The 133,884-nt window shown below is 39.3% G+C and overlaps 2 protein-coding genes across 2 annotated transcripts; one reads left to right on the top strand and one right to left on the bottom strand.

The window, feature by feature from the left end:
• Positions 1–1,595: 1,595 nt before the first annotated feature.
• On the bottom strand, positions 1,596–9,012 carry LOC124118627 (insoluble matrix shell protein 5-like). The gene is made up of 6 exons (XM_046480822.2): positions 8,928–9,012; positions 8,654–8,713; positions 7,215–7,324; positions 4,398–4,583; positions 2,569–2,615; positions 1,596–1,676 (listed from the first exon to the last, which is right to left on the bottom strand). The coding sequence occupies exons 2-6, from the start codon at positions 8,695–8,697 to the stop codon at positions 1,626–1,628; spliced, it is 438 nt and encodes a 145-aa protein (XP_046336778.1). The 5' UTR covers positions 8,698–8,713; positions 8,928–9,012; the 3' UTR covers positions 1,596–1,625.
• Positions 9,013–18,773: 9,761 nt separating this feature from the next.
• LOC125377690 (calcitonin receptor-like) lies at positions 18,774–85,591 on the top strand. Its single transcript, XM_048391628.1, has 4 exons — positions 18,774–19,494; positions 78,730–78,827; positions 84,970–85,061; positions 85,579–85,591. The coding sequence occupies exons 1-4, from the start codon at positions 19,077–19,079 to the stop codon at positions 85,589–85,591; spliced, it is 621 nt and encodes a 206-aa protein (XP_048247585.1). The 5' UTR covers positions 18,774–19,076.
• The last annotated feature ends 48,293 nt before the right edge of the window (positions 85,592–133,884 follow it).

Here is a 133,884-nt window from a genome sequence, read left to right as displayed (position 1 = left end):
GCGAAATTGATCTTCCTTAACTTCTTTTCTCAGTTAGCAAAAAAACTCCTAAGAAATGAGTTTTCAACAGAGGTACTTTTGCCACTCGAATTATGATTTGAAGTTTCAGTTCTTTTATTTGTAACATTTTTGCAAAACCTTGGTTTCGAATGCAAGTGGAGGTCACGTCAAACTAAATCATGTTGCTAATATTAATGAAAAATGTCTTTAAACATTTTCCATTAATATAGCAAGATACACATAATATTTATCCTATACAAGCAATATTACTACGTATAAAAATAAATATGCCCAATATGTCCTGTCCAATTTAACAATCCACTGTACTCAATGGATCCACTGTACTCAAATGGATTTAAATATAGCAAGATAACATAATATTTATCCTATACAAGCAATATAACTACGTATAAAAATAAATATGACCAATATGTCCTGTCCAAATTAACAATCCACTGTACTCAATGGATTCCAAAAGCCTTTCATGTATTTTAGAAAATTGGGAAAAGCTTTCTTCCCACTGCTAGAAATTTTGGAATGATCAGTGCAACGGTAGATCAGGATGTTTATTTTTAGAGGTTGAAAATACGAAGAGTTGACTCCCCTTCAAAGCTCTCCGCGTGAAGAGTTAATATTTCTTTCTTCGGTTTCTTCCGTTTCTGCTTCTATAGTCTGACTATGCGATGCTACGAAAAAAAACAGAACGATGTCAGTTGTATGCTTTCGATAACAGAGATATTTTTTTTTTACGAAACTATGAGTACCGTTCTTGTAATAAAGAATGCATAGAAAAGACAGACTTGTGATGATTACGAAGACCTGCCACAGTTGCTACAATCTGTATTTCCACTCATGGAAAAGTTGGAAATATCAGTTTTTACATGTTCTTTCCAAACTTAGGGGATAAATCTAGCGTGAAACTGTGACGTGTGGTGTACAGAAAATACGATGAGCAGGTGTCCTAGGTTCATTCATTTCATTCTAACTGGAACATGCTAATAAGCATATGGCAAAGCAAACATTGCCTTTCAATATATAAATAAGACCGCACTGCTGTCCACGTCAAATAAATGCGTATAATGTGTAAATATATAGAAATTTACATTTCCATGAATATTTTGTGACAACGCATAAAACGCCGCGTCAACGGTTCTCAGTACGTAGGTCCAAAGATACGATTGGCCTCTCTTCAAATGTGCATTATTTGAGCTTCTGTTTTGATAGTCGATTACAAGACTTAATTTTCACTGAAATGCAGGTCAATTCAATTGTGTTGAAAATGGTATTAATCGGTTAGGTTTTATTAAAAATGCATGTACATGTATCATAATAATAAAAAGATATTTGTATTTTTAAGTCATCAGTACAAAGGAATCAAGGTCAATATTGACCTTTCATTTACTGAAAAAACAGGGGCGGTCGGGTAGCCTAGTGATAAAAGTGTTCGCTCGTCACGCCGAAGGCCTGGGTTCCATTCCCGACATAGGTACAATGGGTGAAGCCAATTTCTGGTGTCCCCCGCCGTGATATTGCTCGAATATTGCTCAAAGCGGCGTAAAACCATACTCACTCACTTACTCACTAAAAAACAAACATTAAACATGTTGTACATTTATTTGATCTTCTTATCCAAGAATGGACGTTCCCGTGGGCACATGTCCACCATGGTCATGAATCTGGAGAGGAATTGAGCACTGTTACATTCGATAAGGTAGGATGAATCCGTAGCAATGGCAGATGCATAATTATGAATAACAACTTCATATAGAGGATCATCGGGTCAAGACTCCCCTGACATTGTTACCTATGTTTGTCCAGTCCGTGTGATGGTATGATAGCTGGTTTTACACTGCAATATGCACTAGAAAAATCACTAAGTAAAAATCACTGAGTAAATATCACTTGTAAATAGTCTAGTCTCGTACAGACAAACGATCGAAGCGACAGAACAAACCAGATCACACATTCCTACCACTCGATCGCCAATATATTCAGCAATTGTATATGCCTTGCTGGACTTTGGACTGTCCGCAAAGCGTATTCGGAGTGTACATTGGTTGAAGGTGTAAATATCAGTCATGAAGTTGCATTATAATGTTTGTTTGTTGTTTAACACCGCACACGGCAATATTCAAGCTATATGACGGCGGTCTGTATGTACATAATCGAGTCTGGACCAGGCGATCCAGCGATTGACATCGTGAGCAGTTGGGATACGATGACATGCATCAACCAAGCCAGCGAGCCTGACCACCCGATTTCATTAGTCGTCTCTTAAGACAAGCATAGTCGAGTTGTACGACAAGCATGGGTTGCAGAAGACCTATTCTACCACGGATCTTCACGGGTCGTCTGCACTATAAACAATACAAAACTTATGTATTTGACAGACATAGCCTAAGTAATGCATCAATATCAGCGTTATTGTTCACGTTAACAAATATATGGATCAGAATTTCTTAAACTAATATACTATATGTACTGTAGATTTAATCCTAAGATGATATTGCAAAACATTTGATATCTGATCTACCCAGGGATAACTTCTTAGTAATGATATGTACTTACTTTAAACCATGCCATCTTGAATTCTTGTTTGGTAATCATACCATCACCTAATATAAGCAAATAATCATGATAAACGCAGAAGGATAAACAATAGCACTAATGATTTATAATGTGGTTTTCTTATCCAGGAGTTACTAATTTAATTATGTACACATTATTTGCAATACAACTCGCACATTGACACTGTTTTCACTGCAATATCCAGAGGGCGCAGGCTCGTGGACTAATACTTTTTCTGAGATTCGAAAAAACCCACAAACGTATCATGGCAGCTCTATGATGCATGTATTGGTGTCATAAGCACCACATGCCACAACTTCCAATATGAGCTTCATTTACCCAACATACTACTAGGACAACTTCGAATATTCACAACACTTACTCCACATACAGCTAATACAACTTCCAATATGCACTACATTTACCCCACATACAGCTAATACAACTTCCAATATGCACTACATTTACCCCACATACAGCTAATACAACTTCCAATATACACTAAATTTACCCCACATACAGCTAATACAACTTCCAATATGCACTACATTTACCCCACATACAGCTAATACAACTTCCAATATACACTAAATTTACCCCACATACAGCTAATACAACTTCCAATATGCACTTCCTTACCCCACATACAACTAGGACAACTTCCAATATGCACTTCATTTACCCCACATACAGCTAAATAATACAACTTCCAATATGCACTACATTTACCAAACATACAACTAATACAACTTCCAATATGCACTACCTTGAGCCCACATACAACCAATACAACTAAAACTATGCACTACATTTACCCCACATACAACTAGGACAACTTCCAATATACACTACATTTACCCCACATACAGCTAAACATCTTGTACTATGCACTACATTTCCCCAACACACAACTAATACAACTTGTACTATGCACTACATTTACCCCACATACAACCAATACAACTTGTACTATGCACTACATTTACCCCACATACGACCAATACAACTTGAACTATGCACTACATTTCCCCCACATACAACTAATACAACTTCCAATATGCACTATATTTACCAAACATACAACTAATACAACTTCCAATATGCACTACATTTACCCCACATACAACTAATACAACTTGTACTATGCACTACATTTCAACAACATACAACTAATATAACTTCGAATATACACTGCACTTAACCCATATACAACCAATACAACTTATACTATGCACTACATTTCCCCCACATACAACTCATACAACTTCCAATATGCACTACATTTATTAACCATACAACTAATATAACTACCAATATGCACTACATTTACCTCACATACAACTAATACAACTTCCAATATGCACTACATGTACTACCCAACATACAACTAATACAGCTTCAAATATGCACTACATTTACCCACATACAAGTAATACAACTTCTAATATGCACTACATGTACCCAACATACAAATAATACACCTTCAAATATGCACTACATTTACCCCACATACAACGCATACAACTTCCAATATGCACTACATTTACCCCACATACAACTAATACAACTTCTAATATGAACTTCATTTACCCTACATACACCTAATACAAGTTTTGATACGTACTAGGTGTACCCCAAGAAGAATTTCCTCAACTTACATCTACTCGTAGCATGAACAGCATTAGCTTGATGTACTTCTACTACAGCTTGTATTGTACACTACTTTCAGACGCCTGCACCTACGGTTAGATCTGCAGCATTGGTTCTGCTATTACGGCTTTTTTTGTGAACAATTTCCAAATCCCCATAAGGTAAGAATCCAAACCTACTGTTTGAATCAAAGGCAGTTGTAAAGATGTTCATAGCCTCTGTCATGGTTAGACTGCCGTTATGGTCGTGGTCCTCCATCTTGAACAGCTTCCTCCCCGCAGAGTCATCGCGTGCCAGATCGTGAGCTGCGGCGGTAGCGTGATCCCACACGCTCATGAACTCCGCCTCTGAGATGAGTCCGTCACCTTGAACATCGGTCATTTGACTGGTGCAAAACTGATGATCCGTGTGTCTTTCTAAGCTGGTGTTTTGTTTTTAAAGATTTTATTGACATTAAGAGGTCAATGGCAAAAGCTATTAGATATACAGACAACAGACAATATTGTAAATATTGAACATTGGAATAAATAAAGTGCAAACATATACAGTGCAATTCTTCCGCTAAAATATTAACATAAGAATACATAGAATATCGTTGTGGTCAATACGGTATAGTAGTCATCTGGTGAGAAGTTGATAAAATACGAGATGTCAGTTAGGATACATTGCAGTATGTTTTATAAAATATTATATCTCCGGATCGAAAATATGACTTCCAACTGAGAATACGTTGTTATACAATGACGTCCTGATTGCATTTTCGCGTTTGTTGACATACTGACTTTAAACAAACCAGCATTAAGAGAACTACAGCAATGTCTTCACGTATCACTCTTGTGATCAGGCAAACTAAATTCAAGGCATCAGCAAAGCTTTCAAAACGGTTTACGTAAGAGACATGTAGACATTTGACGCTTCGGTGATGTCCGATGCAATTCCCTTGTTTGACTTGTATTATCCCTAGTGATACGCAAACACATATCCTTATCATACATTCGATTATGGAAATGTTTTTTGTCGCTTTTATTTGAATGATTAGTATATTTGCTCTTCTATTCCTAGCTAAGGTGAGATGCATTGTCGTTGAGGATTGAGGATTACGTTAAAAGATCATAAGGATTTTCATACCGTAATGACCGCGTATAAGCCGAATTTTGAGGACCAGAAAAAAGATATATATGGGGTAGATTAGGTCTTCATCAACCCATGCTTGCCGTAAGAGGCGACTAACGCTTGTCAGGCTCGCTGACTTGGTTGATGTATGTCATCGTATCCCAATTACGTGGATCGATGCTCATGATGTCAATCACCGGATTGTCTGGTCCAGACTCGATTATTTACAGACCTCCGTCATATAGCTTGGCTCTTGCTGAGTGCGGCGTTAAGCACCAAACAAACAAGTAAAACCATGTGTGTGTGTGTGTGTGTGTGTGTGTGTGTGTGTGTGATTGTGGTGTGTGTGTGTGTGTGTGTGTGTGTGTGTGATTGTGGTGTGTGTGTGTGTGTGTGTGTGTGTGTGTGTGTGTGTGTGTGTGTGTGTGTGTGTGTGTGTGTGTGTGTGTGTGTGTTATTGTGCTTGGGTTAAATGTTATAAGCTTATTCAATGACGATAGGCTACCAGTTCAAACTACTTTCTGTTTCGGCTATATATATATACATATAGTGATTTCGCCTTAAAAAATGCTACTTATTATAAATATTTAGGCTTGACGCTATCATCTAAACTATCATGGTCAGTTTCGTGCAAACAACTAGCACCGTAAGCATCAAAAGCAATTATACCTATCTATAAGTTTTTCAAGCAATATATATAGTTACTTTTCTACAGCTTGTTCCATATTTTACGGCAAAATCGCGCCAATCTTGCTATATGAGGCGCAAAATATAATGACGCCATTGAAAAAGTACATGCTTCTTACTTTAAGCTTCTCCTACTTACTAACTTTATTTATTATTTTCATGTGACTTTTCCTTTGTGTGGATATCCCAAGATGTAGGGGATACAATTGTTTTATTATACTCTTTCAAACAAAGGTTACAGGATATGTATAGTCAAAACTGGCATGATAGTATATCTTCTTCTCGTTTCCTTAGCCATTACAAGGTTATCAAATCTGCTATAGAACTAGAGAAGTATATAAGTATGTTATATGATTAATCGCTTGGTAGGGCATTATGTAAATCCAGAGTGTCATTACACAATTTCATTGTAAAATTTAGACGTAGATGTGAAAAAAGGGACGTTGATATGGGTACCTGTAAAAACTGCCAATTAGGAGAAATTGAGGATGAATTTCATGTTTTATTAGTATGTGATAAGTATGAACATCTTAGAGAAAAGTATATTCCGATGTTTATCAATAGGCATAAACACAAGATGTGATCAGTCTTATAAAATCCAACAACTCTGCTGTTATACGTTCATTAGCCATATTGTTGTAACATATATTCTCTGTCAGATAGTTTTTATAGTTATTATACAAGTAATTGTGAGACCCAAGAGTGCCTTGGAACAAATCCGGAGTGGGTAATGGTTGTGTAAATATTTCAAAACAATTTTCTCTAATAACTTACAATGGCATGACGTTTCTATGCACATGGTGTTGTATTACGAAGTTAAACTTTGATAAGATCGATATCACTTATATCTTGCTTATGGTCGGGAGATATCTGTTAGGAAGGATTCACAACAATGTTCGAAGGGAGGTAAAAGATGATTAGTAGCTTCACCATCACTTGATATAAAGAACGTCAGCCTTGTCAGTATCAGTAAACGCTAATGGTTTATCCGAGGTAGCACTAGGATTAATTGTTTCTTTGATGATGCCTTTTTATGACACATTTCTAATATTTATTTTGTTACATTTTGTCATAATGGTTCCAGGTCTGAGTTCAATGTTATATACAACAATATTTCATACGTACTTCTGATACAAGACCCGTTACTTACATAGTAAATGGGCACGTAGTTTTTGAAAAGATGAAGGGACACGTACCATTGATGTCGAACTTGGGGATGATGACGTGGAACTCCTTCAGAGAGAACTGGCCGTCGTGGTCCAGATCTATAGACATGAACACTTGCTCCCACACGGTATGGTGCTGACTGAAATACACGACCAGCGTCAGACCTGACGTTATAAATCCATTTGAAAGCATGCAAACACGCTAATAATGATGAAATATTCAGATTTGTTCACCTCCTCCACAGATACGGCCATCATGCTTACCCGTTTCGTGAACACATGCTGTCATCAGATATTCAGACGATATATTTCAGGGTTATGGAGAAACGACTGAAATACTGCAACAGTTCAAATATACTCTCTCGGAAGCGTCCTTTTAAGACTTCGAATGAAAATATTAATCGGTCGGGGCAACTTTTATAGTGATGACTGGAGTGGAAGCTGTCGTTTTGGTGGCAGCTTTTGCTGTTTTTGTTGGGGTATGTGTTTTAGCGTTGGTAGTTGTATTGGTGATAGCGTTAGTTGCCTCAGTAGTGCTGGAAGTTGTGGTAGTCGTGATAGCCATTGTAATGGTATATCTGTTGTAGATTTGATAGCTGTTGTTGTGCGGTTGTTGCTGTAGTGGTAGTAGGTGTTGCAGTACGGGTAGATGTTGTAGTGGTTTAATCTGCTGTAATAGTCGTAGTGGAAGTGGAAGCTGTAGCAGTGTTGGTAAGTTGTAGCAGTGTTGGTAAGGGTGATAGCTGTTGTAGTGAGGGTAGCGGTGAGAGCTGTTTTAGTGGTGGTTGCCGTTGTGGTGGTGTTCGTTGTATATGCTGCAATGATTGAAATGTTGGTTGTGGTAGAGATGGTATTGATGGTAGATGTTATAGTGGTGGTTAGTGTTGTAGTCGTGTTAGTGGTTGATGTGGTAGTAGATGTTGTAGTGATTATATAGTTTTATCGGTAGCTTTGGTCGTGGTAGCCGTTGTTATGGTGATAGCGATGGTAGCGATGATAGTTGTGTAGCTGAAATAGTGTAGGTAGTAGAGGTAGATGTTGCAGTGATGACAGCGATGAGTGACTGAGTATTCTGGGAGGACAGATCCAAATATACGTTTAGTACTACGGTGAAATCAACGAACAGAGCATAAGTGTTGATAGCCCAAGGATCATAATAGGGCGAACATGGGTTTTTACGTCAAATGATGACGCAGAATGTTATGTTACCCTTAACAGTATGATATCTGCTGAAAGAGCAGAAAGGCCAGTGGAACTAAGAGACAAAGAGTCAAAAGAAAAAGAAAAGAAAATCCACTCGCATACATTAAAGCGGCCCGAAGTGTGGGCAGGACTTTTCCCTCAATTCCAAATACTTTTTCAATTTTAGGGCATTTCTCAAAATTCGACAAACCCCCATTTTTCCTAAGACTGTATGCACTCAAATACGAGAACACGTTCTAGCCATATATATTAAAATGTACAGTTACCCGAATGCAATGACCACCAGCGCTGGAAGAATCGTAGCTCTCATCTTGAAATGTAACCTTCTACAACATTCAAAGACATGTGTAGATTTATCACTTTGCTGTTATAACAAAACTACCATTTAATGCTGTTAATTAGAAGTTGGTTAATTTCTAAACGAACAAACAATGTGTATACGTGATGATACTGAGAACAACTTATTTTAAAATATGTTATTTATAACCAAACTATCAAACCACTCAAATGTAAATGCATGTCATGTCCTCAATTACTTGCCTTATTGTGTTGGTCACTGACGTACAACAGACTAAAACGTGCTGAACATGTATCTCTATCGACTCGTCTGAATAGATAAGATAGCTGTGTGAAGACACATAAGTTACCCTCACATGAAGATAAGATGACAGTCATTGTGGTACGGGTGAAAGCAATAGTTCACACCTTGGACTGCAGTAGGTTAGTGTAATAAGTTCATTAATCCTTTACTATAACTAATGACACAAAGTCACATGCCAGCGCCCTTGTGCTATTTAAACATGGGATTTCTTTCGAGATGTCGATCGCGAAATGATATAGCTATATTATTATGCTTTACTTTAATGTAGAAATAGTGTTAACGATAACCTATTTCGCTTCAGTTAATGTCAAACTAATAAAATGGTTGAACACATTTTGTTCATTCGAGTGTTTTGCCAAACTGTAATCATTTCTGTATTTCACAGAACAATATACACTGCCGGGCAAACAAAAGTATACATCCACGTCGAGGGTGGCTGAAAATTAAAGGAACAAGAAATAGTTATTCGACGGTGATGTATTTGATACGGGTATCATATATTACATGCACCATATCAACTGAGTGTCTCACAACTGGTAACGTTCACATTGCGTCTCGAGGAACTTGTAGGGTTCAGTGCACATTAATGAAAAGGGTGAAGCAGGTATTGCCATGATCAGTTTGAGTTCAAAAGATACCAATAGCGAATATGACTGCAACGAGCACTAAAGGGCGCCCAGACTCGCCGTCTCATCGATGATGTCATTTTGAATCCGTTGCCACTCGTCTCTCAGTGCGGCTTCTAGCTGTAAGCGGTTTTGTGGTGGATGAGTACGCCTCCTGATCTGAAGATCCAGATGATCCCACAAACGTTCAGTAGGGTTTTAGTCTGGTTAGCGAGCTGGTCATGGAGTAACACCGACGTTGTGCGCAGCCAATAAATCTAGGACGACCCTTGCAGTGTGCTGCCTAGCGTTTTCTTGCTGCAAGTGTTCCCTGTAGCAAAGGAATTGTAACACCATGACCATTATTATCGAATAAGCAGAATCTCTTTTCTCAGTAAACAGCACTCCCTTCTAGTCACATAACTGCAAGCGTTCTACTGTCCTTGACCAGTGCCGTTTTCAACGATTATGTTCATGAGCCGAGGCCATTCTACGGAAAGGACGGTAGGCTCGAATACGTCACACGTGGGGATGACGTAGCACAGCGCGTCAACTGATGGGGCGACTGATCCGTCGCTGTGGCGGCCTTGTCCACAAGGACTGGTCAACCTATTGCGTCGTGACGCCTGATCTTGCACTGTCCTCTGTAGTGCCGGGCTGTCTGTAGAGTTCAAACAGTCTGAATATGGTTGCCCGTGCACAGTTGAGGTTTCTTGCAATCTTGGTGTGGTTGACACCCATTTGCCTCGTTCCTATGGTCGCCTCTCTCTGTTTTACAATTATACGTTGCACATCTTTTATGCTTGTACATTACCTGTGGTGTTTTGGCAACGATCCAATGCATTTCCAATGCAAAAGAAATGGTGTTTGGCGATTTATCACTGCTCCACGTGTATCTCCCAAACCAACGGGTTTGAACCTTGAGTTTACATTGTTTCAGCCTAGTAACGTTAAGATAACGTTTTTTAATTTTTTGGTCAAATCCAATTTTCAAGTGTATACTTTCTTTTTGCCCGGATGTTTATGACAACATGGGAAATAATAGTTATATACTCTTCCAAGCCTAGATGTATTTATTAAATTTATTGTTGACGCGACACAAACGAAACATATTAGAAACCTGTGTACACGAAATACAAAAGTTTTGATCGGTAATGCACTGATTTTCCCAACATTAACCTCTGCGTCAGCCTCTCGTTTGACATTAAACTGACACGCTGTGATGTCACTGGATACCTGTGAAATCTAACTCACTCAAGTATGAAACAATATTGATCACACGAAGACCATACAACAGGCACGGCACTGATGCAAATTACAGAATGGTGTTCTGTCGACCAACCCCGTGTTTCAACATTTCCGTTGCCATCTTGTGATGAAAGGCCCCAGGTTATAAACATATTGCCATATCGACCAGTTTTCTTACTTCAATGTAAAGAAGTCGTAATCAAGAGCGTGCCTTAGGAGTTCTCGCTGACAGTAACGACCTAACATATATCTAATTTGGAACTTAGTGTAATACCCAGCATGTACCAAAATAGCCCAGTTTAAAGGGATCTTCGATTACAGATTCCTTAACGATATCGACGTCACATGCACCACCGCTTACTTTTAAACATTGGCTTTAGCTTACACGTCAGATATCACGACGTCCTCTATTGACTTCAATACATATAGGTGGCAACACGACTGCAATTGTGAAGGCCTAATGCATGTATATAAAGATGAATTCATTGCACTGAGAGTCACAAAGCTTACCAAACTGTAAATGCGTGTACATTCGAAAGGTGGAATTTAATTATGGACAGTTCGACCATAAGAGATCAAATTCAAGGCATAGTCACGATAACTTGTCCAATGACCATTGCCATTTAAACACGTGGTGTATACTTCTATTCCCATCGATTAAATAATTTCAGAGTATTGGGTGCTGCACCTGCTGTTAACGCAAAATATGATCTTGTGCTGTGTGTCAAGGCAGACAGATACCGCGACAGATACAAGCCTCCTATCACCGAGCCAGTACCATTATATCCCGATACGGTCATTATTTAATCCATGATGAGCGGACCTTTAACTGAAGTTGGTCCAAATGTGACAAGAAAAGATTGAATTGCACATACTTAGTTACAAGATTCATACGCCATGAGCAAGATCTATCAGAATCTACTGTGTGTATAAGGCCCACATTTCATTAAGCAACGCTAATTTTTATCCTTAATTAAACGTATGAGACTTACATACAATAGCGTATGATAGGTCTTTGCGACTGGACAGCATCTTATCAAAGTATGGGTATAAAACATGTGGAAACGTAACCCGATCAATTGAAAAGACCAACAAATCCATCCATAACCATGCATATAAATGAGTTATTTAGAGAATGTTGCTTTACGTCGCTGTCAGAAACATGACAGCTTATGGTCGAATCTGGAACAGAAAAAAATCTAGATGTCGATAACATAAGCAGCTACCCAAGCCGTCAAGACAATCAGTTAATGTTAGGTCACATATTGTAGCCCAACACCCCATGTGTGTATAAACCACATAAAAGCATGATCGATCAAGTAGAAGTTAGGAAGTAGACATTAGGTGTACCCACTGGGTTATGGGAATAAGAATGTGTTGACTGCTCACTTGCCGTAGGTATGATGTTTAATAAGGTGATTCAAAAAAGAATATCGATGCCACATAACACCAAAGCTCCAGAGCGTTCGTTGCATTGGCTGGAGGCTTTGAAAGAGATATATTGTAAAGAAACACAGTCATGTACACGTGCATAGGGACGACAGCTCTCCCGAACTCAAATGACTCCATGCACAGTATGTGTAAAGCCATTTCATCTATTTTAAGAACGCAATTCCATGTTTTCAACCAACAAAAAAGCATTTTCTTATCTTCATGTATAATCAAACACCTGCACTTTTATTTAAGAAATAAACGACGAGTGGGAGTTGTTAATCGTACAATAAAACACTGCATGGAGAATAAGTCATGATCCCCAAGCGGTTTATTCTCTCTGCACTGTTTTATTGTACGATAAACAACTCCCACTTGTCGTTTGTTCCTTATATGAGACATCACCATGTATGTACGGCCTCTTTAAGGATTATGATACAATGTGCAAGATTGAAACATATTTATCCGTATCTAAATAATGATGACTCCCTCAATAGAATCCGACCTCGGTAATGTCGGACAGTTCATTTTATGTACAGGTGGGTATTTTCCGCATATTCTCACATTCAACACGTCGATTACCTGTACCTTTTCTCCCAATACCGATTGTCATATCTCTCCCGCTTTTGGATGCGATCGTTCAGCAATCGCGTATATCTGCGTTGCCCCCAGCTACAACTCACAAGACACTCCCCTCGCAAATATAACGTTGTCAAATATACGACGTGATCAAGTTGCGAGCGCATGTTCGAATCTCAAGAAATGACGTCATGATAGAATAATGTTTCATCGTGAAATAAACCACACTTCGTTCTTCATTGCTCTTTGTGATTTATCGCGTAGCTACCCTATATTTAAGTTTTGTTTGTTTGTTGTTTAACGTCGCACTCAGCAATATTCCAGCTATATGACGGCGGTCTGTAAGTAATCGAGTTTGGACTACATCCATAGGAAGTAGACGAGTCATATGTATGTATCGTTCCTCATTTTGTCAAATCAATGTTAGAAGAGAATCAAGCGGGTCAATGTTGTTATTGGGGGAATTAAGTGTCCCAGAACTATAATCTCACACCAAACGCTGTAAACTTAGGTATTAGACTATTAGGGGCAATACCCTTTTAAGAAATACTATTTGAGATATATCTATTATGGGGTAAATTCGATATAATTTCTTAATGTGAATTTTATCCGACACAGGGCTTTTCCGTTTGACGAGAGGTCGGTCACATGACAGCGAAACTGACGTTCATAAGTGTATGAACGACATACGTTAACGTTTCATACGTTATATAATTATATCGAATTAGCAAGGAAGTAAAGAGTGGCCTTTAACAGAAAATACAGCATGTGTTGACTCTTTTTCAAATTCCATATGTGGTAATAAATAGAATATTACATTCACTACGATCTCATATCAAATATATTGTTTTCGTAAAATAATTTTCAGTTTGACAGAAATTAACTTTACTCGGGACAAAACGTTATGTTAAGCTGACACAAGTGTAATATCGTATAATTGTGCGACACCATATGCAGAGGGCCTGGATCATCCACTGGTTTCACTTGTCCGACAACACAGCAGATTGCCGATTGACTACAGTGAATCTATGCTAAAGTTGACTCTCACGAGCTACTTGAGGGCAAGGCTGTGACAAACGTGGGTTCTTACTATAATTTCAATTTTTCAAATGTTAAGAAAACTGTTACATGTATCAATGCAGCGCAAGTTAGCTGGACTCGTCTGGATTAGCATTTATCAGGCTCGGGCTTTATACTTAAATATATGGGCCCGTGAAGATCCTGGGTAGATTAGGTCTTCTTTGCCGTTAAAGGCGACTATACTTGTCGTAAAAGGCCCAATTGCGTGAATCGATGCTCATGTTGTCAATAACTGGATTGTCTGGTCCAAACTCGATTACTTACTGACAGCCGTCATATAGCTGGAATATTGCTGAGTGCGACTTTAAACAACAAACAAACAAACAAAACTTAAATATAGGGTAGCTACGCGATAAATCACAAAGAACAATGAAGAACGAAGTGTGGTTTATTTCACGATGAAACATTGTTCTATCATGACGTCATTTCTTGAGATTCGAACATGCGCTCGCAACTTGATCACGTCGTATATTTGACAACGTTATATTTGCGAGGGGAGTGTCTTGTGAGTTGTAGCTGGGGGCAACGCAGATAAATAAAATTGTGGTTTGATCTACATCCTTTGCGGTAAAACATATTGAGTAAAAACTGTAAGAAGTTTCTTTCCCGTTATGTGAGTTCAGTGGAGTATGAACCGTCAAAGAGTGAGGGCTAAACTATATGAACTTTGGAGCTTGCGACCTTCACTCTCAAATACATGTTGTGTAACACAGCATTGTCCTTTTGTCAAGAGGAATAAGCAGAGCACATGATGGCAAAGCATACTTGTAACATATATAGCATGGCATGGCACAGCGTAGCATAGCATCTCCAAGCGAAGCATGGATGAAGGAAAGTGTATTCCCGGTATAGAATATTAATTACATTGTGCATACTAAAGTGTAGTACTTTCTATTGCTTCCAAACCTTGTGTTTTCACACGTCAAAGCGAATATATATGTACCTAATCAAAAATGTAATAACCTATGTTGAAATGAAACTGAGTGAAACTAGGATTAACAAGTATTTCAACATATCAAAACGTTCACTGACTAATCCCTTATTAATTATAACCGCTTCACAAAACCGATCAAATGAATCATGTGCCTATTCTAATACCAGCAAGTAGTCGCAGTGCGGTGGTGGATCGATGGGCGCCAGATGATGCTAAGACCTCGAGGAAATGCCTGTGTGGAAAGCCACACCGATCACCATGTCTCCTGCTGCTAGCAAGTGCGTGGTCACTCTCGAGATTACCAGAAAAAACTGACCTGTCAAAAGACCGCCATTACAAGAGACAGCAGACTCACGCTGAACCGGACATTGTCATCTCAACAGCTGGACGTGAAGTGAGTTTAGGATTTCGTGAAAGAAATGAATTAACCAGTTTCTTCATATGATATATAGGAAGAGCACTCCATTATACGCTAAATCCTCAAGCGGTGGGTATTTGTTTTGTGGCGGAATTAGATCGTGGATTCACCTTGCGGCAACAACAGGTAAGTTCGAGTACAACCGATACTGTTGATATTCACTCAGTTGCAATGTTTCCGAAGAACAAATGGGTTATTTTTGGAATGTTATGTTTGTCATGTTAATTTGCCTTCTTTATTAGCTGTTTCAAAATTATGTAAACTGATTTTTCCCATCTGTTAGTTGTGAAAGTTAAGTTATCGATTATCCTGCTTTGTCATAAAAAAGGAACGGTATTACTTATTCTTATTTAATCAGTTTCAAAATGATGACACGAAAACCAAACGACAATGGCAATGTTATGGACAGGGATAATCGTAAAAAGTAGGATGGATCTCAACTCGTTGAGAGCATGCTAATTATAAGTTGCAGACAGATATATGATAACAGAGTTTGATATTTATGCTTCTGTAGAATGTAGAAAAATGCTGGAAGCTATTAAATGGGAAATCAAAAGCAATCTTGGGAATTGTGGTTTGTTTTGGAAATAAAACTGAGGTCATAATACGTGTAATATGGTAAATCTTAAAAGATGTCAGTGGTATTAATTCAATTTGATATGAAAGTCTATGTTATAGCTTGTATATGCAACAGTCTTTGAAATATTGTTCCATAAAGTTTTGTTCATTGTTGGTAATGAAAGAGAAGTATGATCCTGGTCTGCAACAAGATACCCGAGTCAAACCATTACGTCGCCTCAAAGTCCCAAATCTAAGAGAGTTGTAAGGTCCAAACTAGTCTATGTAACTGTCCAATGACAAACCGTTTTCATGTCAGGTGACATGGAGATAGAATAGGTTGGTACTGAAAGTTGGACCAAGCAGACAATTGAAAACGGAGATTTCGCTCTCAAATTCAATATAACAAAGAAAATACATATGTTCAGCATGATGATATTATCAGTAACTTGCATTTTCAATTAGATAAATGAAACGTGTGTCATAATATAGTTCGCTTTTTCATTTCAATTTGAAAAGGAGTTAGAACAGTCTGAAGCTAAATTCACCACCATCTTTTTGAACCAATAATATCATGACATGTAATAGAGTTTGAACAAACATGTATGCTAGGTGAGGGTCGGGTAGCCTAGTGGTTACAGCGTTTTATCGTCACGCCGAAAACCCGGCTTCGATTCCCAACATTTCTGGTGTCCCCCGCCGTGATATAGCTGTAATATTGCTACAAGCGACGTAAAACCATACTCACTCACTGCTAGTTGAATTCCTTATTCACCCCTTGATGTTTCTTTCTTTCGATGTTCTCTTGGACCAGTGAGGACATGTAAAAGATTCAAGGAAATCATTGAAAATGCATCTAGAATTTGGAGAGACATCGTGTTATATATGAGAGAACTTGCAGCTTCATTGGCTGTTAAGAAATTCTGTTTGGTTCAGATACTTCCAGATTCCCAACGCTGGTATTGGTACCAATGTTTCTGCATTTGAATACACTTCTGTCACTATTGCTGAAAATCTTACGTGGTTAGAGTCCGAGTGTCAGTTCTTGCTTTCTTGATCGGGCTGTCAAACTTAGAGCACATAAAGTTAGAACATCATTGATGGTGACTTTTCAGTCATAAATATCGAACGTCTACCCCAGATCATATCTCCTCAAAAATCCTGGGAATCAGATTCCGATTTGCGTAAAAAGACAAAATAGTGGTAATAATCTTATGAATGGGTCACTAAAAATCAGTGATAACACCAGGTGTTCGTGAAAAGTGTAATTTAAGCATATCTTGCCTTACCAGTAGCATCCCCCTCTCACACAATGTGCATAAAAAGTTTGTGTTTGTTGCCATAAACACGTCACGTGGTGACTGTCGAACGAGTTCATAGTTACATTTACAGTTACATTCATTTGAATCTCAAAGCTCTTACAGTTCCAGAAGTTTCAATCATCTCTCATTCTCGACAACCCCTTCATTTTAACGATTTGCTAGCCTTGAGTAAATAGTGTAGTGTTGCGCCTCATCATTTATTCTCTTTCAATGTAAGTTTTGGGAAGGAGGGGTTGCCAGCCTAGTGGTTAAAGCGCCACCCTGAAAATACGGTTACCGTTCCCCACACTGGTACGAAGTGTGAAGCCCATATCTGGTGTCTCCCGACATAGTATTGCTGGAATATAGTTAAAGGCGGCGTAAAACCATACTCACTAACTCAATCAATCTCATAGCAGTGGTTTGCTTCCATACAGTTTAAATATCATGATACGTTTTGCGCGTTGTTTTAAGATTTTGTGAAATTTATACGACAGCCTAGCCCAAGCAAACTGTCTGGTAAGAAGTCACCTAGAAATTGAAGGATATTAGATATATACATGTACGTAAGGTTTGACTTATCAATCTTTGAAAAATAGATCATGAAAATCTATCTTTTACATTATTTTGGGAAAATGTTCAGGTCTTATTTATTCTTTCATTTCATAGTAAACTCACTACATTCCTTTGTAACTATAGAGTTCTTACATATGTATTAAATGTTCTCGTTGATATATAATATGATTTTGAAACAGAAATGAGCCATAACTTTACCTTGGATTTTCAAACTAGCTTTTGTATCTTGTGCGTGTGCCATCTAATTTCTTAACGCTAAAGTAAGTGAGTGAGTGAGTATGGTTTTACGCCGCTTTTAGCAATATTCCAGCAATATCACGGCGGGGGACACCAGAAATGGGCTTCACACTTTGTACCCATGTCGGGAATCGAACCCGGGTCTTCGACGTGATGAGCGAACGCTTTAACCACTAGGCTACCCGACCGCCCCTTAACGCTAAAGAAGTATTTAAACAATCCATCTAAAATTTTGAAGTTGGTGAAATGAGACCAAAGTATTTGGCTTACGAAGTCCCTGGTGAATGATAGCTTGGGAAAAAATCCAGAAAAGGCTAATTTCTAGTTGTAATATCTGCTTAAAACAGATTTGAAAAACTGAGAGTTTCTAAAAATGAATCATCTTAATCTATCTCCATGTCACCAGATGCTTGTTTTGATAATACTTAACACTTAAGAATGAAACTATATATAAACATAAGCTTCTGATATCCAAACTAAAATATACTACATATTACAGGTTCCTTCATTCTTTCATCATAGAATGACAACACTTCAAAACTTCAACAGCTATTATCTCAATACTGTAGTACACCACTCTTGTTTTAAGGCGACGATTATGTCGTGTTATTACTGAATCGGCATTACACCAAAACGTCACACAAATAGTGATTGAAGACCGTAGTTTATGGTGACACTTACTTCAGAAATTATTGGGAAACACTTATGATGAACATTGTGTATTTTCAGACTCGTTTGCATTTTAATAAGATCAAAAGACTTCAACAAACATTGAAACTAGACGTGCAACCTACTTGTGTTTCCATTTCAGACTCTACTGTTAATATGACGTTCAGGATGCTTCATTGACAAAGACTGACACAGTTCAAGAAAATCAATACTAATCTGCCTATAATAAACAACACGTGAGACCATGCCCTTACAGTGTAAGCAGTGCCATGGCATTATACCAATGACGAGAATGCGGTAATTGGTACAAACCGTTCTTTGTCTGGCATCACTGATTTGCTGCGTAGTCCATTGTCGTATGTTAACTGAATCGTGGATGATTCAAAGGCTCGGCAATGCTTACATGAGTGAGTGACTATAGTTGCCGGCACGTTGTTGGGACCATCTGGACAATGGAGTGTCGCGACCGGATAGGGCTCTTTCCTGAAGAGGTCTTCAAGTTATGGACATGTTCCATGTGCTACAGCTACCTTTTCCCTGACGCAGTGCCACTGACACCAAACGGTTCCAAAAACTTCCCAAAGTTAGATACATGGAACGGAAGCGCCTCATACACCCCCAACATCGAGAACAGTACATCTAAAGATTTGATATGTGCCACGCTGTCAAATGACGATTGCCGACGATGGTCATCATGTTGCATCGCTGCTCTTATGTGCTGTCAGAGACAAATTTCAATAACCTTTTATGACCCTCCTGGTCACTATTGTCCACCGACATGGGATGGATTTAGTTGCTTCGAGGCAACTCGGGCTGGCACAAAGGCAATCATTTCGTGTCCTTCCTACATCGACCAAGCTGTTCCAACTGGTAAGCGAAAATGTTTGTGTGTTGTGGATAATGAAATGACAAGGATTGCTGATAGTCGATATGTCAACTTAGTTTGCTGTTGTATTGGTATTCGAGATAAACGACTTTCAGGTGATGAGAGTCGATTTCGTTTAATATTAGTCTACCACACTGAATACAACCTCCTGGTGAGGTATTATTACATTCAATCAATTTTGAATTAGTTTTTCGGTCTGTTGAGTGTGAGCCCGATTCCCAGATTTGCGTCGAATATGTTGCTCGGCCTGCCACAACCTTACCTGCGCTTTGTGGGTTTCACCAAGGTAAGAAACATATACGGGCATACATTATGTTCCCATCAACATGACGTCCAAGCGGGAAAGATGTCGAATGATATATTATCGCCATAGTTCTCCTTCTTATACAATCTCCTTTCATCGATGTTCTTGCCTCAATGGATTTTGAACGTATTTTACAACGATTAATTTGCATTATCATAAAGCTCTAGTTCTTGTTCATATTCATACTAACGGAATAACTTACTGTGCTTCATATAAAGTTCATTAAAAAGAAATTTATAAAGAAATTAAATAATGCATATTTCAATACATAATCATAAATACATCTCCTCGAGTCGTGATTAACAATTTGCACGTGCATGCCAATGCACGGTGCACACTTGAATGTTTGCATGCTTTTTGAGAGCATGATACTCACACCGGTGACTATTTAAAGTGAACAGAACACAATGATTATTTCGCTACATTGTGCTCATAACACTTTCGTTTAAACGTAAATAACGCTTACGCAAATGCCACGGCTTGGTGAAAATCAACGCCTTTATGCTTCAAAAAAGAGTGACTCAAAACGAAGTTGCAAGACATTTCATTGTTCATCGAAACACAAAATAATCTCTTTGGAGACCTTATCTACAGCAGGGCAACACTCATGATTTTGCCACGGGACAAATGATGCAAGTGCAGGGACGTAAGGTCACGTTGCCGCAAGATGATGCCCGCTCTCACGTTGCACGTGTTGTAACAGACTGTTTTAGGCAGCATAACATTATTGTACTGCCATGGCTTGTTGTTTCTTAAGACATTTCCATCATAGACCATGTCTGTGATGAGATGTGATGACGCCTTCGACAGGACAAGAACCAGCCGGTAACGCTAGCCGAGCTGTGCCAATCTTTGGTGGACAGGCTGTTTTCAAGCATCATCTTGTGTCTTCAATGCGCCGCCGCCACTTCCGTGCCTCTATCAACGCAAATGGTGGTAACAACCGATATTGGACATTGCTAATTGAGTTGTGAGACCTACCCCTCTTTTATGACGTGTCGCCAGCTATGTGATTTGTCAGAGAATTTTAAAATTTTAATCAGACGAATGACCAAATCTTTTGTTGTTATGTTCATTGACACTTGAAGCACAGTTACTTTATTCCCGTCGGAATATCTTAAATCCGTGCCTAAGATGCAAGAAGAGCATAGCGATGTGAAGGTTCAAAGTGCACAAGCTAGATTGTGAACTATGAAGTGATCAAAGATTAGGGAGGAAACGGTTCATTCACATCTCAATAGAGACCGAAACTTCAGAGGTGAAAAAAAGGGATTATGTTTATTTTAATTCGATAAAAAGGAGACGTAATGTTTTTTTCATTTCTTTCCCTCCGTAATATTTAAGTAATCTAAATACTCAATAAAATATAAGACTGGTTCAGGTGAAATGTACATTATGCACACCCATGAACACCCAATCAAATAACGTATATCTGTAATAATGAAAGTATTATATAATGCACGCCTTAAGCAACGCATAACATAACGAACACTTGATATAACAAACTCATGTTTTACCATCCCTAAAAATAAATTTGATGTCTTAATTTTAGTTCAATTTTTGTTATTCAATACGTATAGGCCACAGGCCTTTGTGTACAGAATATAATAATACAGACAGACTGTTAAATTTTGGATAATACATTTCCTTCAACATGAGCATTATAAATGTATTTAGCTAAATTTACTACAGTGTCAGGATCTTGCGATGATAAAAGGGGGATGAATTTGTGATAGTTTGGATGGAGTTAGAACTTGGATTTAATATACGTTTGTCTTTAGTTATCAAATACGGGGCAAATAAAATTAAAGTGATATTCCTCTTCAACACAGTTTTAGTTGCATAACTTACATTTACTTAGATTTCGTGGAACGTTTGCATGCCGCCCACGTTCGATTACTAGATCATGACAGCTTAATCGAAATCTTGAAAGAACAGTTTTTAGCTTTAACTGACAGCATGAGTTTCAGATAGGTTTAACAATTTGCAAAAGTTTTGAACTGTGCATCTTTAAGGAGCAAAATAGTTCACAATGCTATGTTTGCTGACAGTTGTCTCTCAAACATTGTTGAACCATTTTTTACACATACAATTTCTTAGCTTTGTAATTCAATTTGTCTTCCCTTGTTCATCATAGATACACATCATATAAGCCCATTTTTTTATATGCGACATTCAGACATTGTGAGAATATTTAGCCAATATTTACCACATTTGTAAATTACATGTACATGAATCGGGTGTCTACCACATTCCCTTAACACTCCATTGTTTGATGCTGACATGGTTACACCAAGGAACCGCTAGCAAGCATATAACTGTACCATATCGAGTTGTTTACGTGTTCAAACCTCCAAACTAAAGCACCCTAGAGCAGTATAGGTAGAACTTTACTATCGAATATTATAAAGTAGAAATCATAGGGAAAAGGACGTAGGGAATGTACACTTCTCAAAATAGCTATCCAAACCAGTTTAGCTTGTAAAGCTATGGTATCAAAGATTATTGACCAGTTGAGCCGATTGTCAAAGCACAATCCTAGAAAGGTGTATCCTGAAACAACTTCAATCCTATCATCTTTAATAAACCACTTTTCGAGCCTTTGTTTTAGACATATTAACTGATATTTGCCACGTGTCACAAAATTTAACCTTCTTACACTATCCTAAAAGAGTATCAAGTCACCAGCAAATAAAGGTAAGAGAACATGAATAACATCTAGATGTAACAATACACCTTCTGGACATTCATGATCCATCTGAATAACGAATTTATTTATGAAGAACTGAAATAGAAAGGGGCTCAGCACACATCCTTGTCTGACACCAGTAGGGCAAGTAAAACCCTATTTGAACGAACACATGATTTAACATCCCTATAAATTGATTGTAACATTTTTACCCATTTTTGCGCTTAAACCATGTTTATGAAATACTTTCCACAGAAGATGACGTTATACGTAATCAAACGCCCTTGTAAAATCTCTGAAGGCAACATAAAAATTGCCACCCTTACGTGAGAGACAACGCTGGACAATAGCATTTAGAACAGCAATTATCTGCGTTAGCATATGTATTTCTGAATCCAGATTGACATTTAGATATGTTTGATAGGCTATTCGTCCAATACACCAAACTCCTCCCCAAAATTGAGGTAAATACTTATCTTGTAATACTTAAAAGAAGAATTGCCCTGTAGTTGTCAGAACTGGTCTTATCTCCTTTTTGTGTGCAAAGGTATTATGATGCCAGTTGACCAATTACCAGTAAAAACACCACTTTCACACATGCAATTAAACAATATCTCAAAACATAGAGCAATAATATTTGACGAGTGCTTTAGGTATTCACTTGAAATATGATCTATGCCAGCAGACTTATTGTTATTGAGAGATCTAAAGCTCTCCAATATTTCATGCCTTGTTATGGGACTATCAATAATGTCATGTGAGATGTCCTGTTCGTCTTTGGTTTGGTCATTACTGTTCACCCGCAGCGATAGGATTATGATTAATTTTAGTAAAGGCAACATATTCAAGAAATGCAACATCAGCAGGAGGAGAATCAGTCTTCGTCTTGAAATGTATTAAATCGACACAATGATTGCCGCAGTTTTATATGACAGATGATGATTGGCTCATCCAGGTCAAAAGAAGCCGACGTGAAGAAGCTACGTAATCCGTTACTACCTCATTACGTACATGTACGTAAAAGTTTGTAAGAGCGCATTCGCATAATGTTAACGATGAGCATTGATCTTTCAATCACTGAGCATGGATCACGACTAAACATGTTCATCTTATGTCAATGACAGACTGGTTATGTGGCTCAAGGACGTTTTTGTCATGTTACGTGAAGCGTCTGTGAAGGCTAAAGATGTAATGTTGGACTGCTTTCAAAATCAAATCCCCCGATCATGCTCCTTTTTTTCTTTTCCAGACAGTGCTATATCACATAATACCACATATAAGACCATTAATATTATGTTAAATGAGGAACACATCTCATAAAACCGCGCATCAATACAGTTAGCTTTTAGCTTGACTCTAAAACCTGAAAACTTGTACATTTCCGTGTTGTCCTGAATTCCAAAGCTCCATAACTATCTGTACAAAGAGAGATGTATTGTTGGGTCCAGCAAATGTGCCCGCAAACCCTGTCTCAGAGATTACCTACAATCCTTGACACAGCCCAGAAAGGATTGTTTTAATTCTAAGAAATTATTTCAGACAAAGTGAAATATCTGCAAACTCAGAAAGTCAATTATGTACACACATCTTTTTCAACTTTGAACATCACTAATGCACACGACAAACTTCAGGAAAACTTCCTTACTTGATCCATGGGGCATTGCCACGTAATGACCATAAATATAGTCACAAATGTTACTTCATTCTTCAGGTCAGTTTCTAAAGTTTACGGAGACAGCACTATGTGTAATGCTTGATTTTCTCACAGATAACATCTGCTTCCGGTTTATCGATGATCTTCTATTGTTGGTCAGCCAATTGCCAACTACTTTACTCACCTGTTTTAGAAAGAAAAGGGATCAGTGAAACCAACCGCCTCATCTATCACTATTTAGATCTTTGCATAGAGATTCATAAGGACAACAAAACTATCCACAATTGTGTATGACAGGGGCATGATTTCACCTCCCCATTAGTCAACTTTCCATGTATGACGAGTAATTTCCAGCAGCGCCAGAATTTAACTTATGAGGTACAATCGAGCATGCTCTTTCTTCGATGATCTCAAGGAGCGTCATACAACTCCATGTTGTTTCGTCAGGGTAACAACATTCAGGGCCTTAGTAAAGGTTTCGAATGTTTTATGGTAGAAATGTGAAGGACCTTTCTAAATTGGATGCGTCAGTTACAAAAAGATGACGCGTGAGACAGTTCCCTATCTTGCCTTATACCATATGTCCTCATGTTGATGTCTTTTCAGGTGAACAATTGACTTGGTTTTGCATGTGTTTTTGAAGTACACCACCGATGGGACAGGCTACGCCCACCTTTTCGCGAACTTCTGGTGTCATCACTATAAGTTAGTGATTCATAAACACATGTTTATGATATGATCGGGAGCATACAGTAGACTCGGCTTTTAGGGGAGGATTCTTGCGATTTTGGAAAGCGTTTTGTCGTGTTTACTTATTTGAACAGTATTTCAACAGAAGAAAGGAGAAAGAGCATTTCCAAAGTCAAGAAAGCCATGTTGATCATATGAGAACATTTTCAAGTCTTTAGCTTATATCACATAATCGTATTTTTATAACATCGTCCAATCCAAATATATTTGCTCATTAAATATTGGATCCTCGGAGTTGCGTTTGTTTATACATTGCTTCAGTGAATACAGCGGTATGCGAGAGTCCGGGATCGCAGAGAGCTTCTATTTGACCGGAAATGTTTTAACCCATAACTTTTTAGTGTGGATTTTGTCATATTGTAATACTTCTATTTGCCTTCTAGGATATAAGATTGATTCCGTAGTCTAGTGGCAGAGCGTCCGCCCGGCGTTCGATCCCCGACCCCGGCATACCACAATGCGCTCGGCAAAAAGGGGCTAAAACATGGAATGGTCGGCTCGGTGTATACTGTGTCTGAGTAAGGTATTCATATTAAACTGCGGCATGGTATTTCAGTGGGCTAGCTCTATAAAATCGGACAAGTACAAGCAGCTCCACACATACACACGTGCATGCACGCGATGTTAATCCCCTCCTCTAAAGCCTTTGGAATCGAGGACAAGGGACGTGTTTAGGTGTGTGTTTTAACATTTGTCCCTGCCCGTGAAGATCCTGGTTAGAATAGATCTTCAGCAACCCGTGCTTGCCGTAAAAAGCGACTACGCATTTCGTAAGAGGCGACAAACGGGATCGGGTGGTCATGCTCGCCGACTTGATTTGCATGTCATCGTATCCCAATTGCGTGCATCGATCCTCATGATGTCAATCACTTGATGAGTGCAGCGTCAAGCAACAAACAAACAGTCTTCAGAGTGTGATATTCTGTTCAGTAATTCCAGCTTCTAGACACAAGAACGTGTTAAAGATTCCCATTTTAAACCCACCTTCCTCACTCACTGATCGGATTAGAAGATGTTCATAACATGACACTGTCGAACACGGTTATTATGTCTTAAACATATGTGTTCCAGGAATGATATATGATGTTAACCATGACCATGTAAATAACGACGTACTTCGCCAGAATCTGGCTATTGTTTTTTACAAAAATAATGCCACAACAAATTGCTACATCTGTGAGAAAATACATCTATCAATAGTTGATTGAAACGAACCATAACATCGCGGAATCATATGGTCACCTGGATATATTATACAATTATGTACCGACGAAGGCCATTAAGGAGCATCCATTTGATATCTGGGGAAGATTTTAAAAATAAATAGTTAGTACTGAAACATGCCCAAATGAATAGTTTGTTGGCAGCGGTGAAAAAAATTAAAAGTTTGTTTAAAAAATCGTTTCTTGGATACAGCTGGTAAAATAGGTTGTTCTATCCTCCACCCCCATTACATATACCAAGAAAATTAGACAAAAAAAACATTAACGTGGAATAAACTAATAGAAAGCTGATTTTTTCTGGAGACCTTCAGAAAGTCTTACTGATGACCCTAGCACAAAGTTCCCCAAGTTCCCCCTTGTGGCATTTTCAAATATGGCCGCCATTTCCAAGATGGCCGCCAATATTTTAGAAAATAATTTATAGTTTTACATTCATGATATCATGCAATATATCAAATGAAAGCACTTTTTATGCACTTTCACACAATGCTGATTCAACCCTTTGATAAAATTATGATATGTTTTATAAGCATTTGAAGAATTATTTAACAGGGTTTTGAGTGGAATACCCAGTAAAAGTCAGGATGGATAATGATAAAAACAATCCATGAAAGAAAAAGAAGTTTGCAATACTTTAATCAAACTGTGAACATCCCATTGTGTCAATACAAAAGTTTTAAGACTTTCTTACATAATAGTAGGATAGCCATGTAAATTTATACTTTTAAAATCAATTCACTGGTGGAACCTGAAGAATAGCAAGTCCCTGGGAATTATGTCCATCGCAGTATACAGTGTCTGCTGCAAAGTTGTAAACAGTTGTGTACACATGCATGTCGGGGGTCGAAGTATGTGAACGCTACCGTATATCAGCCTGCCGACCAAGTTAATTTGTTTCAGCAATATTGTTGGCAATATCTATTTACATAAATCATAAGTACAAAATCCCGAGAATTGGTTTATATTCAGACCAGTTTGGCATAGGCAGATGGATTTAGGGAGCTCCAGCGTCTATACGATGCACTACAGATGAGAAAAAAATGTGATTTTGAGGGGGATCTGGCAAATGTACCTTTGACGATGCCAATATCAATGTCCAAACCCTCACAGGTCAGGGTACCGGGTGGTATGTTATGAATGTTTAGGTTGGTATTGCATGTTCATCACTTCAGATCCTGAGGCAGTCCAGACTCAGTCCACCCAGAGTCATGACAGCTGCTTCTGCAGGTCAATTCGATAAAGTTCCTGTGAAATTATACACACCACATCAGGATTGAAGCGGATCAGGATAAGGCCTCTTGAGATTTCAAAGCCAAATTCAGCCCTCAAGGAGTTAGCAAAAAAGTTGGGATTGTTTATGGTTAAACAGTTCCTCACTTTATGCAGTGTGCTGCAAGGAGAGACAATCAGGGGAAAAAAAATAAAATTCAGATTCTAACATTTGTAATCCAGGACCCTTCCCTACCTGACGTCATCCCTTCGGCTTTGTGTTTTGCAAAACTTATTCATTTTGTGTTTACCCTTTCACATTTGACCAGCCTCTCTACAAGGCAACCGAAATTGTGAAATCTTCTCACCAAGAACTGAGCAAGATGGTAATTCGACTTGGAGGGTTTCACATAATATGTCCTATATGGAATCGATCAGAAATGTCATGAGTGGAAGTGGCTTAGAAGATATGTGGACAACTGTCAAAACCCCAAACACTGTAATCCATATGATGTCAGGTCATGCTCGTGCACTCTGTGCTCATCTGCTATCAACATAAGCCATCATATCCACATTGCTACAAACACCTCAGTGCCTTATTTTGGTGGATCTACCTAAAACCGATGCCAAATGTACCACTGAGTATGTGGTAAATGAGGAATTTGTCAACATGCTCACAAGTATTATGGAGAATCTGATAACTTTGGAGTGAATATTTCAATCAAGTGTCCATGATTCAACGTTTAAACTAGCAGAGCATGCTGCGGATTGGAATTTACATCTTCAATCAGTCAGAGAAATGATTCCCTTATTTCATGCGGCAGGACACCTTGCATATATGCAAAATCCGCCCGCCTCCACCTTGACCAAATGAAAGAATGTCTCCTTAGCAGTACAACAACTTCACTGAGAGAATTGTTTGCGTGGAAACTTTAGTGATCAGGCAAAAGAACAAGATTTAATGCCATTACTGAAGACCTGTAGGTATGGCCCGTGGTAATAGAATCACCGACAGCACAATCGCCAATAGGGTGCAAGCCACGCCCCGATGCATTCCAATTTCAAGCAAAGCACGACAAACGGGGGTCTTGTTGATCATCAACTGCAATGGACACTGCCCAAACACAGCATGCACCTGTTTTTGTTGTTGTGGGTACAAACACATATTTGGTGGTGATGATGGTCGCACAAGCCACTCCTTGCTTGGATCTCCATATGATGTTTGAATGACAAAGTAGACACACATTATGGATAAAGGCGACGTTTCGGTATAGATCCTTATACCTTACAACTTATAAGTAATGCCTATCAAACAATTCGATGTTTGAATTGAACCCGTACAAGTGTACAGTATCTCTGAAATCCAGGAAGCGTTTCACAGCATCAAACACCACCTAATGTTTGTACATGTAGTCACTGGATTTAACATTGTGTCAGCGCTCTACAATCAAGGGAAGAGTGGAGCTTTTGCACTGCTTGCTTGCACTAACAATTTTGGCTGTTTGAGATTCTTCCAGCGACCTGATAGTTCTCACGATGAGATCGCAGAAGTTGGAGAGATGTTCCTTCTGAAGCTGCATGGAACTGTTGGGTCAAAGTCACGGGACAGACATCGCTACAAGATGTACTTCAAATCCATTCATCAAACAACCTTATCTTCATCTGGATCCAGTTGGAAACATCAGTAGCTGCCAAATTCCATAGCAACAGAGCGTACCATGCTGTACGAAAGGGAAAAGAACTATCACCCACAGAGTGGGGGTGGCACCACTGAGATAGAAGCACTACTTGTTCCCTGTTTTCCCCATTGAGACTGACAGACCTGTTGCTCCTCTGTAGTCCTGAAGATGACATTTGTGACTGCAATTCAGAGATGAGGTAGCAATGTAGCAGAGCAATTCGAGATACAAAATGATGTTAATGGTTAAACTTCTACTTCACTCCATGACGTGCTGATTCGACTAAATAATTTATGATAGTGATTCACAGGCTCTCGACATACATCTGTACTTATACTGCTCCAAGTGAACAAAACTGTTTACTACTTTGCAGTAGCTCATGAACAATACAATGACATTGGACATAATTCCCGGGGACCCGATGTCCTTCCTGATGATTTTGATAGTACTTGGCTATTTTACTATTATGTACGAAAGTATTAACATTCTTGCATTGACACAAAGGGATGTTTTCTACTGTTTACATATTGATTATAGTATTGCAAATTCAGAAATACCCTTCTTCATGGTCATGATTTTTTTTAATCATTATCCAACCTGACTTTTACCGGGTATTCCACCAGAGAACTTGTAAAATAATTATTCAAATGCTTATCAAAACAAATCCTATTTAAGTCACCAGGTTGAATCAAGTATCGTGTGAAAGAGTATTAAATAGCTTTCATTTGATATGTTACATGATATCATGAATGTAAAAGTAACATTTCATATCATTTTCTAAACACAATGGTGGCCATCATGGAAATGGCAGCCATTTTGAAAATGCCACCTGGGGCAACTTTGGAAACTTTGTGCTAGGGTCATCAGTATGACTTTCTGAAGGTCTCCAGAAAAATTCATCTTTCTACTATTTTTTTCAAGTTTATACCTAATGCTCTTGGTCTAACAAATCAATAGGATGCTTGCTTCAGATGACATTGTCCGTTAAGAGCCTTGGTGCAAGATTTACATTCATATATGATCATCAATGCATCAACATGCGATAATGATACAAGTAAACCTTATTTATTATGAAGATTGATGTTAATTCTACCATGCGTTTGGATATTGCTCGTTTCCAATTGGTCAGACAGAGGTTATCATATTACAATAATCCCCCTCTGAGTGAAACAGCCGATTAGACGGTCGCGTCATCGCGTAAGCAAATATAGTAGAGAATAGTACTTCTATTGATTTTCAGTCAGGCATGATTAAATAATTATATGTTACATAATGCACAGTTGCGGTTACTACAATATATATATACAAAGGATATTTTGCAATACACTTTGCGCAGAAAACACAATAGAAATCTACAAAGAGAATGTATTTCAAGATTTGGGGACAACAGAGAGTTTGGAATTTGGCGCTTTTCTACATAAGACTGTGACGTCATATCTTTTGCGTCAGAATGAGCGGTATATTTTCATAATAATGATGTGTAGAACAAAAGCTTTGCAATGATGGCTTAATGTTCTATAGGTGGGGGGGGGGGGGCACTTCATGTGAACTTAAGAAGTTGATGTGCTACATGCTTTAAACGCATGTCATATGTTCGAGTGAAGTATTTACGATGTTACCAAGCTGCTTCAGCATATAAGGCGCCATATCTTGTTTAAAAACTGATGTTGGTGATTCCGTAATTCAGTCGGACAACCAACTCAAAACACTGGACCCGACCAATGCCGCTTCACTCAATAACACCAAAGAGTTCGCGTTTTGTTTAATCATAGTAGGATGGAGCTAAATGTACGGTGTTTTCAATGTAGAGCTAGGTTACCCGTAGAATAACAGCGCTGAATGTAACTATTGAAACCTCGCGCTATGCGTTCTGTTCCAAATTCAACTAAGCCATGTTAAGTATACAGGCAAACTTTATCTTTACTTTAAACACAACATGTTAATCTCCTCATTCACAAACGGCAGGATAGGGTGGAATGCACTGACACGTGAGTGAGATGATCTAATTGAAATTAACCACCCCGTGAGTGTCTTCAATACAAAGTGTAAGATTGTTTAACGATGGATTTGAAAAATAATTGAGGTATCCTCCGTGGGGCAACTACAGCTGCTGCTGCTGCTGCGTGTAACTGGCTCTTTAGTATGAGGATAAAGCAATACTTCAGGGCGTCATCAGATGCAGAAGTCCGAGATCTGCCATTGATTTGACTACGACGGAGGACATTTGAACAGAGCGGGGGCTTCTGCAAACGATAATGCCCTGAAAAAAGGTGTTGGCGTTATTATAACTACAATGGAGATATTTGTCCTCTGCATGATAATATCCTTCAATCAAACCAGTCTAACAACAACGTATGGCAGTTGTTAATCAGAGGAAGAATACAAGATCGGTATGCCACTGGACAAGGAACACGTTGTCAACAATGGATTACGTCACTATTGGCGTCACATTGTATGCCGACTGTCACCTAACGCACCCCTTAATGTTGTTCTCACCGACGTCCGCGCTCTCTCAACTCACAACTACAATCTCTATTCTAAACGTCGAACGTCTTTCCCTATATACCAGTCTCACATCTACAAACAGTAAGTAAGGTCCCCGATTCTTTACACAGCTGCTAACAGACTGTCTAGCAACCCACTCCCCTGGGACATAAACAACAACAGACAGACAGACAGACAGACAGACAAATATTTTATTAGTCTCACCTCATGTTTACAATATATAATACGTTTAAAACATTTAGTACCAATTTTATGAGAGACTTTCAATGCAATCACAGACAAATGCTCATGCCTAAATTTTGAGAGACTATGCCAACGGATAAAACGCATAATAATCCTAAAAACATATAAATAATATTACACAGTACATAACAAATTATGTATATGGCATGCTTTTTCTCCAAGATCAAACCCATCAAGTCCGGGTTTGCCAGCATCTGGGCAAGAAGACTTTGACGAATTTTTCGACCACCATAATCCAACATCAGGGCAGGTTTGCCTTTGTGAACGACCATGACATCGACAAGATCTTAACTACCAATGAAAATGAAAACACATTGAAAAATGACTAAATTTTTACAAACATGAATTTAGTCTACAAATATATACAGGGAAGCTTAATGACACAAGAACGGTGGAACTAAACATAATTCTTTGCATTTTTCATTTCGGCACGCAAATCAGATTGTTCAGAATTCGAACAATCTACTTTGAAGGTGAACAATTAAGAATAGCATAGGGTGTAAGGCCTACCTTAGCGACATGATAACCAAAATCTGCTCGTGAAATCAATACACTTTTTTAAACTCAGGGAGGTTTTGAAATCAAACAAAAATCATTTAAAAAAGGGAAAAGTAAACCCCAGTGAGCTTATCCTGTGTCCGATAATTAACTCCGTGAATGCGAACAGCTTGACACAATCCTCCAGATGCTGTGTTAGTCAATCAACAGCTTTTCGAACATTAATGAATCACATCAAAATATCAACAAACTCCTGTCATGTAATAGATCTAGGTTATGTCCATTCCACAAGAGTGATTGACAAGTTGCACATGCACATGTTTCCCATCGGTCACACTTGTGTCAAATCACACACAATGTTCATACAACTTGTTGTCCGGATTAGACTGTAACGCCGGTTCTGGTGTCGTTCCTGGTTACCGCTGTCTCATATTTGAGTCAAGTGGGGTCATTCAGTTTTCGTTATTTTTCTCCAACAAACATGACTTCTGTACATTTCGTCAATGTTGTTGTTACAGGTTTTGGCATTTTTTGTCGGATAAAACATAACAAACCGACAGGTTTTCCGTGTTTCCTCTTCTTAATGTGAAATATATACAATAATATATATATTAATATATAATAAACTGAAGTACAAAAGAAAGTACACACCCCTAAAATATCATATATTACGCATATGGTTGAAAAAGGTGTTACATTTTTGGCGCTATCGTAATGTAATGAACAAAACCATTGAGTGCATATCGCAGAAACGTAACCTTGACATTATGATAGGCAACAAAAGCACACATTGTGAAAATGGCAATTTTCTCCATTTGCACGTGCAATGTGCGTAGAAACAGTATAAAAGCTAGTGGATTCTATCGTTCATTACACATTCAACGAAAAAAACACAAGACAAATGTCACGTTTAACAGCAGCGGAGCGAGAGAGAGCCGTGGGAATGTCCCAAGTGGGGGCGTCGAACAGTCACATCGCAAGGACCCTTGGCTGCACCAGGCAAACCATTATCAGACTCCTTCGTCGTGTCAACCAGGCTGGCCAGACATCCGACCGCCCAAGAAGAGGAAGACCGAGAGTGACGACCCCTGCAGAAGACCGGTACATACGCACATTACACCTGCGCAACAGGTTCCTCACAATGGCATCAACAGCGTCGACAGCGTTAGGTCACCACATCAGCAGGAACACAGTCCTGAGACGACTACGAGCTGCCGGTATCCGGGCTTATCGACCATTCCGTGGGATGGCCTTGACCGCTCAACACCGTATCAGCCGTCTTCGCTGGGCAAGAAGAGTCAGACGCTGGCAACGTCGTGACTGGTCACGAGTCCTCTTTACCGATGAAAGTCGATTCAACCTCTACCATGCTGACGGTAGAGTGAGAGTCTACCGACGTAGAGGCGAGCGACTGGCTGGAGCATGTGTCCAACAAGTTCATCCTTTTGGCGGAGGCAGCGTTATGGTTTGGGGAGGCATTTGCGGCGAACAGAAGACGGATTTGGTCATTCTCCACCAGACCCTGACAGCCCAGAGGTACAGGGACCAAGTGTTACAGTCGGTGGTGATCCCCTTCATGCAGGGGCAAAGGCAGGGGTTTCTTTTTCAGCAAGATAACGCCCGACCACACACCGCTAGACTCACTATGGACTTCCTGAACCGTCAGAACATTCAGCTTTTGCCTTGGCCGTCACGCTCTCCGGACTTGTCACCCATTGAACACCTGTGGGACCATCTCGGTAGACAGTTGCGACGACGTGCACAGCCACCAACCACCATACCACAGCTGGAACAGGCTCTGCGAGAAGAGTGGCAGCGGATCCCTAATGACGTCATCCGACGGTTGACCTATTCCATGAGAAGGCGTGTCCTGGCTTGCATTAACTCAAATGGGGGTCATACGAGGTACTGAGACCACTCGCATGGCCTTCTTACCTGGGACTGTCATCATTTCTACAAGTGTGATTTTTGATGAGTGACCGCCTATGGACGTTATTGTCAACTGAAAGGTTTTATGTGGCCACAAATCTTTAAATCCATTCTAAACATGTTTGAAAATGACTCAACAATGACATTAAACATTACAATCACAACAAAGTTTGCCCTGTCTTCTTTTACTGTCAGAATAGTGGGGTGTGTACTTTCTTTTGTACTTCAGTTTATATATAATGTAGAGCAGATTAGGGACCCTTATGCTCGATGCTTAAGTGTCAGCAAACAAAATGATGATTGCGGAAACGGGAAATTTAGTATTTTTCCGTTTTATTAATTGTATACCAGTAACAAGCAGCAGAGACTGGAAAAAGAACAAATGTTTATCCAATTGATGAAACCCAAATTGAACTCTAGAATGTATTAATACATTTGTCATTTCAATCGTAAATGTTACACTGCTTCTTTACAAATACTGTATATTTTAATTCAAATGTCTCCCTACAATTGTTAAATTACTTGGTGTCGTCGCTGGAGTGTAAATGCAATATGACGTCACAGTTGTAATTTATGACGTCTTCATAAGTATGACGTCATTCATATGTCATTTGGATTGACTGTGTATTTATTTCGGTTCATTGAGGTATGAATCGAAAAACCGATGTGCAAACTTTAGTAAGAATCCGCTGCGCGGATTCATACAGTTTGCACATCGGCAACGAAAACATACAATAGTTTAACCAAAAACAGTTGTTTATATCAAAGCAGTAAATAATGACGAGGTTCTAGGTGTAGGAATACATACTGTGGCGTGACATGAATCAGGTGATTGTTTAATTTATGCACATATATTGACACGCCTACAAGGTCAATAGCAAATCAACGGAGAGTAGAACCAAAACAAAGTTCATTGGACCTGTCAATCGAGGAAAGGCGAGAAGAACTGCAGCAGTCAGACTGTAACGAACCGGAACAAATGTGTCCGGGAGAAGGCGGCTGTTTCAAATGACATGGTCAGTTACCGCCAGCTGCAGATTCGAACATTTATTCCCTGAGAACGGAAAGACACATTTGGAAAAATGCTAGTTCGAAAATTTAATGAAACCCGAAGACATGAAAGTTGTGGAACCGAGGCGATCGGGAAAAAAACAGTCGAGCGAGCCTGCACGTTTGTTGTTTCATTCCTTCTCGGTTTTCGGTCCTAAAGGGTTGTTTGGACAATGAATATGCATGAATTTCGCTAAATATCCTGTGCATGATACACGTAAGCAGAGAGTGAATTCCCTCGACTGTAATATTAGATTCTCCGACATTCAGTAGTAATAAATGTAGTCCGCTTCGGTGGGCGTGGCTTAATTGTTTACATTCATTGGGAAATGAATGCAATTACACGTGACCAATTCAACTAATCAGAATGCAGGAAATTCAATGAACCCAAGGAAAATTTAATTATTGTCAGTTACACTGAAGAGCTGTAATGAGACAGTGAAAGTACCATATCTGAAACTGATATGAAGAAGATGTTGGACTTTGTTATTTTATTATATATTACATGTAAACCGAGTGAACATTTGCCTCATTTTTTGTATATATATACTCGGGAAACACGCACGATTCGGGAAAAAAGCACCCAGTGCATTAACAAAAGGGCGATGAAGCTGTACGAACTGTACGTGCAGGAGCACTATGAACGGAATTAGAGTGCAGGGTTTTTGATTGCCTGGCATCTGCGTGCAGGTAGGGTAATCCCGATCAGCTGTAGCCAGGGTTTTCAATGTTTCATCAGCACCAGCACCACCACAAGGCTATGGGATCGGTTTCAACAGCATATGTCAACACGTGAAAGTCGAGGTCGGGACGACCAAGAGTAACCATCATGGCCCAAGATCGCTACATCCGACTGCGCCACCTTCGTGAAAGTCACCTCAATCTCATCCCAAATACCTGGACAGCGCAGAATCTCCGCCCATCGTCAACAACGACTGCTTTAGTGTCGTCAACACAAGGTATGGCCTCAACTGCGATGGAGAGATGTCTTGTTAAGCGACTAATAAAAATTTCTCCTCCGTCGAGGGGATGGAAGAGCACGGATCTACAGACGTCGGGGAGAACGTTACGCCGGAAACTGCGTACAGGATGTGGACAGGTTTGGTGGGGATCAATCTCATTAAAATCAGATCTTAGTTCTCGCGTCATGTCAGATCGACCTTTCATCCGACCAAACAAAGCGTCGCTTTTGAGATCATGAATGTGACAGTCGGGATGTATTTTCTGATCATGCAACCTCGAAAACGTTAACACGGAGTATTCCGAACGACAGTTACGGCCCGTACGACTGATTCCGTCAAAATTATCGTCTGTCTCTCGCTTCTGTGGGATAAACATTTGAACGGAGGAGGCGTTGCACAGTACGATGGAAGCACTGCCATACAATCGCAACCATATATAAGACATTCCGGAATGTTCGTTCGTTCAGTTTTCAAAATTTTAATCGAGAACTGTGTCAACATATTTTTCAAGTGTAGTCTGAAATGGAAATCGACAGGTTTAAACGAGTGCCGTAAAGATCGAGAAAGCTGCTTTCAATTTGACTGATGTCGACTTCTTGTTAGTCGTTCCAGTGGTCGGTCAAAGTTCGCGAAAGATCGTTCTGACGTGATCCGTAATGGGATGTCCTCAGACCTTGTTTAGCGGCGGCGATATTTTAATGAGATTTGGTGGGGGTAGCGTTATGATGTGGCCGACTATCTCTCATCATGGAAGGACAGGTTTGGTCCATATCCAGGGCAATCTTACGGCTCAACGATACATCAACGAAGTTCTCCTACCACACGTCCTCCCAATAGCAGCCAACGGCAACGGTGTATTCTAGAAAGACAACGCTCGACCGCATACAGCACGGATCACAAGAGCCTATCTACACAACAAGAACGTTGATGTTCGTCCCTGGCCCTCCAGATCCCCGGATATGAACCCGATAGAGCACCTGTGAGATAAATGGAATAGACGGCTACGCCGACGTCAACCACAACCCCAGAAGTTGCAGCAGTTGGCTTTTGCGTTGAAGGCCGGTTGGGCTACCATTCCCTAGGATGTGATTCGCATACTCGTCTCTTCCATGGGCAGGAGATGTCAGGCCGCTATTGATTCCAACGGGGGACATACGCATTATTGATTATAGCTGACCTTCACCTTGGACTTTTCCCATGTACCGATAATTGATATGACATCAATCACCAAGTGTTCAGTCAACAACATTTGGTGTTTGTTGTTACTTTTGTGTGTTTGTTGTTAGCGCCGAGCATGTATAGAGAGGTGATATGAGCAAGTCATGTATGACTGGGGTGAGTTTTATGTTATTATTTTGCATGACTTTTGAAAGTTGTTAAGCCGATGGTGTATGGAATTCCTTCCGGTTTTGGTTATATATTTATTTTTCTGTCTTAGTGGTAGATTTTCGGTTGTTTTTTAGGTTGCTTTATGTTGGGTTCGTGCATGATATGGGCCAGTCTTTTAGGTGATTCCTTTGCAATTTTCCAGTCAGCGTTAAGACGTATGTGAGTGCAGTGCCTGAAGCTGTACCTCCTAGGGTTTAAAGCGCTTATTATTACTCAAGTGGTGAAGATATAGATGGTAAGATACTAAATCCGTACTTTACACGTGTGTCGTACAAGGTCGTCCTCGTTTTATTCGTTTTGATTGGATAACCGTGACCTCTGTCAAACCGGAACTACTCTTTTCATTCATAAATAAATCACGAGACGTCATTCACTTTTACAACTGAACTGAACTGAACTGAAGTGAACTGCGAGAAAGCGAGAGACATTTACACGCTCTTAATTAATCCAAACAAGATGGTCACACGCATCAAATTCGCTTTGCCTTCTATATTATTTATGCAAAGAGCTTCTACAGACATTTTTAATCAAGCCTGTATCGAGGGGTCCTTTTCGAGCGTGACGCACCCGAGCACTTCCGCGACCTTCAAATTTATTTAACGTGAAAGGTAAAGCATGGTGAAATGAAGTTAGATTTAACTGACTGGTCAGATATCTAGATATCTTGACTTACGTTGGATGCCCCGGTTGTACCATCAGTGTCACCATTCAAAGCGTATTTTGTGACATTGCTTCCGAAGGTTTTTGTTCATGAATGAACATGCACGACTGCACGACCAGATCACTCAAAGTGAACAGTTTCGATACAAATCATTCGAAAGATCTCAGGAAGTGTGCCTGACTTCTGTAAAAAAATCCCAAATGTGAACAATAACATTCCCTATGGATCTCGAGCGTAAAACGCTGTAAGTAGATCACGGTTGTCTTTTCTTATTTCGATGGTGACCTTGCCCTTCGCTCGAAGCTGTCACTGACATGAAAGCAGACTTGAGTTTAACTTCAGTATGGGGTTGTGCAGTTAAAATAAACGTCTTTGGCGTGCTCTCTGATTCCCCTCTTCCAAAATGGTACGGACATGATATAAATTCAGCTTATAGACCAAGGAAACCGAACAATTTTGAGTGCACAGCCGGGACCCCGTCGGTTCGAATGACAAAATTTTGGTCCAAGAGTCAAAGCGCTGTGCTAATTGACTTTTAAAGTTTCCTTACAGTTGTCCTGCGTACTAACAACAATGATATTTAATTAACATAGGTTGAAGAAATTCTCAAAGAAAGATCATGAGCGTTGGCGCTGTCATGTTTACATACAAGAGGAGGGACATGTTGTCAATGCGTTTGCGTCTTTTAACGAAAGTCATGTATTTACACTGAAAAACATATTAAACGTGGGTAATAAATAAAGTACCACACTCGTTCTCGTTAGATACCATTTTTACGAAACTCGTGAACTTTCTATGGTATCTGATCGTTTCGTTAAGATGGTATATAACGAGAATGAGAGTAGTATTCTCTATGCATTGTACTGCATTCTGAGTTTGTGAGTACGTCGTATGCGGTTATGTTGTATTCTAACTTGGTTCAAAGTTCTTTTCCTTAACCCCCTGGATACCACAGGGACATATATGTCCCTCCTCTACAACTCTCACTTTGAAGTCGAGTAAAATTCTAAATACATCACCCACACAAATACACTTCACAGTTTTGAATAAAGTGGGACATTCCCTGTTCTGTGATATCATCCACTGGCATTTTAGGCCAAGCAAAAGTACTCAAAATGACCTCTGAACATTAGGTACATCATAAATGTCGCCATTTTTACACATTACTAAATCACCACTCACCGCGTTATTTACAGCATGTTGTGAAATCTAAATTTCGGATATTTACTCAGAGAAATGAATTTCAAAAATAGCATATTAATGATCACGGGTATCTGTCCTTTATGAAATCACCACTGATCATTCCAAAACGTCTCCGATAACCCTAGAATCGTTTAGAATGTTTTGGAAAATACGCAAACACGAACGCCGAAGTGAACTTTCCGCCGTATTGGATAGTGTTTACAAAATCACGTTTCAGGTATACCGGTTATGAGACGCCTGTAACATCACGTATATTTCAAACTTAGCTGCGATACATACATCCTTAAATTCCTCATACATTTTAATATCAAATGACCAATGGCCTTTGTCACCAATACAAAATGGCTGGATCAAATCAAGCAAAATAAGTTGGGTGTGAAAACGAACGCTGTGCTCGAAAAACTGCACTTGTTTGAAATGTAAACAAAGCAAAGTACATATTTTACACAGTGTAGCATTTTCTCCTATTTTGAGCTACCAATTCGTCTATTCGCTCAAGATATTGGCTCAACATTTTCAGGATATGCATGGGAAGAGATTCGTAGGAAGAATTAGGGAATTTGAAATACATACATTGCTATAATTTTATATTTTCAACAGAAATTGTCAAAGTTACCGTCACGAACGAACGAACCTTTGATAATCTTCTGTTTGTTTGAACATTGTTTACATAACATTCATAGGTTTATAGATTCGAATACGATATTTCTTTCCTTTTGACAAGAGTTACATGATGAAGTGTTCATATAACCAATGTCCATGAATAGCCGTTTCAATTTTTTATAACTAAAACTGAATATATACTCAACAACCAAAGTTCGTGTGACACCAATGTTTTAGTATATTTTTCAAACAAGTAAAGTTTGGTTTTCAATATTGTAGTACAAGTCACAAAAACGCAACTGCTACAGAAAAGCATGCATTCCATGTAAAAGTTGACTTTTATGTAAGCCCCATGCATTTCACTACCCGAGGATAGATATAAAAACATGTGCGTTAACGGGTTTCCATATGCATTGTTTAGCATCGTGCTGACAACAACCACTCAGAAAAACAACAAAATTACGCAATTATTCAACATTACGAAATGCCACGCCTGTCTGAAAATGAGCGTCTGCGAGCCATTGGTATGCTTGAAGCAGAATCGAGTCAACGTGATGTTGCAAGACAATTTAACGTCCACAGAAACACCATTTGGTGTTTATGGCAACATCGGCAACAGACGAATACAGTAAGAGACCATCCTCGGAGTGGCAGGCCACGCGTAACCAAATATCGACAAGACAACTGGATTCGAACAACACACCTACGAAATCGATTCCAGCCAGCAACAGTGACTGCAAGAAGCATCCTTGGCCTTCGACGAATATATTCACAAACCGTACGTCGACGCCTCAGATGGGATTGTCGCCAGAAGACCCGCCAGACGCGCTATTTTGACAGAAAACCACCGTCAAGCACGCATACAGTGGTGCAGACAGCGTCTACGCTGGACGGCCATGCAGTGGGGACAAGTTCTATTCACTGACGAGTCTTCCACCTCAGCCACAGCGATGGACAGATTCGAGTGTACCGACGTCGAGGTGGACATTACGTCAATCATTGTGTCATGGAGGAAGATCGGTTCGGGGGCGGCAGCGTTATGGTATGGGGTGGGATTACAGCAAGAGAGATAGTGGTAGAGGGAAATCTTAATGGACAGCGCTACCGCGACGAGATCATCGGCCCTGTTGTTCTACCGTTTTTGCGTCGTCATGGCCCAGGCATTACCTTTCAACATGACAGCGCCCGGCCTCATATTGCTCGACTTGTTCAGGATTCTCTTCAACAAAACAACGTGAATGTCATCCCCTGGCCGGCTCGCTCCCCTGATCTCTCACCAATCGAGCACATGTGGGATTAGATGGATCGGTGCCTTCGGGGTCAACCACGTGTTCCACACACACTTCAGGAACTTCGAAACATGCTCCAGCAGATATTGACAGATATCCCACAGGACTTTGTGCGACGCCTGGTCCATTCCAGGAGACAGAGATGTGTTGCTTACATCGCAACAAGAGGTGGACACACACGCTATTGATTTGTAAATTGAGATTTTAGCATGTTCCTGTTGTTTATGAAATCACGCATTTTCTGAACACTTACAGGAGTCTTTTATCTGTTGCAAACCGAAATTGTTTCAGATTTGGTAAAAAACACACATAACTTTGTACTATATCTTATTCAATGTCACAGGAACTTTTGTTGTTCAGAATATTTCTTTAACAAAATGGATAATATTTTTCGCTTAAATATATGCACACATTTCTGAATGAATTGTCTTGGTCTTGGAATTGTTTTTTTATGTCGTTTGATACACAGAACAGTGATATCGAACGATTCGCCATGTGCGCGTTATTCACAAACAATTTATGAATTATTCCTCTCGTTTTGCATTATATAATCAATGGGTTTATTCTTTTTTCAATATTGTGATCACAGGATATTAAACTGTTTACTTTATTTCTCCAGGAATTGTAAAATGTATAAAAATAAAACCCATGCCAGGTACCCCGTTGGTTCAACCGTATACGATTATCCTGATAATTCTATACCAATAGAGCTTTCTTCGCATCTTTTATTGTGTAATTCTGAGACGAGATGAAGAGAAGTAATAACATAATAATGAACAAATATATGTCCAATATTGAATATAATTTTGGTTGTTTTGAAATATTCGTTTGGGTATTTCATTACGTAAATTGATGCCAAACAGGTGCTTGTCTTGTCCAATTAAGATACACGATAAACTATATAATTGATTACATATTCAAGACATTATTTACTTGGTGAAAGCAGTCATTTATGTTGTGTCGAAAAAGCGTCAAATTCCGTTTTCCATACCTTGAACAAAAAAGTAGTGGAGATATATATTAATCAAAATACCAGTGTCTTCTTACTCCGACGTTATCAAAGACATAAAACCAGCCATGACGTCAAAAGGAATGGTGTTATTTTGGGGGTATTTCATTACATTTGACGATAAGGCTAGTGCTCCATTAATAATGATGCAACATTAGTCAAATTACACTTACACAATCAGGGGAATGTTGGAATCTAAGGACTAAGTTATAGTTTAGATACGGCTATCCATTTCTCTATTACCTCTTTTTTATGAAGTACGATTTCATCATTTCTTATGGTTTTTTTTATAACTATACGTATACAGTTTTAATATCGATATTTGTGTTGGAATAGTTTGCTTCCTCGTAAAGAAAACACCACGAAAATATATTGTCCTTATCCACAGCTAATTCGCACCAAGTGACCTGAGTTACAATAAACTAGTGCTGAGCATAGCGGAGTTATGCCCCCTTTTCTTTGTACGTGTGTAACCTCTCTGTCGCCTTTTGACGTCATAGAGAAAATTCAGTTTTCGTCATTTACGGCATGCTATTTTTGGCATTGAATGTATGTCGTTATACATACGCATATAACTCCATTTGATATGTAGTTATGTCGTTCAGTGCTCTACAAACGTTGCTACCTATTTGTAGGACGGTTGGTGAATAGTTTTGCAAAATAGAAAATTAATGTAATTATGTAAGAAAAAATGAACAAATTAAATATAGTGTTTCATAAGTTATACGTATTGTAATTTTTGCAGTTGCTATTTACAAAGGCTCATAAGAAATGTATAAATGGCCGTCATGTGGGCAACCGCTTTAAGGCCATCAGAAAAATTGATAATTCATACGCTGGATATGGTGGTCCAAAGTCGAGAACGTGAATAGTCTCATGAATAGTAATGCAAGCTTCGTGAGAAAATCCCAAGGACTGTTAGAAATATCGGTTAAATGGAAATATTTCGGATTTGTCGTGCATTGCGATAGTCCAAATCTCGTTTTGAGGCTGAGTAGGACATAAGACAGAATAGAGTCAGGTTTGTGTTGATGTAATCATGATTCATCCATCTCAGAGGACAATATATTATTGAACCTATAGATCAACGGTAATGCACCAATATTAAGTTACTGCAACAGCAAGTGTGTATGACAAGTGATATGAGCATTTCATGCCCATTTTAGACGATACAGTTTACTCAAAATGTCATATTTCAGGTGAATGTCGCCAAGAGACACTTCTCCCGAAACCTTTCTGATCAGAACATGATATGAATGATTTCCAGAGAATTTGTTTTCAAGCGACTTTCGATCAGAACGCTACGCATTTTTATTGCAAAACTTCTCAATTTCGGATTAATTTGTATTTGATACCATGGAGGCTGAACGCCTATCTGTATTTTCTCTTGGCCATCCATCAACACAATTCTACTTTCTCTTAAAGTATGTGAAACCAGGGTAGTTTGAAGCTAGGGTATTTTATTGTCTTTCATGGTCTTTAAAGGTGTATTTGGGAATGATTTGCGGATGAATTGCCTTTGGATATTTTTAAACTACAACAGGTCATATAATGCTCTTCAGAGCAATTCTCTTTCAGACATAAATACTCCAGTTATTTGCACACGGTTTTTTGTAACGACAAAGCTTAGTGAGTGACCTTCACTCGCAATGCTATCCAATCACATGCAAGAACATTCCGTGTTGCAAACTTAGGTGGTGTTACAAAAATGACGTCTCCATATCACATTGCAAATGCATTATTTTTCTGACAGAAACTATTTCAAGTCATTTTATAAGTGAATGACCTTTAATTATCGCAAGGTATTCAATTATTTAATCTGTCATATAACAGTGACCTGAACATGTACAATTACAATTTGATGAAACTTTATTTATATGATCTCTCGGCAGTTTATACGCAAGAATGAAGATCAGGGTAATAAACTTAGTATCAATGTACCTGGAGGTACGTTAAGGCACGACAGGCGAGACAGCCTTCTTCATGGGCATAAAGACCAGATTATAACGTCTGCCATGACAAGTGTTCTGAATGTTGTCTTTTCAAATAAGATTTATGAGTAATTGCGTTAATGTTACAATATTTTATGCATCTACGTGTAAAAAAAACCCCTTGCCACGACAAAACCAAACCTAACCCTCTTGTGCTGGTAATTACGTTTTCCTTTGAGCAAATAGACAATACGGACTTAATCATAAAACTCGGCATCCTCCCATTAGTTACACGTCCCATTTGTCACACACCTTAAAACAACATAGGTCATGGCTGAATTCACTGATTTGTCTAACCTATGTTACCTAAGTATTAAGATGGACTGATCCAAGAAAAGTGGAAAGGTAATCTTGTACTTTTTAAACTTTAAGTACTTAGAAATGATAATGTAGAAAAGTAAACTTTTACTTTATAACTTTACGTACTTATATAAGATACCAAAATCAATCTGGGACATCTTAGCGCGAACAGCGGTGGATGTTCGGATGGTCGTGGGGTAGATCTCGCCAAGGCTCGCTAAGTACAATGTTTATTCCTAATGCAGGATATTTACCATCCCCAAACACACTCGCATGATAACCTCTATATGTCAAACTCAGCTGCGATATATACATCCGTAAATTCCTCATACATTTTAGAATCAAATGACAAATAATCTTTTTCTGACTATTTCTCTTGGTTTCAATGAAACATATAACAACAAATAACAGTACACAGATTGTCAGAATGTTTCTGATTACTTACATGTCACATTTATGTAAATACGATCCCTGAATCAACGAAAGTCCCCTCGTAAAATCCCACGTACTGTTGACAGTGAACACGCCATTTTGTCAACATTGCTGTACATATTTGGTAATTTCTTTGAGGTGAAGGTCCTTGAATGAAAGTACACACGGTCATTGTATCATGCTGTTGACAGTTTCAATTATGATGTTGATTTTGCATATCTTTTATACATTTGTTCACGCAATTAATTTCACTATGGATGTTTATCAATGTTCAATATGATATCATACGTAGAATTTGGCCACGCAATGTACGAACCTTTGATAACCTCCTGTTTGTTTGAACATTGTTTACATTAGAAATTGATAGTGTCGATACGATATATGTTTTCCATAAGACAAGTGTTAGAAGATGAAATGTAAATGTAACTGCAACGTGTACGTATTCCTTTGGAGTGTAACAGTCAATATTCTAATTTCATTTAAAAAACAGGTTAATGAAAAGCCGTTTCATTTTATATTAATACTAAAACTGTATATATTTTACTTTAACAAAATGGATAATATTTGTAGTTAAAATATCTGCACAATGTCAGAAGAATTGTCTTGTCTTGGAATTGTTTTTTATGTCGAGGAATGCGATACCAAACAACACGTACAATGTACGTGCGCCAGATATGCGTTATAGGCACAAACGATTTACGAATTATTCCTCTCGTTTTGCATTATGTAATCAATGGGTTCACCCGTTTTTCAATATTGTGATCACAGGATTTTGAAGTTTTCTTTACTTCTCCAAGAATTGTGAAAAGTATAAAAAATATAAACCGTGTCATGTAACCCGTTGTTCGAGCCTAATACGATTAACCTGATAATTCTATACCAAAGGAACTTTCTTCGCATCTTTTATTGTATGATTCTGAGACGAGATGAAGAGAAAATATCACATAATAATGAACAAATATACATATCTAATATTTAATATATAATTTTGGTTGTTTTGAAATATTCGGTTGGGTATTTGATTACGTAACAATGATACAAAACGGGTGCTTGTCTTGTCCAATTAAGATACACGGTAAACTGACTAATTGTTTATATATTCAAGAATTTATTTACATTGTAAAAGCAGTCATTTTATGTTGTGTCGAAAAAGCGTTAAATTCAATTATATACATCGAGATTTTCCATACCATGAACGAAAAGAAGGGGAGATATATGTTAATCAAAATGCCAGTGTCACACTTCTCCGACGATGTCAATGCCATAAAACCAGCCATGACATCAAATAGAATGGTGTCACTTTTTTAACAATTCATTACATTTGATGAAAAGGCTCGTGCTCCATTAATGATGTCAATTTACACTTGCACAATCAGGGGAATGTTGGAATCTAAGGACTAATTTATCGGTTAGATAGGGCCATCTATTTCGCTTTCACTTCCTCTTTTATGAAATACGATTTCACCATTTCTTATGGGTTTGTTTATACCTATACGTATACAGTTTCAATATCGATATTTGTGTTGGAATAGTTTGCTTCCTCGTGAACAAATCACCACGAATATATATTGTCCCACAGCTAATTCTCACCAAGTGACCTGAGTTACAATAAAATACTGCTGAGCATAGCGGAGTTATGTCCCCTTGTCTGTGGACGTGTGTAACCTCTCTGTGGTCTTTGACGTCATAGAGGAAAATCAGTTTTCGTCAGGATATTTTTGTATTGAATTATGACGTTATAAATAAGCATATAACTCCATTTGATATATATTTATGGCGTTCATATATAGGGCAGTATGTTGTTCGCACACCGTTTTTGTAAAACTGCTAAATTAAAAAAATCGTCGCTTTTACCAATTTCGCGTTTGGAAACACCAGAAATTCCCACGTTACACGCATCTGGGGAATAGAACCTCGGCTACCCCACCGCCCGTTGTAAAATTTGAATCAGCAGACCAAGAAAGTGTCGAGGGATTCGCAATCAAATTTGCCGGGAGTGACAATTAGCCGAGCCGGGGTCTTTGGTCAGAGCTGTGTACCAAGCAAAGAGCACTAATAGGCTGCGTCCATACAGTGACCCCAAGAATATATGATGAAAGTCACTTATGCGAAATTGATACATGAATGAATAAAAACTATCGAATGTTAGAGCTGACAAGTCATCCACAAACACTGTGTAAATGTGGTGGCGATTGCAATACCTCTTTCTTATTCTTTATTGCCTGATTTCAGTGACGCCATCCGTGAAAGAAATGCGGATAATGTTTGTTTTATACGTCCCTAATTACACTAATGCCTTATGGCGTAGTCAGTTAATTTTTCAACATCCAAGATATATATTCACTGTTCCATTTCTTTCCTTTGTTTTTTATTGTAAAACGCAGCCCCAACAAGTCTTGACATTCAGTCGTATTCATTTATGAATGCATTCCGGAGTAACCACGACGGATCGCAAATATTCAACAGAAGAGCCTTATATGTCATTAACATGATTAAAATTCTTGCCTTCATGTCGCAACTTCTCGTTTGTCTGGTTAAGCCAAAGCATTAACCGTACCGGCGTGTATTTTCAGCAAGCCCAGTCCTATTAACCCAACATGATTTCGAACTTTCAGATTGAATTTAGACAAATCAGAACAGACTGTTTCTCACAACGACTGTTTTCTCTAAATATGTCAGGTTAGCCTGTTGTACTATTTGTACTCCATTTGCTATTCTGGGAGGGAGCGACTGGGAATTTATCAAAAATATAAATTGTCTATTCTTGATTAACATAATTATAAAAAAAGAAATTGCAAGGCGCAAAAAATACATTTTTGAAAGGTGTTCTTCTTTAAAAGAAATCAGGCTCATAGTCATATTTTTTATTATTATGATTATAGTTATAATAAAAAACATATGTGGTTTTGTAGCTGTAGCTGAAAAACATATTTATTTTTGATACAAACTCCCAGGCCCCTGCTTTAGAATATCAAATGGATGGTCCCTAAAGACCGTCCGTTTACTCGACACTACAGAGCCCAGTGAATGACATCACTGCTGTATCTGCAGACGTAACTACAGACTACTATGTTTGAAAGAGGAACATATAAAAGCTAGCGCGATGGAAGATAAAACTGACCTCTGTCTCTTCTTTACACTTTTAAAACAACGTGTGTTGATAAGTTAGACAGCTTATGTAACAACAACGACAAAGCCACAGATAGGGGATGTAAAATTCAGATTCTTAACTCTTTAAATCAATTTTTAAGATTATGGAATATGCTTGACTATCATATAGCTCAGGGCATAAGAGTACATCATATCATTAATCAACATATAGTACCTTGCAATAAACAAATTCCTTTATTTACCCCTTCATTTATCAACGATACGAGAAATATTACAATGTTTTAACTAATTTGCGATTAAGCTAACATAGTCAACACAGACGTTCTTTACCAAATGAAGAATTTGTTACTCAAATAGGTTCAAGGGTTCATTAAAAAGGTCTTCTCATGACCAACATCAGACCGCCTTAACATTGCACCCGTTCTGTTTTGATGTTGGGGAGCATAGGCTCCCACTACCCAATACTGGTTTTATAAGATGACTTAATCGTGATCATCGTAAATCATATACTCATCAATCGTGTTCCGTATTGAAAAGCACCTTCAATGTAGAACAATATGTACAAAAGTAAGCGGATAACAGGGTGAACATTTTCATTGAAATTGAGCAAGAATGATAGAGATGAATACACAATGCCATTTAGAAAGTGGTCAAATGTAACAAATGTTATATTTGGGATAACACTTTCTGAGTATCCCTAATATAACATTTGTTACATTTGTTACACAAATTACGTGTTCTAGACTACCAGTTGTCGGACTTTCATTTTTGTTGAAGCCTCGGATGTGGCTGAGTGGGTTAGATCGCTGACTTTGTGTGCTGGTGGGGATTAGGTGCCTCACTCTGGCAGTGTGGGTTCGAATCCCGGACGGGACTCAACCCAAAAAAGTACGAGAATCGGTACTATAGTCAATGATAGAGATATTACAATGATAGCGATACCTTAGACATTCTGTATTTTAGAAGAGTTTAGTTGCTTGCATTCACTTAACTTTTGCACTTGATGTATTTCTCATGGCTGTAAATTCATCTGAAGAACGACGGTAGGCCATCTCAATATGTTCTGATGGGTAAACGTACACAGCAAATACTCGTTGGTAATAACAAATATTCATACCATCAGACTGACCAGGCAAATAGGTTGAACACCTGTTGCTAACACTAACATTTTATCAAAGTTTACGATTTTTCACTTGCACCAGGCCTAATAATATGTGAAGTTTGTACCACAAACAAACTCTCTGCTATTATCGAAAGCCTGGAACAATCAATCATCCAAAGCCAATACAGTCTTATTTCGGAAGTCTTCATCATATTTGACAGTATTTGCAAAGTGACACTTATTATCAGCATATGAGAAACCTGTTCGGTCAGTAACCTGTGCGTATCATTATATTCAACAAAATCAATGAGCCATATGTTCTGAATACTCCGAATTCAGTTGTAAAGTACACAGAACATGTATCAGTATACAGCAGTCGGTAGGAAGCTTCCGTTACGAAGATTAGGTTAGGGTACAGCATGTTAATCTTCTCCTATCTATGACACAATCCCTGTTCATCCTATCATTGTAGTTTTGTGTGCTTTGATCTTAACGAGATAATGCGTTTATTTATGAAAGTTAGTTAGTTAGATACTCAACTCAAAGAACGAGTCTACCTTAAGAAACTACTGAGGATGGCATTCAGAGAAAAGTTGAAACTAGCTGGGACTGGCTGTGTTAAAAATACGCCTTTCATACATGGACATAATTTATCAAGTCAAATATAAGTCATGTAAAATATCTTCATCACCACTTTCATTGACAGTTGACAGCTTATAATTATTTGTTTGGTGTTCGAATCTGTTTGCCAAATGCATGTCTACTGAGTTGGCTTGGTTGCACTATGGATCCACAACGTGAATGTGTGCAAACCGAACTGATTCAGAGAACAATAATGTAAAATAACACAAGTGTGCAAATGCTGCTAACATTCATACAATAAAGAACGTATTTAACTCTGTTACACAGCACACGCTTGAAATAATTCATCACATCGAACGATGAAGATTTGGCAGACATATTCACAGGGCCCACACGTCCACAAAGTATGCTCAAGGCAATAAGAGAAATTACGTGTTTCATTCCATTGTGTTTTGTGTTTTCTTGAAAGAGAGGATGAAACTTTGTTTATAACTGTACATAAGTCTATGTGCATTATAATGATCTGTATTATGACGACAGTGTACACGCTGCCTATGCTGGCTTGAGACTACGTTGTGTAGTCATTACCCTTCACATGATTTAGATATTGACAATGATATCTGAAAATGGAAACAGAATGAAACAGAACCTTTCGAACAAACGTGCAAACATTGGGTTTCAAGTTTCAGTTTCACGTATCTCAGCGTGCACACTTGCACGTGTACATGTTGACGTACGAAGGCAGATAAACATGGCCTTGACATCCACTCTTATACGTCATGTGACATTAGACATTTCTTCAGCTTCAAATGCGAAAGCAGTCATTTTTAAATTAAAACTATGAGCCTAAATATGTTTTTAGAAATTATTCTTTTTATCACATACCAGCGTGTACCTGGAGAGTCACGAATTCATATTCTGTATTTGGCCATTTGATGTGAGGCATACTAATCCAGTGAACAGAAGACTGACCTTTCTTCCACATTTTACCTTTATATAACCACTGCAGAAGAAAACTTTACAACTTTTGATTTTGTTTAGATACATTCATAATTAATTAGTCTTATTAGCTGATGCTATAATTGTGTTGTGAGAAAAACGGAAATCAGTTACGGTAAACAGCCAGACTGTATCCATAACTGGACCAAGGTTTTGTATATAACATTGCATTGCACGTTGAGATTATGAATATGTTAATAATGGAGAACAGACATAATTGTCATCGATATGGTGGTTAAATGAAGTACTGTTCATAGTAGAAATAATGTAGGGAAAGTCATTTTTTTATAATGTGTGTGTAGACAGAAATTTAGTCTGCCATACAGACCCTGGTACAAATATATCCAATACAGCACATGGAAGACTATACTGTTTGGCAAGTCTAGATTACTGCTGTTTCAGGAAAATTAAAAGAGAGCCTCTGGGCTACTTTATTTTTTATTTTTATTAAGATAATTAAGATAATAATACAGAAAAATACCTATTGTTAATAGGTATTTTTCTGTAAGATATGTTCATTTCAGAGTCTAGATGTAAGTCTAACAGAAATGCTACTAGCATAAGGCAGTGTCGCCCTGTTATGTAAAATGTTGGTTTTACAAAATAATTATATGGATGTACCCTTGAGTCTTTTCCCGGAGCTAAATCGGACTGAGGAAGTATTGCGAAAGGGGTGGGCGTGCGTGTGTTATAAAATATGTGTTCGGGTGTCTGTAAGAGAGACAACAAAATAGACTGCTTTAACCACTATTACAGCCCTATAACCCTATTTTTCAGTTTCCCATCATATGGTTAGCAGATAATCGTGTAGATATTTTTTTTAATCTCTTACGATAATCATTTTTAGACGATTAATACTCTGAGGCTTGACGTCGTTTACAACCTTCTCTGACTTTGGCTAAAATATATTTCGCCGCTCCTTGGTTCAGTCAGGTGGCACGAAGAATTTCTGTTAACCATTTTTAAGTGATTGGGGTCAGAACTGCGCTGCAGCAAGCGCCTTGACTTGTCCCGAGGGATTCTTGGCAGGTTTGCTTAATTTCGTTCACAGACAAAATAGGCGAACAGGTTTTTAAATGCATAAGAAAGACAGCTTTAACGTGATATGGGCTCGAATATCTTTTCGACTGCTATTTTTTCATTTGTAAAACTGAACTATTTTACCTACATTCGTCCATTAATCTATTGATGCATGTATCCATGTAACCGTCCACTCACCAATCCATTCATTATTTCATCAGTCCATCGTCCTCAATATTATATCAGTTGTCCGCCATCTATCTATCCGCCCACCCATATATACATTCATCCATCCTCCATCTTTGACAACGTGCCTTCATAGAATCGTACATTCTATCGCTCTAATATATCCATTCTTATAATAATAGAAAGCCTTCAATGTTGAAACTTGTGAAATTGTTTGAATATAAAGATAAACTTACCATGAAGAAATTATTAATTTTCTGTAAATGCATCAAGTGACTATTGTACATAATGCTGCCATGTATGTGTATATATTGATTTCTGTTAACCCTCAACATTCTATGTCTTGTAGCCTTGGGCGAAATAAAGTTCAGTTCATTTCAGTTCCGCAAGTAGAAACAGTGTTGACGTGTCACGATAAACAGTACACTTATTAGAGCATGTAATTGGGTTAATTGTTGGCGCCATGCAAACAATCATGACTTAAACAAGCGAATCTATGGAAAAGGTATAATATTCCATAGCTCATCTCCTTCGAGATGGTTCAGACATAATGAAAAAAGAGCGCTGGATCAGGACCAAAACCTTATGAGGAATACTTATAATTTCTACAAACATATGTCGTCATTTCATAAGAAACTAAGGGATTACAGGGGATTTATGCCAAACCTAATTCTCCTTCCCAATAATACATTATCACTTGTAAAAATAGACGTGTTATCACAAACGAACCGGTGTCGTTCCTATAATTTCATTTCTCCATCATTATTCCGATTGAACACCAATGTGGTATACTTTAGTTGACAGTAATAGTAATTTAAAGATACATACTTCTGACATTTTACTTGTCTGACAAAATAAGTACTGATTACCGTCGCAATAAACAATATTCCTTCTTAACCTTTATGAATGTAACACGGGTTGCATCATATACAGTTATCAATGGGCGAAGATTAAAGAAAACTTATTTTTCATCAAGTAATTTATTAAACAACCAATTAAATAATAGAAGTGTGTTGTCAAATCCTGCATATCCTGACATAACACGGCATGGTGAAGATGTCTGTCAAATCCTGCATATCCTGACATAATACGGCATGATGAAGATGTCTGTCAAATCCTGCATATCCTGACATAACACGGTATGGTGAAAATGTCTGTCAAATCCTACATATCCTGACATAATACGGCATGGTGAAGATGTCTGTCAAATCCTACATATCCTGACATAATACGGCATGGTGAAGATGTCTGTCAAATCCTGCATATCCTGATATAACACGGCATGGTGAAAATGTCTGTCAAATCCGACATATCCTGACATAACACGGGATGGTGAAAATGTCTGTCAAAACCCACATATCCTGACATAACACGGCATGGTGAAAATGTCTGTCAAATCCTGCATATCCTGATATAACACGGCGTGGTGAAGATGTCTGTCAAATCCGACATATCCTGACATAACACGGTATGGTGAAAATGTCTGTAAAATCCTACATATCCTGACATAACACGGCATGGTGAAAATGTCTGTCAAATCCTACATATCCTGACATAACACGACATGGTGAAAATGTCTGTCAAAACCTACATATCCTGACATAACACGGCATGATGAAGATGTTTGTCCCATTTCCTGTATTTAGACGGCATGATGCGGATATCTGTCAAATAACTCTACCTATAGTTCATAAATGTATATTTCTGTCTAAAAATAAATCTTATTTCTAAACAAATCCACGTCGCTTTAGCTGACATTGATGGTTAAAACTGCCCACAAGAAATATATTCTTGTAATCATATCTTATATTTAGATATGTTTTACTCTATAATCGGGGTTATTGAAAACTGACAGGAACTGTAAAGTTGATTTTATGGAAACATCTTTTACGTTTATTTCTTAGGACGGGGCTCTCTACAGTCCGTAAGAATAAATAAGCATTCGGAATGTTTACCCGTGGTCATTTTCTCTTTGTTATATATAGATACGGAAATGGTTCAAACTTGGTTACTCCGAATGACGATCGTTTCCGGATAGGTCACAAGTGTAACAGACGTGGACTATGACACCGACGAAAGTTCCCAAACTGTCGACTGATAAAAATGTATGGTCAACTAGTTGACATTCGTTCTTATTTTGCATATTATTTGATTAAAACTGTATAGCCATGTAACTCCAGAAGTTCTATTCGTAAAGCCTTGCCAAAAAGCATGCACTGACACATTTACTATATGCCTCAATGCAAAAGACGTGTCACAGGGGGCGGTTTCAAAGTCCTTGTACATTATAGTATTTTTCGTACCAAAGAAGACATCTGAAGTAAAATTGGATTACTGATTCTTCAGTACTTTTTGCGATTGAAAAAACATAACACACACACACACACACACACACACACACACACACACACACACACACACACACACACACACACACACACACACACACTTAATTACCGATATCGTTTTTTGACACAGGATGTTTCTTTTGAAGCGGTTCCTTGAAGTGTATAGACTGACCAATGAAAACCAGCCTCAATTCGTCAGTAGGCGACTGTCAACATTGGTATGGATATTTAGGGTCTTGGTGTGGTATTCGACTTGTGCCGTATATGCACAACTGAACGAGGTTATCAACCGTTGATTATAGTTTATATTGCGGCATGTCACTAGTTTCTTAAAAGCTATGAAGTCACTTTGTATGTGACATACTGACTGCCTACTTATAGCACCTTATATACAAAGGCTTTTATCGTGGTTGATTTTGCAAATAACCAAACAATATTCAGAACGTTTGAAGACATGGTGTTACCTCTAGATATACGAAAATAAACCCAAGGTTGTTTGCATGTATCTGAAATTAAATTTCGTCATGAATTTGCTCTCGAAAAAGGTTATGAATATTTATTTGCGGGCAACTATGGCTGATCAATACAATAACGATCTATGACACCACCACTTCGTAATTTTAAATTGATTTCCTTAAAAATGAAGTTTCTGCAAATTCATCTGAAAACGTGTTTAAGATAAATATTAATTTGCATGTTAAGGCCTCTCCTTGATGACTGTCCAGAGAACGGTCTACATTTCTTCCAACCCCGTCTGTTATATAATTTACCAAATTTTGTTTTTAAGTGAATCCTTTAACCAAGAAAGAAAGCCTAAAAGAGGTGAAACACTAAATAAATTGCGAAACTACGTTTTGGTTCTAGCCACGGTCAGAAATTAGAAAACGGACGCGTTGTGGCTGAACAAGCTCTGAAATGCCCCTTCCTTTCATAGATTCAATCATGATCTTACCAATGCGAATCACTAGCGTTCATTCTTAGCATGAAGTGAGTTTGACACTGAAAGTTGATTGACACCGGTAATTATACCCGATCACATGGTGATCTGATTCCACATGTTCCGTCCAGACTGACAAAAGAATTGATTGACATGTGGATAATGAATGATGCATCTTCGTGGAAATATAGGATGCTCCATGACAGGAGAGATAGCTTTTAAAAGTACAATCAATTTGGTGTCATCATTTCCTATCGGTGATGAGATCTGTGACGCATCTCTACTGACATGCAAATGATGCTGGCTGATGATCTTGTATCGTTTTGGTACGTTTAATATCAAACGTGATCTTTGACAGTGACGAAGAAGGATCAGATTGAGCTATTGTTAGAATTGTAGTTGAGATGTTCCTAAGTAACATGTTGTAAATCATATTGACATTTTTTTCCGTCATGACAGCCATACTGCAGTCTTTTTGTCACGAAAACAAGTCACACGTTAACCTGCCTAAGGAGAAATTTAAGACGTTAAGGTAAATGTAACAGATTTGGTATAAATGAAATTAGATCAGATATAAACATATTTATCTGGGAAGATTATCAATATAACCAGGAAAAAAATCACCATGAAGCCAAGGCATATCACACATAGAGGGTCCTTATACAAACTAGTTGGTTGTGGAATACATCAATACACCCTGTACGATTCTTATTGTTTAGATGCATATGTTGTCATCAAGCGTGCCAGCACCTGATAGTCATTTCTTGTATATACCAGGTAACTGGTAACATAAATTAATGCACGAAATACGTCATAACTGATAGTACAAAGCCTTTTTCAGATACGCGTCAACTGATTGCATTAAGTCACTTCGATTAAACTTGTTAACTGATAGCACTAAGTCATGTAACTGATACCTGGCAACTGATCTCAATTGGCCTCGTGACCGCCACCATGGTGTAGTGGATAGAGTGTATGCCTACAGAGCGGAAGGTCAGTTCGATCTTATGGCCGCGTCATACCAAAAAAAGTTACATGGTGGTATGTGTTGTTGCCTTGCCTGGTCAGTGAGAATGCCAACTCAATTTGTATGATATACACCGAACTACCAGTTAACAATTACTCTTAGTTTGACTATTGACACAAGCTTGATATTCTTTGTTGATGGAAATGGACACAATTGGCTAATGCGCATTCATGATAGTATGTATCTCCAACCGAAAGGGATAACTTCATGAGAACATGGGGAATGATGCTTCTTCATTTTCCACTGTACAGAATACAAAACGGAAAGAGAGAGCCTCGAAGATGATTCAAGATCAGAAAGTCCTTAATGACTCACGCCAATAACCAATACAGTAGGCGTATCTTATGAGAGAGAGTTGGGAACATTCTGAGGAATAAACTGGGCATGACAAAGGTTTCAGCGCACTCCATGTTCATCATCGCTCATGAGATTTAAGTCGGTTTGAAGATGACCAAGCATTTGAGAGAAAGGAAATTATGGATGAGTGTTGGCTTCATCGCCCTGAGCCAAAGACGAAACATTTAACATCTCCTCTGACTTGGTAATGTGATGGATTCGGATTTCTGGATTTAAAGGAATTTCTACTGTTGAACTACCTCCCGAAAGGTCAGATCTTTAATGGCCAATAATATGCTAACCTGCTTGAGATCTTCCTAAGGTGTGTTGTTTCACCAGGAAAATGCATATATGCACATGTTTGTTTTCGCCATGGCTACTATGTGTGACTGTGGCTTGAACTCATTGAACGCCCTCCATATTCACCAGATGTGCCATCGTCAGATTACCCCTTTTCCCCAAACTTTAAGAAGGAACTGTCTGGCAAGCACTGTAGAACGCTGCTGCTGCAGCTGATGATGTCATCTCTGCTATTGATCACTTTTTGCAGCACCAGGAGGAAGCCTTTTATACCAGTGGATTCAGGCATTCAAGCATCGTTGGCAGAAGGATGTGGCTATGCATTCCATCCTCGTTAGGTTCAGAGTTTTTCAGCTACTCCTCGTACATGTAGCTTCTCAGAGACAAACGAAATTGTGGTTACAGTCCAATACTTTGTCATACCCATACTGTCTGCATGACACCAGTCTGCACTAAAGCTGTTAGAGTTGCAGGACGTATATTTTACGAGGGGCGTTCAATAAGTTTTGCAACTTTGTGTTTACACACAAAATGTCAACTTGTGGCAGGTGTGACACTAATCTTAACATCAGTTTGACACATGTCATAACAAGTTTCAGACACAACAATAAGTTAGATGTGATGGCTTCATTCAAATCAGGGTGGTCACAATCATGGATTCTCTCAAACATGAACAACGCGCTGTAATAAAGTTCCTTACCAAGGAGGGATGCAAAGCAAAAGAAATCCATGATCGCATGTGTAACGTGATGTGCAAGGATGCTCCTGACTATTCCACAGTTTGCCGTTGTTCTCTACAGTTCAAAGGGGGTAGGGGGTCCAAAGACGATGACCAAAGGTCAGGCAGGCCTTCAGATGCCACCCAACCGGAAACCATTGCTGCTATAGAAAGAAGAATTTTGCCATGAGCGAGGAGTGAAAGTATCTGAACTTTCTAGGGAATTCCAAATATTCGTTGGAACTGTTCGAACCATTATTCATGAGCATCTTGGTATGTCCAAGGTATCTGCAAGATGGGTACCTAGAAACCTCAGAGCTCAAGATCGCCATCAGAGAACTGAAAGTTGTCGAGACCTCCTGGATCTCTATACTGCTGATGAAGCCGATTTCTTTCTCGTCTAGTGACAGGCGTTGAAACATGGATCCACCACTGGGACCCAGAAACTAAATTGGAATCCATGCAATGGTAGCACTGCAATTCTCCGCCTCCGAAGAAGTTTCGCACTCAACCATCGGCTGGCAAGGTAATGGCCACCATATTACAGTCAATGGACAGTATTATGCTAATGTAATGAAAGAATTGCGAAAATCTATTCGCCATTAACGCCGTGGGATGTTAACACGTGGTTTCCTTTTTGCATGACAACGCTCCGGTTCACAAGTCGAGAATTGCACAGGCCGCCATGTGTGAATGTGGATTCGAACAGCTAAATCACCCACCCTACAGCCCAGACTACCCCCAGTGACTATTTCCTGTTGCGGCAAGTGTACGCACTTCGATATATAAGTGCAATAATCTTGAACGCGACGTTAAACCCAATTTAACCTCACCTCACCTCTGCTCTTTTAACTTCTCTGCTTCACATTAGGTGAACTGACATATATACATTCCCTATTTCGGGTTGAAAGTCTCGGCGTCCTCAATGGTACATGTAATAGATCATTGAAATCTGGAAAAGAAATCGATCCAGGGTCTGCATTCTTGTTCAAGTAAAAGAATTGCTACACTTTAGAAAAATAGACAACATGTACATCAACATAGAATGACTAGACATATTTTATTTTAGTTTATCATTGCCTTTATTGCCATATAAACAATTTTGTTAGACATTGAATGTTATTACTAATACATATGCATAAATTTGACGTGAAGAAAATAACAACCAATGACTCTTACAGTTAGTTTACGTACTGTCGGTAATGAACGACAAGTTAACTGAAAACATGGTAAATTCATCGTGCCTTGTGGACACGATACAAATAAAACATATGAGAGACCATTGTACACGTATTACAAACGGTTTAACGTGTACTACTTACATCGGTCACTGCCCTTGGCACCGAATTTGGATTACCGTTATTGCGAGGGATAGATTTCACGGTCACTAGTGTTGGTCGGAGTGACGTAAGTTACTTTTCGAAATAGTAGTATTATGTGGAAACCTAAGAATGAATGTTTAATTCCTTGGAAATTGTCAAAAACCTTTAGTTAAACGGCAGTTATGATACTGAAGATGTGACCGTAGGGGGTAGCCGGTAATTTACACGGCCCTCGTCTTCCACCTTTAGAATGTTACGAAAGTATTTAAGATAGTCACAGGGTGTTCACATCGGCCCAGATGAAACAGGTCAAACGTTGAAGATTTCTGTGGCAAATATTCCCAATGTATCGACGCTGACCACAGCATTATCAGTCGATCCACGCGGTAAGCAGGGCACTGTTTTGCAAGACCCAACAACACATTGTCCATGATATTTGGTCAGAACGGGAAACTGTGAATTACTCACCGTGATCAATGCATATTGACTATTGATATCGAGAAACTGTTAGCGTGGTCTCACCTAGGATGATGTTTCTGGAGTCTACGTACGGCATTATCTGTTGTTTAATAAATTATGGGCGGCTTCCAGTGAGTGAGGTTTTACGCCTCTTTTAGCAATATTCCAGCAATATCACGGCGGGGGACACCAGAATGGGCGGCTTCCAACCATTGCAAATATTTGTTTTATAATCAGTATACAACAATGTATTTTTAAAGAACTTTGCCAGCCACTGCACAGAAATGCATAATCAGGATGCCGGTTTTCTTTAAACTGAATGTTTCACAAAAGTCTAATTCGTGTTACAATTGACAAGTTATCTGTTTGTGCTAAAATTAGACTCATAATATAATACTTTGGATCATGAAACATTAATAACTGGCAATTATCTTTCTAACCATCAACCTTGATCTGCATCTGCAGTCCCGATATTTAGTCTATCTGATTAAGCTCTCACAAGTGTCGTCATTATCAAAAGTTATAACAACAACAGAATATAGTTGACGGAAAATATAGAATGTAGTGATCTGTTATTCGACTATCTGATAATAATCTGTCAATGAGAGTCTAAACTGAGGCCTACTCAATCACTGACACAGCAAGCTGGCGTCGGAACCTCGAGACATCAATGTCATTATCTACATTCTGGTCATTTTCCAACATGGCATATCTTATTATATCTTTTAATATAGTCTATTCAGTTCCAAATTCTAGATTCATGATGTTAAGAAAACTGTGTTTCTTATTCGATTCAAAGACGTGTTTGGTTGTCTTCGGTATTTTATGTAAGAATTCCAGTGTATATGAAGACGCAAATGTTTATTGATTGTTGTATCCTCAAAAGGTGATTTGTGTTCAACGTGATGTTTGATATAAAAATGTGAATTTGAATAATACGTATCTGCATAATTATGAAAAATACTTTTTGAGAAGCCGAGAATTGTTGCACCAGTCTGCAGCCATGGTCTCATCATGTATCCAGTGTGTTCAGTTATTGATAACAATGTTTGTCGGCCTGTCACGATCAAATCGGAAATTTCGAAACCTTAAAGGGAAATCCAGTTAATGAAAAAAAAAATTCACATTGATGAAATTCAAATTCATAATCCATACCGTAATCGTAAGAAGAAGCTCAAGAACACGTGTTCGTAATGTCCCATAATCGAATGGCCATGCCACCCTTCAAGCATAAGATGACAACGATGCCCTAAGAAAGTGTAGGTACAAAGGTTTGTTATAAGTTGATAGCCAGTATGTTCCGTTCGATTGTTGAAGGCATAAATAGAAAGGTAACCTCCCAATTGTCAGACAGCTTATACCAGGATTTGTCAAGGTTGGTTTAGTTAAGCATTTGTTGTTAACCTTTCATTTAAGTGGAACAGACCAGAAAACGCACATTTTTAGGTAAATTTACAGGATTGGTTTATTATGCATTTTTAATAATCAAATCATACCAGAAATCACATTTTTTAAAGTATTCATTACATAATTGCTAAAGACACTATATACACAATACACACTGATCACAGTTCAGTACAATGCCTGCTTGGCGACTTCCGATTTCTCAATGCCTTGAGACAAGTCCACAAATCTGTACAGGTTGGGATGCTGATGTGGAAGACCCTCCAGGTTATTGTTTGTCCTAGGTCCTACTGTGTCGTCACCATGTAATCGTTGGAATCGTGAGACCTTGCCGCCTCAGGTGTTGTATCCATCGCCTCCAGCCAGGCTTCTCTCGCCTCAGGAAGAGGAAGAAGAGGAAGTCAAGCTGCTTTTCGTATCCAGCTCTGCACCTGGGGATCTTTCTTGTTCTGGTCAGCTAAGCCAAGGTCTTGTGTCTTCCTCCGTATAGCATGTGTGTAGTTGAAGAATCACCCCTTGATATCTTCTGTTGCTGTTGGCCATTTCAAAGTATGTCTGTACGGTAGCTGGTGAGAAGGGTCGGTTGAGAGTCTGCTATACCTTGCGTATGTGGTCGGTTGGGCAGCAGGGCGAAGATAAGCGGGTACATGGTGTATCAACTGCGTGCATGTACAGTGTACAGCTGGTTTCTCAGGTGAGGACAGCAGGAAAACGTACCATCTATGTAGACCGTATCAACTTCATGATTTTGTCTTCTTCACCGTCTGCGCAGAGAAGGAATCCCTGGTAGTGGTCCACAGCCCCTCAAGGTGAACATCAGCTCTGGTCTGTGGCAGGACTGGGATTGTTGTTCAGCGATGTCGATGTCAACAGTTGAATATTTCCAGCCGCAGGGCTTGATGATACATCTCCAGTGTGTGGTCAGGGCTCTCGTTCGATTCTTAGAGTAAGTGAACCCATCAAGGGATACTTGTGGGGTTCCTCTCTGAGACTCTTTGTACTCAACTCTGCGTATACCAGCCACGTTGGTAATACCTTACTGACTTATAATTGTAATATTGTACGGTACCTATAGTACATGTGAGGTTATACTCAGGTTATGGAGAAGTTTAATCTATTTAATGTGTTCTCATTCTACCTTTCTATTCTTTATTTAACAGTGTTTTTAACCTTCACTGAGTTTCCTATATTCTATAGGAAAGGTACACAAGGGAATAAACAAGGCCAAGTGTATAGAGACCTCTTCAATGTTTGAGCTCTCACTAACATCCCGCGAAGACCCATATTCGGATGATTTTGCACTTTTGTTTGCCCTTTCGCCGTCATGTGGTCCATAATATGAGAAGTCTGTGAGCTTGAAGTGCCGAAGGGTTTAGACGTTGAGCAATTTACCGAAAATATTTTAGTACTGACAGGCAAAGCATTACAAGTGTATCTGGTTTCGAACCTATGACCAGCAGACCCTTGCACGACTAAGGTACTCAACTCTGCACAACGATTTGCGGTTACCTAGACCACTTGGCTACAAGTCTGATCGAATATTGAGGTGCATAGTTGATGAACAAAGTAAGAATACAATTTCAATATTTTAGTCAAAGGCACTGGAGCATATGACGTTTCAGACAGGTTTATAATAACTAACTTAAACATTAAGCAGAAATCAAAGCAGACGCTGTCATCTACATGCAGTTGCTTTCATTTCAATTTACAACCATCAGTATGCAAATAATATGTAGCCGAGAGCATGGGCGTATTGGGATTAATAGAAATACTTTGTTTTACAAATGTACTTAACCATAGTGCTATTTCGTGGTGTGATATACTTGAGGACATATCAGATACTCAATGCCTTCTTAAAGGACAACCTCTTGGTTCATAATTGTGGCATTACCCATCATGGCAGAGGATAAGGAAATGCCTCCATCGCTTGAATTCTGGCATTTTTGTGGCAATACCCATCATGGCATAGAAGAAGCAGAGGATAAGGAAATGCCTCCATCGCTTGAATTCTTTTGTTGTTCTCACTCATTCACAAGGATTTGCAACGTATAAGTTAAACAACGATATGGCACGGATCTCGCACTCACTTCACTGAGACCAGGAATATCCCAAGCCCTAATGTCTCAGGTGAAAGTCGTCTGTTCCGCAGCATACTGGTTTGTCACAAATCAGCCAAAAAGCAGACCAACTAGTATCGACCGCGAAATTCCACAACCCCCAAAGTGTGTGCATTATGTTAACAAGCTGGTCATGCTAACATGGGTCACTTCCTCAGCCAGTGTTCATTCCAACCTGATCATGGCAGAATTTGAGACATTCCTTGGGTTAAAGTATACACAGTACACTCGTCGGGCAGATTGAATCTTCCCACTTGAAGTCAAAGTAAAACTCGATTATCAGTTGCCCGTGATGGCAGACAATTCAAGTTTGAATGCCTGTTCATTAAAGACCTGGATGTGGCTATCCTTGCTTGAATTCCTTATGGAACTTTATGACAGATCGTCCGGCGAAACCCAAAGTCAGGGATAGCAAAACATACCTGTATAGTTCCACGAAAGACACGACCTGACCTGTTCCACACATGTGCCACACAAAACAGTGCTACAATTTGGCAAGGGAAGTTCATCTGAGTTATTTTTGCCGGAGGAGTTTGCTCCAATCGACTCTGTCTTTACCACAAAGAAACACAAATAAACAACTTCCTAGTGATAGTCAATGGCCTTCTTCTGTTATGGTAACCAGTGTCGCAGGTAAAGAATGTATACCTGATGTGACCGATATCCCAAAAGTTCTCAAGCGATAAGCACTTCTGTCAGGTACATGCTATATCCGTAGTAAGTACTCACAGATTCCTAACACAACAAGCCAGCTATTTCACCCGCACCATTTTGTGTTCGTGAACACCCCCACGCGAAAGCCGTGCAGTTTGAACCAAATAACAAAACAACACATTCCGATCCAATGTGTGACAAGTTCCCGTCACTTCAGTGTCAGTATGACGTCATACTGACAAGTCGTCAGCGAAGCCTAAATCATTCCCATAGGGAACTATCTAAGCTCTCAAGTGACAGAGTTCATCCACTCAGAAAATGACAAATGAAACATCCTTAATAAGAGCCTGTCGAAAGATATATTGAGTCATTCATGGGAATAACAACTTTATGGCATATAGCTACATGCCATATCATATTTTGCACGTGATACAGTTTGGCCGACGCGAAAGAAAGTATTTAGGGGATCTTATCCTGTGGGTGTATTTCATCAAATTATGAAGGAGCAAGATGAGGTCGAAACATGCCCGATTTTGGTGTAACAGTTTGAGCTGAAGTGTAAAGTCGACCTGTGTGACATATAAGACAGCTTTACCCAAACTTCCTCTGTGCGGATTACATTCCTTAAGCCCCATCTGCGGTAGGAACTACCGCACTCTAGTGGGCGGAGCTTATACGAGTGATCTGACAGGTCAATATGACGTCATGATAACACACACATTTCATTGGTTATTGCGTAAACGGGTGACGTCATGTAAACACCCACCCACGTGGGCCGTTTGACAACAAGGACGTAAGTTTTAATGGTAATATAAATATCTACCAAACGATTCCAAGGCTTTTCAACAAACGCGTAGGTCTTTGGTTTCAAAACCTACCTGCCATGTCGTCTTCACATCTTCATAAAATGATACCGCGGAATGTCCACGATATATCCAACGCAGTCCAACACAGAAATTATAGACGTTCTTGTTCTGAGCTATTCTAGATCTCCCGACGACAACGAATTAATACGTTTGTCGTGATGAATATGAACAGTGTAATTGAACACAAAAAAAACATTATATGTGTCACGGCAACAATCGTTATCCTGTGGTGTACGGTATATCTGCAGTTTATAAATAGCATTTCTCACATATACACGGTAATCGGTGATTTCAACAGTGTTTATCTTCGTTCTGTTCGTCTTGCCTTCATCTGGAATCTGGATGACAACGATCGTGTAAAAAACCCTGGTAATGGTCATAAATATTTTCACGTGATCAAAGTAGTTTTTTGTCGTTTCCGTGACATTTTTTCATTGCCCAGTAGCAATGTATTTTGGCAAAGTCACACTTGTCCGATGAAGCTCTTCGTGCCGAAGTAACTCGATCCGTGAAACTTGGCGGGTCCCAGTGACCCAGATCCCTCTTGATTGGCATGCCAAGTGTCATTTGCATAAGGCCATCCATATTTTTTGTATGTGTTTCTCCCCTCAAGCCTAAACTAACCAGAGAGCGGCCGGACGAGATAAAATATATATTACTTATCAAAAAATGTCTTTCAATAATTGTGTAAGTTATTTTATGACATTTAAAAAAAAAGTTTAAACACTTGGTACTAGAATCTAGTCTATGAATTTGTTTATTATGTAGATCGATTCGCTTTGCTTCGGAAGCGAATTTTTAATAAACAACGGAACAAAGATAAAGTTGATCTGGTTCTATTATAAAGTTGAGCTAGTAGTATTTCTTTTAATAGATCGGTGCGCAATTTTCCACAGCGGCAGCAAAATTAAGATACGAAAACATTATATTATTTTACGTCGCAATGGAAATAAGAATATTAAAATACGGACAGCCTCACAGACTTCGAAACGATGTTCCAATAAATATTTGTTCACATTAATTCTGTCATGTGCGAGAAAATGGATTTCAACATTATTTTCATCAAGCTTATTCAGGTCGCTGGCTGCACAGATCACCCTCTCTTGTAAACTACTTCGGCATGAACACATGTTTTGTCGCGAAGCTCAAAGCAACAATGTTTCTCTCAGATACATTTTTTTCTCCATCAATGGCGAGCATCTGTCATAATGTGCCTCAACAACCTTCCTGGTCAGTTGAATTCAACAATGTTATACACACGGCCTCATTCACGGCTTCATCACAAGATTCCTTCCAAATACCCGCCACGTGGTCAGGGTTACGACCTTGGGATGAATTAATAAATTAATTTGCACTTTTAGAAAAAAATAATTTTCGTGAATATTATTATTCAAAAATATCCTTTACATGGTACTTTGGGATTGCACTGCGGATTTCTTTTATTACTTTCTAAAACTTTTTGTTTTCCCCTTTCTGACCTCGCGATCTCCTTGCAACCACGCCCCATGAGTGCATCGAGTTGCTGCTTACAACTGACAAGAACTTTGCAATTTCGCTTGTCTTCAATATGAGCAACAAAACATTTTCATGTAAATCCTAATTTGACGAAGAGGTTTTCGAGATAATCAGGAAGCCTTTGGTCATTTCGATTGTGACATTGGTGACTTTATCGTGGAGAAAGTTCCAATTCAAGATGACTTCATTCCGATTCACAACTCGAATCGACAAGATGGCGCCTCTCTTCCCGCCCTTGAAAGTGCAACAGAAACTTTGACAAATTCAGTGCCGATTCTTGGGAGTAGGGAATCAGTGTCACAGCGAGATTTCATTGTGGAACCAGATGAAGCCGAATATGTATGTTCACACTTCTTTTGTCAACCATGCGTGACACGGCACAGACAATCGCAGTTAGGGAATGGTGCGGCCACCATGTTGCAGAAATTCGTCGATTCGAACACAGTGTTTCTGGACTGAGCTAAATAAACGAAGTGTTTGGAGAGATCGTAGATACTTGGACTTGAAGAAACGGAATTATACGTTGCAGCAAATGAAGGATTGGTGTGGACAAAACGGGAAAGGGATCCCAGATTGTACTTTAAAACTTGTGCGCGAAGTGTATCCAAATACCCCGAACAAAAAATACATGGGACAAGTGTGGATCTAATGATCAAACTCAGTTTTGTGTGTGAAAATTCTGTGAAAGATAAAGGAAATTCATAATTAAAGTTGTCTTGGAATATGTGTATTGGAGTTTTCGTTTATCGTAAGTACAATATTATCCGGATACGCCTTCTGTAGGCCAAAACATCAAGTATATTCAGTTACTTATTTACCAGTTGCTTATGTGCATTGTTATGTTGATACACGTAACATATTCATCTATTGTAGTCAAGCTGAGAAATATTGGCGCAACTTCTGGTGCTTCAAATTAGGCCCCTTCCTAAACACTAGTTGAAAAATCTCTGTAATAATTTACGTTTGATGAATATAAACTGATTATTGTGTGGCACAAATCTAACTGTTGAATGCAAATGACCAAAACTAAACAAATATCTGTAATTTTCGAATGGAACTGAAAGAATCGCGTCGTCAATTTCGTATTTAAGTATCGTTACTGTTACATTAACTGAAACTGATGTTCTGCTGCTGTTCTGCCTTAAAAATATACAACACAATACACTTTGACCACAAATGCATTAAATGTGTCACATGTACACATGACCATGTGCTTTGCTATTTATAGCGCAAACGTAAATAAGCTCCGCCCACTGTGATCGATGCAGACGCCAAACACGATCGATTCGATTTTTTAGGATAAAACTACAGAAAATTTATTGACTTATATCTTGATATGGAGCCATTTGTTGTATCCATGGTTTGTCATTCAAGTTGATACGAAGTTTGACGGTCAATGGTGATCTTGTTCCAGTATGGTTTTCAAAAAACGTCTCCCGACACTCGGTTGTGTTTACATTGTCAGTCATTGTTCGAAACTGAAACACCGCCACCTTGCGGGCTATTTATAGTCAGGGTGGGGCTTTAAGTGAGTAGGCAGCTTGCTCGAGCGGTCTACCGATAAATGGTAGGTTTTCCCAACCATCAGCCATGCTGGACAGTATACAGTATGGACGAAATGATCGCCACCGAGGTGGGCTATCGGCTATATCGGCTTCTATACACTGTGGTGCAGTTTAGTGCCTAAGCACTTGTGATTCAAAATGTTTGTTGCTGTCTGGTGATTTGGAACTACATGCGGGCCCCAAACCTTGATAAAAATGAGGTTGACAAAAAGAAAAGAAAAATAATCTGTCAAAAGAGATTCGTGAAATCAGACACGCGAAAATTAAAACATGAGAATGGTTTACTCACAGTCAAGTTTCGAAAAAAATAAACTGGGGTAGTATGGGGGTACTACAAGGTAGTATGTTGTAAAATTATCTGAAATTACCCCTCCCTTTTGGATATGCTGGAACAGCCCTTGTTAAAGATCAATCATCCTTTACTAATTATGTAAAGTGAAGAAATCATTAAACAAGGGTTATTCGTGAAAAAAGAGACAATATCAAGGAGACAGTGAAAGCGCAATGGTTAATAATATACATAAGGGCAAACTGTTCTGGTCTTCGTTGAAGCGTTGATCAAACACCATGGTTCAAGTGCTTTCACAGTATGCTTAATACTAAATCTGATACTGACACCAAAGAAGAAGGTATAAATACGAACACAGATCAGCTTCCAGAGTCTATTCTTGACTGTCCCATTCTCCAAGGGGAAGTTATTAACTCTATTAATTCTTTATGATGTGGTAAATCGGCTGGTACGGGGCAAACTTATAGCTGAAATGTTTAAATATGCTCATGATGTATACTCACACGCAAAAGAAACGCAAGTCGAGTATGCAGTATACATGTTATTTATTTTCAACAGTAAAGACAAGAAATACTAATAGGGCGAGATTGACAAAAATTTGACTGAAGACAGTTTAATGGATTAAAAGGCAGATGACATAATTGTTTTTTTCATATGTTAAGGCCTTACACAGTTTCGGGTCAATACCCAAAATACCTGGTGTGACCACCATTAGCATTGATCACTGCCACACATCTCCTGTACATTGAGTGGATCAGACGATTTGTGAAGGCCCCACGGATCCTCCTGCACACATCCAGAGCAGCTGTGCGTAGTTCATCGGCAGTTGTAGGGACTGGGCGCACATTGTGCAGACGCCTTTGAACCTCATCCCACAAGTGTTCGATGGGGTTCAGATCAGGGCTGAGGGCTTGCCACGGCAGAACACGGATGTTGTGTTGTTGCAGAAAGGTCATGGTAGCTCTGGCAACATGGGGACGAGCGTCGTCCTGCTGGAAAATGTGTTGTTGATGTTGCGCAAAAAATGGAACAACGTGGGGTCTGATCACTTGGTCGATATACCGCTGAGCAGTGACGCCGTGACCCCGACCTTGACCAACATTCAGAAAGCACTTGGGTCCAAGTCTCGCATTAAGTGTAATCCCTGCCCATATCATGACGCTAGGCCCACCCCATGGATCCCTTTTCACAACGTTTCTGTCAGCGAAACGATCACCTCGACGCCGCCAAATTCTGACTCTCCCGTCTGCATTGGAGACACAAAAGCGACTTTCATCAGAGAAAATGACACGCCTCCACTCACGATGACGCCAATTGTGATGAACCTGTGCCCACTGAAGTCGTGCTTGTCGATGCCATGATTGGAGAACAGGACGACGTGCTGGTCGGCGACATCTGAGGTTGTTGGAACGGAGACGTCGGATCAGTGTCCCGGCTAATGTGTCGATTATGTGTTCCTATGGTCTGTCGAGCACTTTCACTTGCAGTTAGGAACCGATGTCGCTGGTGTTGACGGGTAATCTGCCGATCTTGTCGAGGTGTTGGTGACCCTAGGACGACCGCTCCGAGGAAGGTCATCTGTGGTCTGTGTAGCATTGTATCGATGCAGGAGACGGTAAAGTGTGGTTATGTTAACGTTGTAATGACGGGCAACATCTTGGACAGACTCTCCAGCTTCCAAACGTCCGATAGCCTGGTTTCTCTGAATTTGAGTTAGGCGTGGCATTGTTGACCAAGGAGTGGTAGGTCAAAGAATCGGCCATAGTTTTATACCCACTACAGTTCGTGACAGTGCATTTTCGATTTCGCGAGAAACTGGTGCATGATACCCACATATTCATTGAAATGGTGTGTTTTGGCGATTCGTTTTTTATGTTGCGTTTTTATTCGGGGCTTCCAAAATGCAATCAAAAATATTGATAACACCATCAGGCTTCACTACATGCTAAAACTCGTATCAATTGATGGTTCCGGGTTTGTTACCTATTTGCTTAAAACCACTTGCGTTTCTTTTGCGTGTGAGTATATTATGTCCAATTCTGACTTTTTTTTATTTAATACAGTGTTTGATGTTTGCATACATTTCTTCTATATGGTTACATGGAGTTATTGTTCTCCTCCATAAAAGGTTTTACCAAAACACCAGCCAATTACTTTGAGTACTTTGAGTAAAGTCCATACAAGCATATAAAATAAGCGATTACAGTTTGGGGGTGAACCCCAGGCTGGCGCTCGTAGGGGCAACTCTGTTACTGACAATATTTTCATATTACAATCTATCATTCAACGATATTTAGGTAAAAAGAGAAGAAGATTCTTCTGAGGCTTGTCACGTTTTTCATACATCAAATTTGTGGCGCGTCTTAAACGTACGCGGCGTTTCACCAAAGATGAATAAAAAGATCCAATATATTTATAAATATGTTATCTCTTGTTTTAAATATGGAAACCAACTTTCAGATTTTGCCTGTGTAATATTGGAGTCTGTCAAGGTTGTATACTAAGCCCATTTTTGTTTAATATGTTCATAAATGACTCGGTTCTAGAAGTTAAATCAACATGGGAACCAGGCATTCAGTTCCATACAGAGCTTCTTTGGCTATTTTTATTATTGTTTGGAGCATTCAGTTTCCTAAATATTATTGCCATAGATATTCATTAACTGCTAACTTTGTAAAATCTAAAGAAGTTTGGACAAATGTTGTTAAAGAGATATTAGATAAGAATGTGGTTCTTCTTATAAATATTTGGCTGTATCATTCTCAAAAACTTTAAATTGGTCTAACAAAGTATGTAATGCTGCACTTCAGGGCAAAAAAACACTGTTTGGTATTTTAAAGTCACTCAGGAATGTAAACTTTTCGATTACAAAGTATTTTGAAAGATATTTCATACTAAAGTAGTACCAATATTGCTATGTGGAGCTCATATTTAGGATTTAAATAAATATAAAGAAACTGAACAGATCCATTTATAAGAATGCAAACAATTTTTAGGCGATAAGTCTTCGACACCCGGTCATGTCATGGCTTTTCAATACACTTTCCATTTAGTTAACTATACTTTTTAATTCCAGTCAGGAAGATTTTCTCTAAAGCGACCCTGAAAATACCCATTTACGGCAGCTTTGAGGTCAGCGTTGTCGTATAGAAATCAAGAAGTCAGCATTCCTCGCCGCTTTACTTTGCTAGAATCCCTTAGGCGATGAAACAAATCAGCATAGTAAGCATCGGTAATCGTCTTTGGAATTTCTAAGTAATCAACAAGGATTACACCCTTTGCATCCCAGAATACACTTCACTAATCTTGAAGACTTGATTTTCTTTGGTGCTGGAGAAGTGGAATGCTGCTATTCCATGGATTGACGTTTTGACTCGGGATCATAGTGGTAGACCCATGTTTCCTCATTGAATCTTCATTGATGGAAGTTGAGGGACGTCCAGACCTAGGGTCATCATACAGGGTTGTTCTCCCAGATTTAAAATAGCTGCCCAACGTTTAATAGTTGAATAGATAGGGCACCTATCCCCATACATGCGGTCCTGAATTTCTTGGGGACTACTTTTCTCTAAAGTCAAAAACTTGATGACTGCTAGGTACTCGTTCTTTTCTATTTCTATGTCCATTTGGACCCCTATCACGTTCAACTGGCTGTCACTAATACACACACGGCCTCAAACAATGTACTACATTGACTAGTTCACTTTGTTATGGACCATAGTTGAAAGTTAGTCAGGCTTAGAACTTTTTTACCAGCCCTCGTACATTTCAGCATGTTAGCGTTGTATTACTTATTGGTGTCAGGTTTTATATATATATGTCTTATCGAAAACGAATACTATTTTCTGTTAATTTGTAAAACATATAACAGTCTTAGACATATATATATTCCAGGAAAATGTGATGTCTATCTTACATGATACGGTGTATAACTACTGTTTGATAAGAAGTGGATAAATGCTATTCGCATCTGTACTTGGATATATATAACTACGGTAATGATAAATAACATTATTTTACAAATACATGAAGTAATGTGAACTCCTTCATAGTGCATGTACGTTAAGGGTACCCCATACAATTCTATGGGAGATATGTCGTGCCTTTTGGGGAAAGTAAGGTACATATTTTTTACCATTGTTTTCAAATAAATTGAGCAATAAAAATGAATGAATACTGCGCAGTGATTCGATGAGGAATCTGACATTTCACTTCGGTAAATACTGTTAACATACCTGTAATAACTTTCCCGTAACCGTAACCATTTCGGCAAATACGGCGAGTAATAGTAGGGTGTTTCATTACAGATAGGAATTTACAAGGGAAAAGGTAAAAGAGGTAGCTTAGTGTAACAAATGGTTGCACATTGACATAGGATATTGTTCTTTTGATATAATTTAAGTATGCAGCGAATATAGCATTTAGGCTTTGTCGCCGTTAGATACTTTACTGACTTGTTGACAATCAAATGATAACCGTAGTACTGCAATACTGAGACAATGATGCTCTTGACGACATTCGCATCCACATAATACGAATAAAGTCAATGTGTATAACGGAGTGTCTACAGTAAAGAAATAATTAGTGAATGTGGATTGTGACTGTGCTCGGTTTCGTGAACTAAGAAATATAACAACATGTATATTTAATTGAGAACGCTAATGAAATCCGCGTCTAAGTTGTGTGATACCGTATACAACTTAAGCGGAACCGCATTTTAAGAATATTCAAACGCTTATTAAATATGATATATATGTGGGTTAAATATAAATACAGTAAACTCGTGGGGTGATTGACATGTGATCGGCGGACTTTCCTATATACTGAATAACGTACAAGCGTTTTGATAAACAATACATATTGCTTGGAATAGATGTGTCCGGGAACCGTTTTGCGACTATGCTTCATGTACGCTGCGCTACTGAACGAAAACGTGATTGCATAAATCTGGCAAGTTAAATAGAATGATGACAATAGACACAGAATGGCAATAAAATCGTGGATGTCGAGATATAGTAAAGGGATATTGGTTTCCTACATTAATGGATCAGTACTAATCGGTAAATAACTTATTAATGGCAGACATTTCGACACTGCACGAAGAGTGTCACAAATTAAACTGCGCGTTACAATGTTTCAAATTGAAATTTTCTTGACAATAATTTCTATGAAATACGAAGTAAGACATGAAATAAGAATAAAATACTTATGTTTCTTATCTTGAAACAAGAAAGGAGAGAGGTTCCTTTGGTTTATTCAAGCACGGGCGCCGGAGACTGAAAACCAAGGAGTTATCTACCCACAGCTCTGTTCTGCATCAAAAACAGTAACAATGTCTCTGATGTTGAAACTTACAAATATGGCATCTGCCTTATGCTGACAAAGTTGCCTACATGAAAAGGGTGGTAAATAGAGAATACCACACTCATTCTCGTTAGATACCATTTTTACGAAACGAGTGGATACCATAGAAAGTTCACGAGTTTCGTAAAAATGGTATCTAACGAGAATGAGTGTGGTATTTTATTTAATACCCACGTTAAATATATATTTAAGTGTAAATACATAACAACTTTCGTTCGTTGACCGACCAAACTGAAATCTGCAAAATCTGGTTGCGCGTGCATATTGATATATGCCCAAATATGGGCATTGTTGACATTTCTATGCATACGCATTAACAAAATGCCCATGCAGTTGTGTTTGCAAACATAACAGAACCGACGCTCAAGATCCTTTTGGAAGAAATTCTTCAACTTATGGTAACTCAAGCGCCATGTTGCTAATACGAAGGAAACCGATATGAAAATTTGAAAAGTCACATTAGCGCCGCGCTTTGAATATCGGACTAACAGTCGGTCACTGCCGGTGTCCCGTCCATGCAATCAAAATGGTTCAGTTTCCTTGATTTATCAGCTGAATTTATATCATGTTCGTACCATCTTGGAAGAGGGAATGCAGAGTGTTCGCCAAAGGCATTCATGTTTACTGTACCACCCTATACTGAAAACGTGAAAATCAACAAACTCAAGTCTGCTTGCATGTCAGTGACAGCTTCGAACGATCGAAGAGCAAGGTCATCACCGGAATAAGAAAAGGCAACCGTGATCTAGGCCTACTCACAGCGTTTTACGCTAGAGATAGGGAGTGTTATTGTTTAGATTTGGGATGTTTGGGGTCACAAAATCAGAAGTCAGTCACACTTCCACGGAGATTTCGAATGATTTGTATCAGAACTGTTCACTTTTAGTGATCTGGTCGTGCAGTCGTGTACTTTCATTCATGAACAACACCTCCCGAAACAGCGCCACAAAATATGCTTCGGAGGGGACACTGATGGCACAACCGGATCATCCCAAGTAAGTCTGTCCAGAAAGTTAAAACAGACTTCATTTCACCACGCTTATCCTTTTACGTTAAATCAAATTGAAAGTTGCGAAAGTGGTCGGGTGCGTCACGCTCATGGGGACCCTCGCTCTATTGATCGGTAGTCGTACATTGTAAATGGATATATAGCTCGATTATATAATGTCTGTAGAAGCTCTATCCATACCTTATATATAATGCAAACAGAATTTGACGCGTGTGACTATTTTGTTTGGTTTGATAAAGTGTTTGTAAATATCTCTCGTTCTCATTAATTTCTTCAGTTCTGCCTTGTGGTTGCAAAATGAATAACGTCTCGAGATTTTTTATGAATGAGAAAAGTAGTCCCGGTGTGACAGAGGTCACGGTTATCCAATCAAAACGAATAAAACCAGGTCAACCTTGTACGACACACGTTTAGTATCTTACCCCCTGTATCTTTACCACGTGGGTAATAAGAAAATAATCTCAGTACTGCCAAACAAGAGCTGATTTTTACGCTTCAGCCGATGGTCAAACCTGCGCCAGGTGGTAAGAAAATACTTTCATGCGCTTGATCATGGCATGTACGAGAGTTGGAAGGCCGGTGCTGAAACTGATATTCATGGGCGCTCTCGCCATTATCTGTGATTACGCAATCTAACGCTGGCAAATAAGTGTTTTCAAGTAACAGCAACTGCGGCTGACTTATGGCAATACGTATGATATATACACGGATGGAAAACATGAAAGAACGCCGCGTGTCTTCGTTATGGAAACGCAACAAGACAATGCATGAATTTAACACAGAAAGGGCGGTTAATTTAAAGCATTTGGTCTGACAAATCCATACGACAGGCTGCAGCAGACTGTCAGAAGTCGGCCAGTGTGATGTCACGTCTGGGGAACCTCTATAGGCAAACATGGGACGTTATAATGACACGTGGTCGTGAACCCTTCGGGACGATCGCGACATACGGGACCTCACTGCCCATCTCTCTATGGATATGCTGCGGGCTCCACAAATCCAATTGCCACCCTGTCCTGACAAAATTTCCAACTTGAGCCCTATTGAGCATATGTGGGATATTCTTGGTGGTCGAGTCGTAGAACGTGTGCGACAGCCTCAAAATCGGGATGAACTGTTCTTGTATCTCCAAGAAGAATGACACTGCATTTCACCTACTACGGAGCATGTCCAGACGGTGCAAATTATGTGTTCACATTCTTTTCTCTTATCCGTATATATTATGCCTAAAGAATTGCGAATGTATGATTTCTTTTGTAACGGTTAATGTGTAAAGAATTACAAAATGTTTTTGAACATGTGTGCATTGTAATATACTGAACCGCAAATGAAACGTCAACATGGATAGATATAGGAGAAACCATATTTGTCCAAACACTGTAAACATACTTTAAGACATGTTAAAAAGATTAAAATTGGCAAAACTGATCATCAAGGTTGACATTAAAGTGTCAAATCTTCTTTCAAGTGAAACACAACAATAGTCTCTGAAAAAATGGCATCACAAGTCAGTATCTCCTGTGTCCGCCATGTGCATTGATGACTGCCGTGCAACGTCGATACATACTTAAGCCCACACTCTGAGGAACGCCTGACACATTTCAGCTGCAGTTGTCGGCCTTGGTCGGATGTCATTCAGTCGTCTTTGAATCTCGTCCCAGAGGTGCTCAATGGGATTTAAATCGGGACTGAGAGCAGGCCACTGCATGGTTCGGATGCCATTCTGCTGGAGGAAGTCTCTTGTTGCTCTTGTACTGTGTGGCACGGGCGTTATCATGCTGAAACTTATGGTTGCGGCGACGTGCCAAATTAGGCATGGCGTGTGGTCTCAAGACTTGATCAATGTAACGAGCTGCTGCGACACCATTGCCTCTCTCTGGACCGATGTTCTGGAAGACCACAGGGCCGACCCTTTGTGCAAGACCAAATCCACCTCACACCATGATGCTCGGACCACCCCACGAGTCACTCTCAACAACACAAGAATCCGAATAACGTTCCCAATGGCGTCACCAGACTCTATCTCTACCATCTGCTGTTGAGATACAGTAACGGCTCTCGTCTGAGAAGAGGATTCTTCTTCGCTGCTGATGGCGCCAATGCTGGTGCTGTGTTGTCCACTGAAGACGGCCCCGGCGATGACGTGGTGTCAGATTGGTTCCTCGGTGTGGCCTGTGACAGTGGAGGTGTCAGCTCGTCAATCGTCGACGCACGGTGTCCGTACTTATGTGTCGCTGGTGTGTCCCCATGGTCTGTCGAACAGTTTCCGCAGCAGTAACAAAGCGATCTTAAAGATGCTGTCGCACAATCTAACGATGCTGTCGTCGGGTGTTGACCCTTGGTCTTCCACTACGTGATCGGTCATCTCTAGTGTTGGTGGTCTGGTACCGTTGCTGGGGCCTGTATATGGTCCTTACGTGGACTTGAAATGCATTGGCTACTTACCGTGCGGTTTGTCCAGCTTGCAATCGTCCAAGGGCTGGTGTCGCTGATTTCTTGTCAATCTTGCAATTGGCATGTGGTAGCAATTCAATAACGAATGAATGTTATCCGATCTGGGTGGATTTTTATAGAGAAAGAAATTGGGGAACGCATGTCCATTTCAATTTGCATGGAACTCACGTGCATCGGGTTACCATGGCCTTGGCCGTGATGCGTTTGGGCGATCGGTTTTATTGTCATCTGCTTTGGTTTTTTATCATTTTCTCATAAATATACACTGTCGACACAATAAAGTAAGTATATATAAGTATTTATCATAAAATGGGTAGGTTTCTCGGCAGGATAAAGCCAACGGATAAAAACGATATCCGTTGGGGTCATATGCGGATAGAGATGCAAATTTCAAAGGTCAAGTAGGGACTACTTTCACTGTTTATAAACAAACATGGCGTCACCCTTGTCATTCGGCGATCGAGTCGGTATTAACCATCGGGAATTTGGATAAACTACAGGGATAATTGCTATCATTATCAAAAGAACAGTGACTCTAATATACTGAAAATCAGTGTCTAACTGTTACGTAGCTAAGGCATTTTATAAGTTTTGGCAACTTGGAGATATAAATTTCGCAAACAATTTTGCAGAGGCCTAGCCAAGGGGATCAGTAGCCATATCTGTGCTTGTAGACCTCTGCGGCTTGAAACCTTCTCCACAAATTAAAATAGTTGGATTTGGCCGAAATATGTTTGAATTGTTACCTTGTTTCGTTTTGTCGCTGTGTGTACATCTGACTACACTTCTTAACGTTATGACAGGACAGACCGACAACTTCTGACCGTGGCAGTGACGTCTCATAGACTAGGGTTAGAGTAGCTTCCCTTTGACAAGGGGCAGTTACTCTAGCGGGCAGACCAATGGATTGCCGCGAAAGGCAATTAAAAACAATTGTTGTTTTGCGTATATGTTGCTTCGCCACAGTATAAGAAACAGATTTCAGTTGGAACTATATTGGCTACTCTCACTGTCCGACTGAGACATCACTTATACCCTGTGACGTAATAAATATTAATGCGCGCATTCCAGGAAAACTCGCAATGTTTCAGTAATGTTTGTGAGAGAGGGAAAGCGATTTTGAAGCACAGAATTAAAGAATGACATTATATGATAAAGAGGTTATCACGCTTGTGTGTTTGATGATGGTAAATATCCTGTATTAGGAATAAACACTATGTATTTAGCTCGCCAAGGCTCGCTAAATACAATGTTTATTCCTAATGCAGGATATTTACCATCCCCAAACACACTCGCGTGATAACCTCTATATATTTTCTTTGGACAAGTATCTAGATTGGATGCCTTGTAGATATAACACATATTCCATGCGGATATACCAGAGACAAAGTTTATGTCAGTTGAATAAGTGCCTTCATATGTAACGAGAAGACATTGCATATTTCTAGCAATCTTTATGTATATCATCGTATAATGCTTCAATGATATTAAACGGTATTATGATACACGACAGATGGGGACCTTGGGTAGTTTGCAAGAAAACTTGTTTTAGTGCACACGTTATAGCGTAGATTTGATTATCATGACTTGCTGAAGTATCAGCTTACCGTGCCTCTTTTGATCACGATAAATGTCGATCATATCCTGTACTTTGTGTGTCCCCAGTTTTAGGAAACTGACACGACCTGAAATTCTTTGTCTCAAGTTATGAAATGAGTCACTGACGTGATCAAATAGGAGAGGAAAACTTGAGTGGTACAAACCAGGTAAAGGGGTAATCAATGTGGACACGGAACAGGTTATGTGATAACACAGGTATCACAAGTGCCGCTATAAAGTTAGGTAGGTGTATTGTAGGCCGAATATGCACATTCTCAGATATGAAAGCACCATTTCGGATATGCCATATGCTTGTAGGCAAGTTCAACTATTAAATGCCATGGTCTGTGTGTGTTTGTTACAGCCATTGCATCAAAGCATTGCACGCTGAATGGCACCTGGTGGCGAGAGAACGTAACCAACCAGGAGTGGACCGACTACACCACGTGTGTGCATTTACAGGTAAGAGTTGTCTCCCCTACTTGTCGGAACTTCGACAAATAACAGGGAAGAGTGAACTCATAGCCCTTTTTTATAAATGTCAAAGAAACAAACACCAAAAAATGAGCATCACATTGACATTTGGTGAATCACCAAGGTTATTTTGCAGCACAGACCATTAGGGAAAAGTACTGTTCACATATCGAATGGCTTGTGCCACAAAATCAAGCATACTGTTTTCACGGAGTTTTTGTATGATTTGTATCGGGGATGTTCTGATTCATTTGGTCGCACAATCGTGTTCCTTTATTTAAAAAAAAACACTTTCCGAACAGTGCCACAGACTAGCCTTCATGGACGGCACAGGGCCAAGGCAAAAAGACCGCGAACTATTTTGTATCTACGTCTGTATACAATTTATGTTTATACATAACTATATTATAATTACCAGAAATATTTGTTTTTTACTATTCCATTTCTATGTGTGTGACTTGCTTGTTTGGTGTTATACAGTATATAGACTATAGCCTGCTTTTCTGAAGCATATGTTAGGTTTATTTCCCATATTGTTCATTGGTATCAGCCTAGTTTGGTAACAAATCTGTTTCACTACGAATATATCTTTTCAACATGAAGATTGAACATATTTTAATCCAGTTAGCCTAAGGATACGATAAAAATGCTCTGGTTAAGAGCTTTCAGTACGCTTTTCAACATCACCGCCACGGCTGCCATAGTGACGGACATATTTATAGTCATTTCTCAGCCATATGTTTGCTAAAATGTGATAACCTTTGATATAAATGTGGTAAGTATTTGGTCCAGTTATCACCGGATGATTTGAAATGAAAAGGTTAATCCAGAAACCTGCACGTAAAGAACTAAATTGTGACATCAGTGGTGACTAGAAATAATCAACAAATTATAATCAAACACAAAGTTTTAGTTTATAATAAAAAAAAAGCAATACAATGGAACAGATATTTATGTAGTAGCAGCAGCAATAAGTACATGAAGTAACAGGACTTAGAGTTAATGTAAGTGAACTCACGAATGTCCAGAAGTTTGTTACTGTCAAATGTCTTGAAACATGCCTGTCTCTCTTCTGTAATCCGGAATAGTGTTGGCTCGTATTCCACACATGTGCTCATTAAGTACGTGCCCGTTAGGTCTGGATATACAAACACATATAAACTGAACCGCAAATGAAACGTCACCATGGATAAATGTATGAGAAACCTTATTTGTCCAAACACTGTAAATATACTTTGAGACATGTTAAAAAGATGAAACTTGGCGAAACTGATTATCAAGGTTGAAATTAAAGTGTCAAATGTTCTTAAAGTGAAACACAACACTAGTCGCTGAGAAAATGGCATCACAAGTCTGTATCTCGTGTGTCCGGCATGTGCATTGATGATTGCCGTGCAACGTCGATACATAGAAAGGATGAGGCGGTTGATGAAGGCCATAGGCACTTGGGCCAACACTCTGAGGAACGCCTGACGCAGTTCAGCTGCAGTTGTCGACCTTGGTCGGACGTCATTCAATCGTCTTTAAATCTCGTCCCAGAGGTGCTCAATGGAATTTAACTCGGGTCTGAGGGCAGGCCACTGCATGGTTCTGATGCCGTTCTGCTGGAGGAAGCCTCTTGTTGCTCTCGCAGTGTGGGCATGCTGAAACTCGTGGTTGCGGCGACGTGCAAATAAGGCATGGCGTGTAGTCTCAAGACTTGATCAATGTAACGAACTGCTGTGACACCATTGCCTCTCCCTGGACCGACCGTTGCCTCTCTCTGGACCGATGTTCTGGAAGACCACAGGGCTGACCCTCTGTGCAAGACAAATTCCACCTCACACCATGATGCTCGGACCACCCCACGAGTCACTCTCAACAACACAAAAATCCGAATAACGTTCCACACGGCGTCACCAGACTCTATCTCTGCCATCTGCTGTTGAGATACAGTAACGGCTCTCGTCTTAGAAGAAGACTCTTCTCCACTGCTGATGGCGCCAATGCTGGTGCTGTGTTGTCCACTGAAGACGGTCCCGGCGATGACGTGGTGTCAGAATGGTTCCTCGGTGTGGCCTGTGACAGTAGGGGTGTCTGCTCGTCACTCGTCGACGCACGGTGTCCGTACTTATGTGTCGCTGGTGTGTCCTCATGGTCTGTCGAGCAGTTTCCGCAGCAGTAACAAAGCGATCTTACAGATGCTGTCGCACAATCTAACGATGCTGTCGTCGGGTGTTGACCCTTGGTCTGCCACTACGTGATCGGTCATCTGTAGTATTGGTGTTATGGCACCGTTGCTGGAGCCTGTATATGGTCCTCACGTGCACTTGCTACTTGCCGGGCGGTTTGTCCAGCTTGCAATCGTCCAAGGACTTGGTGTCGCTGATTTCTTGTCAATCTTGGCATGTGGTAGCAATTTCAATAACGAATGAATGTTATCCGATCTGGGTGGATTTTTATAGAGAAAGAAATGGGGGAACGCATGTCTATTTCAGTTTGGACGGAACTCACGTGTATCGGGTTACCATGGCCGTGGCCGTGGCCGTGATGCGTTTGGGCGATCGGTTTTATTGTCATCTGCTTTGGGGTTTTTTATCATCAAATTTCATGTTCCGGGCAAGGTAATGTTAAATTTTAGAAACTTTGACAAAAATACCAGATATTTAAATGACAACTTTTCATGTAATGTTACTTGGGGTGACGTTTCTTTTGCGGTTCAGTATATTTATATCAGTGTTATATCAGTGCTTATAAATACAAACAGCTTTCTCTGTCGACATTAAAAACTGTTGGGTGCCAATCAAGAAGAGCTAAAGTACTCGCATTTAACATCAACTTGCCAGAAGGACTATTCCTTGCAAACCATCGACACTTTGCGTTGTTAACATAATAATATAGTTTGGAAGAAGGTGGACTTCTAATCTTCTGACTACATTTTAGTGACAATAAGGTATATAGTTTGTTGAAGAGAAATGCCCAAGTGTTTATTGCCGATTACAATGTGTCTGTTAAATGATAATACATGATAATGATGCTTTGAAGCCAGATACAAGGGATACTTGGATACTGTCTGAACCTAGTGGTAAAGGAGTCACTAATTGTATTCCATGCATTTCATATATATGCTCTTGATATACAATGTAATGTAGTTATATGTCATACTATTAACAGACTGATATATGATTCTATGTGTTCAACTCAGCTTTAAACAGCATTGCAGTTACATCACAGCGTGACAGCATGAAGGAGGGTTGAAAGCCCAAAGTATCGCAGGTCTTGGACGTTTACGGGTATATGCTGTCGATAAAACACTGATCATAATCGGGAATAATTTGGAATTATACGCAACTTTATACAGTCAGTTGTTTCTGTTCGTCAAGTGTACGTGTGTTGTCTTGTCGATGAAAGTGTTATTTATATTTATATCTTTCAGCATATGACGCAATATGAAATTCTCGTTCACTTTGAAAGGCTAACGTTGTGGTATTGAATGCATTACTTTAGTCTGTTTTCTACCTACTTTGGCTTTAGCTCTGATATTCTACAGCTAACATTTAATTAAACGTTGTCGAGGAAAGTTGGGTTATCCAGTGTTACTAAATTAACAACGATAAACTCTTACCGCCGTCGGCATTGTCACGTGCTAAAGCCCACGCATTATAGTTCAACACTATAATGCGTGCGTGACTTCTGTGTAATCTGTACATGATTGATGCGAAGTGTATGTTTACACTTAGATCGTAATACGATCATTGCCCAATGTTTGCGTGACTACTTTGAAGAAAAAGCATATGATTAAGTAGAATAGAACTATGCTGCCATAAACAATTCAGCCGCTATGACCGCCATGACAGCAGATAAAGGGGGGGGGGGGGCATCAGCTTGATTCGTATTTGAACATTTCAGTTCGAATTAACGCATCTTGTTGTGTGGATATAAGAAATTAGTCGATATAACAGCCGTTTTTGGTATTTTTAGTTTACGACAGCGTTAATCGAAACGAGCTGAAGGATCCGCTGTTTGAGTATGCGTATATACATGTACCTTGAAAACATCTTTGGATCTCAATTCAAGACATCACTTTGAATTTATGTTATTGACAAGTTTCATTACCATGAAAATACCACATATAAACCCTTCTCTAATCCAATACACGCTACGTAATCACTGCCCCGCACTGTAATGATTTGACCGTAGTGACCTTGCTTCACATTCTATTAATAACAATCAGCTATGGATGTAGGAATATAGTTACGAGCGATAGTGCGCTGTGTTACTTGATAATACTTCTACTTCGCTTTACTGTGTTTATAGACAATTTCAATGTTGCCTTTGTCAAAATAGAACTAATGACTCAGGACTTTCTGAGTTTGTAGACAAAACGTCGGTTGGTTGGCATCGTAATCGAAAGAAAAGACAGCTCTGCTCATAAGAAGCTGTGGTTTACTTGAATTTCAACATTTTAGAATCTGGAGACATACCACATTATGAAATATCCATGCTGTACACAATATGCAAAAGTAATGAAGACAAATTGCTAGAGAAATAAATAAACATCGTACACTGATACGCATATGCATATGCGCGTGTATATGTATGCATACATATCATTCAAGGCTCGATATAGCTATATCTAACATGCACCAGTGCAAACTATCATTGAAAAATACAACCTAATAACAATGTCAACATGCACCAGGTGGATATCCAATGTTCAAATTTGTGTCCACACAACCTCTATCTTTGAAGACACTCAATACCTCTAAGCTTTTATTACCATACTACCTAAATAATTTGTCATGCTTTCTTGGGTTTCACGTCATCAAACTATGGGTACTTCTGGATTATTTACTGCACTGTAGCTTCGTCTATCACTGAAGTTGACAGCCGCATCACATTATGAAATTTAGATGATCAAACTAATGATAATCATTCTGTATTATATGATGGTTGCTACTGATGATATTGTCACATGAATACAGTAGCTGAAGTACTCACAGTATTAAAGTCGTCAGAGGTCTGCGATTTTATATATTTAGATACATTTATGGGACCAGGGTACAATATGGCTTTGTCTGGTGCAACAAGGTTTTCATGTCAACATGGACCTGGTGCAAATCAAAACAAGTTCCTTAAATCAAGCCCTATGCTTCATGTAATGACTGTGTCTGGCGTTCCTGCAGAATGAAGACAGTTATACAGTAGTGCAAGCATCCGATCGTCGTGATTTCCAATGGCAGATTTATACTTTTTATGAGTCTTTCTGTGTCAACACCACACCTGTGCTCGTAATACACACTTTCAGATGCGACAGATGCCAAGCCGTACATGTATTGTCCTTTTCGAAACATTCGACTTATAATCCAGCATTATTCCTATTTCGTAAAAACCCATGTCGGGTGTCGGGGACGAATGGCACATAAATACCAGAAAGGGGTCGAGTGAGGATCTATATATCTCCTTTTTGCACCGTCTTTCTATGCAATGCTTCAAAACAGTTTGAATATGTTAAATCTATGTTATAGTACAGTCGTGTTTTATCATTCAAAGACATATCCAAACAACTGAATACTAGTAACTAGTCCATTTAAAAGTTCAGACATGTGTTGTCAGCATTGGCGAATCTGTACTCACCCTTACCCGACAGTAACAGACATTGTTCCCCTTGAACATCACATTTTTGCTGTTTCTGTACTGTTTCGACCGCCTCCATGGTCTTGTGGAGGAAGCGTCTGTCCGGAGAGCGGAAGGTTGCGGATTCGATCCCCGGCCGCGTGATACCAAAAGACGTTAACAGGTGGTACTTGTTACCCTGCCTGGTGGCTCGGCATTAAGGGGCTAAAACGAGGACTGGTCGGCTCGGGGTCAGTATACTGTGTCTGAGTAGGGTATTCATGTTAAACTACGGCATGCATGGTATCTCAGTGTGCTAGCACTATAGAATCGGCATTGGTCCGGACAAGTACAAGTATCCACACTTACATGTGTATGCAAGTCGCTTTATTAGTGCAATAATATTGAACGCGACGTTAAACCCAATTTCACCTCACCTATCAACTGAGTGTTTCCTTTAATGTTGGTGTGGACCATTATTTAGAGGAATTACCTCGCAGTAACGGTCTATTTATGTCTTGTCATTTGATTGCAGGGATTCAAGACTTTGTACTATGTAGGGGTATCCTGCAATATCCTGAGTCTTGCCCTTCTACTGCCGGCGTGTGTGGTGTTTGTGCTGTATAGGTAAGTTGTCTTACAGTGTAAAAAATACATGTATTATCAGCTATTAGTGGTCTGCTATGAGTAAACTGTGTTCAGGTTGACTGACTGTTATCGCCGATTGTATATTTGCATTATCGGTTTTCAAGACATGTGAACACAATGTAACAAGTACAGTAATTAGGATTACACTTCACGAGTAAAGTACGCTGTAAAATAATCCCGTATTTCTTAAGGTCAACGTCCTCACAGATAGTTGACAGTAGCAGTACCGTATATGAAAATGTTCACACAATGACTACGGTATCTACGATCTGAACGATTTATGTACGGTAACCGGCTGCCAAGGACTTTTACCGTAGGTACGAGAGATACCACGTGTTAACCGTACGAAACTAATAAAGCGGTCTTCAAATATATACATCATAAGATGCCCGAATTCACAAAACAATTGTTTTATTTAGAACTTTTGGTGACAATACACAACAACATTCATCGGAATATTGGAAAAACTCAGAACAATTCAATGTACAACCTACAGGGCCCAAGAATGAACATGCTCTGAAAATACACGTTAAAGCGGTGAAACTGCGATCAAAATATGTTTAATTTGAAGGTTGGAAACTTCCCAAAAGACCAGTAGCAGCACATAGCAGCATGAGAAAGACATGTTCCGTATGTGTTTATGGAATGTGTAATGAGAAACAAGGCGTAATGATCTACCACTGAGTGCACGCCTAGTACAATAAGATACATCAGTATACCAAATAATAATAATAATAATAATGAAAATAATAATAATAATATAGAAAACAAGGCATTCCACAGTTTTCGTAAACGAACCAAGGATGTGGTACATAATCTAATGTGAATGTTTATTTTGTTGATGGTTCTGTACTGCTGGACGGTACAGAAATTAGTGTCAACCATACGAAGTGCCATATCGATTCGGCCCAGACTCCGTTTTTCAAGGAGAGGCTATCTGAACGACATCTGTATCGAGTTTATGTGCAGTGTGTTGAGAAGATCAGCATCCCTGCAGAGTCCTGAGGTTGGCTGGCCTGAAAAGTGAAACAGAAGGCTTTCTGTTTGCTGCTCAGGACCAGTCACTTCCCACTCGAAACCTCAAATGTGTGATTTTGCATCAAAATGTTAATATAAAATGAAGATTATGTAATGAATTTAATGAGACTGTCCAAAACATTGTCACTGGATGCCAAGCTTTGCAGCAAATACAATATCTTAAGCGACATAATGGAGGGGCTCGATCATTTTATTACCGCCATGGATGTGGTTTTGATACACAGGTCCATCCATGGTACGACCCAGAATATGTAGAGGGCGCAATTGAAAATGATAAATACAAAATTCAGACTCAGACGTATCAAGGCCAACAAACCTGATCTTGTCCTTTTTGATAAATCCTATGAAATCATTTATATACTAGCCACATAAAGAAACTGTGCACGGAGAAAATATAGATATAAGGGCACACCGTCCATATATGAAATATAGGTTTGAACACAGCAATTATTGGAGACATTCAAACGCTCATGCACGTGCCATGCGATATGACGTCATTGATGGGGGCCTATGGACGTGCAATGTGTTACTGCACGTGCATCTTGTGCAGCTGTACACAGCATGTGCAACTCAAAATTCGCTGTCACTTTGGAAAGCATGATCTGTGGTCATTCAAAAATTCAAAACTTCTCAGGCGCAGACACAAGCATATCACAAGCAAATCATGCCAAGATTGACAGCTGCACAGCGTCATGAAGCCATTGGAATGATCCGAGCGGGCATGAGGCAACAACAGGTGGCAACACATTTCCAATGCCATCGTAACACGATATCGGCATTGGTGAGGCGTTATCAGAACACAAATGACGTTGTCGACCACCCACGTTCAGGACGTCCCCGAGTAACGACGCCAAGACAGGACAGATGGATTCGAGTAACACATCTCCGACACAGGTTCCAAACGGCAGTAATGACATCCAAGACAATTCCTGGACTGCGCCGTATCCATCCCAACACTGTCAGGAATCGTTTACGTCAGTACGGGTTTCGACCACGACGCCCTGCCATACGTCCCATCCTGACAAACCGTCATCAAGTCAACCGTCTAAGATGGTGTCGAAATCATGTTCGCCAACCTTGAATATGGTGGAGAAATGTTGTCTTTACAGATGAACCAACGTGTCCACCGGCGTTTGGGAGAACGTTATGCACGCAACTGTATTGTGGAGAGGAATCGTTATGGAGGTGGCTCTGTGATGATTTGGGGTGGGATAACAGCACGGCACCGAACCCCTTTGGTGGTTGTTCAGGGCAATCTCACTGGTGTTGGCTACAGAGATCAGATTCTGAGGCCAGTGGCCATTCCTTTCCCGCAACGTCATGGCCCGGGGTTGACATTTCAACAGGACAACGCTCGTCCTCACACGGCTAGGGTCGCAATGGATTTCCTTCACCATAACAATGTCATGTTACTGCCATGGCCTGCAAATTCTCCAGATCTCTCCCCAATAGAGCATGTGTGGGATGAAATGGAGCGCCGTCGGCGTCGTCTTCCACATCCTCCAGATGTTGTTCAGGTCCCGTTGACATTTTCTTATGGTCCGATCATTCAGCTGCTACAGGGTCTGCATCATTTTGTTCTTGCTGTGTTTTATTCCAATCCAGAATATATTTTCTCCGTGTACAGTTTCTTTATGTGGCTAGTATATTATTGAAATTTATGTCCCTTTTGACACTGTAATTGACACGATTGAGGAAAAACATGGGAAATATGCAGACATCGCTTTCGAAATGTCACGCTTGCATCCCAATTACCAAGTTGTCCGTCTCCCCATTGTTCGTAGTGCCTTAGGTTTGGTGCCTCCCAATCTGTTGACTGACATTGGGAGAGTGCCCGGGTTTGCTACCAGGACTACAGCTTTTCTGACAATTGCCGTAATGCAGAAGGCTGCAGTGTTGGGGAGTCTTTACATTCTCCGAAAAGTTCTGGGTGGGTTTGACTAAGCAGCGCTTCCTGGGAGAAGTCCCATTCGTTGTCTAGGCTGCATGTAGAGGGGACAAGGGCCCTGAGCTGATGAAGAGCCTAGCCAGCCTGACTGTGCCAGGATCACCCAAACCCTCTTTGCTGCATTTTATATTTTAATCTGTAAATAATAATATAAATAGGCTAAGTATTTATATTCTGCATATTTCCATACCACTTGATCAAAGCACTATTATTTCCCCGGTCACTGGATCAGTGTACACTCAAGAATCATTCTCATCTCCCTGTATACAACCCTAGCTGCCTGTTAGGGGGTTAACAACTTCATTGCCATCTCATCCTACCGCGTACCCATTCACTGCTGGGTGTACAGAGGCACGAGCCATGCTGCCCAAACGCGGCCACACATCCAAGGGCTCTCCGCGACCGACGTTGCTCAACTTTACCTGATTTGTGACCTGTACGCTGTGCACATGACCACGTGCCACCACAAATAGCCACAAGTAACACAACCAAAGTATATTTGCAAACAGGTAGTTAATAAATCCCTGTTTCTATTTATTCCGAGTTAGGACACTGCCCGGATGATATCCTACAATAAACCCATGTATCCTACGAGGCCCTATGTACAGTTACGAATTCCTGTGAAGTGACGCATTGTTATTCTAGATGCATGTCTACACTTACTGAACATTGTATGCTTTTGGAAATCTCTAGATAAATGACACTTATAAATTAAAAACATTCTATTTACTAAGTTATTATCAAATTCATTGTTTTCTCCGTGAATACCATTATGAAGTAAGATTATGTTTTAAAGATATCCTTTTAAATGTCGGATAATGATTGTGTGTAGATAACTGAAACATGTGCACGGCATTCGCCAAGGTGTTTACGAACGGGATGTCGATTTCGTTAAGCCATTTACATAGGATATGCATTGACCCCGTTAGCCCAGGCAAATCATAACTTTAAGAATTCCAGTCTCGTTCGGAGAGGAATGAAACTACTGTCGAACATAGTTAGTTAGCACCCTTGCCTCGGGAAGATGCATTACCGCCTAAAAAAATCTGTGTCAATTATAACAAATGATTTTACTTTATTAGCGTGGCTAAATACTGTGTTGCGGTTCCTACATTATGTACAGCAAGTGTGGCAATACACTTTAAGCGGAAACCTTGGCGAATAAATACTTAAAGGGTGTACTGCAAAATTCATTAGCATCTACATGGCTTGACTTTTGGTGCTACTCTCACGTACTGTGAGACGTCATGTCTATCGCATCACTATATGCTTAGATTTCACATCTTCAGGGCGTCATAATATAGGCTTGTACTTTAGAACAAATATTACAAAATTCGCTTAAGTTTCTCTAGCAATCAATGAAATCAAAGATATGTGATAAAATTATCTTCATAACATCATGATAAGAACAAACGGATTATTCTGTTATATCTTCTCTCTACCAGGCAGCTACGGACGCAACATCGCATACAGATCCACCTGAACCTATTCCTGTCGTTTGTCATGACGAACGTGTTATTGGTCTTGTGGGAGCATCTAGTCTTCAACAACCGTATCGAAAATCCAACAGAAAGTACATTTATGCATAAAAAACCGGTAAGTATTCAAATACTCCCAAAATATTATTTTGCTGCCTGGAATACGTGCATGTGTTGTAATAGCATAGTCTATATGTGTATCTATATGGATATTTGACTAGTTGCTTGTTGGCATCAGTAGGTACACTGAACACCAAGTGTTGTGCCCTCTATGGGCTATATATTAAATACAAGCATTATTATTTTGAAATTGATGTTCATTTGGTTCACCATTGCGTTCTTATATGTAAAGACAACAAAGACTGATTGAGCTTGAACAAACCGTTATATGTATGTACATATGGAAGCGAAAACACCATATATTTCTAAAACAATTGTTCAGCACATTTGTATGATAGATTTTAATCACTGAGTTTATCAAACGGCTCTATTAATTGTAGACCACGTCTACAGTGTCAACAACGGTCTTTTATCAAGAAAACGAGCTCGGTAAACCATTAATGATTACACCAAATGACGGAAAACATTATTAATTATCGCAACTCAAGGTATAAAGACCTCAACAGCCCATTTATGTCAAGAGGAAGTGGATATTAGCCAAGCAAAATAACAGCTTTTCGATTTATCAATCAATATCAGCATATTTAGAATACAACTCCGCCATAGTCGTTACGAACACAATTTGTGTTTATCTCCAAGGAGTAATACGTTTGGGAAATAGGTAGGATTTTTTGAGCTGTTGATCACTTCTAAAGTTTCACAATATTTTTTGCTGCGGTCGTTACTGAGAGTTTACACATCTGAAGGTTAACTGTTTCATCTCCATGATTTCATTGCCATCTGTAACGGAGAACGATTCGTAACTTGAAGTGGCCATGTTATTTTCCGGGGAATGTTCAACTCAAATGTGAGATTCTACTGGGTATTCTCTTCAAATGAGCAACTGTGCCATGCCTCTGGGTAACCCTAAGACCTGTCTCATAAATGGATAATCGGCCGCCAATTTCACTGATGAATTATTTTTTTATGCAGTCCGTTAACGTAGAATAGATAAAATAAAATTGACAGAAAGCACATATTTATTTATGCACCTCAAAATGATAGTCTTGTTATCATCGTGTATATTGAGAATTAACCTCTTCATCCCAATCAAAAACTGATGAGGTGGTGACGCTCTTAGAACAAAACAAAAAATGTGTTTTGTATAAAGTAAGTTTCAACCGAAAGCAGTTTATTACTTTAAAGCATAGCGTACGCCAGAGGATAGGAACAATACCCGATTGTTTAAGTTGATAGTAGGGGAACTTCAAAGGAAGTGATAGTCTGCCCAAAGGTTTCAAGTGAACACAGCTTCTGACTAACACTGTGAAACAGTTTCCTCCAGGTACTGATATACCTTTTCATTTGCCAGTTGCAATGTTAACAGACGGGCATATACAGTACACGTGATATTGATTGTAATAACCTTGCCTTCTTAATTGAAAAAAACGGAGTAGAAATCCATCTCAAGTATGCAAACACCAAAACTATTACCGATGTCTTCAACGCCGAAGTCAGTAATATTTCATCTATTTCACGACGGCCCGTAAATACTGGAACCCGAACCTGACAAACCAGAGGTTATTATGAGCCACGTCACATGTCGGAGTACGATGGTCATGACACGAGGACTGTTTGCCAAAGTAGTGTAGCACCAATGTAACATTTTACGTAAGAAATACTAATAAAATTATATCTAAATACCACTTAAACAACACTCATATCGGCTCCATATCCAACCGAAACTGTATGTAGAAGTTTAATTTCAAAGAAATTACCAATAATGACAAAGCCATACAACAACTAAACTAACGGGTTTTTTTAAACAGTAATTATCCTTCATACAAATAAATGACAACAACGATTTCACAAATATTTGTGTGAGGGAGGCATTTTTCACTCAATCAAGATCACGATACGCAATCATTTTAAATAAGTTCTGAAAAAGAGCATCCGTCAATTTCTAAAAGCCACACATGTCTTGAAGATTATCAACCGTTATCAAACGTTGCATGTTTTTCACCAAAGAAAACACATTCCTATTAACAAATAGTAATAAACATCGTTGGAGGTTAAAATGTTGTGCTTTTATCAATATAGTCCTCGTTTAGAAAATGTATTCTAAGTTGCTTCGCTTGAAGATCAAGGACGCCGACTGTACCATTTCCTGCGATATAGTAAACCTTTCGATTTACTTCATGATGGGCTAATGCCATGATCTCACGTGTCCTTGGCAAGATCGTTCTTTCATGACTGTCAATAATAGTTCATGGCAAAACAATACCTTATTACACATAGGGATAGAACAAACTTTATTTCTTTAATATGAGTTTGTAAAATGTATTACAAATGTCTTAGGGGTCACATTGTTAGGCCCTAAACTCTTCCGAGAGTATTATTACATTCCTTTTCTCATCAATTCACATTAGATCTCATCTTTCCCGTAAATAATATCTCAGTTCGAACATTACAGTCGAAACTTGTCAACTGTGGTACTCAGGTTCTGGGGTTATGCATTCTGTAACTAATGTGCAATCATATTTATCATTTGTTATGTCTCCAAAGTGAGTTTCGATATGCAACTTTAAACACTAACGTTCTATTTTCGTTCTTTAAAATATATTAAAGTGATCACACATCAGCTTTGCTTCAATGAAACATGTCAGATATTTCAATTCTCTGTAGATCGGTTGTAAGGCACTCTACATCCTCACTCGCTATTCCTGGACTACCAATTTTCTGTGGATGTTTATGGAAGGTTTCCACCTCCACCGACTCATCGTGAGCGCATTTAAAGTGCCACGCTCCATCACAGTCTACTATCTCGGAGGTTGGGGTAAGTGAATTGCTTTTTCCGATACTTGTACTTCAAACTTGTGTGAATTATTATATGATGAACCGCAAAAGAAACGTCACCATGGATTGATATATGAGAAACCTTATTTGTTCAAACACTGTTAACATACTTTGCGACATCTAAAAAGTTGAAACTTGGCAAAACTGATCATCAAGGTGGACATTAAAGTGTCAAATGTTCTTAAAGTGAAACACAACAATAGTCTCTGAGAAAATGGCATCACAAGTCGTGTGTCCGCCATGTGCATTGATGATTGCCGTGCAACGTCGATATATGGAAAGGATGAGGCGGTTGATGAAGGCCATGGGCACTTGAGCCCACACTCTGAGGAACGCCTGATGCAGTTCAGCTGCAGTTGTCGGCCTTGGTCGGACGTCATTCAGCCGTCTTTGAATCTCGTCCGACGGGTGCTCAATGGGATTTAAATCGGGACTGAGGGCAGGCGACTGCATGGTTCTAATGCCATTCTGCAGGAGCAAGTCTCTTGTTGCTCTCGTAGTGTGGCACGGGTGTTATCATGCTGAAACTCGTGGTTGTGGCGACGTGCCAAATGAGGTATGGCACGTGGTCTCCAGACTTGATCAATGTACCCAGCCGCTGGGACACCATTGCCTCTCTCTGGACCGATGTACTGGAAGACCACAGGGCCGACCCTCTGTGCAAGACTAATTCCACCCCACACCATGATGCTCGAACCACCCCACGAGTCTCTCTCAACAACACAAGCATCCAAATAACGTTTCCCACGGCGTCACCAGGCTCTCTGCCATCTGCTGTTGAGATACAGTAACGGCTCTCGTCTGAGAAGAGGACTCTTCTCCTCTGCCGGTGGCGCCAATGCTGGTGCTGTGTTGCCCACTGAAGGCGGTCCCGGCTATGACGTTGTGTCAGAATGGTTCCTCGGTGTGGCCTGTGACAGTGGAGGTGTCTGCTCGTCGACCGTCGACGCACGGTATCCGCACTAATGTGTTGCTGGTGTGTCCCCATGGTCTGTCGAGCAGTTTCCGCAGCAGTAACAGATCTTGAAGATGCTGTCGCACAATCTGACGATCCTGACGTCGGTTGGTGACCCTTGGTCATCTGTAGTGTTGGTGGTCTGGTACCGTTGCTGGAGCATGTATATGGTTCTTACGTGGACTTGAAATGCATTGGCTACATGCCGGGCGATTTGTCCAGCTTGCAATCGTCCAAGGGCTTGTACATGTGTCGCTGATTTCTTGTCAATCTTGGCATGAGGGAAGCAATTCAATAACGAATGAATGTTATCCGATCTGGGTGGATTTGTATTAGGGCAAGAAATTGAGGAACGCATGTCCATTTCAATTTGCACGGAACTCACGTGCATCGGGTTACCATGGCCGTTACCGTGTTGCGTTCGGGCGATCGGTTTTATTGTTATCTGCTTTGTTTTGTTTTTTCTTGTCATCAAATTTATTTTTTCCGGATAAGGTAATGTTAAATTTTAGAAAATTTCTCAAAAAATACCCAGATATTTAAATGACAACTTTTCATGCAATGTTACTCAGGGTGACGTATCTTTTCCGGTTCAGTATATTTATTGTGATTATAAATGAGCTTAAAACCAGTGAAACCAGTCATAGCAGTGTGTGCCCATCCACAATAAAGATTAGCATCCAGCAAAACTAGTTCCTACATAAATCACTTCTAAAAGCCAATCAACGTTTCAACCATTATTAATTAGATAAACATATATAAACTGTTTGAATCCTCTCTATGAAGGTCGTCGCTGTATGGGCGAATTAATGCCTATGTGACGTTACATTTCAATTCACTTACTCTGTCAAGGTCAGCAATTAAAAGATTTGTGGCCGATAAATCTTGGTATCATATCGGTGCGGGGGAGATGAGAAATGGTCTTCACACATTGTACCCACGTGGGGAATCGAACCTGGGTCTTCGGCGGGACAAGAGTTCTTTCACTCCTGTTGGTGAGAACCAATTTGAGATAACTGGTATCAACATATGCGCGAGATCGCATTACAGGCCTGTGATTGGCTACTCCATGGTGATGACCTGAGGTCAGATTTTTTACGGACAACTTTCCTTATCGTAAATTATTAATAAGTTACTCGTGCTTTAGTCGAATGTTTACCCACCTCTTCGTTGAACGTTATGCTTTTAGTGTAAACAAGCTGATTGCCACAGGGACATCTTTGTCCCTACTCTGCAACCCTCACTTCGAAGTCGACTTAAATTCAAACTGCATCATGCACTCTCACAGCTTTGAATGTTGTGGGGAATTCCTTATTCTATGATATCACCCTATGTCATTTTAGGCTAAACAAATTTACTGAAAATGACCTCTGAGAATTAGGTAAATCGGAATTGGTTGAAAAGGCGTTTCCGTTGTGCTACAGAAACTCTTTATAAATACAGTAAGCCTTTTCATACAAAAAAGTGCGCATGAATACATCGATAGCCTACATATCGATTCATAAAAAAATGGCTGCCTATCGATCACCATTAGGAACTGTCAAACGTATCGATATTTTTTTTCCGTTACACGTTTGGTCTCTAATACTAGCCGGGTCTGTAATACATGCCAAGTCAATGGCTGTCGCGAAATTAATAGCCGGCTTGGTGTCTAATAGAGGAAATACTGTAGTTTGAGATCGGATGATATGTTGTTCTAGGCCGTAATCCTGGCTGCTTCGGTGATGAGATTACAAAACTCTACGAAGACATATCCTTTGCATACAAAAGAAATGTTTATGGAACTGTCAGGGACATGTCCGAAGCGAACAGACTCGGAATAAGTAATTTCGATCGTCATTGAAACAATGAAAGTAACATATAACATTATCAAAATGTGCTCGAAGAAACTTTATTTATGACAACATGTTGTTTACAAACCTTTTTGGCATTTGGCAGGAGGGGATTTGAAAATCTATCAGAAAACACTCGTCCCTTCGAAAGGCCACGAAAACAATGTCCCGACATCACTGAAGTCACAGCTTATATATACTTGATGAATTTCATTTCAGAACACTCACAATTAAGAAAATCATACACGCACCACTATTTCTGGGCCACAACTGTCTAATTGCTTTCACGCCGTGGCTTTGAATCAGTGATGTCTTGAAACTGAGAGGTCAAATCATGAAGATTACTCGTGTCAACATAGCTGGCTCGTCTGCCGCCTAAACAGCGTCTGTTCAATCATACGCAGATCCATAGGTAATCACATTGTACTAGCATGCTCATTCCCAGTAAATCTACAGGTTAATGTTGAACCTCATCATAGATTGGTGTTCTCATCTTGCTTCATTAACTTAATTGTCCGAGACAATGTAAACAACAACACTGTCAGCCATTATGAGTTGTGAGGTGTGAGTAGCCGTGATGTGGGTCAAGTACTGCCACATCCAGGTTCGGGGTGGAGAGGCGTTTATTTTGATTTGTTATTATTTACATGGGGCAATTGCTAACTTATAAGACTTACACGTTAAAAATAGTTAGTGAAATGTTAATTCATAAAGTTTGTTGTAGAAATATATTCGTTTTGAATTTGTAAACAATTTCTACAACCTGTCACCCCTACAAAAGAAATGGCATGTTCGACTTCCAAGAAATGTTTTCTCGCGATGATTTCCAAGAAAGTTAGTCCAAACAATGCGCAGCAGGGTGCAATGAAATTAAAACATCTATCTTTGGACTAAGTTTGGAGGGTTATTTGTCAACTTCTTTTTAAAAAACGATGTGTTTTGAAAACATATTTTGAACTACTCAAGAATATGGTGTTTTTAATCTTGATCTTTAGTAATATTTGTTGCATATGTAACTACATGTGACCACTTTTGAGAATGTTCTAATATTACGGACGTTTGTGTCCTGTGTTGTTATGCGTTGCAAGAGAGCACCGTTTTCGAAGCATTATTGCCGTTGTCACGAAATATATTCGCCCCCAGAATAAAGTCTCCCCCCGGCGAATTTATACCGGTACAGTTCCGCCCCTCTCGAAATAAACTCTCCCCCACCCTACGAAATAAAGTCTCCCCCCAGAATATTTCCTCCCCCGGTCGTTTTATAAATACTTGCCATGCAGTTCAATAGTTGATGTTATTTTGGGTTAGGTAATGTTGTAATCTATTTTTAGCCATTGATTCCATTACTTTGCATAAGTTTGAAGTTGAGATTTTGGTCGATATGAGTTAGCGTGATTAGCTGGTTTATTAGGTTTAGGGATTGGTATGGCTAGGGCCTGTTTCCAGGGAGTAGGGTATAGTTTTAGGTTGTTATTTTTAATTATTTGTTCAGAAGTTAGGTCTAATCCTGGGACTGTGCCCTTTTTCCTGTTTTGGATTACGTAGAGGAGCTCCTCCATTTTGTAGGGTTGGTTTATTTCTAGATTGTTATTGTTTGGTTCTTTTGTGTGTTTGTTTTTTGTTTTAAGTTTATCTTGGAATTTTTGGCTGAAGTTGGTGCTACTGATAACGGCCGAAAAGTGGTTGGCGAGATTATTTGCTTTTTGGGCGGGGTTGGTTGAGTTGTTAATGTTAGTTTTTTATGTCGTTTTAAGCCTCTAATGGCGTGGATTTTGCGCCAGACCGTTCTGGCATCTGTACGGTTATTTATACATTCGCAGAATTTTTTCCAGTCTCTACTTTTGGCTATTTGGACTAGTTTTTGAACCTGGTGGTTTAGTTCGTGGGCTAAGTTTAGATGTGTGTAGTCGCGTTTTGCTTTATTGAAGGCTGATTTACGTTTTCGTCTAGTCTGTTCTATTTCCTCATTCCACCATGGTACCGTGGGTTTGCCTGATGTTTTGAAGGGGATGGAGGTTTTGGCTGCCTTTATTATATATTAGTCTGTTAGGTTTTTACAATAGGTTTCTGGGTCATTATTTTCTATTTCGTTTAAGTTAGCTTCGTTGCAGATATCTTGGGATTGGTCCCAGTTAGCTTATTGTAATAGAATTTTGGTTCTTGGTTTTCTGTTTGGATTGGTACGTTTGTATTTACTATGGTTATGTTTATCGGGAAGCGGTCACTACCTAGCGGGACGTCGTGCACTTCCCATTGAGTACTTTGAGATAGATCTGCGGTGCATATGGTTAGGTCGATAGCCGACATTTTTTGGTTTATCTTATCGTAACTCGTGGGTTGGTTGTTATTTAGGAGTACTAAGTCGTTTGTTTCTATCCATTCGGAGATTAATTTGCCATGATTATCTATTTTATCATCTATGCTCCATGTAGGATGGTGAGCGTTAAGTTTCCTAGGAATATAGTAGATTTATCGCTTATTTGAAGTAGTTTGTTTAGATCCTCAGGTTGGACTTTTTGTTCCGCCCAGTGGTATATATTTATGATGTTTATTTTTCGGTTATTTAATGTGATTTTAATGCAGTTGGCTTCTAGGTTTGGCGTGTCTATTTTTATTTCTTCGTAATTTATATCTTCCCTGATACATATGATTAGTCCTCCTGTGGCTCTTCTTCGTTTTTGGTTTAGCTCTGTCAGTTCTAACTTAGTTGTAGTTAGGTAGTGTGGATTTGGATTTTTTTGAGAATTTGGTTTCCTGGATACAAGCAATGTGAGGGCCTTAATTTAGTTTAAATTTAGTTTTTAGTTCATGGCCGCGGGGGTGAGTCCGTTGGCGTTCCACTGAAAAATATTTAGTCCTACCATTATTGGGTTCGGGTGATAGGTGATTTAATTTTTAGTTTTTATTTTATTCGGTGACTTCTTTTAGGTGGAGGTTAAAGAGGAAGAAGGAAAGATCGGTTAATTTTATATTGAAAGCTACTTTGTGGAAGGATTTCATGACAGCTTTTGGTGAGTTTTGACTATGCATGTATACTAGGAGTATTTAGGAGGTTATTTAGGTTTTGGCTGGTTGGGGAGTTTTGCGGTTTAGTTATTTCTTCCTTTTTGGGGCTGAGAGGGAAGTTTGGTTTGTTTTAGTTGGAGTAGTGTCTATTGTTTCCTCAGTAGTGGAGAAATCTTCATCATCGGTTAGATTAGGTTTAGCTGTTTGAATTTCCATAGGACGAAAACACATTAAATGGCCTGGCCAGTGTGCGAAATACGCATCAGTCGGAATGCGCACGTTGAATCTCAAAAGTAAGTAAGTCAATAGTTGAGGGTATTGCCTAAAAGTCGGGCCAGCCGGGCCAAGACGGACCAAAGTGTTATTGGCTAATTTCTTCATTATCGGTGATCATACCTACATATCATTGATGCAACATAGACGCATGAGATTTATGAACAAGCACCAACCAAAAATGAGATGTAAGCGTCGCTGATCTAGGTAACATGTAAAAGATCAATCGTTAAACGAAATAAGATTTGAAATGTATCAAATACTTCCAGCTATCCTGATACAAATTTCCATCTGTCGGCGTGGCGTTTATATTTATAGGAACGTACTATTGCTAAGTAAATACCACTTTATAATGTCACTGTTGATCGTATTTAAAGCAGACACGTTTGTTATAGTAGACCTCTTCTCCCCATACTCTCAACTGTCTCACAAGTGTTCGGTCCGACTTGGCCCGGGCTGTCAAGATCAACTTAAACCTCACAGATGTAACATGAAATGGACTCACACCTATAGACTAGTATTATATCTACCTTAATACCACTTTATAGTGTCTCAGATCTCGGTATTTAAAAAAATAACGTGCTCAAAGTGAAGCGCTTTTCCCTCTACATTATCAACAGTCTCTATCAGAAGTGTTTGTGTTCTGTCCGACTTGGCCCGGGCTGTCAAAATCAACTTTAAACACACAGATGTATCATCAAATGTGTTTACATCTATAGACAAGCAAATCACTTCTGATAGACTTACTTACTTATATTAGGAGATTTTACGTGCGCTTTCCGACTGGAGCGTATTTCGCACACGGGCCCGGCCGGGCCATTTAGTGGTATAAAAGTGGTAGCGAGAGGAGTGCAACCAAGGAGGGGGGTTTAGTGGTTGCTTATATAAAGTTTTGAAATTTTGAGATTTGGAATACATGCCTTGGGGGAGTGGTTGGGACTAAGGGAGTGTGTGGGGGTGAGTTGATGTTTTTTGGATGTTTAGTGTTGGTGGTTTAGTGAAGTTTTAAATACGGTTAATTAGTTCTGTTTTGGTTAGGTAAATGCCTAGGGCTTTGAAGTTTTCTATTTTATTTTGGGGGTTAAGGATTGCTTCTAAGGTAAGAGCGTTATTTGGATTTAGGTTGGTTTGTAATGTTGTACGTTGTGTGAGGTAGTGGGTGCAATGTAGTAGTACGTGGTCTATTGTTTCTGGGTGAGTGCAGTGTGGGCACTTCCCGTTTGCGTGTTTTTTTAGTTTTAGAAGGTGGTTATTTAGTTTGGTGTGTCCTGTTTGGAGTTTGGTGATTATTCTATCGATTTTTTTGGAGGGATGGAGGATTTTTGGTTTGGTGAGGGGTTTTTTGACGGTTTTTAGGATTTGGGTTTTTGTGTTTTGATAGAGGTTATGCCATTTTTGGGTGATTTTACGTTTGTTTATACTTTTGATTTCTGCTTTAGATATTGGTAGCTTAAGGCTTATGTCTGGTATTTTTAGGGATTGTTTTGCGGCTCTGTCTGCGTTTTCATTCCCGTAAATTCCTACGTGAGCTGGTATCCAGATAAGTTGTATGTTTTTGCCTGCCTCTGTTAGTTTGTTTACGCTTTTGAGAATTTGGTTTATTAATTTGGGGCGGTTTTTGGTGTTTTTGTTTTGGAGGGCCTGAAGTCCGCTTAGTGAGTCCGAGAGTATTAAGATTTTTTTTTGGTTTTTGGTGTGATGGCTGTGGAGCGCCGTGGCGATACCCATGAGCTCTGCGGTGAATATAGATTGGTTGTTTGGGAGTCGGAAGGATTGAGTATTTTTGACTGGTTGGGCTATATGGACTCCGAAACCTGTGTGATTTGTGATCGGATCAGCGGATCCGTCTGTGTATATGTGACACCAATTTGGCCATTTTTGATGGATGTAAGCTAGTGATGTGCTTTTAGCTAGGTTTGGGTCGGTTTGTTTGTTTATTGTGTTGGCTAGGGATGTGTCTATTTTGGGGATTTTAAGTTTTGGGGTGAATACGTTTGATTGTTTGCAGTTTTGTTGTTGGTTTCCTATTTGGTGTTCGTTATGGTAGTTTATTATTCGTTGGGATATTGGGGTGAGTAGAGGGTGTTTTCTAGTTAGTGCCTGGTTTTGGGGACGTATGTTTTGGTTTAGCATGTTTTGGAGAAGGGGGTTTGATTGAGATGCTGCCCAGAAGTTTAGTGTTAAGTGTTGTCTACGTAAATTTAGTGGCATTTCTCCTGTAAGGGCCTGAAGTGATGTGAGGGAGGTGCCATGTTGAGTACGTGTTACTAGTTTGAGGGCTTGATATTGTATTGAATCTAGTTTTTTGGTTAGGGTTTCGTTTAGGGTATCGTATATGGCACAGCCGTAGTCTAGTTTAGATCTGATTAGGGATGTGTAGAGGCTGAGGAGGGTATCTTTAGAGGCTCCCCAGTTGGAGCCGGTTAGGCATCTTAGTGTGTTTAGATCTTTGCTACATCTGGTGGTTAGGTTTTGGACGTGAGCATCCCAGGAGAGATGCTCGTCGAAGATTAGACCTAGGAATTTAGTTTGCTTTTGAAATATGATTGGTTTATTGTTTAGTTTGAGGAGAGGGGAGGCCCGTCTCATATTTTTGTGTTTGAATACTATTCCTGTCGTTTTTTCGGAGTTTAGGGAGAAGCCCCATTTGTCTGCCCAGTTTTGTATTTTGTTTAGGGATTTTTGTAGTAAGTCCTGAGATGTTAAGATACTTTTGGAGCGGATCCATAGGGCTCCGTCATCCGCAAATTTTGAGGTGTTTATTTTGGGGGATAAGCCATCAAATAGGTCGTTTATCATTATGTTAAAAAGTGTGGGGCTAAGAATGCTGCCTTGAGGGGTGCCGTTTTCCAGGGGACACTGCTCTGACAAGGCCTGGTCTATACCCACTGTAATTTTGCGGTTTTGGAGGAAGCTTTGGATGTAGTTTACGATTTGACCTTTAAGTCCTATTTTTTTAAGTTTTTGGATTAATCCGTTATGCCATACCATATCAAAGGCTTTAGAGAAGTCCAGAAAGATGCCTGTTGTGTATTGTTTGTTTAGTTGACCGGTTTTAATATCCTGTTCGAGACGAGCGAGGTTATCTAGGGTGGAGCGGCCAGGAGTGAAACCGCTTTGATCTGAGTTTATTATGTTATTTTGAGATAGATAGTGTTGAAGTCTATTTTTGGCCATGGATTCCATTACTTTGCAAAGGTTGGAAGTAAGAGAGATTGGTCTATAAGAGTTAGCTTGGTTGGTTGGTTTACCGGGTTTGGGAATAGGTATGATTAGCGCCTCTTTCCAGGGGGTTGGTACATGGCCTTTTATGTAGATTAGGTTATATAGTTTGAGTAGTGTCTGGAGTAATTTAGGGGGGAGTTTTTTTAATATTTGGTAGGAGGTTAGGTCTAGTCCTGGGGCTGTTCCCTTTTTCCTATTTTGGAGTACATAATTGAGTTCTTCTATTGTGTACGGCTGATTTATTTCTAGGGCGTCATTATTTGGGTCTTGGCTAGGTTTGGTTTCTGTTTTAAGTTTTAGTTGGAATTTGTCACTGAAATTGTTATTACTGCTTGTGGCCGAAAAGTGGTTTGCTAGGTTGTCTGCTTTTTCGCTAGGGGTTGTTGAGTTATTTATGTTAGGTGTCTTTTGGTGACGTTTTAGGCCTCTAACGGCGTGGATTTTACGCCAGACCGTTCTGGCGTCTGTACGGTTGTTTAATCCCTCACAGAATTTTTTCCAGTCTCTAGTTTTTGCTATTTTAACTAGGTTTTGTACCTGGTGGTTTAGTTGGTGAGCTACTGGTATGTGGTTATGGTCGCGTTTGGCTTTGTTGAAGGCTGTTTTACGTTTTTGTCTAGTTAGTTCTATTTCCTCGTTCCACCAGGGTACAGAGGGCCTACCCGATTTATTGGGTTTTTTAAAGGGGATTGCGCTTTTGGCTGCGTTTATTATGAAGTCCGTTAGGTTTTGGCAATATATTTCTGGGTCACTATTTTCTAGTTCTACTAGGTTAGCTTGGTTGCATATGTCTTGGAATTTATCCCAGTTAGCCTGGTTGTAGTTAAATTTAGGTTCTGAACTTTCGGATTGATTTGGGACGTTAGTGTTTCCTATGGTTATGTTTATGGGGAAGTGATCACTTCCTAGGGGGGCGTCGTGAACTTCCCATTGGGTACTTTGAGCTAAGTCTGCTGTACATATGGTTAGGTCGATAGCCGACATGTTTTTATTGTTTTTGTCGTATCTGGTAGGTTGGTTGTTATTTAGTAGTACTAAATTATTTGTTTCTATCCATTCTGATATTAGTTTGCCGTGATTATCTAGTTTATCTCCCGTGCCCCAGGAAGGATGGTGGGCGTTGAAGTCTCCTAGAAAGATGGTAGATTTGTTGCCTATCTTTGTGAGTATGTTTAGATCCTCCGGTTGGATTTTCTGTTGTTGCCAGTGGTAGATGTTTATGATGTTTATTTTTTGGTTTTTAAGGGTGATTTGGATACCATTGGCTTCTAGGTTTGGGGTGTTTATTTTGATTTCCTCGTAGCTTATGTCTTCTCTAATTAGTATTAGTAGGCCACCTGATGCTCTTATTATTTTGGTTTTAGGTCGATCATGTCTGACTATGTTGTAGTTTGGTAGGTGAAATTTGGATTTATTGGAGAATTTAGTTTCCTGGATGCACGCTATGTGTGGTCCTTGTTTTAGTTTAAATCTAGCTTTTAATTCGTGGCTGTGGGAGTTAAGCCCGGCCGCATTCCACTGAAAGATATTTAGGCCTGTCATTATGTGGGCTTTTAGTGTTTGGAGATTACGATTTTGGTTTGGTTTTTGGTTTATAGTCCTGCGATTGCTAGGTTGTAACTATCGTAGAATTCTTGGTAGGTTTGGGTAGTTAGATTTAGTCTATGTGCTACCTGGTGTAGGTTAGTGGCTTTAAGGTCTGGTTTGATTTCTTTAAGCATGTATACTAGTAGGAGTGTGAAGCTATTTAGTTTGGTGGTTAAAGTTTCGGGTTCAGGTTGAGTTTGGGGTTTGCGTTTGCGATTTTTCAGGGTTTTGGGGGCTGAAAATGTTTTATCATTTATGTTTTGATCAGTTGTGGTTTGGGAGTCATCTAGGTTAATTAGATTGGTTTCCTCACTATCCATGGGAGTTGTGTGGGTGTTTGGTTGTGTTGGAGTAGGTGTACTGGGTATTTCAATGGGTTTAGTAATGTTTAGTTTTTCGTGTGTTGCTTGCTCGTGTGTGGTTGTTGTTGCCCTGGTGGCTGTAGATTGTATGGTGTTGGGGTGAGATATGGTAGGTTTAGTGAGTTTTGGTTTAGGTGCGGGTGTGGATGCGGCGACTGGTTTGGGTGTGGCGAATGTTGGCGGGTAGTGTTGGGTTTGGGTGTTTGTGGCTGATGCTTGTGGTGTTGGCATGAGGACGCCGTCGTACGGGCTCTGTAGGTGTGGTTGGTTGTTTGGTTGTGGTGTGGGTAGTAGGGGTGTTCTTGGATGCTGTGTCAGTTTTCGTGTTTGTAGTTTGGCCGAGTCGATGTTTATGTGTCGGTTGGCCTGTTGGGTGAGTGTGTGTTTGTGGGGGCATTTGTTGGATAGTGAGGAGTGGGTGTTTGTTTTGCAGTGAATGCACCAGGGGGCGCATGGCCCTAGACATTGAGGTTGAGCGCAGTTTCTACATTTAGTTTTTTGATATTTACATCCGTTAGCGGTGTGATTGTATTGGAGGCAGTTTGTGCACTGTTTGACTTGTTTGATATAGGGTTTAACTTCTAATTTAGATGACGCTCCGAAGGAGATGTGTTTAGGGGCTTCTGGATACGTTTCTGATTTTTGGAAGTTTATGATGACTATCGGCGTGTTGGTTATTCTACCGTTCCTATTTGATGTAATTCTTTTAGTGCTGGTTATTTTAGGTTGGGGGAAGGAGCCTGTGTTTAGATTTGCTTCGTTACTGTAGAATTCTAGGTCCTCCTCTGACTCTCTAGGGTTTACTCTAATTACTCCTCTAGTGTATAGTTGCCAGTTTGGGGTTTGGTGGGTTACTGTGTATTGAAATATTTCCGTTATTTTTTTGGCTGCGTTAAGCTATTGTTGGTCCGGAAAGATGATCTGAAATCCTTTGTGGGCTTCCCTGATTTTATCGAAGAGTATTTGTTGTTTTTTAAAGAATGATCCTACTTTATTGGCGGAGAGTACCTTACTTAGGATGTTTATGGGGCCAGCCGCGCAGAAGTAGAGGGCGAAGGTGACTATAGATGCGGGGGTGGAAGGTGATGCAGGTGTTGTGTTTGAAGCATTTAGCTTCCGTTTCTTTGGGTTTGTTGTGGTTGCAGGCGAATCCGGAGTTTTGGTGGGAGAAGCGACTGTGGTTTGCTTTCCGAATTCGTGCGGGATGAGGGTTTCAGGTGTCCGATCGGAGGTGTTGTGGGCCTCCGATGGTGTGGGTGTGTCTGTGCAGTGGATGTCTGCATGGGTGATAATGCGTGTGTCGGTCATGTCTGTGGTAGTGTAGCTGTTGTAGGTTTGTAGGTTTTGGTTTGGGGGAGGAGAGTGAGCTGGGCTTACGAGGGGGCTTTGTGTGTAGAGTGGGTGACTGGGTGAGTAGTGTTTGGCTGGCTTCTACGCTATTTGGGTTTTGGCTGGTGAGTTAGTTTGTTTAGCTAGGAGATTTTGGAGAGTTGGTGTTTTAAGTGGGCTTGGGGTGAGTTACCTTTGGCCTAAGTTTGAAAGGGTGTGTTTTGGTAGTAACTAGAGGGTTTGAGGGTTTGGTGTTTTAAGTGGGCTTGTGTGTGAGTGGTTTTAACCTAGATTGTATGGGTGTGTTGTGATAATTACCGATGTGTTGCTCTTGGGCTGGCTATCAGTGGAACTGTGCTGGCTTGGGAGGCTTTGCTGGGTGAGGTTGGCTTGGTGGCTGGATGGCTTGGGTTGCTTCGTAGGCTGGAGAGGTGTTGCTAGCTTGGAGTACAAACTGCGACTGGAGTAAGTAAGTCAATAGTTGAGGGTATTGCCTAAAAGTCGGGCCAGCCGGGCCAAGACGGACCAAAGTGTTATTGGCTAATTTCTTCATTATCGGTGATCATACCTACATATCATTGATGCAACATAGACGCATGAGATTTATGAACAAGCACCAACCAAAAATGAGATGTAAGCGTCGCTGATCTAGGTAACATGTAAAAGATCAATCGTTAAACGAAATAAGATTTGAAATGTATCAAATACTTCCAGCTATCCTGATACAAATTTCCATCTGTCGGCGTGGCGTTTATATTTATAGGAACGTACTATTGCTAAGTAAATACCACTTTATAATGTCACTGTTGATCGTATTTAAAGCAGACACGTTTGTTATAGTAGACCTCTTCTCCCCATACTCTCAACTGTCTCACAAGTGTTCGGTCCGACTTGGCCCGGGCTGTCAAGATCAACTTAAACCTCACAGATGTAACATGAAATGGACTCACACCTATAGACTAGTATTATATCTACCTTAATACCACTTTATAGTGTCTCAGATCTCGGTATTTAAAAAAATAACGTGCTCAAAGTGAAGCGCTTTTCCCTCTACATTATCAACAGTCTCTATCAGAAGTGTTTGTGTTCTGTCCGACTTGGCCCGGGCTGTCAAAATCAACTTTAAACACACAGATGTATCATCAAATGTGTTTACATCTATAGACAAGCAAATCACTTCTGATAGATACTTACTTACTTACTTACTTTGGAGATTTAACGTGCGCTTTCCGACTGATGCGTATTTCGCACACGGGCCCGGCCAGGCCATTTAATGTGTTTAAATGATAGAGACGATGTTTAGTTTATATGCTAGTCGTTAGGTACAAAGATTGTTTAGTAACTTTAGAAGTTATTAACACGTGTCGTGTCAGCCCTATGACATTCGATTGTCCACTTCCAGAAAACATCCTGTGTTGGTTTAACATGAATTAGTAAAGGTTCATTAGGGATGCCCAACACGTTAATTAATGAAAGACGAGTAGTCAAAACACTGTCATTTCCTGCCCAGGATATCACACCCCTACACACTAAGGTCGGTGAGAAACATTCTCATCAAAGAAAACAGTCAAGACTATAGATTCCCGTCGTCTAGCTACACATCCTGTGATGAATTAAAGGTTGAAGAATTAAAAACTGAACTGTCCTAAGTTTATATCTAAAATTTTGGAATTGGATACAGTGATAAAGTCTTATATACTCATAAATATTGGTTTTATGTTTTAACGGAGATATGATATTTTCTTATGAAATATCGCGTATTAGTGTAATATGCATGCTTAACCATTCATTGTACCGTTCTAAACCATGTAATATCAGTCAATCGGGTGGGAAAACAGGCCTATCCTCGCTCTATAAAGGACTATGTCAATCATTTTGCAAGTTGAAATGACCCCTGATACTTTATGAATACTTTATGACAGTTTATGGAGTCAAAATCAATGCTGATTTTTCATAAACTTAATGCTTCGTACTATAGGCATGGTGCCTCTTCAGTGCTGAATAAAGATTGAAAATACATCAGTCAGTCAAAGATGAAGGAGTTCTTGAGAATTAGTTCATGTTTTGTTCTTAGACTTACATTTCAACCATCGATTGTGTTTTTAACAAGGTGTTCTTCATTAAGATTCACGGCCAGCCCGATTGTAACAATTACATGTACACTTTGCTTTGACGATGCCGGTTGATGTTATTCAATACAGGCTGGGGTGGGGTTTTTTTTTAAATCTATTCTACATGCTTATCATTTCGGGAAGATGATACACATTTCTCTATATTTTGGGTTACTTTGCTTATCTAATTTCCGATTATCATTCTTAGTTTTACTTTTTCTCTTCGGCTGCGGTGATATCCATCCGAATCCAGGACCTTTGCATAGTCCAGATTTAAAGATTATATATCTAAACGTACGCAGTCTTAAAGACAAAGTAGATTTTATCAGTGCTGAATTAGTTAGTTATGATGTTGTATGTTTAACAGAAACCTGCTTGCACCATGATATTCTAGCCACTGATATTACACTGATACCATTTTCAAATCGTAGCCTGTATTAAGGAACATATTTTAGATCTTACATCAGAGTATAACGGACAGCCTGAGCTGGAGGCGCGCGTGGATATGTTGACAGTTTTTACGTAGTTAGTGGTAAAACCGAATGTTTGCGAGGATTAATAAGATTTCTGAATTCTGTTACAACAGTAACCGTACATGTATTTGTTACATTAAGTCATTTCATTCAAATTTGTTTGGTATGATTATGTCTTATAATTATTTTAGGATGGAAGGTACAGTTATCAAATAAAATATGCTGAAATATCAATTCATTATGACCATATTTCATAATCTATTTTTTAAAGAAACCCTCCTTACATTAGAGATAACTATTTAAAGAATATAGTACTTAAAGACATTGCAACAAACCGAATAATCAGAGGGGAGACTTTATACTGAGGGGGGCGCGAAACATATCCGCCCGGGGGAGATTTTATTTCAGAACAGATTCTCCGGGGGAGAATCTGTACCGGTATAAACTCTCCGGGGGGAGAATTTGTACGGGGGAGAGTTTATACCGGGACACCGTCATGGTCAAGTGCTCGGTTCAAAATTAAAATATGTGACCCGTGAAGATTCCGGGTTAGAATAGGTCTTCAGCAACCGATGCTTGCCGTAAAAGGTGACTATGCTCGTCGTAAAAGGCGACTAACGGGATCGGGTGGTCAGGCTCGCTGACTTGGTTGATGCATGTCATCGATTCCAATTGCGTGGATCGATGCTCATGATATTAATCACTGGATTGTCTGGTCCAGACTCGATTATTTACAGACCGCCGTCATATAGCTGGAATATTGCTGAGTGCGGCGTTAAACAACAAACCAACCAACCAATTAAAATATGTGGAACTACTTCGAATTGCCATGCACAGTAGGTTTATCTCCTAGATCTAGTTATTTTTTATAGATGACTAAATCACAATTCACAGCATTATTTAGTGTATGTTTAGAAATCTAAATATTGGATATCAAGTAGAAGAATTGAATTTCAAAAATAGTATATTTGTGATTATGCATATCTGTTTTTTCTTCTAAACGTCGCCGATAAGCTTAGAAACGTTTAGAATGTTTTGGCAATACACAAACACGAGGGCCGAAGTGAACTTTCCGCCATATTGGATAGTGTTGACAAAATCACAGTTAACAAACAGGCCGGTGATGAGACGCCTATTGTATCCCGTATAATTCAAACTCAGCTACGATACGTATATCCCTTAATTTCGCATAGATTTTAGAATCAAATGACAAATGGTCTGTGTCACTAATACAAGTTATCTAGATGAAATCAAGCGAAATAAATTGGGTGTGAAAACGAACGCTGTGCTTGGAAAACTGCACTTGTTCATGAGGTAAACAAAGCAAAATTCGGATTTTACCAGGTGTAGCATTTTTTTCCAATTTTAAAAGATCCATTCGCCTAATAGTTGCATACATTGGTTAATGTATTTGAGAATATTCATTACAAGAGTACTTTTGGAATTAAAAAAAGATGCAAAACCATTATCAGGTAAATTCAACTGAAATCTGTTTCAACACAGACAGTTTCCGACATGTGACTCCATGACTGACGCAAAATCACGCACAACGATGACGGTACTGTCTGCATTGTGACTAATTCTCTTGATTAATTTTCATTGGAAAACACAAAACAAATAACGCAGAGAGCCAGATCGTGTCTGATTACTTACCAGACACATTTGTATATATGATCCCTCAATCAACGAAAATCCTCCTCTGAATATCTGTGTTCTGTTATCAGTGAACACGCCATTTTGTAAAGTCAATCACAAGTAGTGATGTCATACGGCAGTTAACATATTTGGTAATTCTTTGAGGTGAAAACTATTAACTCGGCATCCAGCGGGTTGATACATGTTCTTGGGGGCACGGGTGGCCCAGTCGTCAAAGGCGCCGTGATTTGCTGTGCAGAGTTGCGTCCCTTGAGCACGCTAGAAACCTATGGTTGTGGGTTCGAATCCCGGTTCGCCCCGATTATGTTCCTAGGTTTGTCAGCACCATACCCGTGCTCGTGAGTTTCACCGAAGTGGTAAACGTCTGAGACCTGCATCACTTCGGGCTTTCCTCCCACATTAAGCTGACACTCCGCGACATAACAGTAACAATGTTAAAAGCGGCGTTAAACCCAACTCACTCACTAATACATGTTCTATGATCATACATATCATACATATATGACGACTGAATTATCATCATTGCCTTAATACACAGAAATGGCGGAAACCTTTTTGTGTAGGGTCACATAATTTATGAGTAGTAAGCAGGACCTCGGATGACTTCACTCATGACCGTTGTGTTATGTATCAAAGCGCCACTACAATCACGAAAAATATACAAAATGCATCGTTTCGATGCTAAAAGGGTGCGATTTTAGGATGTGTAAGAAACAGATTACCGCACTCGTGCTTGTCAAATACCATGTATCTTTCAAATCGTTATTTCAAAGCGTATCTGACTCGCTTTCGCTTTTGAAACAATGTAAGATAAATGGTATCTGACTGACACCCGAGTAGTAATCTCTGTCTGTCTCATACAAAAATTATCAAAAACCTACTGATCAATACTTTTTCATCACCGATGCAGGACACATAATATTCTTTGTACTTATATTCCTTGTACTCTGTGGTATTACGGTACAAATCAAGTCGCTAAATGACTCTTTGGAATTAATAATCTTGCTTCAAAAACCTAAAAACAGGTTTGTTAGGCAATTGGTTGCGTTGATAAGCAGATGGTTTCATGGATTATACTGTCGAACATGACAGGATCTACAATGTTTGACTTACAGATTACAGTAGCCTTGCAGTCGTTATGTATTTTTATTATACATTTTGTGACGCTTTTAACACACTTGCAATTGCTTAAAAAATGGGGGCGACCAGTCAAGACTAATCGATAACAACATCTATATACCTCGCGAAGTACAAGATTAACTTGATTAAAAAACATAAAAAGATTTGAAAATATCTGTCGTCGCCCAGTTGGCTGTACACATGCTTTGCTGACCGAATCTGTACATTGAAATCAATGGTGTTTTCAAACCAAATGTCTAGTTCGTTTTGCGATTTTTATAGGACCATGCACAGACTCGTTTGTCAAGCCAAAATGTAACTCCAGAATTCAAGCCTTTTATAGTCAGTCAACGCCCTTGCCTCTGGAAGATGATTGTACGATTCGGACTACTTAATGAGCATAATGAATCACAGTGATGATATTCACACAGAGGTGACCATATCGTACACAACCGGTGTCACAAGCACATGCAAGTCAATTGTGCACCTGCAAGAAGCATGGGAACTTGAGAGTCAAAATAGAGAATTGCATCAGACATCATTTTTGTCACTGATGCGTCAAATTTGGAAATGTCCTCCACATGACCACATGCTTGAAGACTGATTCTTTATACTGAGATGTAATTATGTTTGTTTGTTTCTTTGTTTTTTGTTGTGTAACGCCGCACTCATTAATATTCCAGCTAAATGACGGCGGTCTGTAAATAATGGAGTCTGAACCAGATAATCAAGTGATTGACGTCATGAGCACCGATCCACGCAATTGAGATACGATGACATGTATCAACAAAGTCAGCGAGCCTGACCATCCGATCCCGTTAGCCGCCTATCACGACAAGCATTGTCGCCTTTTATGGCAGATGTAATTATGAAACAGATGAGAAGGTTGCTCAGTCTCTTTTGTTTTAGTGCAGATGGGTTAAACAGTGGAATAGAATTGGCTTTTTTACCGTTATTGAACGATATACCTGAAGCACAGGGTAAACTATGAGGCCAAATACCCTTGTGTTGATTTTGCCAATTCGAACAGAAATTCCGATACATATGTATATGGGAAAAGATCAGCAAGAAGGGGAGCACAATATGCGCCCATGGCGATGCCTATAAATCATATACCCATCTATGATCATTCATACTTCATAATAATAAATATAACGATAATACGGAAATAGGTCTATGGTCTCAGCAAATGGCATTGACAACACAACATGCTTAAAAGACGCCTGCTATATCTCTGGCCTATAGAATTTGACCGAAAAGAGGCAAGTCGAAATATATCAGTGGTTTGAACAAGGTTATTTTAAAAAAAACAACTTTCCATAACGATACACGTAAGTGAATGAATGTTGACAGCAATGCTCAAACTACATCACCACAGTCTATAAGTAATCCGAGTCCTACCCGGACAAATCTTGCATTTTGGTGTGAGTGACGATACCAGTAGGCATCAATGGCTTGATAACAAACTGTGACCACCGGATCTTCAGTTTATTGCATCTGTATATACATATTACCATAGCCTACTATATGGGTCAGGCTCGAGTCACTGTTTACTCTTCCTTATAGAGAGAAAATGAGTGCAGATTATGTTTCAGTGACCGAAAGCATAACCTATCTCTGTCCAAAGATCACAGGCTGTCCTTAAGAAAAATGATTTTGAAAAAGAACTACGGCATAAGTTGTGGAAGGGGATGAATACCCCTTTTTAGAATTGTAATGAAATCCTCAGCTTGCTTGCTCAGAGGCTGTTACTAAAACATGTACTAGTATTGAAATGGGAGACTGCCTGAACGTTGGAAGCTTTTTAAAGCCCTTTTCAAAACAACCTTCTTTTTTTAAGACATATCTTCTGACATTTAATGATTCATTTTGAACAAACTTGTTTGCTGCTAATTCATTGATAAAAACACCGGAACAAGATGGGCTAAACAATACATACTTGCACACCAATGATGAAATAACAAGTACCCGAGACACAACATTTTACATTACGATGCATATAAACTGACCTGGATATAATACGTATTTCTTAGGGCATGTCTGAGGAACAGATCCCACAGCATATTTCTATGAATAAAGTCAAATTCTTTTGCAAAAAAAGGCCACATAAAACTAACATCCTGTATGTGAAGGGTATCTTTGCATGATAACATTTATTACAAAGAAATTATACAATGGAGATTAAACTTTTCAGGGAAAACTCTGTTTCAGAATTACTATTGAAGACAGATCATTCTAAAAACTTGCGCATCAGTGCAGCAGCATTCGATTTCACACATGAAATTAACATCTCGAGATCTGGTGATTTAGTATATGACATAACAAAGAGAATGATTTTGGTCTTATGCAACAACTTCAACCAAGGCTATTACATACCTCCTGCTTACCATCAACTCATCAAGGTATCTGATCAGTGTTGATCCTCTTGTTCATGTTACTGGTTTCACTAGTCTTAATACTTTTGTTTTTATTACTGGCTTCATCGGTAATACTCCTCTTGTTTATATTACTGGCTTCATCGGTTATACTCCTCTTGTTTATATTACTGGCTTCATTGGTAATACCCCTCTTGTTTATATTACTGGCTTCATCGGTAATACTCCTCTTGTTTATATTACTGGCTTCATTGGTAATACTCCTCTTGTTTATATTACTGGCTTCATCGGTTATGCTCCTCTTGTTTATATTACTGGCTTCATTGGTTATACTCCTCTTGTTAATATTACTGGCTTCATTGGTAATACTCCTCTTGTTTATATTACTGGCTTCATCGGTTATACTCCTCTTGTTTATATTACTGGCTTCATCGGTTATACTCCTCTTGTTTATATTACTGGCTTCATCGGTTATACTCCTCTTGTTTATATTACTGGCTTCATCGGTTATACTCCTCTTGTTTATATTACTGGCTTCATTGGTAATAATCCTCTTGTTTATATTACTGGCTTCACTGGTAATACTCCTCGTGTTTATATTACTGGCTTCATCGGTTACACTCCTCTTGTTTATATTACTGGCTTCATCGGTTATACTCCTCTTGTTTATGTGACTGGCTTCATTGGTAATACTTTTCTTGTTTATATTACTGGCTTCATCGGTAATACTCCTCTTGTTTATATTACTGGCTTCATCGGTAATACTCCTCTTGTTTTTATTACTGGCTTCATCGGTACTACTCCTCTTGTTTATATTACTGGCTTCATTTGTAATTCTCCTCTTGTTTATATTACTGGCTTCATTGGTAATACTCTTCTTGTTTACATCACTGGCTTCATTGGTAATACTCCTCTTGTTTATATTACTGGCTTCATCGGTTATACTCCTCTTGTTTATATTACTGGCTTCATCGGTAATACTCCTCTTGTTTATATTACTGGCTTCATTGGTAATACTCCTCTTGTTTTTATTACTGGCTTCATCGGTAATACTCCTCTTGTTTATATTACTGGCTTCATTTGTAATACTCCTCTTGTTTATATTACTGGCTTCATTGGTAATACTCGTCTTGTTTATATTTCTGGCTTCATTGGTAATACTCCTCTTGTTTTTATTACTGGCTTCATCGGTAATATTCCTCTTGTTTTTATTACTGGCTTCATTGGTTATACTCCTCTTTTTGTTATTACTGGCTTCATCGGTACTACTCCTCTTGTTTATATTACTGGCTTCATTGGTAATACTCCTCTTGTTTATATTACTGGCTTCATCGGTTCTACTCCTCTTATTTATATTACTGGCTTCATTTGTAATACTCCTCTTGTTTATATTACTGGCTTCATTGGTAATACTCCTCTTGTTTATATTACTGGCTTCATTGGTAATACTCCTCTTGTTTATTTTACTGGCTTCATTGGTTATACTCCTCTTGTTTATATTACTGGCTTCATTGGTAATACTCCTCTTGTTTATATTACTGGCTTCATCGGTTATACTCCTCTTGTTTATATCACTGGTTTCATTGGTTATACTCCTCTTGTTAATATTACTGGCTTCATTGGTAATTCTCCTCTTGTTTATATTACTGGCTTCATTGGTTATACTCCTCTTGTTTATATTACTGGCTTCATCGGTTATACTCCTCTTGTTTATATTACTGGCTTCATTGGTAATACTCTTCTTGTTTATATTACTGGCTTCATTGGTAATACTCCTCTTGTTTATATTACTGGCTTCATCGGTTACACTCCTCTTGTTTATTTTACTGGCTTCATCGGTTATACTCCTCTTGTTTATGTTACTGGCTTCATTGGTAATACTTTTCTTGTTTATATTACTGGTTTCACCTGTTAAGCACATAGGGTCTTTACCGTTTACATTGTGTACATGATCCACTCCACTGTAATCACACCCCAATCTCCCAATATTTTCAACTGTATGAACACTACATCACTTTTATATACCCCTCTCATCCATTTGTTTGTTTTATCCACACATTATCCTGACATAATTTGTTCAGCCAAAAACTTAAAATGTCAGATGCGTTAGATTCCTATTCCTCCTTTGCTTCTTGCTGTTGATATGAAAATGTACTCATCCCAATCAATGTCAACTCTGGACACACACTCAAGCTGTTTTTGTACAAATGGATTGAAAAGGTCTTCTGAATAATCTTCAAAAGTTATGACTGTCTCGGTCGTAGTGTGTTCACTGTTGTTGTCCCATCTGAGAGTAGTGCGTCCTCTGGATGAGTATTCGTACTCGTAGAGAGTGTTTCTAAACATGTTTTGGGATAAATTGTCTTGCCAGTATGTAGTTTGACAAACCTTGAAATTAATAGTGAACAGGATTGATTTTAATGACCAAAAACCTCCCCAAGCTGGCCCTTGCATGCTTGACCAGCCAATGTATAGCTGTGACAAAATCCTATTTCATTGAACTTTTTTCTTGTCTGCATTAAGCAGTAACTATTGGCTGTGGGCAAGAAAACAGAAAACGTTTGTTCCTTGAGATTGCTCTAAAAAGTTATATAACTTTGTCACCAAGCATTGTTTTACCTTTGGATCTGTTGTGTTTGCTGTCACGTCTTTCATATTTAACATCAATAGCATACTGCTTTCCAACAGAAATGGGTTACCCATATCCTCAAAAACACCACTGGTGATTGGACCTGTTTTCTGAATGCTTGTTGAACACTTCTATGCTTCTCGTGAAGCAGAACATTTGGTTCTGATTTCTTGCTTAGTAAATCCCGTGAAGCCTCGAATTCGCCAACAACATGTGTCACTCTATGACCAAGACACAATCCACCTCAGTAGTCGGGATGAATTCCCTGTTAACCCAACCACTCCACCATCTCCTTCAAAGCATTTGTTGTGTTGTTCGTCTGCATGATGGATATAAATTCATGACAATTTATGGTATGTTTTGCTTTCGTGAATACCTCTTCCATCATATGACTTTACGATGCCAGTGCAGTCATGACCGTCATGCTTGTGGGCATAATTAACATGGTCAAGTTTAAAAAGACAGATTTAGCATTGCAAGTGAGCATATACAGGTCAAAGTTACCATTTCTGAGAGAAGATACAAACATCAAAATAGTACTGAACAGATTTTAAACTGAAAACTTCTTTGTGTTTCTTCTTTCTTTTCCTTTCCTATTGACAAGCCGAACATGTCTTCCTTGTAAGTTTATCACATCAATATGACGAGAGAAGAGGCTTTGACTTCCTGTGCGTGTCTTGTTCGGGAAAGATTTGAAGCTTTTAAAAAGGAATCAACTGTTCCCGGTGAAGCAATGTTTGCTGCAGGTAATTTAGATTGCAGATGTGCCAACTACTTTCGTGAAGTCAGTCCCTAATTGTGTCCAGTTTCATTTCTATATGAAGGCCACCAAACATCATGACAAAGTATAAAACATAACTAATGTTGTAACTAAAAATATATTCTTATAATGTAAATTTCGTAATAAACTAATTAGTTAAACAAGGGGTAACAAGGCCATACCCTCTTACTACTAGCTTATAAATCTTAACTTAAAGTTATGTACATATTAATAAAGACTTGAGCCTGCTACATACTTCAGTCGGCACCCAATCATTCGACTCATGAAGTTGACTTCTTGGTAACTGTGAATTCTCATGGTCATTCAGTAGTGGATAACAAAGTTCTTGTGGAATGCTGCTGCAGTGGTCATGGCTGAAGTATTCTTGGTTGACACTGCTAACGCATAACTCATGAAATGATCTGTGATCACGAGTACATGTTGGTATCCCCCCTTTGAAGTTTCTTGGGTGAGAAAAGCCATGTATACTAATTCCAATGGCTGTGACGTGGTGATGGAAACTAGAGGTGCCCGGATACTAGTTGGCGTTTTCCTCCTGAGACATCTGTCGCAGTTCTCAATCCAGTCCATTTTATCAGCTTGCATGCCTGGCCAGTAAAATCTGTCACGAACTAATGAAATGATTCGACCACGTCCAGGGTGGCCAATATGAACACAAGTTGATCTTTTGTAATTCTGTTCACATTGATCTGGCGATACAATATCCCACGTTGAATTACAAGAGAATGGAAGCTCCGATTTCAGTATGGATTGGCTAGGGTATGAGAAAAGTCTTGTCTCCTTGGCTTCTTCTTGTTATGTACTGCCTGTAGCGAAGAAGCCAAAGTTGTATCTGCAGCTTCTGCCATACGCCAATCCCTGTCTGTCATTCCATGCAGATCATGTGCCATCGTGTAAAGATCCTTACCCACTGAACTTGATGAGAGACATAGAGATTCCACAAACGGTTGGGCATGACCAACATTGAAGATGGCCTTTGCAGAATCCATGGAGAGTCTTCTTTGTGTTCTGGCAGTCGAGATAGTGTATCTGCATGTGTGTTCTTCATTCAAGGTCTGTAGTGGATGTCACAATAATTAGCAGAGAGAGAGACGCTAACCTTCGGTGACCTGTGGCATCCAACTTGGCACTGATGAGGAGGTACGTTGGAGGGTTGTTATCAGTCAGCACTGTAAACCTTGCTCCAAAGATATAGACGTGGACCTTCTCGCTGACTGAAGCTCGAGGAACTCCAGTCGATGAGCTGTGTAGTTAGATTCTGACTTGGTAAGTCCTGTGCTCGTATAGCTGATAACCCTCTTTGCTCGATCTTGTGCCTGGTCCAAAACTTAGCCAATTCCTCGTTTACTAGCATTTGTATGCAACTCTAATGGCTGGCTGTAATCCGGGTATGCAAGAACAGGTGGTGAGACCAGTAATGTCTTGAATTGTTCAAAGGCTTGTTCATGTTCTTCCTTCCATTGCCGTGGTTGATCAGGTGATTTCCTGGACTTTTTAGATTCCCCATGCGGCATCAGTGAGGATAATGGCTTGTCAATCTTGGCAAAAGCCTTCACAAATTGTTGATAGTATCCTGCGAACAAAGGAAATGTCTAACTTCTGAACCATTGGTAGATCTCGGCCAATTCAGAACCTTTTCCCCCTTTTCAGGATCAGCTGATATGCCTTCTCCAGAAACAACATGGCCAAGGAACTTTTTTTCTTGAAGAAGGAACATTTCTCGGTTGAAAGTTTCAATCCTGTCTCATTGATGCGCTGTAGAATTTGTCTTAATTGGTCCAGCTGTTCTTTGATTGTTAATGAGAAGATGATGATATCATCCAAATAGATGAGACATATCTTTAGATGCAGGCCTTCAAAACACTCGTTCATGATTCTTTGGTAGGTCGCTTGACTGTTGCACAAAACGAAGGGCATGTTCATAAAATCCCATATATCCGACGGTGAAAGCAGTTCGTTCCTTGTGTTTCTCCTATATCTCTACTAGGTGGTAGTCACTTTCCTCTAACACGGCTGGTTTTTTTAAATCCACGAGGTCTATGACAGAGGCATCTTTAGAAGTATTTGAAGATGAAGAGGTCTGTGGTATACCTTCTAACTTCACAACTTGCACCTCACATAGAAAAGTACGATTTGGAATAGATACCGAGTGTGTTTTAAGATTGGAGATGCGCTTCCAGTCGCCTCCAAGTCCACAACAATTAGTCCACTGTACTGCAGGAGTTCTCCATCAGTGCATTCTACATGTATCATGTGCTTTAAGGGTTCAAGTGGAACACCAGGGATGTTCTGCCTGTAGAATGTCTCTGATATAGTTGAGATGGTTGCTCCTGTGTCCAGTAACACCTTACACTTGACTCCATTGATGGTAATACCACTCTCTGTTGGATCTCCCACTAAATCGGCTGCTATCTGCTGGTTGTTGACACTTCCTAGGCCCCTGGTCCACCCCTTCTTAGAGGCCTGTGATATTTTAAAGGGTCTCAGTCGATGACTGCTCTGCATCCCCTCTGAATAAGTCAAGGTTGCCCACATCTGTAACATCTTCAAAGGTGTGTAGCCCCTGGACGGCCAGTCTGGTGCCGCCTGAAGGGTTGACGTCCTCTTGTCCTTGGAGGCTGTATCCATTGCCTAGGGGGCATCTGCCACTGTTGACCTTGACCTTGACCTGAAGATGGCAAATCCTGGCTTGGGGTGCATCCTGGCCTGTCAGTCCGACCTACTTGTGCCTTTAGGGTCTCTATCTCTGCAGACATAGATTTCAACAGGCCTTGAATTCAGAGTTTTCTGGGGTAACAGTGGTCTTGTTGATGGCGCAAGTTTTCTTGATTGTTGATTTCCTATGCTGCAGGTCATCTTCAACTTAGCGGAGGTACCTGAGTAATTTCTGGTACGGCTCATCCTGGTTTGCTCTCTGGCTGGTTAGATCAAATGGGCACGAAGGCCGACCATAGGATATCCCGAAGAATCTGTTTCGTGTCGCTTGATTGGACCTTACCAAATATAACTCCTTCATTGAGAATATCCTCCAAACGGCAGAACCATTCAGCTGCAGTCTTGTCGTCCTATTGCTTGTGTGGACCTGTGCCATGATGATGTTCTCTGTGTGTATATTGCCAAATGAACTAACAAGCTTGTTGCTGAAGGCATCCAGTGGGGTATTAGGTATGCCATTTCCTCGGAGAAATGTAACACTTAAATATTTTGAATTGTAGTAAAAATAGTAATAAATAAAACTTGGTAGCTCAACGTTACTTGGGACGCGTCCGATAGATATGATTTTCAGTTTACTGACAGCTTTGATTAATGCGGAATTCGTACTTGTTAACACTTTCTTTGATTTAACTGCTAATTAGAATTTTCACGGAGAATTGTTACATATCATTTCCTGTATATTCATGCTTTAGCAAAGAGCCTGCATGTGTGTTGTAACCGATGTAACTGCCTGTCCGTCCACATGCGCAGTCCCAGCAGACTAACGTCACGTCTCCCATAAAGTCAGCTCTATTTTTCAAGCTTTCTTGAATTTCCTAAATCATTTTGAATGAAAGAAATTAAACAGAAATTCGTGTTATAATCATATTCAACAAACCTACATGTATTTTACCAAATTCAAAAACTTATACACGCCGTTCTACATTTCGTGTCAAAGGACATATGGACCATTCAACTCGTTCCCGAAGCTCGAAGATCGTATACGACTTTAAAGTGAATACGTTTACCGTGTACATGCATATACATATAACTTAACTGCATAATACATATTCATACATATGTCTGAAACTGATATAAAGAAGATGATGGACTAACGTGGACTTTAATATTTTATTATATATTACATGTACACCGAGTGAACATTTACCTTTTTTTTATATATATATAGACTTGACTTGGACTAGTTGAATTGGAATCTCCACTCGACATATTTCTATCAGTAATTGTATTTGTTTGTTTTATTGCCTTTTAAAGAATTTTGGGCTCAACGTATTCTTCGTCTTCAATCTGAGCTAATTTCTCAATATATGCGTTGACAGCTCCATGACGATGTAAATATATGCACGGAAGGTAGTACATATCGCCCGTAAATCAACGCTTACGTTTGACCTTTCGAATTGGCAGTTCTTTAATGGCGGCATAAATATTAAATGATGTATATCAACTTCCGTAAGTTAAAAACAGGTTTCGTAAAAACCGAAAGAACATGCACATGGTTAACTACCAACACATACATAATCTATTGTTTGATATTGTGTCTTACCTGATGCGATGTTGCACGCCAATTCAACGTCTACAGGAACATCATATGACACTTATGGCGCCGTCATTAATAGGACACCCGGTGTCCGTCACTGTAGCTGCCTTCCACACGTGACAACCCCTCACCAAGAAATTCGAACTAGGCATGTACGACACAATTTTCAGACAGCAACCATGACTACAGAGGCGAATCCGCGACGACATCGATGGCATAAGTGCAAGGCACCTAGCCTGCAGCCTTTGACTGTAGAACATCAACGACGACGTCTCCAGTGGAGCAGACATCATCTGCAGTGGACAGCACGTCAGTAATGACGGCAAGAACACAATATGCATGTTGCTAGAGTTATGCAGCTGTATCTGACGTAGAACAATGTTAATATGTCACCCTGGCCTGCACGATCCCATGAGCTGTCACCAGTCGAACATGTCTGGGATGACATGGAACAACGTTTGCGACGGCTTCGCAATCCTCCTACAACTTTGCAGAAAATCTATCTTAGCTTTCCTCATATATGAAATCGTATTCCACAGGCCTTTCTTCGACATTTTGTCGGCCTTCATGAGGCGCAGGTATCAGGATGAGACTGACTCACTTGAATATGGCAGGAGTGCTTTTCGTATTGAATCTTGCCATTTGAAATAATTCCATCCATGGCAGTACATTTTGTAACCGATTCTTATTTTTTGACATGTGACAATAACGTTTGGGTTTGACTTCACATACATCAATAAGTGATTAGGTGAGTGGGAGGGGTTTTCGCCGCTTTTAGCAATATGCCAGCAATATCACGGCGGGGGACACTAGAAATGTGTTTCACATCACATATATCAAGGACAGACACTCCTATAGCCGATTATCTACATATTGCAACTTCTAACGGAAACACAGATAATTCTTAGCACGTGCCATATAGAAGGAAAATACGTAATGTGGTAGTTCAAATGTAACAGATTTATATAATTATACATCAGTGTCAAATCATGACATATTAATAAATAACGTGGAGGTTATTAAAGATATGCATCACAACAAGAGATATGTGATTTGTGTGTATATTTACAGAGTGGAGACATCAAGCGACTGTCTGACGGTATGACAGTTATTGTTATTGAGCTTCTCATATTGCTAGTGTGAACATGTATGGGATGAGCGTGTTCTATGAGACCTGAATGTTATGTATTAATCTGTCTTAATACGTACAATCTGGATTTAATAGTCATCGAGTGTTTGTTTATTGTGTTGTTTATTTGTGATCTAAATTTGATTTTCCCTCCTCTCAGTCAGACAGCCAGTGAGTATCCATACCAACCCCCCAACCCCTCGAATATTGTTCAATCCGAGTTTTAAGATTCCTGTGACACAGCGTTATTGGAAGAAGAAGCTGGATATGAACATTTAGATCGGATTAACATCATGTCCGATGCTCGACTTGGTTGGTGGATGCATGACTAGGACAGAAGTGTGGTTGCTATTGGAGATGCTAGTCACAAACTATTAGTGTGTGAGCATTTCACCAAACAACACGATCCAGTATCTTAAAGACATGAACGTAGTGGGAATGAGAGAATTTACATCTATTTGGAAGAAAAGGATGTCCCAATAAATGTGCACACCAATGACCGCAACTTGTCAATTAATAAATTTGTTTGGCATACTGGATCAGCGACAAACCAAAATGGCTTATGGCATGGTGAGAAATCTGTTACCAAATTATTGACTACTGTATCCACTGGGCCTCGCTCAAAACAATGGAGCACGTGGCATTGGTAACTGTCAGACCGAGTCCAACCAATTGCAACTCATTTTCATTGTGTCATGCGGAATTGTAATGGTGACAGTGTCCAACTGAGATCTTCACTATCAAATTTTGTGGACATTATAAGAACAATCATTCTGAAAACATTCACTACTGGACAATACGTAATGTACTATAGGCCTGTGGCTTTTAAGTATGTGAAATAAAGATTGATTGAATGTTGAAAGTTTTAATAATGTGATGAATATGTTCCGAGACAAAAGATTGTTATTTTCATGATATCTGTAGTATGCGTTCTCAGTTAGCTGTGTGTCATTGGAAGGAGAATGTTGACCGGGACTTTACCTAACAATGGCATAAATCTGGCACCTATCATTACCGAGGAAATATTAAGAGCCATTATGTTAGAAAATTAATTGTCAGACTCATTTGTTTCTAATTTAATTATTGACGTTCCTAGGGCAGCTGTCTATTGTAAATTATTATCAGTTGTACGCTGTGGAGAATTCTTGTAACATGCACTCATTGGTCTTCAACTATTGACATAGAGAAACATCCGAACATCAGTCCCCGACATTCATGGTAACCCTTTTACAGAGAGAGACTATTTACCATCTGTTTCACCACCATGCCTATGATATCATAGAGGTGCCCAGTGTAGTGGCTGTGCCATCAGCTACTGATATATCAGTTACATCAGATGATGTACATGATGATGAGCAAGACTTCATTGTCCAGCACAGAGCGGAAGAGGACGAGTGTCAACATTGTTTATGTAAATCTTGCATAACCAACCCACTGAACAAGCAAGTGTGATGAGGATGACACAATGCCGGTACATGTCCAAAATTCAATTCTTCGGAAGGGGCATTAAAGACGATTTTGAACAATGTTGATGCCTAGAGGTGTGTGGAAGAATTCCGCGCTACCTAGACTGAAAATGTTGGCATTGGAGAGACATGCTTATCGCCAACATTTTGTAGGGAGTGGAACCAGACAAGAGTGATTTGATGCCACATTGCGATCACATTGGTTCGCACATGGTTACCAAACCAACAAGATCAACCATATAAGAGACATTTGTGGGAATGATAGCTTAACCTACAGCTGTGTTTCCCAGAAAGTTTTACGCTGACGTTTGAATATATATGTTTATATGCATTCACATAGTGATATGGAATTCAAGCTTAACGATTCAATGATGGAAGGTACATTTTTTTAATCCTCATTACTTGAAAAATCAAGATATTAAAATGTATCTCATTTCATTTGATAACAGAACACAGGAAATGTATTTGTCCTGCACCATGATTGGAATATATATAGACTATCCAGCTCTAGCGAGCTCTATTCCGCAGCATAAGGAACATCATTATTTATATTTTTAGAGACCAGAAGGGTATTGTGTAATGTATGATTTCAAAGACTAATTGTTAGTCTAGAAACGTATGTACAGTATACATTAAATAAGACATATTTTTTATATTGTGAATATTGCCGTTAGATATCAAGTATATGACAATAACTGACAATTGTAACAGTTAATAAATAAAATAGGATATGAAATATTTAACTGTTTCTTTGTATGGTCATATGTCTACTATGTATACTATATGTTTACTATTTACACACATACAGTTTTAGTCTCTTATGCAATATATGGTCTGGGGTATTATAAATGTGGTATTTCATGTAATATATGTACATGGTCTCTAATATTGTATTGTATTATTTATAAAAAAAGGGGATCTGTTGCAGATATTTGTGTTAGCCTTACCATTTCAACCATAAAATATAAATGCTGTATGCTTTAACACAAATGAGATTTTAGTCTCGAGTTTACATTTCTAAATTTACTATGAACCACACATGTTTACTTTTGTAATATATGCCATGCTGCACCTTTGAGCCTGCACGGCTCCTATAGCCGTTACTGACCTGTCTGTTACAGACAAATAAGACCCCAGCAGAGACGTAGCCAATCAGAGGCTAATTGGAAACCCATGGGTTTTTCATGTTCAGATCCCGGCCTTTAACCCAAATGTTCACCGTTAATATTAAGGACTAATTGGACAAAATGTTTTGTAGAGGTTTAGTCAATCACTTTAGTTAACAAGTGGCTGAAAAAAAGAAAACGCTATAGCCAGATGCGCATACAAACTAAGAGACAGTTTATTTTGTACAGTTTGAAATTAGTTCTGAGAAAAAAAGTACACCACCTATCGAACATTAAGTTGGTTACAGCCTAATGGACCACAGGAATCTTTAACTTCTTTTGCCTCACAGACTAAAGGCATGACGTACCTGACAACCTTCAACTGAATAGATAATGATGTGTGTGTGCGTGCGTGCGTGCGTGCGTGCGTGCGCGCGTTTGTGAAGTAAGTAGTGGGGCCCAACATACGTTCCGTTTATTGCCTCTTTTAGTTTGCGATCTTGATTGACCTTTGGATCTTTGACCCTTTCAGATTCTCAAAATGCCTTTCGTTGTCCGTCGTTAACCTTTTCGACGGGGCGCTGGGGTAGACTATTGGTTAAAGCGTTCGCTAGTCACGCCAAAGACCCGGGTTCCGATCCACGACATGGGTATAATATAGAAGCCCATTTCTGGCGTCCCTCGTCGTGATATTCCTTGAATATCACTAAACACCTGTGACGCTCAAATCATGCTTGAATAACTCCAACTGTGGTGTCCGCCATGGCCCATTACTCAGCCATTCCTGCAAGTATCACAATGACATTTTATATGTAGTAAGTGTGTGGTATTTGGAAGAACATACAATAACCTTTCGTAGGCACATTCGTATGTTTCATACAACAATGACAATTGCTCTTTGGAAATTGCTCACATGATTTAGATCCAACCAAATATTGTAATTAGCCATTGCTGCTTGGATCGTTACGAAACTTGATATGCGGCATGTATGTGGCATGCGAAATAATATGTTATAGCAAACTGTAACATTTGATTTTTTATCCACCTGCAACCTTCGACCTCCTCGTACCCTGCTATGCCTTTTTTGTCATCCCCCCATAAACAAGAATGCATTAGAAGCTTGAATTGTGCAGGAATAGTATTGTGGTTCTAAATCCAAATCCAAACATGCCTGTCTTACTGAAAGTGTACTTTTCTCCCATTGCTAAGTAGTTTCTGTTTATATCAGATCTTTGATTTACAGTTAATATGTGTTATGACAAACAATGAATTAATATACGTTTTGCTCTGTATTTGTAGCTCTTCATTATGAAACTCTACTGGCCTTCTGCATAGCCAAGTATGAATGTATCAATGTGTAAATGTATGAAGATGATGTGAGGATGACAAAAGTGAATGCCTCTGTTATTTCTTTTGAATATCCTCCTGTATCCCTGTACATGTATGACTTTTTGAATGTAATGTTAAATCTTTAAAAACATCTCAATAATGACCAGCTGGACGGTTGCGTGTAATTATAGTATATCTGTTGTATTACATTTATTAGGGTACTTAGTAAAAACGCCCCCTCCACAACACATATACATGTACCTGCATATGTGTAAACCCGGACACGCAATGTATGCTGCCTATTTACACGATAGTGCGATACTGCTGCAATGTTGCTAAACGCCGCGCGAGACCATGCTGGGCATGCGCGCGATGAGAAAATGACATTCATTTAAGTCCCTTTGTACCGCTTAAGTTTACATTAAAGCTAGTGACAGGATTTCACAGCTGAATTAGATTTGACGGTAACAGTGTCTTCTTCTTATGTCCGCTTTAATGGAGTCCTTTCCAAGCGGGAATTGCCAACGACATACAGCTTTTAATTCCAGCATACATGATCATCAACAGATACTGTACTTATGGTTCTAAAGCTGCCTCCATTGATGATGGAACTAATTGTAGACATCACAGACCCTAGATTCATTAGTACGTGGTAGTAGTCATTGGTTGATTAACCTTACTGTTGACAGTCCATACACGTGTACTTGTACAGGCATATCCATCGCTACCTCGGATTTCTCACGATAAAACTTACATTCAGATCTATTCCCAAAATTATGTTTTGGTGTTGAAAGTGCTAATTCTTACCTATCATAGTTTTATCACATATAACTTCAAATACGTATATGACCGAACTTCCACCACGTGTTTTGAAATACAGATGAGACGATGTTTGTGTTTGGTAGCAAGAATCCTAGGTAGACGTTGGTGCGCTCCCGGATACTTTTGATAACATAAGACGTCTGTGGATCACAACATTTATTCTATGATAGTATGCAGCTACATCATATCCATGTAGTTAGCCTATCGGAGGCGTAAGAGGGCCAACCAGCCTAGCTGCTGTCCGAGAGTCAAGTTCCAACTAACAGAATGCGTACTATCTTTACTCCAATGTCAGACTGCCATGTATCGCGTTACTTTACATATATGGTCAGATTGCAGTATCCCGCACAATGTTAAGCTTCAGTGGCCAACCGGCCATTCTTTAGCGGTAACTACAAGCCTCTGATCCGTACATGACTCTGTGTTGCTGGCCAGGGTAATGATATATCATCTGCTGTCATAATTTGTATTGGCAGCACTGTGAATATTTAGATAGATATATTTAACTTATTTAACAGAGGGAATATATAAAACATATATACACTTTATGTTAAAATATAGACTCACTGATACAAGGTTCCAATTATGTATTGTTTTGTCGTGTCAATAATGATATATTAAACACTCTTCCCATTTCGTAATACATTTTTGGTCTTTATGAAACTCTTCAATTATCTCTCTTCTGTGTTCTTCCTCTCAAAATAGGGAACACCTGCAGCGTTAAAACCAACAACACATTTTGAATATGCAGCGCATGACTTCAGACAGTTACTGTGAGCTCATAGTGCAACAGTGTCGTCATTGAATGCAGAATTGTAATTGCAACGAACTTCAATGAGTCATTTGGAAAGGAGATTAAAGGTGACATGTGATACGTCGGATGTTCTAGATTTCATGCCAACTAAATTTTGGTCGAAGTGTTGTCTTGTGCACGAACCATGACAGGCGACATCCGTGTAAAACTTGCCTTTACAGGGAGCACTGACCTTACCGTCATCAGCTGATGGAGCTGAACAGGAGACATGCATTTTCCCCATGTGTTGTTCATTCCAAATCCTGGAATAAGAATTTATAGCGGTAACATCTGCCGTATGTGGGTTTGTAGCATTGTGTGCATCCACTGTGATTAGTCAAGCCAGTGTTTAAACCAGTTCTCCCTCTTTTTGACGGTTCCTGTTCAGTGTTGCCAATTGAAGAGATTGTTCCAGAGGCCTCTAAACGGTTGTGCAGTACCACAGGACACCGATCAGGATTGGCTCTCATTATAATCGGGATATTCATTGTGACAGTCGGACATGAGTGTAAAAACGTGTGGACGCTCAGACTGAAGTCCTAAAAAAAAGAAGTTTTCAACAAAATAGTGCATTAAATCGATTCGGGTCTCCTCCCGCCCTGCTGGCGGGATTCCCTTTATTTGTACATTTCAGTGTAGTTATAGCTTCAGCTGCAAACCTAAACACCTTGCGTGATTACGGGTCATGTAGCATTGACGAGGAGGTGTTGCATTTCTACAAATGTCGACCCATACGAAACCCACGCAGAGTAGAAGGCTCACATTGTCCTTGTTGCATCAATGACAAAACGGGATAGTTTTAGCTCTAACTCAACAGGGGCAATTGACTATGAAGGTCGACTCTCCTTCAAATCATTTGTCACATACTTCATAACTGTTTTCTTTTAACATTCTCAATTTTCCTTTTGCAAATTACATCATAGTTATCAGGTTCAAACATCAGGCTTTAAAGTTCATTGTCTCTCATAGTTTATCAGTTTCTAACATAAATCTCGAACAATCTACGTGTGTAGCATCACATTGCCCATCATTACTATCATATACTGGTTCACCACCTAGCATTATTCTCGTATATCAGCATATCATCACTATCATATAAAAGTACATCATCACCTAGCAGTATCATCATATGACAGTGCATGATCTATCCATTACTATCATGGAATGTATCACCTAATTGGATTACTATCATATAGCATTACGTTATCCAGTTTTGTACCTATGTGCGGAATCAAAGCAGGGCCTTCGGCATGAACCACTAGGCTACCCCACCGTCCCCAGTGATCAAAGAGTATGGATACTCGAAAACTTCCTACACTGGTCTAATCTGCCATATCTTGATGTATCCTGGGTAGAATACTTAAGTCAAGATACGTTTCACCTTTATTGAATGTTATCGAAAAATAGGAAGTGCATGCCTCAGCACAGGATGTTGCACTATATCTGTTGCAGCTTCTGCACGCTCAAACCGTCGACCGGACCCTTATGAAGTTAATACAACACCGGTTCACCAGATTTCGTAACTCATCGCGAAATTAAATAAAAAAAACCTTCAAAGAACATATGTGATTGGTAACCCTACAAGTTCTCCAGCCACATACAGATAACGAATCTGTATATCCCATGGTAACTTTTCCTCCTTCAAACCGAAAGGTCAACTGTATGTTTTGGTAAATCTTACCGCTTTAGACCCGATAGCATAAGCAGGTTTCCTACCTATTAACCGAGTCATTTCATTATTCATCACCTTAACAACTGCTGGCAATCTAATCACCCATTCAGTTAATAGCTTATCAGCCATCATCTTCTCCTCAGCATACTGATGACCAAATAAGAATTCTGCAAGAGTCCGATTAAATCGCTTTACTGCACCTTGTGCTCTATGATTACCACCTTCACCTCGTCTTATTTCTACTTTATGTTTCACACAACGTTGTGAGACAGAGCCAATAAACTCACGACCAAGTCAACTTGTTACAGTTTTGGCCAAGTCAATGGACCTCATTTATATATAAGTGAAACAGCATCGGCTACGTCAGCTGAATCCTTTTACATCAGTTGCTCAACCTTTTGGACAGTGAAAGCAACATCTTCCTTAAATTTCAAACGATCATCTCTCCACTCATTATTTGAGAGAGCAAAGTCCTAGCGAACTATGTTCCTTTTCAGTAAATCATCACTGACTTCTTTAACAGAGCTTGTGACACTGTATGAAATATCTATCACATTGTTAGCTCCCTGCTGACGCCAATCAGTATAATGGTAGAAATAGCAAAATCACCGCAAATACGTTCGTATGCTTTGTTTTGTTTGTTTGTTGTTTAGCCGCATTCAGCATTATTCCAGCTATATGACGGCCTCGAACGTCAATCCAGTGATTGACAACATGACTAGCGATCCCTGCAAATGGGATAGCTTGACATGCATCAACCAACTCAGCGAGCTTGACCACCCGATTCCGTTAGTGGCCTCTTAGACAAGGATAGTCAGTCGCCTTTCACAGCAAACAGGGGTTGCCGAAGACCTATTCTACCCCGGATTTTCACGTTCATATGCCCGCCGATTGTAAGGATTATTGGATGTAATTGGATTGGAGAACAAAACATGTACTGTTGGAAGGTATGTTACTGTGACCGTGTATTATCCAAAGATATCAGGGAATTGAGTTTCAGACTGAGTCATCAACTCAAATCATTGGGTGTGTAAGGATAGTTGCGTCTATACTATTTTCGGAATAAAACATTCTATGTTGCTCCATGTTATAATTAGTGTCGTTTAGTACATCTTTGTGTATGTTACACTCCTGGGAATAACAACTGCTTCGTGCGCTTGCTAATTCAATGGGACAGCTTGAAATTCGTCTCTGTGAAACAATATATTACCCACAGCGGACCAGTATACTAGTAACTACTGTGGGAGGTAATAATAAGTTATCAGTAGATAAAGAACGTCATACTATATCCGATGGATATTATAGTGTATGCATAGTGTAATAAGCTTAATAGAGCAAGTATTACACTAGATGAGTCAAGTGGAACACTGGCTTTAAACAGTGGAAAACATATTATAAAACGTGTTGGGGACTGAGAAAATACACTTGGATTTACAAGACAAGAAGTGGTATCCAAAGCAAAGGTGAAGTGACTTAAATAACCCTATCAAGAGCTGTGCATCCATGATCCTCAGATCAGTTCATCAGTTAATATTTTATGTAAAAGTCCTTCAACTCTGCTTAGGACTATTCCTTGCAGTTAAATACGAAAAGTACAATAGTGGTAGTACATCATCTTTCTCACCATTACTGTATAAGACTTTAAGACAAAGTATTGTTACAGAGCTCAAAGTTTCTGTATTTAATATAAAACATCAACCTGTGCATGTAGGATATTTGAGTGTGGCACTTCTTATCACAAATAATGAGTGATGCTGCAGGGTCATTATACAATGTCATACAATTGCACTTGCTGATTTTGGAGACACTGAATGATTAGAAACCAGGGATTGAAGACAGGTTATATGCTTACACTAACAAGATAGTATATACACTCGGAAAGAAGCTACTTTTACGGCACTTACTGTCTCTATAGGAGATTTAAATGATATTGAAGCCAGGGAACCCAGTCAAAGCACTTAGTACAATTTTGTCCTCACTAATGAAAATAAATGGACTAATCTTTAATAAGTATAACAGAGCTGTGAATGATATTGATGGAGTTGACACTGCACTGTACCAACACCAAAGCAGAGATTAAGAATAAAATGTTTCCTCGATTTAAGATGGCATCTTGATGAAACGTATATTACATTTTCCATTCAGACACAAAAATACATAGGTTATACAACGTGACAAATTGGCCAAATTTTGATGATTTTCAAAAGCAAGAGCAAATATTAAATGGAGACATTTACCCGCTGGTGTATGAACGCTTTTGAAACTAACTGATATATATCGATAAAGGCAAGACCAAGCTTAGGACAGTTATGGGTTTTGAAGGTATGAAAACAACAATGTGGAACCAGAACGCATACATAATCTTATCCACAAAGACTATGTCGGCACATTTATCCTCAACACCGGAATCATTCAAGGTAAAAACAAGCGATCATTCTTTGGAATTCAGACACATGAGCTTCCGATCAAGAGAAGCAGTAAATATATTTCGCAATCTTAAAGTACTTGACCTGTAGTGGGTGCTTCAGCTAATTGAATATGAGATATCGAGCGTTATCAGTAGCCGACATGGCTGTGATCTGGAGTAGCAGGCTGCTAGTGAGCTTAGTAGTGCACTCAGCCCTGCAGAGAGTAAAAAAACCCGTGACATAGCCACGCGTGGTATTACTATCACCTTGTAACACCACTTACACCTGACATGCTGTTTTCTCCTGCAGGTGGCCCGCTGCTTCCAGTGCTGGTATACGCGGCTATCAGAGCGGCCAGGGGGGATGAAGGGTAAGTAAATGTTGTAAATAAAACCATTTCCATAATCATAAGAAATCTTTACCAAGAATCCGACTATATTCATGAGCATGTTTTTATGAATCCCTATGAAATAGTGACGATGCCATCATATATAGTATCCCGATCCACCGGTGGCACCCGTCACAAAAATGCATATGTGAGTCAATTGTCCACCTGAAAGAAATATCACCCATGCGTCAAATTTGGAAATGTCCTCCACATGTCTACCAGAACATTTTGCTTTGCTGAGACCTGGAATCTTGTAACCTTGATCAAACAAGTCTTGAGCAATAGTCGTATGACGCGCTTTGAAATCTTCGTAGAATGAGCATGGTCGATTGTACCTAAAAAGTTATGAAACGGAATCATCAAAGGCTGCAGCTGCTGGAATATTGCTCGACATAAATGTCAAGTGGACGATTGGAAAGTTGAAGTCACCCTTTTGTTTGTTGGAGAGGTTTGTTTAGTCTCTCTGAATCTTTATGCCTAGAAAATTATGTAAATATGTTACTAGTTCAGGTAGATAGATCAGTGGTAGGAACTTGGCTATGTGACCTCTACTGAACAATATGAGAAGAGAAATACCTACAGCTTGATTTCATGGCCGAATGCCCTTGTTTTGATTTTGCCAATCGGAGTAGAAATCTCGAAAGCTAGAAAGCAGTTCGTTTTCGTTTTATCTTTTTATCTTACTGGAACATTGTGAAGTCAGTCTTTTTCTTTCTTGGCAATGACAATACAGCTATGCTTCGCTCTTTTGTTTTCCTGGTATTTAAAAGTACACAGGTTTTGTTAAACATTTTTTTCAGCTACAGCTGTAAAACCAGATATTTCTTTTGTGAAAACCATGAACCTAGAAAGATTTACTAACTGCAATAGTTTATTTACTAAACATGTAGTAAGTTTTACTGACCTTTTATAAAGGCTCGATCGGTTCTTGATCATTTTAGATCACTGTTGACAGATGCGTGAATAACATAAACAATACAGTTGAAACATAACATATAATGATTTTCAGTGGGATTTTAAGTTTATGTTCACAATACTACAAACAAATGTCATTGTCAGGTAAATAAAATAAACAAATATTGTTTTACACTTTCAAACTTAACAAACATATCTTCTTCATTGCATATAAAGTGCTAAATTTTGTATGTCATGAAACAAATACATTAACAACGTAAGAGGCCAATATATACCTAACCCTCATCTACTTGACTCAAAATGGCGAGCCTGACGGGAACCAAGGCGTACGTGAGGAATGTCACGTAGTCTTGACGCATCGGTGACGTCATTCTCTCAATTCCTTAAAAGATAATGGAGCCGAGGCTCCGAGTTACGAGGATACTTTAAACACATCCCTGCTTATCGAAAATATTTTAATAATACCAGAACTCTCTGTCGCCTGTTTTAATACAGTGTGTGTCGCCCTTACGTGATACACGAGGGATACGTTATCTGCCCCTGTTGCACGTGCACCAAGCTCCGACGCAAGATGCTATTATCAAGGCATGGTACAATGCTCTTCATAATTTCGTGTTTTTTTATATATCAATCGCTTGCATCTTGTAAATAAATGCTGACGGGGATTTTGACCTGCAAAACGATTTCAACTAAGATTAATCTTAACAACTTACGTTCAAAGATAAGATATCTGAAGTTTAAGATACATTTTCGAAACTATCTTATGTATGTCTTAGATCGCACAAAGTTACGATACCTATCGAATCTCTGACTCATTTGTATTAGAGATTGAAAGAACGGGGTATTTACCAATGACGTCACGGTGATTTCCCAGCCGCTGATAATAACAACAACATGAAGGATTGACACGGAATTCATGATCACCTTGTTAGGTCACATTGTTTAACACGCATTTTTCCGAACAGTCTTACATGTGTCCTATTGGTAGACGTTTTGTTCTTACGACAAAAATTGATATGACTTCCCGAACACAAATAACATTCGTGTGCCATTCAAAGACATTTTTTTCAAATCCAATAAAAGTAATAATCAAGTATTGTAGTGTTACCACGCTATAACTACTAAAGTCCACTGGAATTGAAATACTGTCACAGTGCCAAAATATACTTCACTATTTTCCCTTCAAATGGTCATCTCGAGAGAGCGCAGACCCTTGTGTAAATAATCGCATACAAAGTCAAGAACGAAAGTAAGGGACGTTATTCTATATGACAATGACGAGACCTTTGATGGAACAGGTGGCGTTCAGTATTTAACACGTGTTCAAGTCTGACATAACGTGATGTATACTGCGTCAGTTGGACAATACTGCTTGTTTGTTGTTTTACGT

The sequence above is a fragment of the Haliotis rufescens genome, unplaced genomic scaffold (genome assembly GCF_023055435.1).
Source record: "Haliotis rufescens isolate VD_foot unplaced genomic scaffold, xgHalRufe1.0.p SCAF_10, whole genome shotgun sequence".
Classification (NCBI taxonomy): Eukaryota; Metazoa; Mollusca; class Gastropoda; order Lepetellida; family Haliotidae; genus Haliotis; species Haliotis rufescens.
Note: the sequence above shows the minus strand (reverse complement) of the source record. Positions and strands in the feature narration are given on the sequence as shown.

Bases quoted from the DNA above. Each gene is read 5' to 3' on its own strand.
- LOC125377690 (XM_048391628.1), top strand. From the start codon at position 19,077: ATGGAGTGTCGCGACCGGATAGGGCTCTTTCCTGAAGAGGTCTTCAAG. The intron at 19,495-78,729 runs GTAAGCGAAAAT...TGTTTGTTACAG, and splicing joins CGACCAAGCTGTTCCAACTG to CCATTGCATCAAAGCATTGC. The intron at 78,828-84,969 runs GTAAGAGTTGTC...ATTTGATTGCAG, and splicing joins CCACGTGTGTGCATTTACAG to GGATTCAAGACTTTGTACTA.
- LOC124118627 (XM_046480822.2), bottom strand. From the start codon at position 8,697: ATGAGAGCTACGATTCTTCCAGCGCTGGTGGTCATTGCATTCGG. The intron at 4,584-7,214 runs GTACGTGTCCCT...CCGATGTTCAAG, and splicing joins CCCCAAGTTCGACATCAATG to GTGACGGACTCATCTCAGAG. The intron at 2,616-4,397 runs GTAGGTTTGGAT...TGCTTATATTAG, and splicing joins AACTGCCTTTGATTCAAACA to GTGATGGTATGATTACCAAA.